The sequence below is a fragment of the Citrus clementina genome, unplaced genomic scaffold (genome assembly GCF_000493195.1).
Source record: "Citrus clementina cultivar Clemenules unplaced genomic scaffold, Citrus_clementina_v1.0 scaffold_9, whole genome shotgun sequence".
Lineage (NCBI taxonomy): Eukaryota > Viridiplantae > Streptophyta > Magnoliopsida > Sapindales > Rutaceae > Citrus > Citrus x clementina.
The window spans coordinates 30,206,940-30,351,118 of record NW_006261964.1 but is presented as its reverse complement, the minus strand read 5'-3'; the positions used below and the strand labels follow the sequence as shown (position 1 = coordinate 30,351,118).

Here is a 144,179-nt window from a genome sequence, read left to right as displayed (position 1 = left end):
TAAATTACGAAATTAAAGCACTTCATTTGTTGGATCTTTTTTCAAGAAATTAATTCAATTTTTTCTAGAGATAAAAAAGGAGTATAATTTATGGATCATGATATGAAGTATTGCAGTTTTTCCCCACTTCATATTTTAAATAAATAGCTATTCCTTGTTGCTGCCCCTTTGAACCAACAAGTTGTTCCTGAATTATGACATAAAAATACAGTCATTAATCAGAAATTAAAAAAAACGTGATATATAATTTTTGCACGAAATAAAAGACTTCAAAAAAAAAAATTAAAAAGTTTCGGCCATAGCAATCTAGAAAATTAAGGTTATCGATCGATTAAATGGCATTTATAGCCATCCTAATATGACCAAAAAATTGGATTGGAGGAAGGTTGGTGAATGTTGAATGAATCATAGTTGTTATTAATTTGTATCATAAACGAGAGTAAGGGCACTGCAATTATATATTGACAACTGTACATTTTGAGTCTGCCTCAAGTTTAAAACCACGATGAGTCACTCTCATATTCACTCGCACAGTCACAGTCACACTTACAATGACGCCGACGATGCCACCTCTCTGACGACGTCACCGCGGCGGAGGTACTGTACACGCCGATCAATGCTGCGGTGGTCCGTTAAATAACTCACTTCAATTACTCTTTTGTTCCCTCCATGCATAACCTTGTTATCTTTCTTTAATCATATAGCTGATGTTTTTTTCTTTAAAAAAATAAAAACTGTAAGTGTAATCTCAAATTCCCGTAATTTTAAACCAAACAGGTATGTTAATATAAAATCTCTAGTTAGTTCTTTATATTCCTTAGATTTAATGTTATTAGTTGCAGCTACACTTTTTTTATTCATGTTAATTTTGTTCGAGTAGCAATTGTAGCTTTGTATTAGCGTCATGTGAATTTCCTATTTAAATTACCCCCTTAACAATCAAAATGTAGATTCACTATAATTTATTTGACACTCAAATAAATTTTGCAGGCACGAAGTGATGAGTTTTCAATTGAAGTCGAACAAATGGATGTTAAAATTGCGTAGAACTGATGAAGGAAAAAGTTTCTGATTACATCATCCAGGTGACGTCAGTCTTATGGAGAGCCATAATTGACAGCCTTTCCTCGGAAGAAAATCAAAGAATTAGGTTTATCCCATTTATTAAATATGTTTATTTAAAATATCACATTTATCCTTTCAACAAAAGGTCTCTTACAACTTTTATTATACGCGGACCTACGTAGTTAATATACTTTTTGAAATATGACCAAAGTATCGAATAGCTTCTAAACAGGTGTAAAGCGTCATTCTGCTTTTTAATTTTTTTCTTTTAATTTATATATTGGAAATTGAGAATACTCACACAAAAATTATTTTCCTAATTAACTCGTGCAATTCAATATTTCTGTCATAATGAGATAATTTATGGGTCCTACTATGTTGCAACAGTTGCACCATATCACATTCTTTTGTCTGTATCAAACAAAACCGTTGGATACTTCTTTCTTTAATCTAACGGCTGGACTTAATTATTGGATAAATTGGACTGAGACAGGTAACCTTTTGAGTGGGTTAAAATTAGTTGACTTCATCTTTTCATTTTCGTCCTCGGTACGTGTATTATACTGCAATACAATCTTTTGAGCGCTGAAATTAACCATTGATTTCTCGTCTTTCGTCTTACATAACACTTGACTTCCATCATCATCATATCAATCAAAAATAGTAAAATTCAATTAATTTTTTTTTTTTTTTTGCAGAAGTTGTCATTAATTAATTTTCTATTTATTGCTCTCTTTTTTTACGTTTAATACCAGAAATATCTCTCTTGTTGAACTCTCTTGAGCAAGAATAGCATCTGAAACTGTATTTTTCTTCTATGAGGAATTTCGTCAAACAGGTAGCAGACATGAAATACATCCAAGTTGTTTTCAACTCAAATGTAAGTTAACACACAAAAATCAATCTTGAAGTCCTAGCAAAAGTTGCATAAGTGAAATGGATCATTACATTGAAGGATTAGACAGAAAAAAAAAAAAAAAAAGATGAAGAACTTGAAGATGTAAAGATGAAATTTTGGGGCAATACCATCAACAACCAACTGATTCCAGCAAAAAAAAAAAAAGAAAAAAAAAAGAAAGATGATGTACAAAAGACGATGAAGGAATTGATGAAAAGCAAAATGTAAAAAAGAAAAGAAATTATGTGTTCGTCAATTTGTTCGTGTTTGATGAATTACCAAGTACAAAAAAAAAAGGGTAGATGGTATTAGGCAAGAGATTATGAGAAATTAAAAAAAAATGTTAATCCTAATCGTAGATGGTAGATGGTGATATGTGTAAGTAGATCTTTAAATTTAAGTCATAACTGTCCTAATTTCACCGGTATACTTGAAAATATGCCTGGCAATTTAAAACACGTTAAAATTATTTGACTTTTAAACCAATGGTTAGTTGGGTTAAGGACAAAAATTGTGGTAGCACACTACAATTACAACATAGGCGGATCCTAATCATGACAGATAAGTACCATAAGGCTTAATTAATTATGCAGCTCGATTAATTATGCAGGCTTCCTTCGACATCCGCCAACTTTTTCTATCGCAAATAAGTATCATAAGCCTCCAAATACCTGAAGGACCAACAAACTAATTGGCAATTTCAAAAATTGTGGAAGTGATAATCACACACCTCCACACTTCCAATCATGTAAAATTTACAAGAAAATAAAGAAATAAATAAATTCATGTGACGTCTTTCTTATGGAGAGTCATAATTCGCAGCCTTTTCCTCGGGAGAAATTTGAAAAATTAGATTTATCCCATTTATTTATTTCTTTATTAATAATATCAATTATCACATTTGTCCTTTCAACGAAAGGTCTTTAAACTTCTGTGATGGACCTCCGTGGTTAAAACCCTTTTTGAAATATGACCAAATTATCCAATAGCTTGTAAACATTACAATGTGTCATTCTCCTCCTTAATTTTGTCTCGTAATTTTTATATTGAAAATTGAGAATACTCACACAAAATGATTTTCCCTATAAACTTTACGCAATTTTAATATTTCTTTCATAATGAAATAATTTAATACCATCACATCAAGTGTTACACCAATAATAGTCAAAATTTGTATCACAGCTCAATATAACTCCACTAATATTAGAATTTCAATATTTAAATTTTAAATTGAGTGTAAATGTTAAGTATCACACATCTATTATATGAAAAAAATAAAATTATTATTATATCATCTAATAAATGAATGTCACATCAATTAAAATTCAAACATTAATATCTATCATTATTCATCATCACTGGTGAATTAATTGACAAAGCCAGATAGAATCATATGTAAAATTTTAAGGCAAGTGTTAAATTACATGTAATGTAACTTAGAGGGATTCATATGTAAAATTTTAAGGCAAGTGTTAAGTTACATGTAACGTAACTTACACCACTCACATGAACAATGAGTGGGCCCCACATCACACACTGTTTACTGTTCATGTGAGTGGGTGTAAGTTATATTACATGTAACTTAGAGGGATCCAAATTTCAAACTAAAATTTTGGCCCTTTTCTGCGCACATCTAAATATAAAGAATAAACAATTTGTAATTGTCAACTACCAAATGACAAATCCACAGCTTCGGTGATTTAAACGTCTAATTATCTGCGAAAGAAAAGAAAAAACTAGTCGTTGGAAAATGCTCTCAACCGAAAACTCTCTTGACAAGAACAACCCCCCTCCCCTTGAGGATGATCGATCGACCAAGAAAACCAAATTCAGAGCACAAGGGGAGGATGGAGATAATCCATCTATGTTGTTCTTTCGAGATAAACCAATGGAACAACAAAAGGGGGTGATTGATGCTGAAGTCGGTAGAGAAGAATTCATGGGGAAGGAAAATGATAATGAAATTGAAAATGAGGATGTGGTCATTGAACGGGAAGGCTTTTTACCTTCGATTTCTTTTTCACAAAAAGTCCATGAGCAACTTATAAAACCATGGCACTCTACTGTGGTGGTGAAACTTCTTGGCCGCATGATTGGATACAAAGCGTTTTGCTCACGGCTGGGAATCTTGTAGCCTAATATTGGCGGATACTCTGTTATAGATTTAGATAATGCCTATTTTCTCGTTAAGTTCAGGAAGGAAGGTGATGCTGAGTTTGTTCTTACATAAGGGCCATGGATTGTTTCGGGGCATTACCTGACCGTTCAGCTATGGTCGCCTCATTTCGATAGCTCGAATGAAAAGATTGATGAAATCACTGCATGGATAAGGCTTCCAGGTATGCCTCTACATTATTACCATAAAAAGATCATTAGAATGTTGGGGCATGTCATTGGAAAAGTAATCAAAATTGATTATAATACAGAATTGGCGACGAAGGGTAAGTTTACCCGTAATGCAGTGGAAGCATCCCTTAAGAGTCCTTTAATCTCTCAATTTTTACTGGATGGACGAATCCAAAGGTTTGAATATGAAGTGCTTCCAACAATATGCTTTGGATGTGGAAAGTGTGGACACACCTCTTCCTCATGCCCGGATAAATTGATTTTGGAGGCAAGAGGGGAGAAGATGAATGATATGGCTTCAGGTGAAACTACCAACGAAATTTCATATGTCTCGCCGGCGGTGGTTACTCCGGACAATCCAAGATTTGGTCCTTGGATGATCGTGGCTAGGAAAGGAAATTATAGAGGAAATAAGGGAAGAGCAGATGCAAAGGAGACTAATCAAAATAATTTTGGGAAACAGAGTGTAAGTTCTAGATTCGATGTCTTACGACAGGAAAGTGAGTTAGACAATGATTCTGGGGAGATTTCAAACGCAGCTATCACCATGGATAATCACAAGAAGACTGTTGCTCCTCCTAAAAACAGGGAAAATATGATCTCACGTGACTCTAAAAGCTCCACCCTAACGATGATATCTGGAAGCAAGGGAAAACCCGTGACAAGAAACAGGAAGGTTGCCACGTCTGAACACACTACCCTCAAACCTTCACGTGAAATACACAGTACACCCCCCCCCCCACAAGTGGTCATAGCTCATCAAATCAACACCCTTTTGAGCCCATGGAAAAAAATATCTCACGTAACAAATCCAAGTCATCTATGACCCATTATCTTGAACCAACTTTCATCCCAACTTCTTTGGATCATAAATATCATTCAGCAATAATATTAAAAAACAATTCAAAAAATGGGACCATCCAGGCCCCCCCTTCGATGCCTCCCGAACCAAACCCGAATGAGGAGCCTCCTGATATAGGCGATAGGGAAATGGATAAGGTGGAGGAGGACTCATCAGATAGTGAATATATGGATGAATCAGAGGATGACGAATCTGAGACATCAGATGAGTCTCATTTTTTTTGTTGATGAGGATCATATGGATGTTAATCAGCAAGGCTCTGAGCATTTGGAGTAAGTATGTCCTTTTCTTTCAATTTTTTTTGCTAATGAATTTGTCGTGCTTGTTTTGGAATTACCAGGGGGCGGCCTCGCAGTCCTTTAGACGAACTTTCAAGATGTCTGTTCAAAACTATAAACCCAAACTTGTGGCTCTTTGTGAACCTCGGATTAGTGGAATTAAAGCGGATGATTTTATTCGTTTCAATGGTTATGAGTATTCCCATCGAGTTGAGGTGGCTGGTTTCTTAGGTGGAATTTGGTTATTATGGAGAGCGGGTTTAGATGTCACAATCCTTATTAATCATAAGCAATATATTCACTTTCAAGTGTCTGATACAAGGGGGTTAATTACCTGGGTCACCACGATTTATGCTAGTCCAGTTACTTCTCTCCGAAAATTTCTTTGGAAGGATTTAAATTATTTGGCTGAGACTATTCAGGGTCCATGGATGCTAGCAGGCGACTTCAATGCCACTCTTTCAACCTCAAAGAGTAAAGGAAGTACTAATAGTGGTAGCCGGCCTTGTAAAAACTTTCAAAATTGGTTCCACAAACACGGATTTTGCGATCTCCATTTTACTGGACCAAAATTTACTTGGAAAAGGGGATCGCTTTATAAACGCTTGGATAGAGCCATTTGCAATGATATTTGGTTCAACACTTTTAACAAGGCACGAGTTTTTCACTTACCAAGATTGGGGTCTGACCATCAGCCTATCTTTCTTAGTTTGAATAATGAGGGTACTGGGAACAAATGTTTGAAACCATTTAGATTCCTTGCATCTTGGCTTACTGATAATCGTTTCTCTGGTTTTGTGTCTCAAGTTTGGAAGAAGGATGTTGATTATAATGTTTCGATAAAGGAGTTTACTGACAAAATTGATAATTGGAACAAAAATGAGTTTGGAAATATTTTTAAGCAAAAAAGGGAAATCTTAGCTAGACTAGGTGGAATTCAAAAAGCTCTGGAGAGTCACCATTTGGATAATTTGTTAAAGTTGGAGACTCATCTCAGTAAGGAGCTCAACGATATTCTCAATCAAGAAGAACTCTTGTGGCTTCAGAAATCTCGCAGCAATTGGATTCAATTTGGGGACAGAAATACTTCCTTTTTCCTCCAGAAAACAATGACTAGGAGAAGACAAAACCAAATTGTCTGGATGAAAGATGACAAGGGCTAGTGGATTTCGAATGAGGATGAGCTTAAGGCTCATGCTATTAATTTTTTCACTAATTTATACACGGCTGACAATAATTCTTTTGAAAATTATTTTATTCCTAATGATTTTCCTTGCCTTGATACAGATAGGTACCATATCATGAAAAAATCAGTGGATGATGAGGAAATTCGAGACATTATTTTTAGCATGAAACCTTTAAAGGCGCTGGGAATTGATGGCCTACATGCTATTTTTTACCAATCTCAATGGGAGGTGGTGGGCAAGTCGGTTTGCAAGCAAATCAAAGATGTTTTCAATGGCGAGACCGTTCCTGCAGATTTCTTGAAGATATTAATCGTTCTCATCCCAAAAATTGACAATCCAACTAGTTTAAAGTTTTTCTGACCTATTAGTCTTTGCACGATTATGTACAAAACTATCACTAAAATCATCGCTAGTAGATTAAAGACTGTTCTCCCTGATCTTGTAGGTCCGCATCAAACTAGCTTTGTTCCAAGGCAGCACATCACCGAAAACATTATAATCGCCCAGGAGATTATTCATAGTATGAGACGGAAGACGAGCAAACGAGGATTCATGGCCATCAAAGTAGATTTGGAAAAAGCTTATGATAGATTAAGCTGGGATTTTATCAAGGAGACTTTGGTTTTTGTGGGTCTTCCTATGAATTTTATACGAATCATCATGGAGTGCATCACCTCTTATTCCATGCAGATTATTTGGAATGGCGAGCTTACTGATTCTTTCAAGACCTCTGGAGGGATTTGCCAGGGGGACCTAATCTCTCCTTACATATTTGTTCTTTGTATTGAAAGACTTAGCCACATCATTAATCGAGAAGTGCAACAGGAGCGATGGAAACCCATAAGGCTGTCTCGGAAAGGTATACATCTGACCCACCTTTTTTTCGTTGATGATCTTCTTCTTCTTGCAGAAGCTTCCTCTGAGCAGGCGAAGATGGTGATCAAATCTCTGAATAACTTTTGCAACATGTCGGGAGAAAAAGTTAGCACAGAAAAAACTCGATTATACTTCTCAAAAAATGTGGACCCTGCTTTGTCAAAGAAAATCAGTGATCTAAGTGGCTTTTCAACTTCAAAAAATTTGGGGAAGTATCTGGGTATGCCGCTTCTTCATGGTCGAGTTACCAATAAAACCTATCAAGAGATTATAGATCGAGTAAATAAACGTCTCTCAGGATGGAATGCGAAGCATCTTTCTTTTGCTGGAAGGCTTACACTTGCTCAAGCGGTAATCCAAGCCTTGCCAATTTATTCTATGCAAACCACAATGATTCCGCGAGGCACTCAAGAAAAAATCAATCGCATTTCTCGTCGTTTTATATGGAGTGGGAATAGCGAGAGGAATAACATGTCCATGGCTAGCTGGGATAAAATCTGTCAACTTAAAATGGCAAGTGGTCTTGGCTTAAAAAATCTTCTCCAAATCAATTAGGCACTATTGATGAAGATTGGGTGGAATATTATTGTTTCTCCTACAAGCCTGTGGATCAAAGTTTTATGCTCTAAATACGGTGTCGAGAATGATAATCTCCCCAAACAGAACTACCTACAAAGTATGGTTCTTATGTGTGGCGTGCAGTGGGTACGGTTTGGGAAAAAGTTTTGAATGGTATTCGTTGGCAAGTTGGAGATGGCTCAAAGATTCGTTTCTGGAAAGATTGTTGGGTAATGCAAAATGTCATTTTGAAGGATTATGTTGTGATGCCAGTTCCGAGTAATATGCTTGACAACTCTTTTAGGGAATATGTTGACAGTAATGGTCAATGGAATTGGGTTGCTTTCAGCAATTATCTCCCTCACAGTTTAGCGCTTGCTATTACTGCCATTATGCCTCCATGTGTCGAGGGGGGTATGGACCGAATCTTTTGGGGCTTCTCGACTAAGGGCAACTTTATAGTAAAATCAGCATACCAAAGTATTTCAAGCAAATCCTCCAGTCGTATCGGCTCAAGATGGGACCTTATTTGGAGCTGGAAATGACCACAAAGTGTTAAAACTTTTCTTTGGTTTGCTATTCAAAATAAGTTAAAGACCAAAGCTGAGCTTACTAGAAGACATATTTTGGCAGAGAATCAATATGTGAGGTGCAGAGTTTGCGTGGAAGACTCTCTTCACGCCCTTAGAGATTGTGTGGCAGCCAAGCATATTTGGTTAGATATTGTCCCTTTTAGCCTACGAGATAGTTTTTTCTCTTTAGACTTAAAGGATTGGATTCTTACTAATTTAAAGCCTAATCGTTATGATAGTAATGGAGTGGATTGGTCTGTAATTTTTGGCATAGCAATCTGGAGCTTGTGGTTTTGGAGGAACCAAGCTCTGTTTAGGAATGTGCAGAGGAGTAATCACAACATTATTTTAGATATTATTACTAGAGCTGAAAATTCCCATAAAACTATGATGACTTTGATCAAACCTGGAGCTTCAAAGATTGTGAAACACTTTGGATGGAAACTGCCTCATGAAAATGCCTTCAAATTGAATACTGATGGGGCCTGCAAGAAGATGAACATGGCAGCTGCAGGTGGGTTGATAAGAAATGCTAATGGGAGTTGGGTTGCTGGATTATGTACGAACATTGGCATTAGTTCGGTTGCTAATGCTGAACTCTATGGTTTATTCTATGGTCTTGATCTGGCTTGGAAGCTGGGGGTTCGGAATTTGTTGGTTGAAGTTGATAGTAAGTGCATCATTGATCTACTTGCAAACACGAGCAACAGTCCTAACAGTTTTTCTTCAGTGATTCAAAGCATCAGAAGGCCCCTTGATAGGGACTGGAATGTGTGCATTAACCATATTTATCGTGAAGCAAATTTTGCAGCGGATTTTCTTGCGAATTTCGCAATGAATCAACCTCTTGGCTTCCATTTCCTTTACAATCCTCCTCGTGGTGTTGTCAATTGCTTAATTCACGACATGTACGGGAATGCTTTCCTGCGTTTTGTTTCGGCTTAGCCTTGTTTGGCTCCCTTTTATATATAAAAAAAAAAAAAAACAATTTGTCATCAATGATTCTGTCACAAGTGTTAAAATTTTTTGCGTTGTATCACTGATACATGTCCCACGTTATTTATTTTCTTTGGTTGTCCAAGTCCAATATTTCAGGCATGATTTTTGCTTAGCCTTCCTTCTGTCCCGTAAAAGCTTCCTAAAACGCCAGTATGACTGTAACAAAAGAGCAGCCCGATCGAAATGCCTGACTGAGTGATAAAGTCATCAGCCATAAGAGTAAAGGCTTCAACGTCACTAAGCGCTTGAATAGTTCTGGCTGAGATGGACAGATTGGAGTAGCGTTCACTCTGAGCCCACGTGATAAGTTCTTCTCCGAAATAGTCACCATCGATCTTTCAGATGATTATTTCTTCTAGAAGCGGCTGTTGTTGTTACATTAAAATTCCTGGAGGTGTAGGAGTAGCTCCAAAGCTTGCCTTTAAACACAAATAGCATCTCATAAACACAAATAGCATCTCATCAATTGGGTCACCCTCCTTAAAAATGCGAGTATGCTCCACAAACAAGAATGGCCTCAGAAATTCGAACAGATACCCTAATGATTTTCGCTCAAATTTCTAAACTCTTTTACCTTCATATACATTTAATTTTGAGAATGAGAATTACAAAATTAAATCAGACTGATTAGTATTAAAAATTGTTTAATTATCAAGCGATAATATATTATTTTATGCTTATGCTATAATTTATATTTGTGTTTATGTAATATATTAGGAATTATTAATTATGTTTTAAATATATTTAATTTTGTGTATTTTTATGTGTTTATTAGGAAAAATATTAATTTTACGTAATTCGAGGCTCCAAACAAATAAACAGAGGTCAAATTTGGATTCCGGAGGTCCGAAAACCTTAAGATCAGTCAAGATCGGCTTAAAATTAGGCTTGTATAAAAAAAGTTGATTTTTCCTGTTGACCGAGCACTGATTGAATGATGAAATGAGCTTACAATAGATATGAGTGCATGGGATAGTTGGCAATGTTGACTAAATCTCAACCGTTCATGATTCAATGGCTATGATTGTGCCACGTGGCAATGGTTGGTGAAGCAAGTTGTAGGATCCGAATCCTTGTATTCGGGTCGACCCGATCCACCCATTAACCCGCCAAATCTCAACTGTTCTTTGGGCAAATCGGACGAGTCAAATGATGCCACGTGTGATGTTGACTTTTGAAGTTTGACCAGCCATTGGATCTTGATCTAAAGGTTATAAGGAGCACATGCATGAAGCTTATGATGGACCGCAAAGCACTAGATTATGAATTTATTTTTCTATAAATAGAGCCTCATTTTTATGTTTTTAATCATCCCTCTACAACTCTCTTCTTCTCAAATTCTCTCCATCTCCTTGTAATCTTGATTTCCAGGTGTGTTTTTAATATTTTGTATAATTATTTTTATAAATAAAATTAGTTTTATTTCCAATTTTAGTTGTTTTTATTACTTTTAATTATAAGTAATTCAATTTTACTACTTCTTTTTATTTTAATTATGCTTAACTAAATAATATTAGTTAGGGGAAGGTGAAACTCTTAGGAAATAAATATGATTTAAGCAAATTCTATTTTTAATTTTATAAATTAAATTATTTTCTATTTAATTTTATACATATTTTATATTTTGAAATTTTGATTTATTGTAGACAAACAAATAAATTTGGCACAATAAATTCTTAATATCTTAATATAAGGTATGGTAAAATGGTATTTTGACTTATTGTAGACAAATTAAATTTTGGCACAATAAATACTTAATCCATCATAAAATTAAAGGGAAAATAATAATAATTTATATAATTAATCTTTTGGGCAATAAATCTAAAAAAAAGGAAAAAAGAATTTATTAAATTTTATTTACTTTTAAGAGTGGATCCATAACCCTAACTAGTTTAATTTCATAGTTTCATTTAAATTAAGTTGTTTATATTTAAGTTTTAATTTCAATTTTTAGTTAAAATAAAATAAACAAATTAAATCTTTTCTCTGTTGATCGACCTCGGACTCACCGAGTTATAATACAACAAGACACTCTTATACTTAGAAGTTAAAAATTACTTTTAAGTTGTGTCACAGACATCAAACAACTAAAAGGGTAGAATATTTGACCAATAAAGGGTACATCCGGAACTTTTTTTAACAATTAATATATGATGAAGGGACTCACATTCTTGAGCAGTTTAATGCAGACATTGCGCTTTATTTTGTTGCCAAGTTCGTCAGGAAGATCATTAACCAACTTATTAACACCAACATGTTTGGAATGGGATTTGATAGTTCAACCAATTCTTTCAAGATTTTTCAGGTACGTGAATTGCAAAGGACTGGTTTATCGCGTCGCTTACGAGGTCAAGAGTGGAAACTGAAGTTTCCACTCTGGGCACACCTCCATGGTGAGTAATCTCTTTATCAGTTTGTTCTACACAGCATTGATGTTCTCTTTGTGGTAATCGACGAAGCTGAAATATTTCTTCTTCATTTTTTGTGCACATATACTTACTTGATCTTATGTTGTTGTCTTCCTGAAATCTCGAAAAAGCTGACCTTTTTTTTCTTAAAAGAGAAAATAAATAAATAATGTTTGGCTGATCTTTTGTTAAATCCTATAATTAGTGCTTTAATCCTTAGATTTGATGCCCATTAGGTCACTTTAGAAGTTAGTTTGTGAGTTATTAGTTGCAGCTACCCTGTTACGCTCTGTTTAGTTTGTGAGTTATTAGTTGCAGCTACCCTGTTACGCTCTGTTTCTCGATTCATGTTAATTTTGTTCATATAAGAACTGTTTCTTTGTATTAGCTTTCATGTTAATTTTTATGTCAAAATTATTCCCTCAAATCTATATTCAATGCAGGCTTTCTGACACTCAAATAACTTTCACATGCAGGAAGTAATAAATTTTCAATCGAAGATAATCGAAAGGATGCTAAAAAATGTATAAGACACATGAAGGAAGAAGTTTCTGATTATCTTTTCTATGGTATCTTTCTGAGATTCCCCGCATAATCAGTTGCGTTTGTGATCTGTTTCTAAATTCTAGAATGACATAATTGACAGCCATTCTTTTGCTAACAAGCGTTTATCAACACAGGCTGCGGCTGCTGCTGAAGAACCTCAAATTCTGCTTCTTGTTCTTGAGGACGCCATGCATTCATTTATATGCAATGGTAATGTCATCAAGGATCTTGAGATCTCTGAGGGATGTAATGCTGGCGAAAACAGTGTTAATGTTTATTGATCTTTTGAAATAAATGGCATCTAGTGGAACTCTTTATATGCAATCCTCAAAGGGGAAAAGTTTTAGAGATACCACGGCCATTGGCTGTATCAAGTGGCATGGCATTTTCAGGGAGTATCTGATATTTTATGGAATGGGATTTGATTGTACAACTAATTCTCACAAGAGCATTCCGGAATGTGAAGCGACCAAAATCAAAAGTTGAAACTCATGTTTCCACTTTGGGTACACTTTCATGCCCAGTAATCTCTTCATCAGTTTGTTTTACACCGCATTGATGTTTTTATTCGAGCTAATAGATGACGCTGAAATATTTCTTCTACTTTTTTTGTGCACATATATTTGATTTCGTGCTGCTGTCTTCCTGAAATCTATCTTCATTCATTTTATTACATGAAGAAATGATGTTCTGTTTGGAAGTAAAGATTTATTATCATGATACTACTTGCATTGTCTCAAACACTGGTTGAAGGTTGTACTAGGTTGATTGCTTAATAATGATAATCACAGTCATCTTACTTATGCTTAAGAATTTTCTGCTTGGTTTTCATTTTTATATTTTTTATAAACACTATCACTTGTTGGATGAAAATATCCAGTGATTATTCAGTTGATTGGAATTTGTGCATATGTTCCTTCCTTTCAGGTGAAAAGATAATTTCAGGTGCTCAATGTACTCATCTACCAGAGTTCTTGGCAGAGCGAACGTGCAGGCATGTGGCATTCATATGTCAAGACAATATCAACAACATTTATTGATCCTTTCAGGTATTGTTACCTTGTCACCTTGATTTTACCTCTTCGATCTTGTTGCTAACAACCGCGAGCCTATTACGCGAAGGGCACATCAGCTCAACCCGTGTTCCTCTAAAAGCTTTCACATGCATTTGGCTTAGATTTTTCTGAGTGATTTTAATCTTGATCATGCTGGATTATTCTGAAACAGTTATCAGTTTGTACTTAAGCGAGAAGAAATATAGTTTGTTGCTTGATGTGTCGCTTTATGTTTGCATAAGCATTCTGTTAATCTTTTAAAATCTGTTTAACCTTGTGTTATGATTGATACTGATTTTCGGATACGGTGCACCTCTTCATGGTGATGCTTTTCTGTGGCCTCAACACCGTTGGCAAAACATCACTTTACCCACGTGACCCACTTAGGATTGCCCTGAGATGATCTGCTTCAGCTCTTCACTGTGATCTATAGGTTGTTCTGGTGCTACTTATTATTTTCATCTAAAATCATGTACCAGATAATTATAGTCTAATATGTCACAACAAAAGTAGATTATTTTCTGGTACCTAAGCAAGTAAACAGAAACCCAACGTAAACAGTAGACATAGTAGTATAATAAGAACTACAAGTCCAATCCCAAATAGTTACTCATGACTTCGGCTTTGCCTTCTCTTCATCTGCATTTGCTTGGACTTCTTAGAACGCCAGGATGATTGTACGGATCTTACTAACTGATCGAAACGCCGGTGAAGTGCTACACCCTGTTTCAAGTCATCAGCCTTGAGAGTAAAACCTTCAATATTAGTATGTGCTATAATGGTTCTGGTTGAGATAGGGAGGTGGCCGTGAGACGAGCTCTGATTCTCAGCCCAATCTATAATTTCTTCTCCGCAATAGTTACCATCTTCCTGACGTTTCAGTCCAATCAACTTAAATTTTGAGTAGATCGAAATCTGGCCTTCCAACACAAAGAGCATCTCATGAATTGACTCTCCCTCCGAAATAATTGTAGTCCGTTCACTAAAGAAGACTGGCTTTAGACAACCACATAGATGATCCAACGAGTAGTCTTCCCAATTTTCAAATTTTTGCATCTTGATGTACATCCAAGAATGAATGAGAATCAGAGTCGTCAATATTCATGCAACGATTATATCATAAGGTTATAAATAACTAAGTTACTACTTAAAAATCACAACTCGTCATAATCACCAATTTGATAATGCATGGCTAGTCGCATAGTATGAAGTGGATTGTCGATTGTGAGATAATATATAATTAATTTACTTAGAACTCTCATCATTAGAGATGTTTATTGTTAATCTTTTCTTTAATGGTGAGGCTATTTGTACTCTAAATATTACTTTTGAGTACTCGATTATTACTTTGTACACTTATCTCTAAAATTTATATATTTGAGCTTAGCTCTATCCACTATTTTAAAACAACAAAAAAGTCCTTACTTAAATCTTTAATTTAATTATCTTTATTTACGCTATATACCTATGAGAATATTCGGTACATCTTTACATCTATATTGAGAGGACTCCAATTTCAATCACATTTTTCTTAACTAATTTCAATCCATTGCTATTTAGCATTTTCTTTCATTTCGTTCATATAATTGCTTTCTTTTTTTTTTCTTTTTTTCGTTTTCACTATTCCATTTTGTACTACGACAATTGTACCTTGTTTTTTTTTTCGTTTTTTTTCATACATGCACTGTGAAGAATTTTCAAATTGTTTTATTAGACATGAAGAAGCAAGTTTTAGGGTTTAAATAAAGAATAATTATAAATAAATGGGTGTATTTGATGGGTGTCTAAAATAATAATATTATATTTAATATACTAATAAATTGTCCTTAAATATAAAATACATTATAAGTATTTTTGTAATGGGTGAGGCTATTTGCACTCTATATATATATTACTCTAAACACTTACAATCATTCAATAAATTCTGAAAATTAAGTTTTACTTAATTTATACACTCTTTAAAATATGCCAAGCATACCTCCTGATAATTTTGACTTTCAAAATTCTTTCCCGTTTACATGATGAGATCTAACGACTTCTCCCAATAAATTTTTTCCAGCCGTTGGGTTTATTCATTCCCTTGAATCAGGAGATAATTGTTTACAATTTGTAAAAAAGTAAAAAAAAAAATATGTAATACAAATTTAGTTATTATTAGAACAAGAAGTTTTAGGATTTAAGGTATAAGAATTATAAACTATTTTATCAGTTATAATAAATTTTTGTAATAAAATATTTTAATAAGAGTATTTAAAGTAATGTTTAAAATGCAAATAGCCCCATTTTTTCTTTAATAATCATTTAATACATATGGTTAATAGGTACTAATTAATTAATTTATTATAAATTTTCTAATTTTTTTTTCCTAACAATCAAGCACATACAACGAAGACTCTGGATGTTGCTATAAGACGCCCATTCGAAATATTTGTAACAAAATTGACATCTTTTTTGATAAATAACTATAAGGATTATTAATTGTACAGAAAGCAATAGAAACTCACCTGGCCAAGCAGATTTCTGCCGAAATGGAGTTTTACTTGCTTTGCAGTGTCATCGGGGAGATCGCTTACCAAACTATCTATGTGAATATCATGTTTTAATAGCAAATTTTCACGCTTGGCTTCCCTTATCTTGGCACGGACAAAAGTGGAGATATCCTTAAAGTGTTTCCAATGCTTGATCTGCCGCAACTTCTGGTTTATCTTATGTGCTCTTGTAGTCTCAGACTGTACGTACATATAGTCATTAATACATTGACACAAGTAACTTCTATGTTTAAAATCTAATTAAAAACTATACATATGAAATTTTTTCAATTAGAACATAAAATCCAAGACAAGTTGACATCAATGTGAACAGAATGTTATAATGTTGTAAACTATTTGACAATATTGTGAAACGGTTAAAAAGTCTGTTAGCATCATTGTCAACTCATTCCAGATTTTATTAAAATCAGGGATTTTTAGAGGTGAGCAACTATATAAATTGATGGATCGATAAGAAACAGAAAAATGTATGCGAATTACCTGCATCCTTCCAATTAAAAAGACAAACAGCACTACGCCGTAGATGGTCATCCAAATTGCAAAGATGTTTTCCCCGACATCATCACTTGTTTCAAGGTCCTGACCAAACGCACTGCAAAAGGTTCATTCAGTTCAAAATTATTATATATATTTTCCTGCGTATTTAACAACAATTGAAATGATAGAAAACAAATAATAGAGTTTCTTTCCAATGCAGACATCATTTTTTTTTTCTTAACAGAATCAACAGGATTGAACACCTAGTTACGTTGAGGACCTACCTAATAACCAGTCCGGTGGAAAGAAAATTTTCAGTATAACCCGTGAAATTTTTATTTGAGACCTTAGCAAAAATATTACTTTTTTTTCCCCCTTTGAGTTGAATAAAAGAGTTTGGTTGAAATAAACCCCTATACATGAGTGGACCTAGAACTTTATATTATCCCAGGCTAAATTAAAAATTTTATATTTTGAAATGAACATAAACATTCATGAGTAAAAAAAAGTACGTCAAATAAGGGGAATACGAAAAACCCTATGAATATGTACTCTAAACAAAAATAATTATACAAAAAGAGTAGAAAACAAAAGATAATTCAAATATAGAAATACTATTTTTCAATTATGGAATCTAACATTACAACCTATAATAACATCGAATTATATAAGAATTAATAAATCAATTAATAATTTCAAGTTAGAATAAATCAATACATGTAATTATAAACAATTAAAAATTGCAAGTAGAACTTTTATTCTTAAAAGTACTTAAATACCAAGCTTAAATAAATTAAACAATTAAAATCTATTCATCTTTTTAAATTATAAAAATATTATTAGTCAAGAGTTTCAATAATAAACTAAACTTTAACCCAGCAAAAATGTATTTGCGTGCCGTTATTTTTCTTTGCCAAGTACTTTGACTCTCTTTGAAAACTCATATGCTAATGATTCTTCTATCAAAATCTTCTCAAAATACTCAAATTTTACTTTCTAACTTATCCTCTTAGTTAATGTAGCTAATAAATAAATCTCAACATTCAGATAAAAAATTTATGAAATTGTTAATAATTGTTATTATATGTTTTTTTAGTATTTTTAATACTAGTGACAATGTTATATTACATTGACATACTTTTTTTCAATTAAAAATTAAAAAAATTAAAGCAGTAATAACATTTTAGACCCCTAACGTTTTCAATCTATTCAATAGATATATAATTTAATCATTTTATAAAATAAGTCATTAATTTCAGTTGGAAAAAAATGTAATCGAATTAGGGACATATTTGAAAATAAAGTAAAAACTCTATTGTTTTATGATATTTGATTAAAACAAATGGGTAACTAAATTGGTGATGTATATAAAATTAAAATAAAAACTCTATCCTTATAAAATCTTAATCAAAACACTGGATTAAAATGATATTTTCTGGACCAAACAGTGCTGTAGATCCGCCACTGCGGCCCTATACAAAAATTATTTAAATAAGGTTGAGTAATCAATACTCTTTAATTTAGTTTCCATTTTACTTTTAAACAATATTTTTTACTCCCAATGTTAACTTTCACACATCATCTTAATTTAATAAAAATAACAAAATTACTTCAATTTTATATAAACTTAATTGATCTTATATGTTTTGATTTAATTGGTGTTATTAGATATAGCCCTCTCTCAGTGAAATGTTCCCATTAGAGTATGCATAGAGCTACAAAGAAAAGAATAAATTGATAAAGAGAAAGAGAAAAACACATGCATGCAAAAAGAACTACAAAATGAACATGCACGGTAATGATTATCCAAGCCAAATGAAAACGGGCAAACCTGAGTTTTTGCAGGCCCCAATGTAAACAACGCAACAATTTCTTAGGAAAATATGTCTCCCTCACAATACCAGACTGAAGAGCATCTTTATATATTCCAAAATTATATCTGGTAGTATTTCCTGTACTTATAGGGCAAGAATCATTTAGAAGCTTGTAGTCTCCGAAACATTTATTACAAAAAACGTAACTATGACTGCGTCCGGTATGATTTTCGCTGGCTTCCCTCCAGCAATCAGTCGCTTTTTCTATGGCGTAATAGTACCATAGGGCTCCAAACATCTGAAAGATAACTTATCAGAAAAATTAATTTGCAAAGCAGAAGGAAAATCGTATATCGACGATTCCAATATCTAAAATTTACATCCAAAAAAACTAATTGAGTGTGCGTATATATGTGTATTAACTGATGGTTGCTAAAATTCTAGTTTTACTAGAATATGCTTTTCTAAATTACAAAATAGTGAATATCATAATTCATGCTTTTCTGATTCCAAAAATTGAATATAAAAATGGTATTTTGAAAACTTTTAGCATAAAAATGGTAAATTTGAAATTTTTGCCATCTGTAGGGTGGAAAAATTGTAATCTCCCTAAAAATATATATGTCGGTAAAATGATGATACTTTGAACTTACATGACCGCTTTGCAAGTAAAGAAGAACATAGAAGGCAAAAATGCCCCATGTAGCATCGGCAATCACCCCTGAAACCTCTATAGCATCTGTGAACAGGAAATACGTTCGAATAACCCTTAGCAAATATTGTAAAACAAAGAAGGTCATTGCCGTCGAGAATCCTGTGTCTCTTATCGGGAAAATCACCAAAACCTGAACGATATTAATTGAAGTCCTATTAGATGATATGGAATAATTAATGTAAATAAACATTTTGAATGATATTGAATATGAACAAAATTGATTATTTATTTTTGCGCAAACCGATGGTATAGGTGGGATGGCAATTTTTGAAACAACCCGCGAAATTGATCCTAATGGCATGAAAATAATAGTTTGTTCACGTTGGCGAAAAGAGACACAAATTAGTATCTTGTGAGTTTAAAGTTCCTGTCACGTGAACCTATTTAATTATGACATAATTAACAATTTGATTAATAATGATGTTGCATTGACTAGATTTTGGATGCGATTGAACCGAGTTTATATTTGTATATATTTCAAGATTATCCAGTTATGATAAGACTAGAATTGATTTGAATTTGAGAGGTAGTACTCTAAATATTTTAAACAAATACATTAAACCCATGTAAACAAGTCAAATTTTAAAAATATATTTTTAAAGCATATTAAGCATGTGACATAATTATTAATAGACAGGTTGAGTTAGTGTTTGAAATTATTAAACAAGTTTAATAAAAGTATCGAATTCATATGGCTGAAATTTAACACTACACTCTAACCAAAATTACTATCAATGCAAAACATTTAGGGTTTTACGTGTAAATACAACTTTAATCAAAGAAAATGGAAAAATGACATTGAAATCATTATTCTTGACATGAATCATATAAAGATCTATCTTTATCACAATCAAAACCACTACTACGATATGCACATGGGGGATGGGAAGGATTGAACTACATAAGAAATCAATAAACAATATATACGTAATAGTAATTAGACAGTGCCTTTACCTGGGGGATGGGAAGGATGGCCAAACCATCAATGAAGAAGAGCATCCACATACGTACCATTGGATCTTCAAGTACTTCTCTTCCTCCCTTCTAAGGCAAAAAAAAAAAAAAAAGAATCAACACTTCGTACGGAGCAAAGAAGATAACGGAGACTATATTTATATAAATTATGGAAGTTGAAGAAACAACTAGTTAGCGAAAGTAAATTATACCTTGAAATTTTTTAATTGCTGCCATAAATGTTTAAATTTTTTTCTTTGGTTCTCTTTTTTATCTGCCTCACGAAGCTCAGAGCTAATATGTAGTAGCTTAAGGAAATCGAGGATGGAACGGATGACAGTAGCGGTAATCCCCAAGGTATCGTTGCAGCGAATGCATTTAATTTCATCTTTCAGGTCCGGAATGTAGAAGAAAAAAGGATCAAGGATCATTGCAATCACATTCAGTAGAAGATATCTTTTATTCTCGATTGCAGCCGCTATCGCTTTACGATACAACACAATTATTATAATTATTATAATCAACAGGCATGCCACTAGCATTACCCCACTATATGCTGGCAGGCATAATAGCGCCGCACACAGAAGTATGATACCGAGAAATTTTTTAGCCCAACGGAAGCATGTTGTTCGTTTTTTATCGGCCGAGTTCGTTCCATTACAATGCACTTCAGGTTGTTCATGTTTTGAACCTTTCTCTGGATCCTGAGACCTGATATGATCGAAACGCAAGTCAAGGTTTTGTCATAATGTTTTTTATTTTATTTTTATAATACATAAATATCCGTACAGTAGAAACAAGCCTATTACGGAAGTCCAACATATTACAGTTGCTTGCAGTCAAAGCCCAATTTAAAAAATCACATACTTCCTTAAAAAATAAGGGGAGGAGGCGTAGGGTGGCTGTCGTGGATTTGCATACATTGGAAAAGGAGAAAATTACCAAATCTTCCTTCTTATTGGAATTAGGCAATTAGCCATTTCCTTTCATGCTTTAAACCTCACCAAAACTCTCCTAACGTTACATGTTATTAGGTACTCTTTTCCGGTCTGATAGTTGAAAAACAAATTGACTTAATTTAACAATAGTTGACAGTTAACATAAGTTTGTTAACATCAAGAAAATTTTCACCAAATAAGATGAGAATTTTGGAGTAGGATTAAAAAACATGAGCAGGAAATTCCTTTAGGAAGTAGAAAGTAGTTATTTTAATTATGGACAAGAAGAAGATCGAATCAATCAATCATCTATTATTAAAATTGAGATAACATTAAAAAAAAAAATTAAAACCACTCTCTGCTATCCTTGCGTTTTATAAGAACTTTGTTTGCTCTTTTTGATTTATAAGGAATATATCAGCAATATTAATACAAGTTAAGCCCTCTAAAAGACAAGTTCGTGGCTTTGTCCAAATATATTCATTGAAAATTAGAACATTAAGAAAATAGAACTAGCTCCGCGAAAAGTGTAAGCACAAGAGTTACCGTGGTGAAAAAAAAAATAATAATAATAACTAACTAACTTACATGATCAGCAATGAAAAATCCAAGTGAAGAATTAAACTTTGAAATATTTCTGCAAATTTGGCCGAGTAACTTATTGCTTAAAGTGCAGAATTCAATTGCTATTTAAAAGGAGTTGGACTGTACACTTAAAAGACCTTGACTTGGTCGTCACTGTCATTCCAGCTATCCAAAACACAAAACGACAGTGAAAATTATATTCGTTAGAAAAATGAAAGGATAACATAATCACCCGTGTCCGATTTATGTGAAATTTTTCAAAAAGGCAATCTTGTTGGACAATATTATGAGACTGACAAGTTATGATATGCAATAAATAAATAAATAAAAAGAAGCAAAAATTATTAGATCCATGGACCGTAAGTACCTCGGGACAATTAGATTATTTGGGTTCATTCAAAAATAGATTTACTAATAGTATACACAAGCACAGATGACCATAAACAAATTGCTATAGCCGTACTCTCCAACAACTTGTTTATTAGGTTGTACGTATAATGCATTAGCGTTTCCTCCAACATTTTCCAGTTTCTTCACTAGATTTTTGATTGAAAACGCAGAAACCCTGGCAATGAAAATGCATTAATGAGAAGTTAAAAGAACGTGAATATAATTTTTTTACGAAAAGAATTATAAAAAAAAAAGAAAAATCGACACTCACACTCCTAAAATTTTGAAAAATGATTATATAGACTTTAGGATTCTTTTTTAATCATAATACACTTTGAATATAGTAACTAAAAAATTAACTTAAAAATTTTTAATTAATACAAAAATAATATAAAATAATAAAATATATCTAGTAGAGTAGTAATATTAAAATATTTTTTACATTTAAAATTATTAAATTTAATAATATATTTGGATTTATTACAAGGATTTTAAATAAATATTTGAGTTAAATAGACTTTAAAATTAACAAAATCTCTTCATTAATAATGTTAAAATTGTACAAAATATTCAATATTATGTTTCTATTTATTATTAAAAATTTGCTTTAATATAATAAAATAAATCTAATAGATTGTAAATATTAAAATAATTTTTGAATGTATATTATTTCATTTATTTTAATGTTATTGTAATATATGCGCTTTAAATTTTCTAATTAAGTGTATCATTTTATTTTTCTCCTTTGGTATTAATTTTAAATTTAGCAGACTCGTTACGAATTTTTACAGTGAAGTTACAATTTTTTTCCGATATTATGGGGGATGGTTGTTAAATGTTACATATTTATTAATATATATTGTGTTTGGATTATTTTAAATTTGTCAAGACAATAAATCAAGACAAATCGAGCGTGATTAAAAGGTCGGGTAGTCGGATTTTATTTTCAATATGAGTTCAGTATTAGCTTAATTTGTATTAAGCTTTGAAAAAAAAAAGAGAATTGGTTGTATAAATTGAGAAAGGGAGAGGGAGAGAGAGAAAGAGAGAAGCTGACCGAGTTTGACCTGACCTGACCCGAACTAGCGCAACCCGACCCAACTCCAGCCACCGATTCCGGCCACCTCATCGGAAAATGGGTAGAATGCCGGCGATCAAGCTTGAAAAACCCACAGCTCAACTCGTTTTCGTCGCCGTTGATTTCGCCGGAATTAGGCCACGCCACTGCTTGGATCTTGTTCCGCAACTCACCCTCATCATTTTCCAACCAAACTCGCTGCCTGAAACGGCTGGAATTCCACCGATCGACCACCGGAAAGCTCGCGACTAGGGAAGCTCGATCTACCACCGTCGGCACGCGTGGGTGGTCACCGCCGGCACTATTGGACTCACTGATATAAGAACTATCAAATCTGATCTTCTCGTCGCCGTCGACCGAAGTCCAGTCACCGTTAACTACCAGGAGTAGTTCGGTAATTTCACAAAACGGTGGGGGATAATTTTGTGATTTCTAAAATTGGTGGATAGTTTAGTAATTTTGGACTAGGGCAGTTAGGTAATTTGAGATTACGGGGGTAATTCAGTAATTTATGTTGTTAAGGACATTCTCTAAGGGTAATTTCGTAATTTCTAACATTGTGGTTATTTTTGTGATCTGAATTGACGTCAGCTTGGTAATTTAGGATTATGAGGATAATTTGGTAAATATTGATATCAGGGGCATTTTGGTAAATTTAGCATGCATGGGGTATTTTGGTAATTTTATGCATACGGGAATAGTTTATTACATATAGATATTTGTTTCGAGATTTATTGCGTAAAATTAGTTGTATTTCATATTTATGAGAATGATTATGTTATTTCATTATATTAGGAGGATCCATGAACAAGAATCAACCCACAGACATTGACGATATTGAGCTCGAACATCGTCACTGTGAGTGGAATATACAAAACATATTTTCATAATATATTATGATTTTACGATATAGTACAGCATGTTTGATAAATAAGTATTTAATACTCGAATTTAATAACTTTCTAGAAAAAGGATTTTTGTCTACATGCGGATATTTATTATTATAAAAAATGAGTTTGATTAATGATTTTATTATCATTTTTCAGTAAATGCTCGGTAATGGTTTTAAAGAGAATAACATAGATTTAAAGTATGTTACATGAAAAAGAAATGAGATTTAAGTGTCATTTTATGTTTATGTATATGTGTATAGACAGTACTCTTTCCATCTAAATACAATGATACAGATGAATGAGAAGCTTTTAGGGCCCGTTTGAACACACATAGAGGCTTTGGGTCGTGTGTTTGGGAATTTTTGCCTTTTAGGGGCATATGCATGCAGTATGATGATTACAGAGATATAGATATTGAGATACAGATGAGATATAATGATACAGATGAAATATAGGTCTTTGGGGCCCCTATGAGTACACACAAAAGCTTTGGACCGTATTCTTGGGCACCTTATCCTTTGGGGACTAGATTATGCATGCACATATATGATGAGATATGAGATAGTACTTCCCTGTCTATCCGTATAGCTTCGGGCCATGATGGTTCCCTGATTGTCGATTCGTCGAGGTCCGAATATGATGAGATTATTCCCCTAGGTACTTGTTTGGTGATAGATTCGATATTTGGTGTTTGCTATTATAAGTATCATGTTTTCCTTGATTTCTTGCCGTATTATGTATTATTGTTATATCAAAACATGATTTAAATTAAATAAGTTTATTTAAGTTCTTATGATATTTTGATGAAATTGATTTGAGAAAGATTAGATTATTTTAAGTAAATTTATTTTTTTTTCATAATATACTCAACTGAGCTCACTGAATTTTATACTCATCCTTTTTTATTATATTCCCTGCCTCCCCCCCCCCCCCCAAAGATATGCAGGTACATCAGTTGACCCAACAACGATAGTTAAATTTAAAATTATGGTCATGTGATGATGTTAGGAATCATAGATGTTTTGTTGGGATATTTTGAATTGTATAATTTATTACTTATTTGTGATTAAAGATAAATTATTGTATTCTTGACATTATATATTTGAAGGATATTGGTATTTGATTGAAGAAGTTGGTTGTGGAGGTTGATTGAATATTGTATCATTTTTTAGGAGTGTTAAATTTTATAAATTGTAAGTTTGGGAATGTCATAATTATATAAGAGATTCTGCCGAATTTTTGGTAGAATTCTAGATATTAGATTATTATTAATTCGGTTGGCGAGATTAGATAGACTCGTCCTGGAGATTTGAGGCGGGTCATTTTAGTTATTTTTGTATTATAAAATATTATAGTTAATTTTTTTAGTTATAGAATTAAAAGATATTATAATAAAAAGAAGTCTTGATTTATCTTATTAAAATTTTGAGAATTTGTGTGATCGTTTTTCTAAATCTCAGAGACATAAGTATCTTTTTTTCTCAAAAAAATTTGAAAACTCAAACATAACTAGCTATCTAGAAAATTTATGTTATCTTTTAAATGGCTATTTTTCTTCTTCTCTAAAAATAAAAAATAAAAAATTTAAAAGCTCGGCCATAGCTAGCAATCTACAAAATTTATGCTATCTTTTAAATGGCAATAATAGCCATCCGAGTACCTCCAAAAAAGAGGCTGCTGGTGATGGTTGCGTCATTAAGTTCTGATTCCTAAATTGTATCATAAATGAGAGTGTCCCACGAGCACCCATCTTTTTCAATTATTGAAGAATTCAGAGGCAAATGCAATTTATACATGGACAAGGGTACGCTTATTATGATGAATCTGATGTCCGCTAGAAACTAAAGACAACCCAATTTTTTCTTTTTTTCTTTTAATATTTAAAAACAAAATAACAATAATAATAATAAATTAAGAAATTAAAACACTTCATTTGTAGGATCCTGTTTCAAGAAATTAATTCAAATTTTTCTTGTGACCATTTCTATTTCAAATAAATTAATTCAATTTTCCACTTCATATTTTAAATAAATAGCCACTCCTTATTATGTGGTTATGAAGGAGTGACTGAGGTCAATGACTAGTCTAATAACAACGATTGATGGTAGCATGTCTGTACTCATTTACAGTTGGACAATACAAGTAAACAACTTGGATGGGCATCGTGCATCATTATAGTTAATTGTCTGTAGCAATTTTAGAAGTTTGTGTTATGACATATTCGGCGGGTGTCTATCAATTTTGTCACTTGTCAATCACTCATTGTCATGACATGTGTTTCTTCTTTTGGCAAATGCTCATTCTTAATGACAAATATAATTACATGGACCTCGTGTAAAATGTAATTTCACACCGGATTGTTGAACAAGAGAATAAACAGTTTCTTTCAAATTCTTTAAACTTATTTCATTTCGTTCCCTACGATTCCCTTTATTTATGATATCTTGCACATCATCAGCATGACAACGCTCTAATGAAAGACGTATCCTATTCGTTAGTGTTAAGTAGAATTTTTTTCCCGAATATCTATGCATATCAATATTCATATAAACAAAAATCCATATCCATATCAAACCTCTAAAATTAGACATGGGTGCGGACGGATATATCGGATTATGGATGTCAATTATTCGTATCATAACTGATTATTGCCATCCCTTAATAGTACCCATAGAGATGCAGTCAAATGCTCAACTTGAATGGTGTAGACGGCTGAACTTTTATATACCAGAATTGTGACATTTAGTATGATTGTTTTTGAAGCATAATGCAGTGAAGCAGATGCTAGTTAGCTTGTATAACCATGAGATGTAGGTTAGAAATTGTTGGTTTGGCTGAAACTTTCACAATTTAAGGCTAACTGAGGTGCACAAAAGCTATAATTGCAGTGTTGATAACCAGACAAGATTGACTTTTGCAAGATCATAAATACTATCAGTTTTGCTGCAAACTTTGTTGGTCTTGAATTAATAGTGCTATTCTTCCATCTCCTTTGATTGCTTATTGGCTTTCCTCAGCCTGCATCAAGGAAATTTAATTACTTGGCTCATTGCTTTGTGGCTGGAGGTGATATTTGGCTGGTTTTGGTTGTTGAATAAGCTGGAGAAACTTTTTTGTCTCCAATGATATTTCACTGAGGTGCAAGATATTTTTGGTTCTGCCAGTGAAAAAGGAGGAGATTGAGAGGATGACGAATGATGTTGAAATAGGCCGCGGTCAACTTCTGCACCGAAGAAAAAGACATGAACAAGGTGAATCTGAAATATGACTAGACAAAATATTAGAGCACCACCATCTTTGGTCCCTTTGCTTGATATGTAAATGACAAGCATTGCTTTGAAATTTCGAGATTCTTGAATGAAGATGTCTTTGATCCACATACTTAATTTTTGATGTATCGGTGCAGTGATTAATAGCTTAACTCTACTCTATAGGAGTTTAGGCGTCATTCATTGCATCTTTGATAAGGACTTGCATAATTGCATTCATGTCCTTTTCAACTTCCGGAGGTGAAAGTTGAACAAAATGGCTTATCCATTTTCGATGAAATTGAAGTGTGAGGATGGCATGCATTGCATTGTCAGATTTCTCTATCAGCTTGCTATCTTGGTGAACTTTTTCACAAAGTTGTTTTGTCAGCAATGACTGCATTAATGGGCGATTTGTCAAGAGACAGTTTCAAGAAACAATATAATATCTATCAATAATGCAAATTTTGTTCTCTTATTTGAATCAAATACATAATGTGATAGCTCATTTGGAGTTATCGTAACATTTGTTGTATTATTGTCATTAATTTAATGAGATTCAGTCAGCATCATGACATCAAATAATTACCTCACAAATTGAAATGACGTTGTAGTCACCTAATGGTGGCTAGTGAACCGTGCCGTGCCGTGCCCTTTTTTTTTTTTTTTTTTTTTTTTTATAAGAGCCTGGTAATGCCCACGGCACGAGCCTACTCATGCTGTGCCGGTGCCGTGTAAAAAAAAAAAAAATTCAATTAATTTTTTTTAAATAATGCTACATATTTTAAATTTTTATCTTAAAAAATTATTCTAAATAATGTGTCATTTATTAATTAGTTGGTGAGATAATACAATTAATTCACTTGGATCTTATAAAGAATTATCAACCACTCAATTAATGACATATCATTTGGGATAACTTTTAAGACAAAAAATTTAGGATGTGTATCACTACTTTTTTTTTTTTGTCTATATGTCCAGCGTGTCTAAAAAAATTCACGTGTCCGGCGTGCTTTTTTAAGCCCACCGGCATAACAACAACAACAACAACAATAATAATAATATCATAGACCATAGTAATAATTAATGAAAAATAAAATTACAATTCTAGAATAACAATTACATCTAATTTTATTTGAACTATTAATATTATAATTGCACATAAACTCTATTGAATGAAAATGTAATTTTTAATTTATAAAAATATTTTGTTCATAATTATTAACTAAGTTATGTTTTCATACATGAAATATTAATGTCGTAAAATTTTTTATTTATCATTTATAAAATCATGATATTTATTTATCCATTTAATAAATTATAAACATAAAAAAATTAGAATATTTATTTAAACTAGGACTTAAATTAATTTTAAAAAGCCTATGCTAAAAAAATATATTAAAAATTTTAATTTCAAGATATTTATAAAATCATGATATTTTATATTTATTTTTCATTAAAAAAATTTATTTTGATATACTTTTGCCCATGTGCTATTAGTGGCCCACGGGCCGCGTGCTTAGCCCACTAATGAAGCGTGTTTATTACGTGCCTTTTCGAGTGCCGTGCTTTGGCCCATCTCTAATCATGTCGTGCTTTTAAAGCCCGCGTGCCTAAAATTCTAGGCCCAGCACAGCCCATGTGCGTGTCATGCCATGCCCCTCGTGCCCTACCGAAACGTGCTCGTGTTGTGCCGTGCTGTACAGACACGTGTTGTGCCCGTGCCGTACCTTGTGCCGCTCGGCCCATTAGCCATCTCTATAGTCTCCTCAGAAATTTATCAAGTTCATAAGTTATTCTTGTAAAGTTTTTGTTTCTTGTACTTATCGAGGATGATTTTGCATTTTGGTTCAACGGGTTAGCTGAATGAATGAGGATATTCTTTACAGAGTTCATCAGCTAAGGTTTCTACGAGGTTTTTCTACCCGATGCATCTTGTAAATTTTACAACTCGGGGATTTGAACATCCTTGTCTGTTTCTTATTTGTGTCCCTTATGGAAGCGAGAAAATTCAAAGATAAATTTAACAGATGGTGGATGCACACAATTCAAAGGGGACTAAACGTGATTCATAAGTAGCGAGCGGCAAAAAAATATTTGATAAACTGTCAAATTAGTAGCATGCAGCAGAGTTTTCCAATGATACAATGCTTTCAGTAATTTCTATCAAGTAACATTTGAAACATATTGTACTTTGTGCACATGACAAGTCCCCTTTTACTTTTTAGTAAGGATTTTCTTATTTTAATATCGTAAAAGACAAGTTAAAAGATTAAAAGAAATATAGATTTTAATACTTTAAGATAAAGATAACAACATCAAAATGTGTGTTTTTATTATTTTTTAACTTGTTTCTTACTACTGTACACATGCCCTTAAAAAAATGTAGATTCACAAACACTCAGGATGTGACAAGTACTCGATTGAAGAGGAAGAAACGCATGATAAAAATCTGATTACATCATCTATGTGACGTTTGAAGGGGAACAAACGCATGATAAAATCTGATTACATCATCTATGTGACGTCTTTCTTATGGAGACATAATTGACAGCCTTTCTTATGGAGACATAATCCGATCCGACCACGGTTGGACCACATCAGTTCCTTTCGGGTCGGATAAGCAATAAAGTGGTAGCTCTAGTGCTGAAAATATCACATTTTCACAGTAACAATTGGAATATTTGTATTTAATTTCAAAAACGTCCTTTTTTCTCCTTTTAAATACATTATTTTATTTTTTTAATTGAATTTGTATATTATTAAAACTCAAAACAGTATTATGTTATAGATATGACACATTTTAAATTATAATTTGAAAGTAATAGGTATAAAAATTCTCAATTATTAAGAAATAAGAAAAGAAAAATAAATTATTATAAATTTTTGTAATTTATTTTAATTAGAGAGAAGTGGCAAGTAGAAAATAAAAAGAAAAAAAGAATTGATTATGAATGCAAAAAAAAAAAGAATTGATTATGAAAGTAATTTATTACGAAAATTCTTAAATGTGTTTAATTATTATTTGTCCTTCAATGTAATTTTATTTAAAGTGGAGATTTATAAGAATAATGAAAGGTGCCAATAGCTTCACTCTTTATGTATAAATTAATCAAAATTATTTAAACTCACTAAATTATTCACCTAATCTATTTACTAAATAAATTTATTTATTTATTAAAAAATATCATACTTATCCTTTCCACAAAAGGTATTTTAAACTTTTATCATGGACTTACGTGGTTAAAACAGGTTTTGAATATGACCAATATATCCGATGGCTTCTAAACAGGTATAAAGTATCATTTTTCTTTTTAATTTTGTCTTGTAACTTTTATCAAATATGACGAAAATATCCAATGGCTTCTAAACAGGTATAAAGTATCGTTCTTCGTTTTAATTTTGTCTTGTAACTTTAATCATGGACTTACGTGGTCCAAGCAGGCTTTGAATATGTATATGTAAATTGGCAAGACCCGCTGTTTATAAGGTTATTTTTCAAATCTGGAGTTTGACGTGTCAGTAAAGCAGCAGGGCTGGCGTGGAAATTTATAATGTTGTCGGTGTATCAAATTATGGCGGCACCCACCACAACAGTTTAAAGCCAAGGCAACAATGGACTCTGTTCCCTGGGCGCACGACAAGGCCGCGCCCCGTTGAAGTCTCGGAACAGAGGCCCAACTGCCACGTTGCGAGGCACCATTTCACGGACTTGAAGGGTGTCTATTAATTTCCGGAACTCAAAAGCCCCGTGAAGTTTTCGGCCTTTTTTTCAACTTTTTGATTGATGGATAATGATGTCTTGGTCGTTCGAGTTGAGCTGTCTACGTGCCTTGATGTTGGCGTTGAACGTGTGCGTTGTGTCTCTGACGGGTGGGTGGGCCCGCACGTGTCACACGTTTTGTGTCTAACGCGCGGGTCCCACGCGGTCGAGTGCTTGTGATGGCCTGTGCCCACTCTTGTCGGGTTGTCGTTTGGAGCGTAGAGGTAGTTGTATAAATGGGTTAAATGTGTATTTATATAAAAAATCATTTCATTATGGATTGTATATGCTTTACCCATGGACTATGAACAAAACTCCAACACTCAAACTTGTCAATTGAAATAAATGAAAATAAAAATAAATAAGTGAAAGGTCATTATTAAATTGTTCAGAGCGTGATCAATTGTTAACAGTTAAAAAATGAAAGCAACATGTAAAAACAAATATGCATTAAATAAATACTATTGTAAATAATTAAATGAGATGAAATTAGTGTTTGATGAAATGAAATATTTTTTTTAAAATTTATGAACTCATATTATACTTACGTAATTACCGCTTTTATGTTTCTAATAGTAATAAGATAAACACCAAATCTATATTGTTGTTTTCATATTTGAATCAAGGAAAATTATAGTAATAATGATGAGATGGTTTTTGAGGGCAAAGTTACCTAGCCCATTGGAAGGAAATAATTAATAATTATGAGAAATGATATTTCCACTGATAAAATATTATTGTGACAAAAATTATAAAGCCTTATTAGTTATTATAAATAAAATTAACATTTTGTGTGCTATATTGATAATGTAGCATAAATAATACTTCATTTTTTATTTTGATGAGATTTATTGACATTGATCCTCCAACCTGAAATTTATGAGCAATCAACCTATTGAAAAAAAAAAAAAAAGAAACACCATTTGATAGAAAATTATCATCTCAATAATTATAAGTCAAATGATACATTTTTTTTTAGTTAAAGGAATTTTATTATTTTAACTAAATGACACTCACATAAGTTGTTTTATTTATTTATTTCTTTGAATTTACCTGTTGATGTCATGTTTGTGGAAGTTTATTATTAGAGTTTACGTTCTTATTTATTGAGAATTAATTATTTTTGTGATTAAACTTTATTTTAATTTTCTAGTATTCTTTAATTTAAGGATTAAGTTATTGTAATATTTATTATTTATAATTTTTATCCACTATATTTTTTTCATATTTTAGTATCAATTTAATAATTAATAACAATTAATAATTATTATATAATTAAATTTATCAAAATAAAAAATATTTTAATAATAAAATTTAAACCAAATCCAAACCAAATTTAAATGGGTTGGGTTGAAAATATTTGGGTTGGTTTGGGTCAAACCCAAATTTTTATGGTTTAGTTTAAGCTAACTTAAAACCCAATCCAAACCAACCCATGCCCACTCCTAGTTTAAAGTCATCAGCCATAAGAGTAAAGGCTTCAACGTCACTGAGTGATTGAATAGTTCAACGTCACAGTCTTGAGCAGTTTAATGCAGACATTTTATTTTGTTGCCAAGTTCGTCAGGAAGATCATTCACCAAATTATCAACACGACGTTTGGTTTCTTGCCATTTGTATCAATTGCATTTCCTTAACTGCCCCCCGCACATCAGAAGAAATATCCCCAAAATTTGGCCACTGCTTCATCTCCTTCCACTTCTGTCTTATCTTCTGTGATCTTGCTGTGTCAAACTGCATCTTGCCAATTAAAAACACAAACAGCACCACCCCTACGTTGGTTATGTAAATTGCAAAAATGTACCAAATGCACTGTAAAAGAATTCTGCTCAATTGCTTATCCTAGATGATTCTTGTTATCAAAAAGTTTCATAAATTCCTCACTTACATCCTCTGTAGAAAAAACTTATCACTCAAGCCCTTGACTACCTTTGACATTCAAACAAATTGATTGTGCCGTTAACACAACTATCAGTTAAAATTTTTGCCCCTAAGTGTTATTAAATATCTAAAAGAGATATAATGTACTGTTAGCATTACTACTTTAACTCAATTTTCCAAAATGAAGAACCTGTAACGCAAGAATTAATCGTATTATGCAACACACACAAGGAAAATATATTATTGTATGAGCAAATTAACCTGAGATTTTGCAGGCCCCATTGTAAACAATGTAACAATTTCTTTGAAAAATCAGTCACCTCCACAATGCCAGACTCAAGAGCATCATTACATTATCCAAAATTATTTATGCCGCACAAGTCATTTAGAAATTTTCTGTCGTCTCCTAAACTCTGTCTTCACGGTAAAACGAACTGTGTTTGCATCCAGCTAGATTAATTATGCGGGCTTCCTTCCGACATCCTCTAACTTTTTCCATGGCAAAAAGGTATCATAAGGCTCCAAATACCTGGAGGACCGACAAACCTGTTTGGGGAATAGAATAAGGTGACCAAGATAAGATGTTTGTTCATACATTATTGTGCTCCCCTTTAAGTAAAAAATGAGCAACACCTCGACCAGGATGTTATTTGGTCATCTCGACCACATCATCTCAACCATGATGTTATTAGAAAACACGACTCAGTCAAAACAAATCTCACTTATTTTCTCCGAAATATTAGGGACCATATTCTTAGTGGGATCAAAATTAATAATTTTCTTGATAATTCTAGGGAAGATGATAAAAACCGCTATAGTTTCCTATAAAAACCCTGGGAAAATGGGGGAAATGGGGGATTCTTTTTCCTCTGTCCCTTTGGGTGACTGAATCCATTGAATCTTTTTCTCTCTCTACCACTAGGAAATTTCTCTTTCGCTTATGATTTCTTTAAGATTAATTATTTTCAATTATTTTCCTTTAAATTTACTTAAAAGCTTTTTGTTTAAAACAATCATAGTTAAACCATGTGAATTGTGGTATGAGTTTTTCCAAGTAGACCCAAATCACTGACTTGAGTGTCGGAGGGTTTACACAGGAAAAACTTCCGGTGCCCCCTGACTGTTCTTTGTGCTCGCAGGCTCGCGGATTATCTACTCATGGATCATCTGCTCATTGGTCGTCTGCTCATCAATTATCTGCTCTCGGTGCTCACTAATCAACAGCTCATGAATGTTCTGCTCATAGTCGGAGGATTTTCTTGGAGATCAACCAGCATCTTCCCACCAAATAAATTTAATGTTGATGCAGGAATATGAGATCGAGTCACTAACCAACTCATCCAGATTTCGGCATCAACAAAACCAGTTGCCAAGCACAAAAATTTTGCAAGGTTGACAAGTAAGTCTAGGACATAAATGGTGTATTATAGGCCATGAATTTCTAAACAAATTTGTATTACAATGATGCTGTTTGTATTATAGGCTTGTGCATATAAGTCAATATAAATAGACTTACATGAATGGTGCTTTATCAACTTACATGACCTCCTTTCTTGTACAGAAGAATATTGAAGCCAATAATGACCCATGTAGCTTCAGCGAGTATTTCTGAGCCCAATGTTGCTTCCGAAAACACTCTGTATGCTCGAATAACCCTTAGCAAATATTACAGAAGTGAGAATATCATTGCATACAAAAACTCTGTGCCTCTCATTCTTTGAGAGATCACCAATCAAATGTGAGAAAATCAAAGTAATTAAATAACCACATTCAGTTCGATAAACTATCAAGGTTTAAGATAAAATTAATAATACGTGATGTGACTTACCTGAGGGAGGGGAAGATCAGCGGCCAAAATGTCAATGTAGAAGAGCAGCCAGCGCCACAAACTTTTCCTTCCTTTAAAACGAAATTGATAATTACGCAACTCAAAGGTAAAATGAATTAAGTATCTTGAGCAAATCAAACACAGAACGAAAAAAAGCTGCATTGTTTCCCAAAATTTTGTCCATTTCAATGCACTTATTTTCATCATCCATTATCGGAATGTAGAAGAACAAAGGATCCAATATGATTGCAATCACACACGATACAAGAAAAATCTTTATAATTGTCCCGATAATCGTCCCTATCATTCTTATTGGTGCTAAAAATAGTAAAATGTAGCCAATATTAGAGAGAAAGTTCCATAAACACTGATAATTCGTTCTCCAGGAACTTGGCCTGCTGCACCTTCCTCTAATTGCGAATCCTGATTCCTGATCAAAATATAAATTCAGGGTTTTGTTACGGAAAAGTTTAAGACTAATGATTGATTTAAGTTGGCAAATTAAGTAAATTCCATGATCATTAATTACTCATCAAAACAACATATACAGCAGTAACTTACGTGATCAACAATGGGGAAAATACGAGTCCAAAAAGAAATTGTATACTTAGTTAACGATTTCTGATTGTTGATGTGTGTGACTCAAATCATCTGAACAGACGTTTTATAATTTTTATTTTATGAGTGGGGTTATATTTTGATTAATCTGATGATGATTCATTGTTTGTACCCTCCCTCAGCAGAAAGAGCCAGAAGAGGTCACTGTAAAATAAATAAGAAACATCGAAAGTGCCCTTCAGTTCTAAAAGATATCTTTTAAGAAGACAAAATAAAATCATATAAAATTCAAAAGTTAAAGCAGCATCTACACTGCATGTTGTGTGACAGGTGAAGCAAATCAGAAATAAGCAAAACGACATCGAGTGTCGCCTTTTGGGCTTAAGACACTTAAGCTAAACGACATGAGTTGCGGCCGTTTTGATGCGTACTGGATGGTATTGCATGGTCAAACGACTTCGGGAAACACCGTTTTGGGTTTAATGAAGCGCGGACGCTTCACGTGCTTAAAGAAAGCTGCTTATGTTCGTTATAGTTTGTTAACGCACATGCATGTCACGTGGTTTTCTGGGCTTCATCTGGGTTGGTTACAAAGCCGTTAAACCGCTCGCTCTGGTGCAACAAAAAGGGGGGATTGTGTGAGCTTTATAGAGAGAGATTGCTGAGAGAATTGAACAGAAATTTCCGCCCACTGTGGTAGTTATTTAAAAACACCAAAAATTAGCTGAACCACGCAAATCGATTTGTCCTCCGTTTTTCTTTTGATTCGTTGATTCTATTCATCTCTTAATTGCTTTCTGTTCTTCATCATCATCATCGTTTGCATTTCATATCAATTAAGCTTCAAATCAGTTTGATCTTGGAAGCATCTTGGCAGATTTGGTTTGTGATCTTGGGCAGCAACTGATCACTTCAGTTGCCACACTGCATCCACCAGAGTTTAAAGTGAGCGGAGCATCTGCATATACTAGAAAAAAAAATAATGAATAAATAAAATAACGTAAGGTCAAAGAACCGAAGCCAGAGATCTCCCAATATTCACTCTTCACTCGGGCCTAAGCCAGCGATGCCACCACTCCAACAAAGTCACTGGGCCTCCGTCGATAACCAACTTCTTCAAGGAACCGGTTAGTTACATTGTTTACTTTAATTTCTCTTTTATTCCATCCATGAGCTTCTGATCCTTCAACCATGCAGATGATTTTTCTCTTCCCCAAAAAAAAAAAAGAAAGAGGTCTTTTTAAGTATAATCTTGAAATCCCATTATTTTAAAACAAACAATTTAGTGTAAAGTCTCTGATTAGTGCTTTAATGCTTTGATTTGATGCTTGTTATGTTTGGTCAATTTTAGGAGTTAATTTGGGTGTTCTTCTTAGTAGCTACTCTGTTTTGCTCTGTTTCTTGATTCATGTTATTTTAAGAGTAGCTTTTTATTAGGGTATGAGCTTCATGTTAACTTTTCTATTTAAATTATTCCCTAAATACGTAGATTCACTACAGGCTTTATGGCACTCAAATTGCTCTTACATGCAGGAAGTGATGAGTTTTCAATTGAAGAGAATCAAATGGATGAGTTTTCTGGATTCCATCTGTTTGAGCAAATAAGAACGTTGTTTCGACGAAGGAGACTGAATCATTCAATCAATCATCTCTGTTTAAATTTGATAAAAAAGAGATTGGTACCAATTCAAAGTACAAAAATCTAACGACTATGAAAATATAAGGTAACAATAATAAAAGTTGTGAGAAGTTAGGAAAGCTTGTCAGCCAACTTATTCTTGTCCAATTCAAGAAGTTTTAAAACTAGTCTGGATGATACACGGAGTATTTCTTTCTTTCCTATTTTTCTCCCCCTTTATTGGATGTATTATGAATTTATGAATTCCATCGACATTAGCAAGTAAGATATAAGTTGTTCAAAAATCAGTTCATGGCTTTATACTCCTGGACGCATTCATTGCAAATTAGAAAAGTATAATGTAAAGTTATTCTGAGAGTTCTTCTCAAAGCAATAAATCAATAGGCAGCCCGAACAAAAAGGGTGACCATTGCACAACAACACAATGGTAAATCGTAGTAAATCTACTTTTATACGAGAAAATCAATGAAATAAAGAGAAAATAATCAAATATAATAAATGAGAAATTTGGGTGGCGGTGATATCATCGTACATATATAAATGTGATTATATGCAAGGTATGCGCCGTGACGCGTGTTAATGTTTATTTGGTTCTGTTAAGAGTATATATGTTGAGCCAAATTGCTATGTAAACTGCTGAGTCAGATTGCCATGTAAGCAGGGTGCTTAGTCAACTGCCAAGCTGTCACGCTGTTATGCAAAGTGTTATTAGGCTTGAAGTTTGTTAAATTCCCGCCAAGAATTTGTCTAAGAATAGACAAAAATTTTCTTATATATATAATATTCAACATTATCTAAGAATAGACAAAAATATAAAATGTTTAAGTAACCTTAACCCACTAACCAGCTTGGATTGGAATATGAGTAAGGCCTTGAGTTGGGTTTCTAAATTTTTATGTTGCGGCAGCACCCCAGAGACTCTCTCTTAATGGTTGACTTTACGCCACAAAGACTTTGACTTGGTGCAATCATAGTCATCCAAAGTCTTTAGACTTAGGTGGCGTTTGTTTTTTTGTCTGAAATTTAAATGGACCTGAATTAGTCTGAATTCTGAATAGATTTAAATGTCTGAATCTAAATAATATATTTATTTTTTCGTCTGAATATCGAAAAATAAGTATTAAGATATTTTTTTTCAACTGAAAAAGCTGAAAATATGTATTTTTACATTTGTATCCTTATTAAATTTGAATGTCAAATAAATAATATATTAAATACCACAATATTTTAACATTTATAAGTAAAACCATATTCAAGTGAATACATAATTATTTAGAATTTTAATATATAAAATACCATAAATTTTAAATTTTATCGTATATAATATAAGAAAGAAAAAACAATGATATTTTTATGTGGTGTAAATGTCTGTGAGTGAGTTTTGGGATAGACATGAAAAATAAATTATAAAACATGGATATTTTTGACATTAGTAAGTAATTGACTTAATTCAAATTTCTCCATTAAATAAAAAGCCAAAAAAATTGGCTTATTTTATTAAGTCAAAATTATCTAAAAAGTCTCATTAAGTTATAAAAACAAACACCTCTAATTAACTTAATTAATTAAGTTAAGTCACTTTAAGTTATTAAGTTAAAAAACAAACGCCACCTTAGTTGAGATTGAAAATTAAATGGAAACAAAATGAAAAATAATGGGAATTCAGGGATCCGTGAGCAGATGTTTCCTGCAAAGCAGCTTCTTTCAACAAATGCATAATCCTTTTCCATTTTTGTCCGGATTCGGAAGTAATCCTTAATTATATACTCAGAATTGAGAATAAAATACTATTACAGATATCATATTTTCAGTATTGAGAGTCAAGTTAGGAATGTAACTTTTTGCTTCCTTGGTTATGGATACTTATATTATCATTTATTCAGCTTCTCCTCCGAAGGTTTGTGGTACCCATTTATTAGAGAGAAATAAATAAGAACTAAAGCTATTGATATAGAAGTAACAATAAATTTGAAACTTGGCACCGCATACTTGTTATTGATTTGATGCCACAATATACGAAAATTGCATGCGTGCTTTACAAGCTTTTCTCGGTACAGTTACAGCTGTGGCTAATCATCTAACGGCTAATATCACTTGAATATACTGGTTGTATCGAATGTCCTTGCACTGTGTCAGCGGATATTTGTCTTATGCCATGCCTCATCCTTGGCACTTAACTATCTAGAGTGTTCTTCAGAGACCTGCTGAATCATCACAAGGACTCAGCAACATCTCTGACTTTGTTACATGTCATTGCCCTGCTGGATGCTTCGATTCTAGCTGATGGTGTAGACCTTGGCATTTTCTCGAACACCTAACACACTGCATTCAGCATCCTGGTTAATCTAATAATTAGATTTTTTATTTGTAGTGAGATGGCAAAGGTAACCTGGAGTTTCCTTGAATCTAATTGCATGCTGGAGAAGTTAAACTTAGTTTTCATTGCGTTTGGTTTGAAGGTGTGTAACTTTGTCTTGTATTTCTGAGCTGATGATTCTGGTCCTTAAATGATTGCATCAATGTACAGATATTCAGACAATTCTTGTTTTCTGAGGATTTTGTTGAGATCCACATGCCAAAACTGATAGCTGGTTCAAGTGAAGGTCACAAGCAAATGTCGATACGAGGTGATTTTGGGCGGGTTTTTGAGACCGGTTCTGTTTTTAGACCAGAGGACTCGTACACTCATAGGCATTTGTGTGAGTTAATTTACCGGTCTTGATGTTGAAATGGAGATTAAGAAGCATTATTCGGAGGTATAGCTGGAGGGGTTTATTGGTTGATTTTTCAATGACACCTGAATACAGGTGATGGATATTGTGGACCGCTTATTTGTCACAATTTTTGATGATTTGAATGAGAGGTGCAAAAAGGAAGTTGAAGCTGTGGCGAATCAGTGTCCGTTGAACCTCTGAAGGTCATTATTTATTTTGAATTGTTCTTAAAATTCTGTTATCATAATCATTTTTGAATTGCTTGTATAGTTTAGATATATTTGGAATATGGAAAATTATATATCACCTCAGCTTTTCTTTATTCTTGAACCTGATTGTGGCATTTTCTAAATGTTGCATTACAAGTCAAAGACTCTTTGTCTTACATTCGAAAAAGGGATTCAAATGCTCAAGGTAACTTAATTTCTTTCATCCCCTCAGTTCATGTTTCATGAAGAAAGGTTTCTGATTTATCACGCCATTATTTAGATTAGTGTATGAATAAATAATTAGATGATTTTTAAGGGTAACAGTAGTGTGGAGGAATCATTTAGTAGGTTGAATACTTTAAAAGTAGTATCTAATGTTCCCAAGAATCGTAGGAAAACAGTTGGATCAACCTCCTCTCTGCCTCAGTATTCAAGTCTTCAAGAGGATCATTCTCAACTCCAACATCCTGAACAATTAAGCAACCAAAATTCGAATGGGTAGATAGGATCGGAATAAAATTAAATAAGAAAATTGGATTTCACAATGGAATAAAAAAATGAAATTAGCAAGAACTCGAATTAAAAAACTTTTTAATCGATTCTGAACATTAATTAAAAAAAAAAAAAGACAACCAAACCTATGGAACGGAGATAAGTAGGTTCCATATTTACTGACTTGATTTTTCTTACAAGTATTGAAGTCTGAATTTGTTTGTATAACATACATCTATTATTAGTTTCAAATTTTGAAACAATTAAGAGCCTCATTGCTCTTAGCTCATGATAAGTGTTTTCTCATTTTTAAGCCTAAATTTCTATGTAAATCATCAATACGTGCCTGATTGTTGCTTCCTATTGTAGGTATGGCGCCGAATTTTATATACTCCATCGTTATCCTTGGGCTGTTAGGCGCCCCCTCCTGACAATGCTCTTTACAGAAACTAATTTGATGTCTTTATTCGAGGTAATGTCTGAAGCTGAAACATTTCTTCTTCATTTTGGATGCACATATACTTGTATTTGTGGTGTTGTTTTCCGGAAATCTCGATCTACATTTGTTTCATTAATTACGATTAAAAAATGGCTGTCCATCTGGGGTTAAGTTTATCATGATACTACTCGTATTGTCTCGCAGTTTTCATTTTTTAAATTATCTTAATCCTCTTTCAGTAATCGAGGTATGTTGTATTCCAATAAATTGCTCTTTTATGAGATGAAAATGAATGGTGAAGTAAAGCAGGAACAAAACTTCATTTATTAATGAAGAGGATGTGCTTTTTTTGCAGTGGTGTTGATAGGAGTGGTCATGTGACTGGCACAAATGAATTCACCTCTGGTTGAAGGTTGTATTAGGTTGACTGCTTAATAATAATGATAACTAGGGGTGGGCACGGTTTGGTTCGGTTCGGTTCGGTTCGAAATTAAATAGAACCGATTTAAATCGGTTATTTTATAAAAAGAACCGAATAAGAACCGAACTAAAAAAGAACCGAACTCAAACGGTTATTTTCGGTTCGGTTCGGTTTTTTCGGTTCTGGACCTATTTTGAATTTTCAAATTTTTAGCCCATTGGGCTTCATAAATGTAATAATTTTTTTCAACAAATTCATCCTAATTTCATTACAAATATTAACAATAAATACAAAGTATTCAAAACACATTTTATCAATAATATCTTACTAACTATTAATAAATAATTAAATAAACAATCTATATAATAAGATGCTAGTTTAAAAAAAAATAAAGAAAACTTACTGATAAGCAACATCAATCAACTATCATTTACTCCTCAGCTACTTGTTGTTGTTCTTGAGATTGCATTGGCCTCAAAAATTCTTCAAGAAATTGAAATTTACGAAATTTACGAAATTGTTTTATATTTGATTTTAGGGTTTATTTTGGGAAATAAAATTTTACGAAATTGTAACACTAACATATATATATACTCTGATTGTGTGTATGCAAGTTTATGTTAGCTATCTTACACAATCAGTTAAAAATTAACACATATTTAATTTAATAAAATTTAAAAATAATTCGATTTTTCGGTTCGGTTTTTCAGTTCAGTTAAATGAACCGAATACCGAACCGACATTTCGGTTTTTTTATAAATTGTACCGTTCGGTTTTTTTAAAAAAAAAAACCGTACCGAATTAGAAAAAACCGTCGGTTTGGTTCGGTTTTTTTAAGACTACGGTTTTTTTGCCCACCCCTAGTATTGATACGCTAGGGTTCTTGGTGGAGCGTGCACAGGCAGGTGGCATTGATGTAAAGAAAATATCTTTGAATCTTTCAGGTATCGTTACCCTTATTTTTCTCATTTGATCAAGTGCCGCAAGCCTATTATGCTGAGAGCATAACAACTCGATCTGTGTCAATAAAAGCTTAAAATTAATACAAAAAATAATTGGGTGTGGTTATGGTATATTTTGGAAGTTGCTTTTATCAAATACCACAAAATTTGTCTTTTGTTGGTTCACGTTCTGTATCAGAAAAATCTGATTCCCAGAAAAAGAAGTACAAGAATTAAAAATTATAGGATAGAAGATGGAATCTAATAATTTTTATTTGTACTGTGTTTATCGTTCAAATTGAATATAGTATTTAACATTAATCCATGCACATCCTCCATAGTGGTTTTGAATTTTTATCTGGCTTAGGTTTTTCCATGCTCTCTGGTTAAACTTGACAATGCTGAGGTTATTCTGAAACCGCTCTCCATTTGTACGCAAATAGAGAAATAGTTTGGTCCTCTAAAAACTGTTAGCATTATGTTATCATTGGATTCCTTTCGAGACATAGTGGATGTGAAGTGGAATTGAAGAGTGTGGTGATGCTTTTCTGCGGTCTCAACAACATTCGCAAAACATAACTCTACCCACGTGACCCACTTAGGATTGTCCCCTGATGATCTGCTTCAATCTCTCAACTGTGATCTATCGGTTCTTCTATCGCCACTTTAAACTATTTTCATCTGAAATGATCATATATATGCTTAGAAATGCAGTTAATCATATAGATTAGTTAATGAAGAAGTTTGTCGCTCATTTTTGCGTGCTCCCAATGTATAATTAATCGTTTTTTTGAGATAGTAATGACCTATATCTTTTAATTTTAGGAATGGTATATATCCTCATCAACGAAGCGTGAAGTCTTTGATCCAGGAAGAAAAAAAAAAGGTACTATTGGTTGTATAAAATTTCCAAATCGAACTTGGCGATTAATGTTTCTGATCTTGTTGACTGCATAATCGAACTAGGGAGATTGGCAATTTTCCCCTTAATTTTTCAGCTTTTACCACCTATTTTCATTTTTGTACTATTCATAAAAATAATAATTCAAATCCAGTCCAAATTGTTATTCTACAGTCAGTAGTTCTGCTGCCAAATTCCGCACTCTTCTCAAGATTGATTTTTGCTTAGCCCTCCTATAACGCAAGAAATTTCTGAAACGCCAGCGTGATTGTAACAAAAGAGCTGCCCGGTCACAATGTCTGAGTGATAATACATGTTTCAAGTCATCTGCCATAAGAACAAAGGCTTCAACCTCACTAAGCGCTTGAATAGTTCTGGCCGAGATAGGCAGATTGGAAGAGTGCTCATTCTGAGCCCAAGCAACAAGTTCTTCTCCAAAAAAGTCACCATCTTTCAAACGATTCTCTCTACAACGACTACTATTGCCGCTAGTTGTTGTTACATTCGTGGAAGTGTAAGTCCAGAGATTGCCTTTCAGCACAAATAGCATCTCATCAATTGGTTCTCCCTCCCGAATAATGCGTGTACGCTCAGTAAAGAAGACTGGCTTCAGAAATTCACACAGAAACCCCAATGATTTTTCGCTCCAATTTTCGAACTCTTTTACCTGTATACATAGATAGGTACAGACCAAAAAATGAGAATTACATTAGATGCATCCAAACGATTAATAACGGTACCGGAATGTAACAAATGTTAACTTGTTTCAATTTCTTGTAATAAACAAGGAGTGGCAATTTTGTGGCAATGAACTCGTAATTGTTGCTCCTACAGCTTTGGCTGAGTGGTAATTTCAGCAATTCTCTTTGTACTTTGCCTAACCTTTTTTCTTTTTCTTTTTTTTTTTAACAAAAAGAAGTTTGTAGTAATTGAAGTAATAGATAAAGAAACCACAAGTGACTTATTACTGGATAAAGAAGTAATATGAACTCACATTCTTAATTAGTTTAATGCAGAGTTCGCGCTTTATTTTGATGCCAAGTTCGTGGGGAAGATCATTCACCAAATTATCAACATCAACACGCTTGGTTTCTTCCCATTTCTCTCGCTTGTATGTCCTCATCTGCTCCTTTACATCAGAAGAAATTTCCCCAAAATTCGGCCACTGCTTTATCTCCTTCCACTTCTTTTTTATCTTATGTGATCTTGCTGTGTCCGACTGCAGTTACAATCCATTAATTTCAAATGTACTTCAATATTAATTATAACATTTGGAATTGAGGTTAATTCAGATATAAGAAATAGAAAATGTATACGAACCTGCATCTTCCCAATTAAAAAGACAAACAGTACCACACCAAAGTTGGTCATGCAAATTGCAAAAACGTTTTCCCAGATATCGGTGCTTGTTTGGAGGTTCTGACCAAAAGCACTGCAAAGGGTTCAATCTATACGCTTTATTTGAAATGATATACACAAAAGAATAAAGTCACTCTCCTATGCAAAAGAATCGGCAGTTTTCTCGAAAGGGGCATATGTAATACTTTGCTCCTTGAAAACAATACCAGAATAAACATGATTATTTTAGATCAATGCAAATTAAAGTTATTTAATCTATTTGTTAAAATGTGATGTTTAACTTTCAACAATGTGTTTTTTTCTATACTTTTATTCCAATACTAGTATGAAATAAGATATTAAAATTTTACCAGGGACCTAAGTGGTAAAATAGTGTCTAAGAGTGACCAAAGTATTTTATTTTTTTCAACCAATATTGTTTCATTCTTTTCTCTTTTCAACCATAACATCACAAAGAGAAAGTTTGGATTATGCTCAAACCTGAGATTTTGCAAGCCCCATTGTAAACAATGTAACAATTTCTTTGGAAAATTCGTCACCTCCACAATACCAGACTCAAGAGCATCATTATATAATCCAAAATTGTAATCTGATGTATTTCCTGACTTTATACTGCAAAAATCATTTAGAAACGTGTAATCTCTTGTACTGATCATGTCTTCACAATAAAACGAACTATGATGACATCCAGTATTATTTTGGCACGCTTTCTTCCAGCATCCTGTCAATTTTCCGATGGCATAGAAGTACCATAAGGCTCCAAAAACCTGAAAAGGGTGCATGATTCAGAAATAACTGTATGTCCCCAGTGCCAACAATATAAATTATGCATAAAGATATGTTCATTCGGCTCGTGCATATCTTAGGAATTAAATTGAATGAATGGTCTTTTATAACTTACGTGACCGCCTTGCATATAAAGAAGAATGTTGAACCCAACAATGGCCCATGTAGCTTCGGCAAGTATTCCTGTAACACCTGTTGCTTCTGTAAACAAGTAGTAGGTTCGAATAACCCTCAACAAATATTGTATAAGGGAGAAGCTCATTGCGTATAGAAATTCCGTGCCTCTTACTTTTTGTAAGTTCAAAAGCACCTGGACAATTGAGTGGTAGTCAGTACTATATGTAGATAATTAAATACCTCATACAATGCATAGTATGAGAATTCCCCTCTGTATATGACCGCACGTTTTCAAAATCCGGACTATGAACCCTTTGTACAATGTATAGCTTGAAACTGAGGTAAATTCTACTATAGCCTCTAAAGTTTATCCTGGTATTTTAGAAAATTATCCAAAATGTACTTACTGTATGTATGTATCAATTAAATTCTACTCAATTATTCTTTACTTTTCACCTGTGACATGTCATATTTGTTTAAATTTTAATTACATCAGAAAAAAATATTAATTTACTCTTAAAAGATTAGATCTAATAGCTATAAGAGTAACAATAGATAATTTTAATTAATTTCCCCAAAAAAGGGAACTAAATAGGTAATTGGCCAAACCATTCGGAACTAAAAAAGAATTTAAACCTTGAAAGTGGCTATAAATAATGGGGAAAAGTCTTGGGTGCTCTAGTAGAACTGTTTCTTTTTCATTCATTCTTTGCCACGTGTATGCTTCAACCAATTGTAATAATATTTATACACGTGTTAGGAAGTAGGTGAATATATAATTAGAAATGCTCTAGGATCATGAAAGACTCTCTCCTCCTGAATGGACATAGCACCGAATATCATTTGCACAGCATTATATATTTGCTGTCATAGTTCATAAAATAACAAATGTGCTAGCTTAAGTATCCGGATATTTAGTTTGTCATACCTGAGGGAGGGGAAGAATGGCCAAAATGTCAATGAGAAAGACCAACCACACACGCATCCTTCCTTTTACGGGTAATTTAGTGAGCAGCTCAAAGATAAAATGAATTATCTTAAATAAATCGATTACCGAACGAAGAGAAATGGCTGTGGTTCCCAAAATCTTGTCCATTACAATGCACTTCTTTTCATCATTTATGACCGGAATGTAGAAGAACAAAGGATCCAATATAATTGCAATAACAGACAGTAGAAGAAAAATCTTTTTTTTGATAGCCAACTTTATCATCGGCCTGAAAATATCCAATATCACTACCGCCACAATCAACCCTATGCTTTCAAACATCCCAGCAAAACACCCGAATAAACTTATGGCAGTCAAATAAAGCAACCAGTATAAAATTTTGTATGTCACATAGAGTAACCAGTATAAAATTTGGCCAACCAAGAAGAACAATGGCCATTTACGTGGTGGTTCACTATCTTCTCCGAGAGCTTGTGCTGCTGTGCCTTGCTCTAATTGCGGGTTCCGAGACCTGATCAAGACACGTTATGAGTAATTAGAATTTTTTAGCAATGCGCAAATTTTATGACAACATTGTAGTAGCTCAACAGACAAATACTCTTGGCATCTTTGTAAAATACATCAACATCATTGCCTCTCAATATTTTAGACTTCATTGCCTCTAATTTAGACTTAATTCAAATGAATGAATGATTTTTCACTATTATTTTTAAAAAATCATTGTTTAAATACTGGAAAATGTTTGTTGTGCTCACGAATTAGTTTTTATATATCACTCTAATTATTAATCATGTAAAACTCATTTTCCGTAAAGGAAAATATTTGATCCCTATAGAAAATAATTTTTTGCTAGGAATATAACTGTTATTAAGTAGAAAAATAATTTAAATTACTTTTTTATTTGTTAGAATTTATTTTTGATAAATATACAAATTTACGAAAATTTAATTTGAAAAAAATAAAAAGTTGGACATTTTACATTCGTATTAAAAATTTTAATTTTTTCAGGATGAGTATAATTAACAATATTTAAAAACTCAAAAAAATTACGACTCCCTTGCAAATTATCTTTAACAAAACAAGGTTTTAAAATAAATCACAATGAAATTTCGCTAAATTATAAAACTTCTTATCGAGTGGGGTAAAAGGATTTCCAATGTAAATCTAAGCGTATCTAAGAAAACGAAAAGGAGCGGTATCAATTGCAGAGATATAAAGAGCATTTAACCCTTCTTCAAGTGATCCAGGCAAAGAAAAACTGTTTAAAAAGTGTCAAGTTGGCAAAATTCCTTGATCAATGTTGGAAACAACAACATTTACTTACATGATCAACAATGGGTAATTAAGAAGAATCCAAAATGAAAAATATACATATGTTTCATCATTTGCATTTTCTTTAGAAAGATTGAATCATCCTATCATCTGCTTTGAAGACTAACAAAACATCAAAAGTAATAATAATTTCTTCTTGATCATCACACTTGCTTTCCACTCATTTGAACCTTTTTGGATGTTCAAAAATAAAGATGTATGTGTGCGTGTGTGTCCTTTAAGATCAATTCGTAGCTTTGCCCAAATACATCCACTGTAAAGTTAGAAACATCTTAAGTACCATTCTAAAAGCCATTTTGGAGACAGAAACAAGACATTAACCAACTGCTAAAACAAAGACTAACCAAAATGTTTATCATGCAGTCTGTGCTTTTGATTTGTCCAGGAAGAAAAAAATGTTCAAGGAATTACAAGGGCAAAATTAATCGACGAATATTATGTACCAATACCTAGATCAGTTACTTACATGATTGATAATGTTAGAAACCAAGTAGAAGAATCAAAATTAGGGTTTCTGCAAAATTGGCCGATTGACTTCCTTCAAGTGCAGGATCCTTCACATCATCAGAAGTACTTCAGCTAGATCGGGCACAAAATGGGTGTAGGAAAACATGTAGAAAGAAACGTTGTAGGCAAGCCACTCTAAAAGTTTATTTATTGGAGATTGTTGGTGCTCACAAAATATTCTGCTTATGTCGTGTTTACAAAAATAATCAGCTAAACAAAAAAAAATTATTAGGTTATTTAGTAAACCATGTTTGGAGAGTGTTGTGAGTTTTAAAAGTAAAATAATAAATTTAATCATTTAAAGTGTTTTTTTTTTTTTTGGTTTTTTGACCACGAGGTATTCTGATTAGGGCCCCAACTGTGGGAGGTACCTTTAAGCCCATACCACAACCCAGACTAGAAGTCCCCGCTTGAACCGAGAGGCATAGGTTCTCCCAACAAAGGCGACTTCCCTGCAACTCGAACTGGGGAGCAAACCCAGTCAAGCCACTTAAGGGGACTCCATTGCCAGTGGAGCCAACACTTTGTTGGTTTTAAAGTGTTGTTTTAATGGGTAATGGCCGGCCAAAATAAACAAAATAACGTCCAAGTTTTAAGTTATCATTCAAAATTCCATCTTAAAAGTTATCGTCTTAAAGACAAAGACAAGATATTTAACAACTCAACCAAAGACTAACAACGATGTTGTTTCGAAATGGCATCATAACATCTAAAGTACCATTTTAAAAGTTAATAAATTAAACGATAAAAACAAGGCATTTAGCAACAGCTGATCAAACAAAGGCTAACCAGAACGTTTATTGTGGTACCATTCTAAAAGTCATCGTTTAAAAGACGAAAACTGGAAATTTAATGACAGCACAATCAAAGGCTAGCTAACTACAAATGTTCAAAAAATTACAAGTGTATGACTCACATTGTGACTTCGTTCAAGTGTAAGACCGTTCACATCATCACCATTACTCAGCTATATCGGGCCCAAAATGGGTGTAAAAAACAACGCCGAAAGAGAGAACCTATTTGTCTCAGCATAAATGAACATTATACATAAGAAAAATTCCATTTGGATGAAGAAGGTTGAATCATTCAACCATCGGTTATTAAATTAATAAAAAACGATATTGACACATACCCCCTACAGTTTTCATCTTTTACCATTTAACCTCGACTATTTACATAATACTCAATTATTACCTTTGCGTATTATTAGGGGTGACAAGCCGGGTAAGGATTTGTTAATTTGATTTAATTCGAGTTGAATTAAATTGGTCTGAGTTGAAAGAATTGATTCATTTGAGTAATGGGTGAATTCAATTTGATTTGTTAAATAAACGAATCGAATATGAGTTTGAGGCCAACAATTCATTTATTCGTTTATAATTCATTTATTAAATAGGTTGTAACCAAATAGTATAATAGATTTTAATAAAAAACTTATCTATCATTAAAATTAAAAAAATTATGTTTAAACATTTCAAGGTATAAGGTTAGTTTTGAAATTATGAAATAAAAACAAACCAAAAAAGAAAATGAAAGCAAGGGCATCATCACTCATCAATTGAGCCTAGCTCCACTCTTCATTGTCCTTCCTCCATTGTTCTCTTTCACTTGAATTTGGTGACCCTTTTCTTCATTCCCCCAAACGAAAGCCAAACCAAACACTCCCAAAAATTAGATCAGTGCTCTCACTTAAAATTTTTCGGCAAGCTTCACTTCTCTTGGTTACGGTAGTGACAAGGTCTCGAATAGCTACACCCACCACTGATTGGACTGTTAGCTTCGTCCGTCCTCATGCCTTTGAGTTTCTTCAGCTTCTTGTTTTTGAATTGTATTTGTGTTTTGCTTGGATCTAGTTGTAATGAATCGATTTTGTGATTAGATTTTAAATAAATTAAATTAATCCATTGGATTCTTTATTAAAAATTTTCATTATTTATTATTTAATTTAACTTTGTATAGTAAATGAATTGTAAATGAATATTCGTTTTCTATACGAACTGAGTCCAAATCATGAGATTACGATTCGTTTAATAAACAAATCAAATCTGAATCCATCGAATTTTGATTTGATTCATTCAGGATTCTACACGAATTCGATTTGCCAATTCGTTTTGCCACCCCCAGTGTAGTATGAGCAACAGCACGTTGGTTTCCCATATTTAAATGGCTTTCTGTACTTGCTCTTACATAATCGGGACTAATTATAATGCTGCAACAAACGTATATATGTTTTCTCTATATAAATTTATACATTAGTGATTCCAGGCGTGATCGTTTCTCTGGATTCCTTCTAGCACGCAACAGCCTTTTGAAACGCCAGCGTGATTGTAACAAAAGAGCTGCCCGATCAAAATGTCGAAGTAATGATAGACGTTTCAAGTCGTCGGCCATAAGAGTAAAAGCTTCAACGTTAGTAAGCGCCTGAATGGTTCTGGTTGAGATAGGGAGGTGGGGTGATGAGCTTTCATTTTGAGACCAAGCTATAAGTTCTTGTCCGCAAAAATCACCATCTTCTAGAAGATTCTCCCGGCTACGACGATGGATCAACATAGAGGCAGTTGTTGTTACATTCATGAAGTCATATGAGTCAGTCCAAAGCTTGCCATTCAACACGAAGAGCATCTCATCAATTGGATCTCCTACTCGAATTATTCGAGTACGTTCAATAAAGAAAACTGGCTTCAAACAATCACATAGTTCCTCTAATGATGTTTCGCTCCAATTTTGAAACTCTTTTACCTTCATATATATTTACACATATCCAAGAATGAGAATTAGAGTATAAATATATCCAACCATTACCTGGGTAAATCGAGATAACAAAGATTAGTTATAAGAATGAAAGCCCACCTCGTCATGTGACTTTAAAAATACATTTATAAAAAGTTATACACACACACACCCGAGAGTTCTTCTTTGGTGTGAGCGCGCTCATATTTTTCATACAAAAACGCTTTTAAATCATGAGGTTTAAGAGAGTTAGTCTTTAACTCTTTTAAATTGCACGATTTAAGAGCATATTCTCATTAAAAAAATGAGGGCGTCCATATTATATATTAATCATTCTTAAGGGCAGGTGCCCTATTTTTTTTTTTCTTGCGGACACATATCTAAACTATACAGTTTAATAAAATCAATTTTTAATGCTATGGGTTTACAATTTAGTGGAAATTAACTCTGTTAACAGAGTATTCATATTAAAAAAAATGAGGGCGTGCATTTGAGAATGACTATCTCTATCTCTCTGTGTATGTAAAACATTGCATGTCAGCTAAGAGTAAATCATGAATAAAGTATTTAACCTTGAGGCAAATCTCAACCTAACTACGAACTAGCTAGCTTTTGACCATGTATTAGTTAAGCCCTTGAACTTCAATGAGGTATGACTTAGGTTCGATGCTTGGATTCAGAAGGAGTACCAATCAAAGAGGGAAAATAAGACGAATCTGTAATTTTAATGTAACGAAGGATTAATTTGGCTCGCCCGATCAGGTTAAGAATGAAAATGATTGAAACATTGAAACATTTGAACCTCAGAGCGGGCAGGATAGAAAAGTGATCAATTATTATAATTATAAAGAGGGATGATGAGAACTCACATTCTTGAGCAGCTTTCGGCCGAGATCGCGTTTTATTTTTTTTCCAGTGTCCTTAGGGAGATTATTCACCAAATTATCTATGTCAACTCCTTTGGTTTCTTCCCAGTTGTTGCGCTTGTCTTTCCTTATTTGATCTTGAACTTTATTAGATATATCCTTAAAGTGCTGCCATTGCTTTATCTCCTCCCACATCTGTTTGATCTTTTGTGATCTTTCTGTGTCAGACTGCATATATATTTATGTATCCGATATTTCAAATGAAACAGAGTCAATAATTGAATTGTGCATCAATCTTCAAATCTATAGACGTAAACAGAAAATTATGAGTAACGCTAATCTTATAAGGAATTGGGATACAAAGTTTGTATTAATTCTAATTGACATGGCATTCTCACAGCCCTAAAATATTTCTTTATGTAACAGCGAGATGGTAAGATGCCGGTCATTAATTAACACATGATAATTTATTATATCATCATATGTCATAACTATTACGATATAGAATTTATATATGTGAACCTGCATCTTTCCAATTAAGAAGACAAACAGAACGATGCCATAGTTGGTCATGCAAATTGCGAAGATAATTTCCCAGAAATCGTTACTTGGTTGGAGGCTCTGACCAAAAGCACTGCAAAAAGCAATTCAATGAACTCACAATTTTCGAAGTTATTAACGGCTGACCTCACTTCACACAGTAACGACAATGCAAGGCACAAACCTGAGATTTTGCAGTCCCCATAGTAAACAATGCAAGATTTTCATTGGAACATCGGTCAACCCCACAATTCCTAACTGAAAAGCATCACCATATAAGCCATAAAAATTGTTTGTTGAGTTTCCCGTCTTTACAGAGCAAACATCGTTTAGAAACTTATAGTCTCCTGAACGGCCCTCACAATAGGCATCAATGTTTAAGACGCCCCAGCAACCAGTATTCTTCATGCAGGTATCCATCCAGCATGCGGTCGCTTTGTTTATGGCAAAAAAGTACCACAAGGCACCAAATACCTAAAGGACCACTCGATTAGAAACATGCGCGGTTGAGAAAGTAGAAAAGCTTCGAGTGTCAATTTCCCTTCATTCACGAGGGCTTGGGTTAATTATTCAGTTAATCTCCATATTTTTAAGAATTACACAAAAATGTCTTTGTCATTACTTCTGTCTGACAATATATGCGACAGTAGTAACTGAATAATTAACTCGAATCTTAAGGACTAAAAGAATTCATTTATCAAAATTAGGAAGGAAGAAAGCAGGATGCATGAATGTGAACACAGATATGTACTGGTTCTATTATAATTTTTCTTTTTGCCTGAGAAGGGTTTTATTATAAATTAACTTACATAAATGATAGTACTTTTGACTTACGTAACTGCCGTGCATGTAAAGAAGAACATTGAACGCAACAATGGCCAATGTAGATTCACCAAATATCCCTGAAACCCCTGTTGCTTCTGTAAGCAGGTGGTAGGTTCGAATAACCTTCAGCAAATATTGAAACAGAAAGAAATTCCTCGAGTACAGAATGTCCGTTATTCCCACCACCATCTGGATGTTGTTTTATGAATTTGAAGTAGTAGTAATCAAATAAATGATATTGAAATATTAGACAACTAAATAAATTAAATTCAGATCTATTACGCACCTGGGTAAATATTCAACACAAATCACAAACGAACTGTGGATCAACTTGGCCAAATCAAAGTAGAAGCGGAGTTCAATCACCAAGGAAGCCAAAGAAAAGTCCATTTCAATGCACTGCTTTTCATCATTGATCACCAGAGTGTAGAAGTACAAAGGATCCCATAATATTGAAATCACATACCATGGTAAATCGATTCTGTAATTTGCTGCATAATTTCTCATCTTTTCCAGCTGAAGAAAACTTGTCTTTACTGCTTGCGTTCCGGATCTTCCGGTTACGGACACAACTGATGAGTTTTTTGTTCCATCACTGGGCCTACCTTCTCCGTGCAGAAGCCTTCTTTTAAGACCTTCCTCTGCTTCCAAGTCTTGAGACCTGATGATCAAATCAGTTGGTTCACAAGTTCAGGCTAAAGAAACAATAGTTTACAATTTTGGATCTACAATGAATTACAATTAAACGAGACCGAAATTAACCGAACAACATATTTATATACACAGAGTCCTCCTAAGGACATGTTATACGAAAACTGGCAATAGTGTAGAGGCATTTTGCAGTGCTGTATGTATAACTTACATGATCAACAAAGAAAAATCCAAGTAGATCGAAAAAGCAAACTTTGGTGCTCTGCAGCTGCAAATTTGAACCCAAGTAACTGCCTCAAAGTGGAGGAGCCTATGCAAATTATGCAATACAATTAATTAAATGAAATAGTAATACATAAATGCTTAAAATGATTTAATAATCGTTAGAGGCTCCATCATAAATGCGAATGATATATATTTTAATATTTCTTTCACTTGAAACTAGTGAATCAAAATTTTATAAATACAGTAATTTCTGCTCGCCCCGGTTAGATTAATTGTGCGCCTCAAAGACTTTGACTTGGTCAGTCATCCTCAGAAAACATTGTTGATTTTTTCAGTCTATAGCATTCCAGCTGGCTCAGATGCAAATTATCATAAACAAGAGTGGAATAAATATAATAATACATTATGAACTGAAAGATTCCATTTCTTTTTTAAGGTTTCCAATAAAATATAGCTGCAAACACGATAAACTAACACCGATTAATTAATTATTGTTTTGTAAGCATTTAAATTCTGTAAACTCTCTTTAGCATTTTTCAATATGATAACTCGAGTTCTCTGTTCTCACTCTCATGGGTAATGAAAAATGACCAAAGTTTACTTGAAATGCCTCTATATCAAAGGATAGCAATGAAATTTGGATTCTAATTTCATTCGCAATTTGTTTTGTATTTTCCGCTAGATGGAATATTTTAACACTTTATATTAAAAATATAATTACCAAATTTAATGCAAAGTCAATGGAACCGGAGCCGGAGGTCTCCCAAAATTCACTCGCACTCACGCCAATGGCGTCACCGCACTGGCGACACCATACAGGCCTATCAATGCTACATAAACTGACACGACCTGCCCCGACTTATATGTCGGATCTGAGGCAAATCATGCGGACTAATAACTAAAACTCGTGGTCTGATATAAACACATAACAAACTTTGTGTCTCATCCGAAAATACACATTCAAAACTTGCATAGTTCATGTCTCACTATACACACTCACACAAAAATTACACATATATATAAACATAAGCAACATAAACGTGCTCAAAATGCAAGTTATTCAGCAATGTGTCTCGTGGCCCAACCTCAACTGACTAGAAATTGGTCTGCACGAAATCCTGCGGAAACCTGGGAGGAAGTGGGTAAATAGAAAAATAGTGAGCTTGGGCTCAGTAAGTGGATGTAATTACATATTAAAAATAATAAATATAATAATAAAGTAGTGTACTGGTGCTCATGCATAATTATGTGATTTAACTCCACACTGAACATCATACATTAGCAGACATGTAATTCATACATACATCCATCACAAAACTGCACCAAATAGTACTTAGGAAAAATAACTCTCAATACTCACCGGGATCCTCATTGCACGAGTAGAGCGGGGGAAAAGTCTCTCAATACCCAGCGTAATTAAACTATCTCGCACGGGTAGAGTAACCTAACTCTCAATACGCATGCGCAGAGCCTATGGGGAAGGGTACATATATGGTGACTAGAAATCACATCTCATAACTCAATCAAACATATAATATGTGTACATGTAATCATAGCATGATATAAAATCATAATATCAAACATAAATGTTTTGCGGAACACATAATAGTAATAATAATATCCACTCACAGATCTTGTTTCACTATGGGGTTCGTTAGGGCTGTTGTGAGTCTCTGGATTCGTGGATTTCTCCTAGAATACGGGATTCAAAGATTAATAGTTAGAACAAATATAAAAACTTATACGTATAATGTAAATTAAATCGTAACTACTTAGATTTCATAAATCTATTACCCACTAACTCACTTAATATAAATCTAACTGTCCAGTTTTAATTTCCGTAATATTTCCTCTTAATTCCACTTCATCTCCCACACTCAGCTTCTTTCTATTTCTTTTCTTCTTTTCTTTTTCTTTTTTTTTCCTTCTCTTTTCTCTCCGTTTTTCTTCTTTTCTTCTCTCGGTTTTGCTCTCAATTCTTTAGATGTATAAAATGAAAGTACTCTCAACACTTGTGCTTTATATAGCCACCGAGTTGAGCAAGATGACAAGGTAATTGATTAAGCCGATTGGTGACTAAATTAATGAAGAAAATAGGTGAAGCAGGCAGCTGAAATGATGAAGCATGCAGCTGGCTGTTGCTTTTGAAGATTGCCACGTTTGGCTTCCCTTCTTTTTTTTTTTTTTTTCTCCAAGCGGTGCATGGCAAGCGGTGCATGACATAAACTCATTTTAATTTCTGTTGTTTTTACTCCATAAGCTTCTTATCTTTCATTGATCATATAGCTGATGTAATCTCAAATTTCCATGATTATAAAACAAAAGTTTTGTTCACAATATCTGATTGGTACTTTAATCCTTAGATTTTGATGCTTGTTAGGTCACTTTTACGAGTTAATTTGTGTGTTATTAGTTGCAACTACCCTGTTATGCTCTGTTTCTTGATTCATATTAATTTTGTTCGAATAAAAACTGCATATTTTTATTAGCTTCCTGTTAATTTTTATATTCAAGTTCCTCCCAGAAAATGTAGATTCGCTACAGGTTTTATGACACTCAAACAACTTTTACATGCCGGGACTGATTAAGTTCTTAATTGACCAGAATCTCAAAGGGATGTTAAAAATTGTGTAAAACTAATGGAGGAAGAAATTTCTGATTATATCATCTATGACATCTTTCTTGGATTGCCCACTAAATCACTTATGAGTCGGCGATCTGTCCCTGAATACTGGAGTGACATAATTGACTGCCTTTGTTTTGCTCACATGCGTTCGTTTTTCAGAGTGATGGAACCGTGCCGAGAACATTGGCAATAGTTTATTGTTCTTTAAAGGTAAGTGGCAACAAGGGGAACCCTTTAAATGAATCCTATCACCGCCATTGGCAATATCAGGGAGTTTTCCATGTTGTGGAATGGGATTTGAGAGTTCAACCAATTCTTACAAGATTGTTGGGTATGTGAAATGCCACGGATTAGTTTATCGCTTCACTAACCAAGGTCAATAGTCGAAACTGAAGTTTATAATTTGGGCACACCTTTAAGGCAAGCAATCTATTTCTGAGTTAATTGTTTAACACAGCATTGATGTTTTTATTCGAGACAATCGATGAAGCTGAAATATATCTTCATCATTTTTGTGCACCTCTACTCGATTTCATGTTATTGTCTTCCTGAAATCTTGATCAACATTAGTTTTAGAAAATGAAGAAATGCTGTTCCATTTGGAGAAAAAAAACTATTATCATGATACAAGTATTGTCTTGCAGTTCCCTTTTTCATATTTTCAAATTTCAAGTGTCTTTAAGGGAACTTGGAATAAACTTCAATTTTAGCCGAAGAGGATGTGATTAATTTTTTTTTCACTTTGCAGTGAACTGAAATTAATAAGATGGTCATGTTACTGGCATGAATAGTTTGTCACTGGTCGATGATTGTACGAGGTTGATTGCTTAATATTGATAATCACAGTCATAGTACTTGTGTTTAAGAATATTCTCTGCGTAGTTTTCATTTTTATATTTATTAAAAGCGGATGAAAATATCCTGTGATTATTCACTTGACTGGAATTGTGCATCTGTTCATTCCCTGGACTGTGATCTGTGGGTTGTTCTATTGCTATTTACACTATTTTCATCGAAAACCATGTACCAGATAATTATATTCTACTATGTCACTCAACAGAAGTAGTTTATTTCTGATACCTAAACAGAAACACCAAACATAAATAACAAATATAGTAGTGTAATAAATACTTCAAGTCCAATCCCAAATAGTTAATCTAATGCAGTTCACCTTCGTCCGGTGTCCTGAAACAGCAGTCCAGGCATGATCTTGGCTTTGCATTCTTGTCGTTAGCACGCTTGTGCTTCTTGAAACGCCAGACTAATTGTATGAGAGCTGCTGCCTCTTTGGAAACAGGACGGAAAAGTAATGCACATTTCACGTCATCAGCCTTAAGAGTAAAGGCTTCAACGTCGGTAAGTGCTCGAACGGTTCTGTCTGAGATAGGGAGCTGCTGGTACGAGTTTTCATTCTTAGCCCAGTCTATGAGTTCTTTTCGGCGAACATCGCAATGGTCCTGATGTCTCTGTATAGTGATTGACAATTTCTTGGAGTAGGCCCACGTCTTGCCTTGCAACACAAAGGTCATCACATTAATTGGATCTCCCTCCTGAATAATTACAGTCCTTTCACTAAAGACGACTGGCTTCAGACAACCAAACAGATAGTCCAAAGAGAACTCATCCCAATTTTGAAATTCTTCTACCTTGATATATGAGAATCAGAGTCAGTACAAATACATACAACGAGTATAAAGTTATAGAATATTGAAATGCATTAAGTAATTCTTCTACCTTGATATATGAGAATCAGAGTCAGTACAAATACATACAACGATTATAAAGTTATAGAATATTGAAATACATTAAGTAATTCTTCTACCTTGATATATGAGCATCAGAGTCAATACAAATTTATACAACGATTATAAAGTTATAGAATACTGAAATACATAAATTCTATAACTTTTGTCAAAATCACCCATTTGATGATGGCTCATCAAGAAGCATCATTACTTAATTACACTATTAATTACACATTATCTCACCATCTACTGCGTACTTGTGAAAACTTATGTTTAAGAGTGTAATGGTGTTTTATTAGATCTTATAACTTAATAATTTTCTCAAACTTTAATAAGATTCAAAATCTTGGACCAGATCAGTACTCTCTGTCATTACTCTTTTCCTTAATTATCATTTACTAAGAAGCAAATGATAATAAGATAAAAATGCTTTCGTATTCGGTGCCCTCTTCACAGCATTCAAAAATTGTGTCATTATATGTATTGTTGCTCCTATATGGTTCATATTTACTAATTCATTTGCCATTAATTTTCTAACAATCAAGGACATACAATGAAGAATCATTCTAGATGTTGCTATAAGACGTCAACACAAAAAAATTCTAACAAACTTCCCCCTTCGACATCTTCTGATGAATAACTAATTAATAAGAGGCAGGTACGTAGCTAAGGATTATTATTATCCAGAGAAATAGAAACTCACTTTTCTGAGCAGTTTTCGGCCCATATGGCGTTTTACTTCTTTTTCAGCGTCGAGGGAGAGATCGCTTATAAAACTATCTATGCGAACATCAACGTGTTTGTTTGTCAATTTTTCACGCTTGGCTTTCTTGAACTGCCCTCGGACATTTTGATCACGGGAGATATCCGCATAGTGTTTCGACTGCCTTATCACCTGCCACTTCTGGTTTATCTTCTGTGACCTTGCAATTTCAGTCTGTACATCTAGCCATTAATTAATTTGACCTAAATAATTAACTTGTGTGTTTTCAAATCTAATTAAAACCTATATATATCGTGTTTCATGAGTTAAAAGGATCAAAGTTAATTAAGAGCCCGTGAAGAAAGTTAATTGAGAAATCGAGAAGAAACAGAAAAATGTATGTGACCTGCATCCTTCCAATTAAAAAGACAAACAGAACTACGCCGTAGTTGGTCATGCAAATTGCAAAGATGTTTTCCCCGACATCGTTACTTGTTTCGAGGTTCTGACCAAATGCACTGCAAAAAGTTCAATTCAGTTCATAAGTATTACATACTTGCGTGAGCTTGTTACCTTACATTATTATATAAGTTGCATAATTTTTTCACAGCGGTTTGATGAAAATCCAATAGTTATGGAAATATAAGATAATAAAATCATGTTATTCCCACAACCATTAGATTTTCATTAAATAGTTATCAAAAAATTATGAAACTTACATAATAATGTAGGGTAACTAAAGCCCATAATTGCGTATTTAAATAATGTGCGTGGCCCCGACATTCGTACTCTTTTTATGAGAATAAACAAGATCGAACTTACCTAATGACCAGCCAATAGAAAAGAAATGTTTCATATAACCCCTCTGAAATTTCATTCGAGACCTTAGCAGAAAATATTAGTTAAACCCCCAATGATTTTTTAAATATTTGAGTTGAATAAAAGAGTTCGTTTGAAATAAACCCCTAAAAACGTACCCCTCAATTATTCTGAATTTATAAAAAAATTAAACAGTATTTTTTACTCTCCTTGTTAAACCTTTTAAAAATAATAACAATATCCCTCTTTTACTTTCACATGTCATCTTAATTTAATAAAAAATATGAAATTACTTAATTTTATCATATAAACTTAATTAATCCCTTATGTTATGTATATTATTGGTATTATTTGATGTAGCCCCTTTCAATAAAATGTCTTGGTCTGCATTGGCTAATTAGTGGGTTTTAATAAAATTTAGCACTTACAATATGAATGAAGATACAAAGAAAAGAATAAAAGAGAATTGGGGGAAAAAAAAAGAATACATGGATGCGAAAAGAACTACAAAATAAACCTGCACCAGACTTAGAGAACCTGTAACGGACCTGATCACATGCACAGTAATCATTATCCAAGCCATATAAAAAACAGCAAACCTGAGATTTTGCAAGCCCCATCGTAGACAACGTATCAATTTCTTAGGAAAATCTGTCTCCCCCACAATACCAGACTGAAGAGCATCATTATATATTCCAAAACTATAGCTGGTAGTACTTCCTGTACTTATACGGCAAAAATCATTTAGAAAATTGTAGTCTCTGGAACTTTTATTACAGGAAAAATAACTATGACCGCTGCATCCGGTATGATTTTTGCAGGCTTCCCTCCAGCATTCAGTCGCTTTTTCTATGGCATAATAGTACCATAAGGCTCCAAACATCTGAAAGATAGCTTATCAGAAAAATTAATTTGCAGAGTAGAGGGAAAATCATACATCGACAATTCCAATATCTAAAATTTACATTAAAAAAAGCTAACTGACTCTGCGTATATATGTGTAATAACTGGGCGTTGCTAAAATTCTAGTTTTATTAGAATATGCTTTTCTAAATTACAAAATAGTGAATATCGTAGTTCATGCTTTTCTGATTCCAAAAAATATAATATAAAAATGGTGTTTTTGGAAACTTCTTGTATAAAAATGTAAATTTGAAAATTTTGTAATGTTTTTGGCCTTTAATTTGGCGATCTATATGGTGAAAAAATTGTAATTTCCCAAAAACTATTTCGGTAAAATGATGATACTTTGAACTTACATGACCGCTTTGCAGATAAAGAAGAAGATAGAAGGCAAAAATGGCCCATGTAGCATCGGCAAGTATCCCTGAAACCCGTGTAGCATGTGTGAAGAGAAAGTACGTTCGAATAACCCTTAGCGAATATTGTAAAACAAAGAAGGTCATTGCCGTTGAAAATCCTGGGCCTCTTATTCCAAAAATCACCAAAAAAATCACCAAAACCTGGACGGTTTGTCCTATTAGTTGGTATGGAATAATGGAAATAAATATTTTGAAGGATATTGAATATGAACAAAATTGATTATTTATTTTTGTGCAAAACGATGGTATAGCTGGGGTGACAAATTTTGAAATGACCTGCGAAACTGATTCCAATGGCATGAAAATAATAGTTTGTTCGCGTTGGTGAAAAGGAACACAAATATTTTGTGTTCTGTTCACTTCTTCAGGTTTTAAGTTCCTGTCACGTGAGCCTATTTAATTATGACATAATTAACTATTTGATTAATAATGGTTGTACGACTAGATTTTGGATACAATTGAACTACTTTCTATTTGTATATATTTCAAAATTATCTAGTTATATTAAGACTAGAATTGATTTGAATTTGAGAGGCAGTACTATAAATATCTTAATTAAACAAATATATTAAAAACTTGTAAACAAGTCAAATTTAAAAATATACTTTCAAAGCATATTAAGCATGTGACATAATTATTAATAGACAGGTGGAGTTGGTGTTTGAAATTATTGACAAGATTAATAAAGTATCGAATTCCTATAGCTGAAATTTAACACTACTCACTAACGAAAATTGCCACCCCTAATATCCATGCAAAACATTTAGGGTTATATGTCTAAATACAACTTTAATCCTAGTAAAGGGAAAAATGACATTGAAATCATTATCCTTGACATGAATCGTATGAAGATCTATCTTTTTCACAATCAAAACCACTTTGTGATGTACATATGACAGGAATCACGGAGACTATTACGATATGCACATGGGGGATGGGAAGGATTGAACTACATAATATGTCAATAAACAGAATTTACGTAATTGTAAATTAGATAGTGCCTTTACCTGGGGGATGGGAAGGATGGCCAAACAGTCAATGAGGAAGAGCTTCCGCATTCGTCCCATTGGATCTTCAGGTACTTCTCCTTCTCCCTTTTAAGGCAAAAAAAAAAAAAAGCAAATACTTCGTAGGGAGCAAAGAAGATAACGGAGACTATATTTATATAAATTATGGAAGTTGAAGAAACATCTAGTTAGCGAAAGTAAATTACACCTTGAAAATGGCCTTAAATTTTTCTCTTTGGTTCCCCTTTTCCATATGCAGCTTAGAGTGAGAGATAAAATGGCCCAGCTTAAGGAAATCGAGGACGGAACGGATGACGGTAGCTGTAATCCCCAAGGTTTTGTCCCAGTGAATGCATTTCTTTTCATCATCCAGCACCAGAATGTAGAAGAATAAAGGATCAAGGATGATTGCAGTCACATCAAGGATCATTGCAGTCACATTCATTAGACGATCAATATATTCTTTATCCTTGATTTTTTTAATCCTGCGTATTGCTCTCGCTATCGCTTTACCAGTTTTATGATATAACACAATCATTGTAATCAACAGGTAATAAAGCACTAGCATTATTGTCCCACCAAATATTATAAAGCATAATAGCGCAACACAAAGAAGTATAATACCTAGAAGATTTTTAACGCAAAGAAGTATAATAACTAGAAGATTTTTAAAGCAACCTAAGCATGTAGTTTGTTTTTTATCGGCCGACATCGTTCCAGTACCATGCACTTTAGAATATTGTTCATCTTTTGAACCTGCTTCTGGATCCTGAGACCTGATATGATCGAAACGCAAGTTAAGGTTTTGTCATATTTTTTTCCTTTTTTTTAAATACATATATATCTGTACAGTACAAACAAGCCAATTACGGAAGTCCAACATATTACAGTTGCCAGCAATCAAAACCCAGTTTAAAAAATCACATACTTCCTTGAAAAATAAGGGAAGGAGGCGTAGGGTGGTTGTCGTGGATTTGCATACACTGGAAAAAGGGGAAAATTACCAAATCTGATAGTTGAAAAACAAATTGACTTAATTTAACATTAGTTGACAGTTAACATAAGTTTATCAACATCAAGAAAATTTTCACCAAATAAAATGAGAATTTTGGAGAAGGATTTCAAAATATGAGCAGGAAATTGTTTACTTTCCCAATCAAGGGGGATTTCGGTTGAAAAATATCAAACATGCTGAGCAGATTAAAAAAACATACAAATGGTATAACTTACATATAATTAACAAGCAACAATCCCAAGATATTGATTTCTGCAAATGTGTATAAACTTATTTCGACAGATTAGTGATTTTTTTAGGAAGTAGAAAGTACTTATCTTAATTATGGACAAGAAGAAGATTGAATCAATCAATCATCTATTATTAAAATTGAGATAACATCAAAAAATAGATAAATAAATCACTGTCTCCTATCCTTGCATTTTTTATAAGAACTTTGTTTGCTCTTTTGATTTATAAGGAATTTATCAGCAATATTAATACAAGTTAAGTCCTTTAAAAGACTAGTTCATGGCTTTGTCCAGATAAAATATTTTTCTGTCAGGCCACTGTCATTCCAGATAGCCAAACTACAAATTGACAGTGAAAATAAATTCGTCAGAAAATGAAAGGACACCATAATCACCCGCGTCCAATTTATGTGAAAATTTTCAAACTTAAAGGAAATCTTGTTAGACAGTAATCTGAGAGGTTATGATATGCAAAAGATAAATTAATTAATTAAAAGAAGCAAAATTAATATATCCACAGACCATATATATAGCACGGGAGAATTAAGAATTTGACTATTTGGGTTTATTGCAAAATAGATTTATTAAAATAATACACAAGCACATTCCAACAACTTCTAGATTAGGTTGCACGTATAAATCCCAAAAAGAAAATTTTCACCAAATAAGATGAGAATTTTGGAGTAGGATTAAAAAACATGAGCAGGAAATGGTTTATTTTCCCAATCAAGGGGAATTTTGGTTGAAAAATATCAAACATGCCAATTAAAAAAACTAATAGATGGTATAACTTATATATACCTGACAAGCAAATAATCAAGATATTGATTTCTACAAATGTGTATAAAGTCATTTCGACAGATTAGAGATTCGTTTAGGAAGTAGAAAGTAGTTATTTTAATTATGGACAAGAAGAAGATTGAATCAATCAATCATCTATTATTAAAATTGAGATAAGGAATATATCAGCAACATTAATACAATTTAAGTCCTCTGAAAGACAAGTTCGTGGCTTTGTCCAAATACATTCATTGAAAATTAGAACATTAAGAAAATAGAACTAGCTCCGCGAAAAGTGTAAGCACAAGAGTTACCGTGGTGAAAAAATAATAATAATAATAATAACTAACTTACATGATCAGCAATGAAAAATCCAAGTGAAGAATTAAACTTTGAAATATTTCTGCAAATTTGGCCGAGTAACTTATTGCTTAAAGTGCAGAATTCAATTGCTATTTAAAAGGAGTTGGACTGTATACTTAAAAGACTTTGACTTGGTTGTTCGTCGTCTAGATAACATATTTTTTAGTCGAGTAATGATACAGCCACAAACTCTTGTATAAACTTATTTTGTACAAACTGACGTGACATTAATTTATTGGTTGAATGAAAATATAAATTAATAAAAACAAATCATGTGGGCCAAGTGATATTTAATTCAACCAATCTTATCATGCCACATCAGTTTGTACAAAATAAGTTTGTACAAGAGTTTGTGGCAGTATCATTACTTTTTTTAGTCAGATCACTGTCATTCCAGCTGTCCAAAACACAAAATGACAGTGAAAATTATATTCGTTAAAAAAATGAAAGGATAACATAATCACCCGTGTCCAATTTATGTGAAATTTTTCAAAAAGGTAATCTTGTTGGACAATAATATGAGACTGACAGGTTATGATATGCAATAAATAAATAAATAAAAAGAAGCAAAAATTATTAGATCCATGGACCGTAAGTACCTCGGGACAATTTGATTATTTGGGTTCATTACAAAATAGATTTACTAATAGTATACACTATACACAAGCACAGATGACCATAAACAGATTGCTATAGCCGTACGCTCCAACAACTTGTTTATTAGGTTGTACGTATAATGCATTAGCGTTTCCTCCAACATTTTCCAGTTTCTTCACTAGATTTTTTTATTGAAAACGCAGAAACCCTGGCAATGAAAATGCATTAATGAGAAGTTAAAAAAACGTGAATATATTTTTTGCAAGAAAAGAATTATAAAAAAAAAAAGAAAAATCGACACTTACACTCTTAAAATTTTGAAAACCGATTATATAGACTTATCCTTTTTTAATCATAATACACTTTGAATATAATAACTAAAAAATTGACTTTTAGAATTTTTAATTAATACAAAAATAATATAAAATAATAAAATATATCTAGTAGAGTAGTAATATTAAATTATTTTTTACATTTAAAATTATTAAATTTAATAATATATTTGGATTTATTACAAAGATTTTAAATAAATATTTGAGTTAAATAGATTTTAAAATTAACAAAAATCTCTTAATTAATAATGTTAAAATTGTACATAATATTCAACTCTATGTTTCTATTTATTATTAAAAATTTGCTTTAATATAATAAAATATATCTAATAGATTGTAAATATAAAAATAATTTTTAAATGTATATATTATTTCATTTATTTTAATGTTATTGTAATATATGCGCTTTAAATTTTCTAATTAAGTGTATCATTTTATTTTTCTCCTTTGGCATTAATTTTAAATTTAGCAAACTCATTACGAATTTTTACAGTGAAGTTGATGCAACTCAATTTTTTTCCGATATTATGGGGGATGGTTGTTAAATGTTACATATTTATTAATATATATTGCGAAAAGTGTAAGCACAAGTTCGTGGATCGACCACCGGAAAGCTCGCGACTAGGGAAGCTTGATCTACCACCGTCGGCGCTCGTGGGTGGTCACCGCCAGCACCATTGGACTCACTGAGATAAGAACTATCAGATCTGATCCTCTCGTCGCCGTCGACCGAAGTCCGGTCACCGTTAACTGCCAGGAGTAGTTCGGTAATTTCACAAAACGGTGGGGGATAATTTTGTGATTTCCAAAATTGGTGGATAGTTTAGTAATTTTGGACTAGGGCAGTTAGGTAATTTGAGATTACAGGGGTAATTTAGTAATTTATGTTGTTAAGGACATTTTGATAATTTTACACTGTAAGGGTAATTTCGCAATTTCTAACATTGTGGTTATTTTTGTGATCTGAATTGACGTCAGCTTGGTAATTTAGGATTACGAGGATAATTTGGTAAATATTGATATTGGGGATATTTTGGTAATTTTGGCATGCAAGGGGTATTTTGGTAATTTTATGCATATGGGAATAGTTTATTACGGGTAGATATTCGTTTCGAGATTTATTGCGTAAAATTAATTGTATTTCATATTTACAAAAAATGATTATGTTATTTCCTTTTATTAGGAGGATCAATGAACGAGAATCAACCCACAGACGTTGACGATACCGAGCTCGAACATCGTCACTGTGAGTGGAATATACAATATATATTTTCAGAATATGTTATGATTTTACGATACAGTGCAACATGTTTGATAAACAAGTATTTAATACTCGAATTTAATAACTTTCTGGAAAATGGATTTTTGTCTACATGCTGATATTTATTATTATAAAAAATGAGTTTGATTAATGATCTTATTATCATTTTTGAGTAAATGCATAGAAATTGTTTTAAAGAGAATAAAGTAGATTTAAAGTATGTTACATGAAAAAGAAATGAGATTTAAGTATCATTTTATGTTTATGTATATGTGTATAAGATGTTGTTTTTAAAATCATTAGACAGTATATTTTCCCTCTAAATACAATGATACAGATGAGATGAGATGTCTTTGGGGCCCGTTTGAACACACATAGAGGTTTTGGGCTCTGTGTTTGGGCCTTTTTGCCTTTTAGGGGCATATGCATGCAGTATGATGATTACAGAGACACTGATATTAAGATACATATGATATCCCCAATGTCTTTGGGGCCCCTCTGAGTACACATAGAAGCTTCGGACCGTGTTATTGGGAGCCTTATCTTTTGGGGACAAGATTATGCATGTACAAATATGATGAGATATGAGATAGTACTTCCCCGTCTATCCATGTAGCTTCGGGCCATGATGGTTCCCTGATTGCCGATCCGTCGAGGTCCGGATATGATGAGATTATTCCCTTGAGTACTTGTTTGGTGATAGATTCAGTATTTGGTGTTTGCTATTATAAGTATCATGTTTTACTTGATTTCATGTCGTATTATGCATTATTATTATATCAAAACATGATTTAAATTAAATAAGTTTATTTAAGTTCTTATGATATTTTGATGAAATTGATTTGGGAAATATTAGATTATTTTAAGTAAATTTATTTTTTTCATAATATACTCAACTGAGCTCACTGAATTTTATACTCATCTTTTTTTTATTATATTCCCCCTCCCCCCACAATAGATATGCAGGTACATCAGTCGACCCAACAACGATAGTTAAATTTAAAATTATGGTCATGTGATGATGTTAGGAATCATAGATGTTTTGTTGGGATATTTTGAATTGTATAATTTATTACTTATTTGTGATTAAAGATAAATTATTGTATTCTTGATATTATATGTTTGAAGGATATTGGTATTTGATTGAAGAAGTTGGTTGTAGAGGTTGATTGAATATTGTATCATTTTTTAAGAGTGTTAAATTTTATAAATTGCAAGTTTGGGAATGTCATAATTATATAAGAGATTCTGCCAAATTTTTGGTAGAATTCTAGATATTAGATTATTATTAATTCGGTTGGTGAGATTAGATAGACTCGTCCTGGAGATTCGAGACGGGTCATTTCAATTATATTTTTTATTATAAAATATTACAGTCAATTTGTTTAGTTATAGAATTAAAAGATATTATAATAAAAAGAGGTCTTCATTTATCTTATTAAAAATTTGAGAATTTGTGTGATCATTTTTCTAAAACTCAAAGACATAAGTACCTTTTTTTCTCAAAAAAATTTGAAAACTCAAACATAACTAGCTATCTAGAAAATTTATGTTATCTTTTAAATGGCTATTTTTCTTCTTCTCTAAAAAAAAAAAATTTAAAAGCTCGGCCATAGCTGGCAATCTACAAAATTTATGTTATCTTTTAAGTGGCAATAATAGCCATCCGAGTACCTCCAACAAAGAGGCTGTTGGTGATGGTGTTGGTGATGGTTGCGTCATTAAGTTCTTATTCCTAAGTTGTATCATAAATGAGAGTGTCCCACGAGCACCCATCCTTTTCAATTATTGAAGAATTCAGAGGCAAATGCAATTTATACATGGACAAGGGTACGCTTATTATGATGAATCTGATGTCCGCTAGAAACTAAGGTAGTGTTTATTTTTTGGAGTAGGAATGTGAAGTGTGGATTCCTTCCGCTTCAGTGTTTACTTACCATTTTAAGGGGGAAGTGAGATTCCTACTCTGTGGGTCCCACCTAATTTTGGAGTGGGGAGTGGGATTCCCACTCCCATGGGGGGAGCCGGGGAGGTGGGAGTGGGAATCCACTCCCCCTTCTTACCTTTTTACCCTCATAATTAAAATAAATAAATAATATTTAATAAAATAAATAATATCATATTTATTAAAAATAATAATTATAACATATTTATTTTATTAAATTTAATAAAATAAAAATAAAAAATATTATATTTAAATTAATAATATCAAACATTAATTTTAATAAATATTAATTATTTAATTAATAATAATAAATATTTTATTCTAAGACAATATTAATTTTGTACTATATTATCAATAATAATGTTTCATTTGTGTTGCTATTATTAATAATTTTTATTCACATAATTTAAATTAAAATTAATAAAAATTATGTTTACATAATTAAGAATATTATTAATTTATAAATATAATAAAATATTTATTTTATTTTCCAAATATATTTTTTATTAATTTTTAATTACAAATTATAATTCTTTACATAAGGATAAATTTATAATTTAAAACAATTTACTCCCATTCCAAGACAAAGTAAACAAATAATTGAGATTCTGATTGACAAACCATACTTTCATTTAGTCTAAATAAACATCATACTCTCACTCCCACTCCACACTCCTAATCCCAGGATTCCCACTCCAATCCAAAAAGTAAACGCATCATAAAGACAAACCAATTTTTTCTTTTTTTCTTTTTAATATTTAATATTTAAAAAAAACAACAATAATAATAAATTACGAAATTAAAACACTTCATTTGTAGGATCCTGTTTCAAGAAATTAATTCAAAATTTTCTTGTGACCATTTCTATTTCAAATAAATTAATTCAATTTTCCACTTCATATTTTAAATAAATAGCCACTCCTTATTATATGGTAATGAAGGAGTAACTGAGGTCAATGATCTTAATTTATGCAGTTCTTCTTCTTGCTTGGCGCATAGTGTTGAAGATGAGAGCAGACTGAGGTCAATGATCGGAACCGGAGATAATGGAGCAGAAACCTCTTGAATTGAATCACCATCTCTACAAATATATGATGCTGGCGGTTCTTCACCATTGAGGACCAGTTCCTGGACACGCTTTGATAGAAAAATCCCTGCTCCAGCCATGTTGTTTCAGGCAGTAAGAATTACTGAGGACTTGCTAATGCTATTTGCGATTTGCGAGGTGGTGGGTGACTAGTCTAATAACAACGATTGATGGTAGCATGTCTGTACTCATTTACAGTTGGACAATACAAGTAAACAACTTGGATGGGCATCATGCATCATTATATTTCATTTCCTGTAGCAATTTTAGAAGTTTGTGTTATGACATATTCGGTGGGTGGCTATCAATTTTGTCACTTGTCAATCACTCATTGTCATGACATGTGTCTCTTCTTTTGGCAAATGCTCATTCTTAATGACAAATATAATTACATGGACCTCGTGTAAAATGTAACTGCACACCGGGTTGTTGAATAAGAGAATAATCAGTTTCTTTCAAATTCTTTAAACTTATTTCATTTCGTTTCCTACGATCCCCTTTATTTATGATATCTTGCATACCATCAGCATGACAACGCTATAATAAAAGAAGTATCTATGCATATCAATATCCATATAATTATGATATCTTGCAACATAGCTGGACCCGTTTCGTTATAGTGTTAAGTAGATTTTTTTCCTCGAATATCTATGCATATCAATATCCATATAAACAAAAATCCATATCCATATCAAACCTCTAAAATTAGACATGGGTGCGGACGGATATATCGGATTATGGATGTCAATTATTCGTATCATAACTGATTATTGCCATCCCTTAATAGTACCCATAGAGATGCAGTCAAATGCTCAACTTCAATGGTGTAGACGGCTGAACTTTTATATACCAGAATTGTGACATTTAGTATGATTGTTTTTGAAGCATAATGCAGTGAAGCAGATGCTAGTTAGCTTTTATAACCATGAGATGTAGGTTAGAAATTGTTGGTTTGGCTGAAACTTTCACAATTTAAGGCTAACTGAGGTGCACAAAAGCTATAATTGCAGTGTTGATAACCAGACAAGATTGACTTTTGCAAGATCATAAATACTATCAGTTTTGCTGCAAACTTTGTTGGTCTTGAATTAATAGTGCTATTCTTCCATCTCCTTTGATTGCTTATTGGCTTTCCTCAGCCTGCATCAAGGAAATTTAATTACTTGGCTCATTGCTTTGTGGCTGGAGATGATATTTGGCTGGTTTTGGTTGTTGAATAAGCTGGAGAAACTTTTTTGCCTCCAATGATATTTCACTGAGGTGCAAGATATTTTTGGTTCTGCCAGTGAAAAAGGAGGAGATTGAAAGGAAGACGAATGATGTTGAAATAGGCCGCGGTCAACATCTGCACCAAAGAAAAAGACATGAACAAGGTAAATCTGAAATCTGACTAGACAAAATATTAGAGCACCACCATCTTTGGTCCCTTTGCTTGATATGTAAATGACAAGCATTGCTTTGAAATTTCGAGATTCTTGAATGAAGATGTCTTTGATCCATATACTTAATTTTTGATGTATCGGTGCATTGATTAATAGCTTAACTCTACTCTATAGGAGTTTAGGCGTCATTCATTGCATCTTTGATAAGGACTTGCATAATTGCATTCATTTCCTTTTCAACTTCCGGAGGTGAAAGTTGAACAAAATGACTTATCCAGTTTCGATGAAATTGAAGTGTGAGGATGATATGCATTGCATTGTCAGATTTCTCTATCAGCTTGCTATCTTGGTGAACTTTTTCACAAAGTTGTTTTGTCAGCAATGACAACATTAATGGGCGATTTATCAAGAGACAGTTTCAAGAAACAATATAATATCTATCAATAATGCAAATTTTGTTCTCTTATTTGAATCAAATACACAATGTGATAGCTGATTTGGAGTTATCGTGCCATTTGTTGTATTATTTTCATTAATTCAATGAGATTCAGTCAGCATCATGGCATCAAATAATTACCTCACAAATTGAAATGACGTTGTAGTCTCCGCAGAAATTTATCAAGTTTCATAAGTTATTCTTGTAAATTTTTTGTTTCTTGTACTTATTGAGGATGATTTTGCATTTTGGTTCAACGGGTTAGCTGAATGAATGAGGATATTCTTCAGAGTTCATCAGCTGAGGTTTCTACAAGATTTTTCTACCCGATGCATCTTGTAAATTTTACAACTCGGGGATTTGAACGTCCTTGTCTGTTTCTTATTTGTGTCCCTTTTGGAAGCGAGAAAATTCAAAGATAAATTTAACAGATGGTGGATGCACACAATTCAAAGGGGACTAAACGTGATTCATAAGTAGCGAGCAGCAAAAAAATATTTGATAAACTGTCAAATTAGTAGCATGCAGCAATAGTTTTCCAATGATACAATGCTTTCAGTAATTTCTATCAAGTAACATTTGAAACATATTGTACACTGTGCACATGACAAGTCCCCTTTTACTTTTAGTAAGGATTTTTTTATTTTAATATCGTAAAAGACAAGTTAAAAGATTAAAAGAAATATAAATTTTAATATTTTAGGATAAAAATAACTATATCAGGGCGTGTGTTTTTATTATTTTTTAACTTGTTTCTTACTACTCTACACATGTCTAATATAAGGATAAAAAATTTGTATCGAATCTGCCGTGAAATTTAAAGCGTTACATATTAACGTGTTATAAAAGTCTTGTAAATAAAAACAAAGACTTCATTTGTTTTAGATCTGAGATTAATCTATATTTTTTAATTATGTAGTTATGAAAAAGTGTTCTATCTAAAGCGGTTTTAACCTAAGTAGACCTTAAAAAAAAAAATTGTAGATTCACGAACACTCAAGGATGTGACAAGTACTCGATTGAAGAGGAACAAACGCATGATAAAATCTGATTACATCATCTATGTGACGTTTGAAGGGGAACCAACGCATGATAAAATCTGATTACATCATCTATGTGACGTCTTTCTTATGGAGACATAATTGACAGCCTTTCTCCTGGACAAAACTGAAAAGTTACCTAAAACGTGATCAGATTATGACGGCAACCAATCCGATCCGAACACGGTTGGACCGCATCAGTTCCTTTCGGATCGGATAAGCAATAAAGTGGTCGCTCTAGTGCTGAAAATATCACATTGTCACAGTAACAATTGGAATATTTGTATTTAATTTCAAAAACGTCCTTTTTGCCCTTTTAAATACATTATTATATTTTTTAATTGAATTTGTATATTATTAAAACTCGAAACAGTATTATGTTAACGATATGACACATTTTAAATTATAGGGAAATTATCATTTGTATATCCTTAGTTTACTCCATTATTAAAAATACTACAACACTTTGAAGGTGTATCAATCGTCCACCCTAAGTTGACAAAATATATCAGCTGACCAACAAACCGTTAGTAGTCGTTTGAAAGTTAACGGAATTACAGTGAATTGACGATTTTATCCTTGAAAGTTATCACTTGTATACCCTTAAATTCTCTTGTTATTACTTGTATACCCTTAAATTATCACTTGTATCATATGAAAAGATCAAATTGCCCTTCTGACATCATCATACTTAAGCGGCAACTAACGGTTTGGTAGTCGACTGGTATATTTTGTCAACTAAGGGTGAACGATTGACACACCCGCAAAGTGTTGTAGTATTTTTGATAACAAAGCAAATATAGGGTATACGAATGATAATTTCCCTAATTATAATTTGAAAGTAATAGGTATAAAAATTCTCAATTATTAAGAATAAAAAAAATTATTATAAATTTTTGTAATTTATTTTAATTAGAGAGAAGTGGCAAGTAGAAAATAAAAAGAAAAAAAGAATTGATTGTGAAAGCCAAAAAAAAAAAAAAGAATTGAATATGACAGTAATTTATTGCGAAAATTCTTAAATGTGTTTAATTCTTATTTGTCCTTAAATGTAATTTTATTTAAAGTGGAGATTTATAAGAATAATGAAGGGTGCCAATAGCTTCACTCTTCGCGTATAAATTAGGGATGGCAAAACATCGGGTCAGGCTCGGGTTTGGCCAAACCCGACCCGACCTGATCAACAAAGAATTAAAGTCCGACCCTAAAAAAACCCTACCTATTTATAGTTAGGGTCGGGTCGGGCCCGACCCGAATCGGGCCAACATCGGGTCAGGCTAGGCCCGACCCTACCGAAACCATTTTCCACCCACAATTCAATTCTCATGTCCCACCCACTACCATTTCAACTAATTCGGCAATTCCTCAACCATTTCAAACACAATTCAATTCTACTTTCCACAACCATTTCAATCAATTCCACAATCATTTCAATCATTTCCAAAACCATTTCACACACAAATTAATTCCAAAATCCAACATGAAAAATACATAATACAATTAAATTAAAAACACACAATGTAATTTTTCAACAATTCTAACCATACACAATTCAATTCAACAACCCAACATAAAAAATAAAAAAACTCATGTCTTATATAAATAAAAATACACAATTTAGTTCCATAACCCAACATAAAAAAAAAAAGTCTTATACAATAATACAAATAAAAACTCATAATTCAATTCCACAACCAAACTTTTTTTTTTAAAAAAAAGAACTACTCCAACACTTGCGGGCCACTTTCATCTTCATCCACAAATTCCTCTCCATTAAAAATTTCACTTTCAAGAATTTTACCTATAAAAAAAAATGAGAAAATAATTCAAGTTTATAAAATTATAACTAAACCAATTATTTAAATATTTTGTACATTATTTATATTCATACCTTTGGAGTTTGCCCATAGCCAATGTTGAGTGCACATAAGCGCTTCCAATGTCGTATGATGAAGTCTACTCCGATGTGGAGTCGAGACTCTACCTCCAATGCTAAATGCCGATTCAGAGGCAACGGTTGTCACGGGAATGGCTAAGAAATCCTTGGCCATTTGAGCCAAAATGAAAGTAATTTATTGCGAGAGAAGTGGCAAGTAGAAAATAAAAAGAAAAAAAGAATTGATTATGAAAGCAAAAAAAAAAAAGAATTGAATATGAAAGTAATTTATTGCGAAAATTCTTTAATGTGTTTAATTCTTATTTGTCCTTAAATATAATTTTATTTAAAGTGGAGATTTATAAGAATAATGAAGAGTGCCAATATAAATTAATCGAAATTATTTGAACTCACTAAATTATTCACCTAATCTATTTACAAAATAAATTTATTTATTTATTTATTAAAAAATATCATACTTATCATTTACACAGAAGGTATTTTAAACTTTTGTCATGGACTTACGTGGTTAAAACAGGTTTTGAATATGACCAATATATCCAATGGCTTCTAAACAGGTATAAAGTATCATTCTTCTTTTTAATTTTGTCTTGTAACTTTTGTCAAATATGATCAAAATATCCAATGGCTTCTAAACAGGTAAAAAGTATCATTCTTCTTTTTAATTTTGTCTTGTAACTTTAATCATGGACTTACGTGGTCAAAGCAGGTTTTGAATATGACCAAAATATCCAATGGCTTCTAAACAGGTATAAAGTATCGTTCTGCTTTTTAATTGTCTTGTAATTTTTATATTGGAAATTGAGAATACTCGCGCAAAAATTGTTTTCCCAATTGACTCATTGCAATTTAATATTTCTGTCGTAATGAGATAACGTCATACCATTAGCAAATTTAATAAATAAATGTCACATTAAGTGCTGTCTCATTTAGAGTCAAAGTTTGTCTCCCAACTCAATGCAACTCCAATGTATTAAGATCTCAAAATTTCAATTTAAGTCATATTTCATATATTTACTGAATATAAAATTATTATTTTATCATTCAATAAATTAATGTCGCTATCAGCTCATCAATTGACGACAAAATCAAATGTAAAATTTCAAACTACAATTTTGGCCCTTTTATGCGGTTTCACATATAAATATAAAGAAGAGTTGGACTATTGACACCCCTCTAAAATCCTTTTAAAACCTCTTTTTTATTATAATTATATTTAAGGACAAATACTCTAATATACTTCACATCTATTTTTTCTCACTTCAAACTTTTGTATTTTCTCTCTTAAAAAAAAAAACTCTTATATTTTCTCTACTATCAAACTCAGACATATAAAAGCCATTTAAAAGATAACATAAATTTTCTAGATAGCTAGTTATGTTTGAGTTTTCAAATTTTTTTGAGAAAAAAAGATACTTATGTCTTTGAGATTTAGAAAAACAATCACACAAATTCTCAAATTTTTAAAAAGATAAATCAACACCTCTTTTTATTATAATATCTTTTAATTCTATAACTAAACAAATTGACTATAATATTTTATAATAAAAAAAATATAACTGAAATGACCCTCCCTGAATCCCCAGACGAGTCTATCTAATCTCGCCAACCGAATTAATAATAATCTAATATCTAGAATTCTACCAAAAATTCAGCAGAGTCTTCTATATAATTATGACATTCCCAAACCTGTAATTTATAAAATTTAACACTCATAAAAAATGATACAATATTCAATCAACCTCCACAACCAACTTCTTCAATCAAATACCAATATCCTTCAAACATATAAAGTAAAGAATACGATAATTTATCTTTAATCGCAAATAAGTAATAAATTATACAATTCAAAAGGGTAAAAGTTTGTTTAGTCCCTATATTATGAGGTTAGTGCCCATTTAGTCCATGTATTTTTAAAAACACCTCAAAACGTTCATGCTGCTAAATATTAACACTCATGCCATTATTTTTAACTTACTTTTACAATATTACACTCTTAAAATAATGTTTCTTTTTTGGATATTAATAAAAAATTAAATTATCAAATTAAACTCAAAAATAAAATAAAAACAAAAAAGGTATATATTAATTTTTGTGGAAGCTCACGTTTGTCTAAAAAATTGATATTGTAAAAAATTACATTATCAAATTTTTTAGAAAAATTAATATTTTAACTCAAGAGAGTGTTCCACAAAAATTAATAAATATTTTTATTTTATTTTTATTTTTTGGTGTTAAACTGGTAATTTATTTTTTTGCTTTTTAATAATGTCTAAAAAAATTATTATAATAGGGCAATATTGTAAAAATGAGTTACAAGGAACAAAAGATAATGGCAAAAGTGTCAATAATTTAATGGTAGGGATGGTTTGAGGTATTTTTAAAAATATAGAGACTAAACGGATACTAACTTCAAAATATAGGGACTAAACAAGCTTTTACCCAATTCAAAATATCCCAACGAAACATCTATGATTCCTAACATCATCACGTGGCCATAATTCTAAATCTAACTATCGTTGCTGGGTCGACTGATGTACCTGCATGTCTCTTGTGGGGGGGGGGGGATATAATAAAAAAATAGTGAGTATAAAACTCAATGAGCTCAGTGAGTATAGTATAAAAAAAATTACTTAAAATAATGTAATATTTCCCAAATCAATTTCATCAAAATATCATAAGAACTTAAATAAACTTATTTAATTTAAATTATGTTTTGATATAACAATAATACATAATACAACATGAAATCAAGGAAACCATGATACTTATAATAACAAACACCAAATATCGAATCTATTACCAAACGAGTACCCAGGGGAATAATCTCATCATATCTGGATCTCGACGGATGGGCAATTTTGGGAACCATCATGGCCCGAAGCTACACGGATAGACGGGAAAGTACTATCTCATATCTCGTCATATCTATGCATGTATAATCTGGTCCCCAAAGCCTTTGTGTGTACTTAGAGGGACCCAAAGACCTATATTTCATCTGTATCATCATATCTCAATATATGTATCTCTATAATCATCATATTGCATGCATATGCCCCTAAAAGGCAAAAGTGCCCAAACACACGACCCAAATCCTCTATGTGTGTTCAGAAGGGCCTCAAAGTGCCCAAGCAGATGGCCAAAAGCCTTTGTGTGTACTTAGAGGGACCCAAAGACCTATATTTCATCTGTATCATCATATCTCAATATATGTATCTCTATAATCATCATATTGCATGCATATGCCCCTAAAAGGTAAAAGTGCCCAAACACACGACCCAAATCCTCTATGTGTGTTCAGAAGGGCCTCAAAGGCCTCTCATCTCATCTGTATCATTGTATCTAGAGGGAAATGATATTGTCTAATGATTTTAAAAACAACATTTTATACAAATTTACATAAACATATAATGACACTTAAATCTCATTTCTTTTTCCTGTAACATACTTTAAATCTAGGTTATTCTCTTTAAAATCATTATCATGCATTTACTCAAAAACGATAATAAAATCATTAATCAAACTCATTTTTTATAATAATAAATATCAGCATGTAGACAAAAATTCATTTTCTAAAAAGATATTAAATTCGAGTATTAAATACTTATTTATCAAACATGTTGTATTGTATTGTAAAATCATAATATATTATGAAAATAGGTTTTGTATATTCCATTCACAGTGACGATGTTCGAGCTCGATATCGTCAATGTCTATGGGTTGATTCTCGTTCATGGATCCTCCTAATATAATGAAATAACATAATCATTCTCGTAAATATGAAATACAACTAATTTTACGCAATAAATCTCGAAACGAATATCTATCCGTAATAAACTATTCCCGTATGCATAAAATTACCAAAATACCCCTGCATGCCAAAATTACCAAAATGCCCCCGATATCAATATTTACCAAATTATCCTCATAATCCTAAATTACCAAGTTGTCGTCAATTCAGATCACAAAAATAACCACAATGTTAAAAATTATGAAATTATCCTAAGAGTGTAAAATTACCAAAATGCCCTTAACAACATAAATTATCGAATTAGCCCGAAATCTCAAATTGTCTAATTGCCTTAGTCCAAAATTACTAAACTATCCACCAATTCTAGAAAATCACAAAATTACCCCCACAATTTTGTGAAATTACCGAACTACTCCTGCTGGTCAACAGTGACCGGACTTCGGTCAACGGTGACGGGAAGCTCAGATCTGATAGTTCTGATCTTGATGAGTCCAATGGTGCCAGCGATAACCACCCACGCAAGGCGACGGCAGCGAATAGAGCTTCCCAAGCCGCGATCTTTCCGGTCGATTGGTGGAATTCTATCCGTTTCAGGTAGCGAGTTTGATTGAAAAATGATGAGGGTGAGTTGAGGAACAAGATCCAAGCAGTGGCGCGGCCTAATTCCGGTGTAATCAACGGCGACAAAAATGGGTTGAGCTACGGGTTTTTCAAGCTTGATCACCAGTGTTCTACCCATTTTCCGGTGAGGTGGCCGGAATCGGTGGCTGGAGTCGGGTCGAGTTGCGCGAGTTCGGGTCGGGTCGGTTCGGGTCAAACCTGGTCAGCTTCTCTCTTTCTCCCTCTCCCTCTCCCTTTCTTAATTTATACAACCAGCTCCCTTTTTTTATTCAAAGCTTAATACAAATTAAGCTAATACCGAACCCATATTGAAAATAAAATCCGACTACCCGACCTTTTAATCGCACTCGATTTGTCTTGATTTATTGTTGTGACAAATTTAAAATAATCCAAACACAATATATATTAATAAACATGTAACATTTAACAATCATTGAGGTTAATTATGTACGGTGAAGCACTTTAAATTTTACTATTTTAATTCGTTTAAATATATATAAAATATTGTCCATTCCATCTGGTTTATGGTTGCAAATGACAAAATTGTTTGAAAACAGGTTAGTGTGGCCTAAAATAAAAATTGTGTGACAATTTCTAAAATGAATAGATCTTTGTATACGTTTAAGTAAATCTTAGGCTCTTAGCAATTTTTTTCATAAACTTATCTACACATATTTTTGTTAAGATTAAAAGTAAAGGATCTGATCCCCATATAATCAAATATTTTCTAAACTTTGTAAAAAAAATTGATATGTATCATTTGAAGTTCTTTTGATTTAGTATTTTACGACTGTATGGTACCATTTTTCACAGGTGATTTTACGTTTTACAAAATCAAAAGCTCGTGCGACACGCAGAAAAAAAAATCATATCATATCCATTTATAAATTATGAAAGTGACGAAAGACGTCAATATCACATTTTCGGCTTTTCAAAATCATGGGCTCATAAGTCAAGGATGGGCCCCTTATGTCAGCCACTTATTCAAATTTTATTTGTCTGTATTCAATTATTTAACACTGTAATTTGTTCGTATTCAATAACAATCACTCTCATTCACTCAGCTTTGTCTAACTACGCAACTACCGCGAACTACCCTCAACCGTCATCAATGACATTCGCTCTCAACCAATAATGACATGCATAGTGAGACCTACTGACTCTTACATGGACTGTGACTTAGAATATAAGTTAGTAAGAGCCTTATTTATTTTTTAGCTCCCATGATTTGGTTAGATTGGCTAACATCCCTCCCCTTTAATTTTAAGGTAAAAAATTTGAACCTCTTCAATAATTAAGAGAATAATTTGTTATAGCAGGCTTTAATTATATACGTTTAAGTGGAAACTTCATAATGTTGAATTTTAATGGTATATGGTGATTTTTTTTGCTTCTCTTTAATGCATTTCATTGCCTAGGGCCCAATTTCATTTTCGGCGTCTTAAATGCTCTAGTGTAGAAGCTGGAAAGTTTGTAAGGAGTCTTTTAATTATCCAATGAAGAATTGTCAAAGCTGACAATTTTCAAGAGAAAATATAAGATTAATTTATGTCAGAAAATCTCTATGGATTAATAGTTGATAAATTAATATCTTTTTAATTTAAAAAAAATTAAGATAAAAAATTATTTTAAAAAAATAATGATAATGATAAAGGTTTAAAAAATTAATGATAATTTATTTTGGTCAGATTGATAAATTAATATCTTCCATTACATAATAACTTTTTATAGCCAAAACTTGGGTTAGCAAGCTAAATTATTAAGTTTGATAAATTAATAAGATCATACTTTAAAAAAAAATCTTAAAACATGTCATGAATTAATAATTTACTAAAATTAAAAATATAATTGACTATGATATTTTATTAAATAAAATAAGACAATATTATTACTTATTTTTTTCTTAAAATTTAAATCTAAATGAATCTTATATCTAATTTTTTTGAATTGCATAATTTGCTTCTAGAAATTCGGGGCTAAATTATCGAATTGCAACAAAAAATTTAAACTACTTCAAACTTCAAGAAAATCCAGACCAGTTTATATTGTAAATTAAAAAAAAAATGCTGCCTAGATTCCCTTGGGCTAAACTTTACCCCTTAGATTATCTTGTACGTAGTTGGGCAACGGTCGGATTTGACGTTTTAAAATCCAAAGGCCTGAAGGCAGACGCGAGCTAAAATAATTGATGAAGCGGTTATATTAGTCTGGTGAAGGTGGGGCAAGTAAGTAACAGGTTGAAAGTGTCGAAACAAGACACTTTGTTAATGGCTGTAATATTAATAAGCATGGCAGGAGCATCATTTCGGTGTCAAAACAACTTGTTGGTTAGAAGAAGCAAGCAACAACTAGGAATGGCTATTTATTTAACATGAAATTTAAAAAAAAAAAATGCAATACTTGATACTCCATGATCTATAGATTATTCTTGTTTTTGTCACATGGCAAAATTCAGTTGGTTACAGTTCTATTGGTTGAATTAATTTCTTGAAAAAAAAAATGTTTTAATGTTGAAAAAGATACCAGGGACAAAGTGATGGGCCATGCCAGTCAATAATTAGCCGGTTTAGTATATTTCAGCCAACGTGGAATATTTCTCTCAAGACAGTTTACGGTCATGTGAATATGTAAATGCGCACTCGGTAATAGTTTGCATTGGCTATGATATCATACGAAAATCCATTGAACCTAACTCAACGTCAAAGTTACTTCAAGAGTCAAAGGGATGCCTAAGTTTTATCTACCTAACTTAATATTCAATCTCAACTAATATGAGATCATTTTTTCGACAATGCAATATGCTGAAAGCACTCATGAAGACTCTCAATAAAGAAAGGTCGCTAGCTTCATCGATTCTTTTCCACATTCACGATAAAATCTCCATTACAGATTCATTATATATAATACTCATTGCTCCTTTGACTTCAAAATTTTAACCCAAAAAAAAATAATGTAAAGGGAGAGGTTTTTTATTTTTTAACCAAATAATTCGCAAACAATTCTTAAAGCCATGATTTTGAATGTATCCTTAAAGGAACTTGTTTATCGTTCTCTTTTGCCCATCATCTGTGCTTGTGAAATGTTACTATTATTTAATCTATTTTGCAATAAACCCAAACAATTAATCAAATTCTCCTCTCCAGTCTATGGATCAATATTTGCTCTTTATTTATATATATTTTTTGCATATCATAACCTCTCAGTCTCATATTACTGTATATCAAGATTGCCATTTTGTGGAGCGAAGATTGCCTTTTTTTTTTTTTTAAGTTTGTTATATATATATTGTTACTAATATTACATCAGACATTATAATTAATATTTACAATCATATTATATAACTGGGACCTTTGCCATGTATTGACCCACTGAAGTACTTACTTAAATTCTTTAAACTCTCGCTAATATTTGAGTAGTACTTACTCCACTCACATTTCATAAAGAAGAGAATGTATTCACTCAATTTATTGATAATTGAGGGAGTAATTTCATAAAGAAGAGAATGTATTCACTCAATTTACTGATAATTGAGAAAGTAATAAAACTAAAAAGACTTTTTTCATTAGACTAAAAGCCTATTGGTAACTGTCTTTTAAGTTCGAAGAATTTCACATCAATCGGACGCGGGTGATTATAGTATACTTTTGTTTCCTAACAAATTAATTTACACTGTCATTACGTGTTTTAGGGTGGTTTCCGATTTCAAACGCTTGTGAGTGGTGGAGGTGTGAGGCGTGAGGCGTGAACGGTTTGATAAGTGATGCCGTTGTTGTCTGCGCTTTTCGACTTAGGGTTACTGGATTTATTCTTTTTTTTTTCAATTTTAGCTTATATATTTTTCAATACAAATTAGATTAAATTAATATTATAATTAAAATTAATCCAGATCCGGATATCCGATTTTCCGAATCCGTCAATCCAGATCCGCACGGATTATGATTCTTGAACTCCAGATCCGGATTTTTGCGGATCCGGGCCGGACCTGGATGTTTTTACCATCCCTTTGCAGTCCTCATTTTTATTTTTGTTTTTAAATTTAGAGCATCTGTAAAAAAATTTATTAATTTTATTTTTTAAATATTTATTTTCTTATTTATATGGTTAAAAGAAGAGTGAAAAAATATCTTAATTCTCCAAAAAACTCTTTAAATAAAAATAAGTTAATATTATTTTAATTAAATAAATAATTTTTAAAAAAAATAAATAATAATTAAAATATTTCTCTTCAATAAAAAATAATAAAATATAAATTAAAAAATAATTTTATAAAATTAAAGAAAAAAAAATATTTTATATTCAAAATTTTTTAATTAAAATGTCTTTTAAAATTTTAAATACTAAAATAACTCTTTAAATAAATAATAAAATCTTACTTAAGATCCTGCTAACTTACCGTTTATGTAAGTTACATTCATAACAAATTAATACTTGTCTTTATTATAAATTTTTTTTTATTCAAATATCCGTTTATTTCTTCAATCAAGTCCTCGTACCCTTTCAATTTATGATAAGATTATCATATGGGAGCATATATGCATATGTGATAATTACCAACTCTGTAAGTTAGCGGAACCCCCATTTTTTAATTTAAATAGTCAGATCCATGATTACACTTACACACTCTCAGTAAGTATACTGTCAACAACGAGCTCTATATCTCCATGGACACAAATACCCCCAACTAGTGCTTCCTAATTACTTAATTATACACATATAGCTAATAACTTAATCACATGTATAAGAATTTCGGCCCCTCATTGCATCAGCAAATTCTCTATAAATGATATTTGTGCCCAATTACTTCCCCGGCTATGAACCTACACTATAGAAATCGATAGCAACCCAGTGTCATTTCATCCAAGCAACCCAGTGTTATTTTAATATGTCTATATATAAATTTTAGCAAAGTCCGAATTATTTCAATTTTATATTGTTTAATTAATAATGAGTCTTAAAAAATAAATTTTATTTTAATATTATATATTTTATATAAAAGAATTAATTTTTAATATTATATATTTTATTAAAAATAAATATTATTTAATATTATTTATTCTCATTTTATTTAATATTATTTAATTATAGGCTTTTTTATTTAATCTTTAAAAAACTAAAAAAATTTAAATAAAATAAAATAATCAGTAGTAAGCATTAAAAATAAATATAAGAATTTTTTATTTAATATTATTTAGTTATCAACTTATTATTATATTTCGTATTTAAAAATCAATAAAATAAAATAAAATAAAATAATCAGTAGTGAGTATTAAAAAATAAATATCTTTTTTAATTAATATTATTTATTTGATTTTATTTAACATTATATAGTCATAGGCTTATTATTATATTTATTTTTTCAAAATTAAATAATATTAAAAATAGAACAAACAATAGTGAGTCCTAAAAAATAAATATTATTTTTTATATTATTTATTTATTTAAAGAATAAATTTTTAATATTGTTATTTTATTTAAAAAATATTATTTAATATTATCTAATCATATGCTTAGTAGTATACTTATTCTTTTGGAAAGTTCAATAATATTAAATGAAATAAAGTACATTTTAGAAGATCACTGGCCAAGGCACATAAACTTATAAAAAAATATAAATAAAACAAATAAATAATATCCAATAAAATAAAGTTATATTTAAAATTCACCAACTAAAACATATAACGTTATAAATAAACTGTAAATAAAAAAAAGTAAGGGGTTAGACGAAATCTAACATCACAAAAAGCAAAAATTGGTAGTCCTTTAAATTGTTGCAAGTTAGCTGGATCCTATAAATACCCTAACTTAAGGGAACTTACTTTTCTTTCACAGCAAATTCTAAATAATTTGAATCCTTTATATATGTAGAAATATCCGATTGATCGTTCATACAAGAGCCAAACTGTGAAGGATCACTGCACTTTAAGGAAAGAAGTATGTTTTGCGGGTACGGCGTCGTTTTCGGAAGTGGATGAGGAGGAAAAGCCGAGACCTTGCTTGAATCTAGCGGCTCCTCCGCCCTTCCGGGTCAGCTCGTCATAGTACGCTGCCGCCTTTTCTTCCTCCAAAGTTTAAATCTTCACTTGGATTTGTCATTGCTAGCTGATAATGTAAGTTTTTTTTTCCCCCTTTCTTTCAGCACTGTAACACTAGTGCTTACCCTTTTTGTGGAGCTAGTGTTATTTTCTTAATGTTTCTAATTCGCAATGAATGTATTTGGACCAAGCCATGAACTTATCTTTGAAAGAACTGAACTTTTATTAATATTGTTAGTATTCAAAATAAATCAAAAAGAGTAACCAAAGTTCTTATAACTGACGCAAGAATAACAGAAAATGATTTTTCTCCCCCATTTTGTTGATTATCGCTCATTAAATGTAAGTTACCATTTGTTGGTTTGGTATATAAATAATTTTTTTAAAAAAAATCCTTTAGCAAAAACTCAATGTGAGTTATTTTAAAAGCTTAATTTTTGCATAATCTTTCGAAGTTTTTTAAGGGAATAATAAATATTAATAATTACAATCATCTTGTAAAATTAATTTTTTATAAGGAATATAAGTGTTAACATTTTATTTCTTTTCAAGATAGCTTTATGTACATTTTCATATTTATAAAAAATAGTTCTAATAAATTAAGAAAAAAATTTTTTTATTAATTTTTATTTGAATGTAGAAGACATGGGAATGAGTTGGGTCAAATTTTCTGACCCGAGTCATATTTAAAACTGGGGGTAAAAGCTCGTTTCATTCTTATATTTTAAGATTAGTGCCCATTTAGTCCTTATATTTTTAAAAATACCTCAAAACATCCATACCCTTAAATTATTGACATCCCTACTGTTACTTTTTGTTTCTTTTGACTTGTTTTTACAATATTACCCTCTTACAGTAATGTTTCTATTTATAAAATTAATAAAAAGAAAAAAAAATTAAATTATCAATTTAACCATAAAAATAAAAAGAATATATATTAATTTTCGTGAATGTTTACATGTGTCCAAAAAAAATTTATTGTAAAAATAATTAAATTACCTATTTTTTTGGATATTAGTAATAAAAAAAATTAATATATTAATTTCTCAGCAGTGTGTTACAAAAAAGTAACATATATTAATTTTGTTTCTATTTTATTTTTTGAGATTAAATTGATAATTATTTTTTTTACTAATGTCCAAAAAATATTGTAAGAGGGTAATATTGTAAAAATTAAGCCAAAAGCAACAAAAAGTAAAAGGAAATTTGCTAATAATTTAATGCGAAGATGTTTTGAGATATTTTAAAAAATGTAAGGACTAAACAGGTACTAACCTCAAAATATAGGGACTAAACGAGATTTTATCCTTTAAAACTGCAGTAAAATTGTGCAAAAATGATGCGCTATGATATTTTACAAACTATAAGGATGTAATGCGATATTGGACCAGGATGCCAAAAGCATTTATCTGTTGAGGAATTGCAATGTTGTGGCTGCTCATAAAATATATGCAATGTTTAAAAATTTTTAACTACGTATAACATGTCTTGATCAGGTCTCAGGACTCGCAATTAGAGGAAGGCATAGCAGAACAAGTTCCCGGAGAAGTTAGTGAACGTAAACTTTTGACTGTCATGTTGGACTGGTTGCTCAATTTGCTTAGCAAAATTTTATACTGGTTGTTGTTTGCGGTACTGTTCATAATAACTTTAAATTATGAACTGATAGAGCCTTTTATCAAGATAATAAACAGGCATGTCATTAAGACAGTTATAAAGTTGGTAATCAAGAAAAAGATTTTTCTTCTACTGTCTGTGACTGCAATTATATTGGACCCTTTGTTCTTCTACACTCCGGTTATGAATGATGAAAATAAGTGCATTGAAATCGATAAGATTTTGGGAACCACAGCGACTGTTCTTCGTTCGGTCCTCGATTTGTTAAAGATAATTCATTTTATCTTTGACCTGCGTACTAGATCAGCTGATAAAAAAAGGACTCAATATATGCGTATGCGTGTGTGGTTGGTCTTTCTCATTGACATCTTGGCCACTCTTCCCCTCCCTCAGGTATGGAAAATTAAATATCCACAGCTTTCAAATTATTAAGCTAGCATATTTGTCAAACATTACAGCAAATTTACAAAATATCGAGTGCTATATCGATTCTGAAGTCCTTGGGTACTGTTGATTATATACTCATTCACTTTTCACCACGTGTATGAGTATTATAATGTTTGACGGATAGGCCTAACAAGGAGTGAATAAAAAGGTAGCAATATTATTGGAGCACCCAAGACTTTTTTTTTGTTATTCTTAGACATTTTCAAGATTTAATTTCTCCTTTAGTCCTTAAGTTTTAGACTAGTTACCCATGTAGTCGATTTATTTTTTGAGGATTACTAAGTTAGCTATTGTTACTTGCTGTTAGATCTACCTTTAAGGTAATTAAATTAATATTTTATCACATGTTACTTAAAATTTAAACAAATGCGCCATGCAATATGTTAAAAATAAAGAACATAGTAGATTTTAGTGGAAACAAACGTACATAAAGCATGAGTGATGATGCCAGTAAAATACAAAAAAACATATATTTTAATACACTAATTAAAAAAAATTTAATTTATTAAAATTTATATATTTTATATTTTACTAACATACTCACTTTAATATAAGAAAGTGATGATGTCCACACTGAAGGAGAGTGTGTGTTTGCACATATTAAAAAAAAGACTAATTAAGGTAATTAATTAGCTCATACTGTAGAGACTAAAATAGGATTTATCCTATTGTACAAAGAGTTCACAGTTCGGATTAAAAAACTTGCAGTCATCTACACGGGAATTCTCATACTATGCATTGTCCGACGTATTTAATTATTTTCATAAAGTACTTAATAGCACACAAAATTGTGCAGGTGCTAGTGAAATTACAAAAATTGAGAGGCCCGGAATTTATGTACGCAATGAGCTTATCTCTTATACAGTATTTGCTAAGGGTTATTCGAACCTACTACTTGTTTACACAAGCAACAGGGGTTTCAGGGATACTTGCTGAAGCTCCATGGGCTATCGTTGGGTTCAACATTCTTCTTTACATGCAAGGCGGCCATGTAAGTTATTATATCTGGCCATTCACGCAATTTAATTCATAAGATATGAAGTCCAATAAATAAACCTTTATGCCAACCTTTTCTCCCCTTTTCTGTAAGCTTGTATAACTAGCATTCTGGAATCTGGATATACAGTTATTTCTCTGTCATGCACATTTTCCAGGTATTTGGAGCCTTATGGTACTTTTACGCCATAGCAAAAGTGACAGCATGCTGGAAGAAAGCCTGCAAAAATAATACTGGATGCGATCATAGTTCGTTTAATTGTGAAGACAGGAGTACAAGAGACTACACTTTTCTAAATGATTTTTGCAATATAAAATCAGGAAATACATCAAACTACAATTTTGGATTATACAAGGATGCTATTGAGTCTGGTATTGTGGAGGTGACGAATTTTCCAAAGAAATTGTTACATTGTTTGCAATGGGGCCTGCAAAATCTCAGGTTTGAGCAAAATCATACTTTCTTTTTGACGTTATGGTTGAGAAAAGAAAAAAAGAAACAATATTGATGAAGCTGTTTTAATTCTTTTTTTTTTCCTTCTTTTTGAAATCCCCTACAGAATGAGGGAAGAATTACCCTTGTAAGTGTCAATTCATATAAGGAAATGGATGGCGTAAAAGGGTTGTGATCAGTTATCGTAAGTAGGGGATTTGTTCCATATTTGCATTACCCGAATGGCACTTATATTCTATGTCAAAATGACAACGGGTTTTTTACCACATGTATATGCTTCATATGGAGATCCATTTTGGTTCATAATGACCATAATTGAGTAAGAACATAGTGCGATTTTAGTCAATGGTTACTACATGTGGTCTAATTTTTTAGTTGACACAAGCGTACATATGTTTGTCAACTTCATATTCTTATATAATAATTCTCAACGAGTGTACATGTTTTTCAGATCTCAGAATTTTGTGTTAGATATCAAGACCTCAGTAGTGTGATTTTTATCAATGGTTACTATCTATGGGTGATTCTTTGCATAGAAGAATGATTTTATTCTTGGTTTCTATCATTTCAATTGTGGTCCTGTGACATAATAATGCATATTTATTATTGAACCTTTTGCAGTGCTTTTGGTCAGAACCTGAAAACAAGCACCGATATCTGGGAAAACATTTTTGCAATTTGCATGACCAACTTTGGTGTGCTGTTGTTTGTCTTTTTAATTGGGAAGATGCAGGTTCATATACATTTTCTGCTCCTTATATCACAATTAACTCAATTCCAAATGCTATAATTAACATTGAAGTACATATGATATTAATGGATTTAACTGCAGTCGGACACTGCAAGATCACATATGATAAGAAAGAAGTGGAAGGAGATAAAGCAGTGGCCGAACTTCGGAGAAATTTCTTCTGATGTAAGAGAGCAACTGAGGAAATACAAGCAAGAGAAATGGCAAGAAACTAAACGTGTTGATGTTGATAATTTGGTGAATGATCTTCCCCGCGAACTTGGCAACAAAATAAAGCGAAAACTCTGCATTAAACTAATCAAGAATGTGAGTTCCTATTACTTCTTTATCCAATAACAATAATGGAAAATTATGTTTCTTTACATATTAATTCAGCGATTGCTATAAATCCTTTTTCTAAAAAGTTAGGAGTGGGCAGAGTCCAAAAGAGATTTTCTAAAATTACCATTCGGTCAAACTCCTAGGAACAACAATTACTATGAGTTGTCCATTGCCAATTACCACTCCTCGCTTATTACAAGAAAATAAACAATATTTGTTATATTCCATTACCCTTATTAATCGTTTGAATGCATTGATCTAATTCTGTTTTTTTGATGTCCATCCATCTACATATATAGGTTAAAGAGTTCGAAAATTGGAGTGAACATTGGTTGGGGTATCTCTGTGAATTTCTAAAGCCAGTTTTCTTTATTGAGCGTACACGCATTATTCGGGAGGGAGACCCAATTGATGAGATGATATTTGTGCTCAAAGGCAAGCTATGGACTTACACTTCCAGGAATGAAACAACTACCACTAGTAATAGTCGTTGTCGTAGAGAGGATCTTTTGAAACATGGTGACTTTTTCGGAGGAGAACTTATCGCTTGGGCCCGGGATGAACATTCATCCAACATCCCAATCTCAAAAAAAACCATTCAACCACTTACTGACGTTGAAGCCTTTACTGTTATGGCTCAAGACTTGGAACACGTATTAATATTATCATCAGTCGAACGTAGCGACGGGGCTGCTCGTTTGTTACAATCATACTGGCGTTTCAGAAAGTTTTTCCGTGAGATCAGGAAGGCTAGGCAAAAATCACACGTCAGAAAAGCGCTGAATTGGGCTGCAAAAGAACTGCAGTAGAATAACCATCTGAGACTGGCTTAATTGTAATAATTATCTGCATGACTAGTTCATGTTTATGTACAAATTATTATACAAAATGGAGGTAGAGTGTCGATCTCCGAATTTATTATCGGCTACAAGATCAGAAGCATTAATCGTCATGTTCGATTAGGAAATTTTGTACACAGGTATAATCTTTTGTCTGAAAGACTCATTTCACACCTGGTTGCTGAGAGTTCCATTTCTAAAATTAGAAGTTAAGAAAGCATTGCTATCTTAAACAACAATTATATACAATGGCATGGTTTAATAATGCATGCAAAAATAAGCGATAAACTTCTGTTAAGAAAGCTCATCTTGCTTGCTGTACAATAAGCAAAATAGAAGATAAAGCAGAGGATTGCAGCAGCTGCAGCACACGGTTAAAGGTTGATGACTTGGCTGTCCAGGTGGCACCTGGTGGTTATGTAATTACCAGCACACGTGAAGATTCGTTTTGATTAGTTATAGTTAGCAATACATTTGAGCTGTTATCTTCAGCTGTGTATATAAACAACAATGTAATCACATTGTATTCATTCAGAATAAATCAAATGATATTCTAGAATCCTCTGAACTTCAGTTTTATTCCCTCAACTTTCTTTCATTTTCTTGTTAACCAAACAGTCATTAAAATAATTTTAACTTGGTATCAGAGCCAGTATGACTTCAGTACATCTTGCTTCATCTTCTAATACAGTCTATAATGTTGCGATTAATTCAAGCACAATTACCTTTTCATTTAACACTCCTGTCAAGTTGGATCAATCAAATTACTTGATTTGGCGATCCCAAGTTCTTACTTCCATTCATGGAAATAGACTTGAAAAATCCATTGATGATTCAGTAACTCCTCCACCTTCTCACACTGCTCAAAGAATTGGTGATGACCTCAAATCTGTTGAAAATCCAGAGTATGTCACCCGGAGATCACAAGATCAAATGCTTCTTGGATGGCTGCTTTCTTCAATGAGTGAATGCATCATTATTTTGGTCTTCAGTCTAGAAACTTCACTTGAGGTATGGAAAGCTATTGAAGTATTTTGTTGCATTTTAAAAGACCCAATTAGGTGCATGTCACCGCACATCTTATTGGGCGCACTAGGCCAATAACAATGATGCAACACGTGACTTGTCGCGCACAATAACACGCGCAATGTCTCACTTGATTAGTCTGACACACACATAGACATATTGAAGTAAGAGACAAGATAAAAGATAGAAAAACAAACACTCCAATCCACTATATTTTTTCCATAATACACTAAAATTTATGTTTTTGGTCTTTTAGTTTGTTCCTTTTTCTTAATATAGTAAGGGATTCCTTTTTTATAAATTATATGTGCGTAGCTACGTGTCATAGTTCTATAAGCTCGTGCACCACAATTCTTTAATAAAATCTTGACACATGGTACATCACGTGCACAAAGACGCACACCTAATCTGCAGTTTCTGATATTAATGCTGATATGCTAAGCCAGTGCTATACACACAAGAATACTGCATTGTTAAGGAATGTGATTCAATTTGTGAGATGCTCTTCATCACGCAACGTACGCTACTGACCACGACCACAAATGGCAATAGGAATACAAGTGTTTTTAAAAATATCTTAATATTGGTGACTTTTGGGGTGAATCGCTTGCTACTTCAGCTTTAGATCATTTCCCCTCTCAAACATTCTCCTTTTAAATTGTGCTCTCAGCAGCATTACAAAAGTCGAAGCCTTTGTCATAAATGTTGATGACTTAAGGGCTGTTGTTTATCAGTTCTAGCAGTATCGCAATCGCAACATGCAACCTCTAAACATTTTCAGGTTGTACTCGCACGAGTGGAGGACTTTGAAAGCTCGTGTAATACAAGCAATTTGGTGCTGCTATAAGAAAATGAAGCCTGAAAAATCTCTGTACTTAAAGTAGAATCATAGCATTTCTACAAATTAATAATTAGTGATTGCATAGTTGTTTTCAAATGTTATGTATAATAGTTTGTAACATTGAATGGATGATGTTAAATGGCAAGACTTTTTGTTACATGGTCTAACTTAGCATTACCTAAAATGCTATCATTTGCTTTTGGTAGTACTTTTCAGATGTTAAAACACACTCTTTTTGTCTTAATTAGATAAGTATTATATTTAGAGAGAGAGAGAAAGAGAGAGAATTGTTCTCTCTTGCCAACTTTTATAAGGAATAAAATACAAATTTGTTGTTTTAGGTATAAAAGTATTTTGTTACATTTTAAACGACCCAATTAGGTGCACGTCATTGCACATCTTATTGAGCGCACTAGGCCAATAACAATGATGCAACATGTAACTTGTCGCGCACAATAACACGCACAATGTTTCACTTGATTAGTCTGACACACACATACACATATTGAAGTAAGAGACAAGATAAAAAATAGAAAAACAAACACTCCAATCCACTATATTTTTTTCGTAATACACTAAAATTTATAATTTTGATTTTTTAGTTTGTTCCTTTTTCTTAATATAGTAAGGGATTCCTTTTTTATAAATTATATGTGCGTAGCAACGTGTCATAATTCTATAAGCTCGTGCACTATAATTTTTTAATAAAATCTTGACACATGGTACATCACGTGCACAAAGACGCACACCTAATGACAACGACGCACACCTAATCTGCAGTTTCTGATATTAATGCTGATATGCTAAGCCAGTGCTATACACACAAGAATGCTGCATTGTTAAGGAATGTGATTCAATTTATGAGATGTTCTTCATCACACAAGGCACGCTACTAATCACGACCACAAATGGCAATAGGAATACAAGTGTTTTGAAAAATATCTTAATATTGGTGAATTTTGGGGTGAATCACTTGCTACTTCAGCTTTAGATCTTATCCCCTCTTAAACATTCCTCTTTTAAATTGTGCTCTTAGCAGCGTTACAAATGTCGAAGCCTTTGCTATAAGTGTTGATGACTTGAGGGTTGCTGTTTATCAGTTCTGGCAGCATCACAATGCAACCTCTAAACATTTTCAGGTTGTACTCGCACGAGTGTAGGACTTTGAAAGCACGTGTAATACAAGCAGCTTGGTGCTGCTATAAGAAAATGAAGCTTGAAAAATCTCTGTACGCAAAGTAGAATAATAGCATTTCTACAAAGTAATAATTAGTGATTGCATAGTTGTTTTCAAATGTTATGTATAATAGTTTGTAACATTAAATGAATGTTGTTAAATGGCAAGACTTTTTGTTACATAGTCTAACTTGGCATTACCTAAAATGCTATCATTTTCTTTTGGTAGTACTTTTCAGATGTTAAAACACATTTTTTTTGTCGTGATTAGATAAGTAGTATACATATAGAGAAAGAGCGAAAGAGAGAATTGTTCTCCCTTGTGAACTTTTATAAGGAATAAAATACAAATTTTGTGTTTTAGGTACAAAAGTATTTTGTTGCATTTTAAAACACTAAATTCGCACAAAATTTAGTGTAAACATCCACGAGAGAAAATTTATATATATATATATATATATATATAGAGAGAGAGAGAGAGAGAGAGAGAGAGAGAGAGAGAGACCCAATTAGGTGCACGTGATCGCACATCTTATTGGGCACACTAGGCCACGTGTCACTAACAATAAGGCAACACGTGGCCTGTCGTGCAAAATAACACGCGTAATGTCCACTTGATCAGTCTGACAGACACATACACATATTAAAGTAAGAGGCAAGATAAAAGATAGAAAAACAAACACTCCAATCCATCGTATTTTTTCTTACAATATTAAAATTTGTGTTTTTGGTCTTTTAGTTTCTTCCTTTTCTTAATATAGTAAGGGATTCCTTTATTATAAAATTATATGTGTGCAACTACATGTCATAATTTTATAAGCTAGTGCACCACAATTCTCTAATAAAATCTTGACACATAGTACATCACGTGCACAAAGACGCACACTTGATCACAACGACGCACACCTAATCTGCAATTTCTGATATTAATGCTGATATGTTATGTCAGTGTTATACACACAAGAATGCAACATTATTAAGGAAGGTGATTCGATTTGTGAGATGTACTTCATCACACAAGGCACGCTACTGACCACGACCACAAAGCTTGTGTAATACAAACAACTTGGTGCCGCTATAAGAAAATGAAACTTGAAAAATCTCTATACGTAAAGTAGAATATTTTGCAAGATCAAGAGGCCGAGACTGGTAGAAAATCATCCAAATTTCGTGCTGCCATTTATGCTACGTGAATTTTTACTTATATGCGTCGATCTGTACGGCGTAGTGGTGATCTTCCAGGAGGACGTGTCAATGTCCCACTTGTTGCTTCAGAAATTGCCAGATCTTGAGAGTAAATACTTGTATACTAGATTGTTAGTAGGAATTGCAAGGTTTGGTGAAAATAGAAAACGACAATTTCAATTGTAGATTAGCATGACTAATGCACCAAAACCCAAATCCAAAGCAACTATGAGAGTCTAGAATACATCAACCTTTGCATTTTAATTTATTTTAACCCACCAGTTCCTCAAATTTAAGAAACACAGCCTTGACTTCAGAAAACATATGTGTTTGTCACGTCTGTTGAACATTAACTCTAGCCACTGGGAAAAGAATGTTTAGTTTTTTATTGTTCATCTACAATATCATTTATTTGTTTAGGAAGGTCTTACGTTAACAGTGTGGCTAAAATTCTTTTAGTTAAGCTTGGTGTCGTAGTTAAAATATTGTTCGGTTGTTTAAAAGCTCTATTTCTTGATAGATCAAGCTCTATAAATATTCTTAGAAGATTCTCATACAAGTTTTTAGAGACAGCTCGTAGACGCCACAAACTACCGCCATTCATATTTCTCGAAGTTTGTTGTTCATTTAAGTGTGGTTGGTTCATGCTTTCCTCATGTATGGGTCCTTTGTCTAGCAATTGCTTCAATATTATTTGTCAACAAATTTTCATCAATTTGTTTTTGCACTTAAATGAAAGGAGCAGCAGTATCAGTTCTCTTTGAAACTGTGATGTATGAAGGTTGATATCTCAAGTTCTATTAACGTTGTGTGCTTATGTTAAAATATACAAACTTACAAAATCAAACTAATGCATGCAAATTAATTAAGAAATTTTTTCCTATGACAAAACCTCGCATATGAACCACATGAATCGACTTGTATATATCTACTGACACTTTTGCTAGGTGTATTAATTGGTTTTTACCAATGACCTTGGATCATATAAACCCAATATATTGTCCTTCTCTTTGACAACCCAAACATGCACATATCATTCGAAGCTAGTTAATTGAATAAATAAATACGTCTAGTAACCTCAGCTTGTCTAGGTTAGACTAACGTTGCGTTTAATTACCGAATTAAAGAATCGAAAGCCGGATTCGAAATCATTGACGGCGTTTACTTTGTAAAATAGCATCGAAAATCGGAATCAGAATCGTGGAGCCCACCACAATTTGAGAATGAGGAATGGAAGACTCATTCTCTAGGAGGGCTTAGGAATGAGTCTCCCATTATAAGGATTCACCATTTTGCCCTTATTTATAACTATAGCATACCCCTAAGTTCATCTGAAGAGCGCTCCTAGTGTAAGTTGGATACCCTACGAGGTTAATTCCTAGCCATTAAAGTCTCTTTATTAACTCATAGGACTTTATTTTAATTCCTTTATTTATTCCCCAATTAATTATTAATATAATTATTATAATTAATTCATATATTATTAATAACTAATTAATATAATTATTACTATTAATTAATATATTATTAACAATAACTATTAATTATTATAATTTTTGAATTAATATATTATTATTATTAAATTAATTAATATAATATTATAATAATTATTAATATAATTATTATAATTAATCCATATATTATTATTAAATAACTAATACAATTATTACTATTAATTAATATATAATTAACAATAATTATTAATAATTATAATTTTTGAATAAATAATCATAATAATTAATATATTATTATTAATCAACTAATTAATATACTATGATAATAATTATTAATATAATCATTATAATTTATTTACTTATTATTATTATTATAATTAATCATTTTATAATTATAATTATAATAATAATAATAATAATAATAATAGTTATTATTATAATAATAATAGTTATTATTATAATAATAATAGTTATTATTATAATTAACTAAGTGCATTTTAGTAACTTGAAGCAATGCAACTTGTTTCGATTCCAATTACAAAATAAAATAAACACATCAATAGGATTCTAATCCATTTTCATTCCAATTCTTATAATTTAAGTACACAATTTATTCTAATTCTAATTTTTTATTTATATTCTAATTCATTCTTATTGTAGTCTCTTTTAATTGTGCGCCTCAGACAATAGCTTAATGGTTTAGAGAACATAGTTTTATTTTTCAGTTTCTGGCCCTCCAGCGAGCTCATATGCAAAATAGTAAAAAGGAGCGTGGGTGCCCAAAACTTGTTATTTGGAGCCCGGCCCAAATTGATTGTAATTGGATCATTTAAAGCTCAACCCAAAAATTCTCATATAAAATACTTTAACTTGTAATATATTAAAATTTATAATTTTTTTTTCTTTTAATTTATATCTTATTTTATAAAATAATATATTTTTTATTGAATGGGAATTCCAAGTATCATACAACGTTTACGCCTCTGTTAAGGTTTATTAACCAATAACCATCTAAAAGAGATATAATGTTAAGCATTATTTCTTTAACTCAATTTTCCAAAATGAAGAACGCACAGTAATTAATCATATCATCCAACCCACATAAGGAAGGTGCATAGTTGTATGAGCAAACTTATATAGAAATTAAGATTTGTTGTATTTATGCCGCACAAGCCATTTAGAAATTTTCTGTCGTCTTCTAAACTTGTGTCTTCACAGTGAAATAAACTGTATTTCACATCCACCACAATTAGCTTGTTCTGTTTTTTCCCCGCATCGACTCACTTTTGTGCTAAGGCAAAATAGCGCCATAAGCCCATAAGTCTCCAAATACCTAATGGACCGACAAAGCCAATTGATTATCACAAAAATTAATTGTAATATTTGAAAGGGATGGAAGCCGTAAAAATAGAGCTTTGATATTTGGACAAAAAAAAAACTAAAAAAATGCTGACAAACAAAATAATCACTCAATACTAGAACACCATAAGGCTTTATAGCATTCAAAAATGATGAAACTATTGTTAATTATACATCCACAGTTCTAATTATAAAAAGATATACAAGGAAAAAAATTAAATTAAAGGTTCGATATTAAGGAAATAATCTCATAGCGACTCAAAATAATTAGAGCAACCCTCAAATATTGAACTATCTTTTAAACAAATAAGACTGGTGTTTTTTATTAACTTACATGACCTCATTCCATGTACAGAAGAATATTGAAGCCAATAGTGGCCCGTGTAGCTTCAGCAATAATTCCTGAAACCCCTGTTTCTTCCGAAAAACATGCAGTACTCTCGAATAACCCTTAGCAAATATTGAAGAAGGGAGAAGTTCATTGCATACAAAAACTCCGTGCCTCCCATTCTTTGAGAGATCACCAGCACCTGGAAATTAAAATCAAATGTAATTAAAATTATCAAATTCAGGTCTATATAGGTTAATTAATTAAGATAATAACATGAGTGTGACTTAATTACCTGAGGTACGGGAAGAGTGGCCAAATTGTCAATGTAGAAGAAGAGCCAGCGCCACAAACTTTTCCTTATTTTAAACGAAGTTTTATTATTACAGTTTACAAAACTCAAAGGCAAAATCAAATTGTAATATATATATATATATATATATATATATATATATATATATTTCTGATGCACTGGTTAGTTACATCATTCACTTTAATTTCTCATTTTTTTTCCCTACATGAGCTTCTGATCCTTTAATCATAATGATGATTTTTTTCTTCCACAGAACGAAAAGAAAAAGTCTTCTAAGTATAATCTTGAAATCCCATGTTCTTAAAACCAAAAAAAAAAAAAAATGGTGCAGAATCTCTAATCAGTTCTTTAATGCTTCCATTTGATGCTTGTTAGGTCACTTTAGGAGTTAACTTGGGTGTTCTTATTAATGGTGATGTATGATGGTTATGTATTGCGAGTGTGGTATCTTCAGGAGAATATAACTTTAGTTATAATTGTATGTTTTTGGCGTATAAATATTTCGAACCTTGCGATGAGACGAACCAAATTTAGAAGGATTTATGCCGTTCTATATAAAATGCCAGATGCTCCGTGAAAGTGCCAATGGCGGTTGATACAGCCAATGGTTGTGGCATCTCCAAAACTTCTTCCCTGTGAGGATTGCATATGAAGAATTCCCCTAGATTCCATTTGTTTCAAAAGAACAATAAACCATTAGCAATGTTCTCAACAGCGTTACATTCCTCTGAGAATTCTAAGATTGACACTTCCTTGATGATATTACCATCACAACTTATAAACGAAGGCACCGTGTCCTCATGATCAACAAGTAGGATATGAGGTTCTTCATCAGCAGCGGCAGCTGGTGTAGTTTTCAGAAACAGATCTCAAACGCCCAAGTAATTCCGCGGGCAATTCCAGAAAAATGTCATAGAAGATTTAATCAGAAACTTGTTCCTTCGTCGGTTTGATGCAATTTTTAACATCCATTTGGTTCTCTTCAATCGAAAACTATCACTTCTGCATGTAAAGCTACTTGAGTTCCCTACAGCCTGTAGTGAATCTACACTTTGAGGGGATAATTAAATAGAATAATTAACTTGAAGCTAATAGCCTATGAATAGCTCAGTTAAAATAACATGAATTAAGAAAGAGAGCAAAACAGAGGAGTAGCTACTTGATGATGCGGAAACGTTAAAGGTTGAAAGATAGACGAAACTAAAATTTATAAATGATAATTTTTTATTGAATAAGTCTGAATTAACAAAATTAGGGTTTTGTTGAAGTGGAATTTCTAGAACCAATTCTTACTGGATTTATCGGGTATGTGAACTGCCAAGGTTTGGTTTATCGCGTCGCTTACCAATGGTCAATTGCTTCGCAATGTTCACACTTTGGGTACAGCTTCATGGCGAGTAATCTCTTCATCGGTTTGCTTTGCACCACATGGTCTACAGAATGTATCTGCACGTCGAGACATGTACTAGTTGATTTGGGATCGTAGAACTGATGGAGCACCCCTAGTATCTTTTGACTTCAAGATTGAGGAATTTATAGAGACTCCTCTTCCAGATTTTGGGTGCCTACGTGCACATTATACGAAATTTATGTTGATTGATCTGAAGGGATTCTTGGCTATTGTTAGTTTTTCATCTGCCACGCACATCGAGACATGGGTTCTGAGAGATTATGAGAACACAGAGTGGGTTAAAGAATATAGATCTAATACTCAAATTTGGGCAAGATAAAAGATTTCTGTTGGGTTTTTCAATCGCTGGCTTTCGTGTGAAGCTTATTGACACGGGATAAGTGTTTTGCGTAGTAAATCCGTGCAGCACTTAGACGACTTCTTAACACACAAGTCGCTAAATAAGTATAGAACACTTCTCAACCTAGTTAAGCAAGAATGCTTTGCGGAAAATGCTAGATAGAAGTAGAGCAATGTGGCTAAAAATAGATTTTATAATACACAATGAATAAATTACAAGAGAGTTAGAGAGCTTTTTGTGTGTGCTTGAGTGTTTGTGTGTGTGGTGTGGTTGGTGGGCAAATGAGAGGGCTCACCCCTATTTATAGACTTGGGTGCAAGGTTCTTGAAGTTTCCATGCAACTTGCACAAATATCTCCTGAGAGGCTAAGTGAAAAGTCCTAAAAAGTTCTAACTATCTACAATATTGTAGAGAAGTCTAGATCTTGGGCCTAGGGTGATTTGCTAACCGCACCACGGATGGCTTTATATGTTGGTGGCCCACTTCTAAGCGCAACCCGCTTCTAAGTACATCCTGCCTTTCGTGCTAAGTACATCCCACTTCTAAGCGCACTCCACATCGAGGAGGATTTTTTCTAAGCGGACCCGTGTGCGCGGAATTAACCTCCAATTGCAGGAAATTTGAGCGGCCCGTGACATTATGCTCATAAGCAGCTATTTTTTCTTGATATTGAAACAAACCGCCTCTGGTACATGCAATGTCCAATTGCAGAGCCTATTTGGTTGTACAGGCAACATTCTTTCTCTCAGATACTTTGGCTATCCAATTGCAGAGGTTTCAGATTACGTATTACTTTTTGAAGATGGCTCCTAGGATCTATGTTACGCCACATAATACTACTAATTGTAATTTATCTCACTGTGCTTAGTACTTTGTGTGTGATTCCTTTGTCTGGCAATTGCTTCAATATTATGAAGCAGTCTTTTGACAGATGCCAAGTTTTCGTCAACTAGAGAATGAGGAAGAAGGACGAGAAGCATGTTGTCCTAATTGATACTTTTGAAATAGTCATTACGTGTAAAGAAACGTAAATAAAACACCTAAAGCCTTCGTCAATATTCAGGCTCTCTTTTTTTTTTTCCCCTTCTTCCTTTCTCTCTCTGTAGACCATTCAAAAAACTTGGTCCCCAAATATAAGCTAGTGGCTTATTCGAAGAAGAGGATTTTCTCCATCACAAGCCTTCACTGATGAATTGCGGTCGAAAATTTCTTAGCTGATTAGAACAAAACTTTAGTTTCCCTATAGATTAACCATGCAAAATTGCAAATTTTACACCTCTTGGGCTATATGAGTAGTAAATTTCGCAGTCCAGCGGCAAGAAGAAGAAGAAATTTGTAGAGCAAGAAGCTGACCTTTTTACCATATGGCCTACGGGTTAAAACCTTCTATCACAAGCCTTTACTTGCCATGCTTGTGCCATCCACTCCGGGGATCCCAGCATAATATACTGTAATTTAGAAACGGTGAAGGCTCTCGATTAGCTCAAAGGTTTGGGGTTTGGAGTCTGGAGTTTCCTTTAAATGAGCCCATTGGACTGAGTGGAGCAGACTTAGCTTTGGGCTTTTCAGATCATCTATCGCGAGTGGTGCAATAAGAACCCCTCTGAAATCCTCAAAAGGAAACCCCTTTAAGGGTATCTTCCAAAATACGCATTAATTTCTAACCAAAATAATTTGTTTCTTCAACTTTCTCAGTTCTTACTTTTATCTCTTTTTCTTTCTCTGTCTCTAAAATCTCAAATTCTATTAACAAATTCCCATCTCTTAGTGCATTTGATTTTATTTTCCATCATCTTGTTATTGCTTATTGTCTTTAAAAACAAAACTCAATATGGTTTTTTTAAATGAGAATTTTGAAAATAAAAATGACTATAAGAAGTGTTTGCAGAATTAAAGGTTAGCCAGCTTTTTGTTAATTTTTTTCAGATGCAAGTTTCATGAATCACGATTACATTTAAAATAGGGTGCGAACAGATTTTAAGTGAGAGAGAGAGATTATGCCTTAATTAAGGGTAAGAACATGAAAAATAAAATAAAATAAAATAAAATAAAAATAAAAATAAAACAGCAGAATTTCAGTGGTTGCCTGTAGCGCCACTCATCTATCAAATATACCCCTTTGTAGTTTTGAAATATTTCAAATTTCCCCTTGCAAATTTAAAGATTTGCTGAAGCAACTAAAGATTGTATTATAATTTTGAAAGTTACTAACATATAAAATAGTGCAATCTAAAGATTCTGGTTTCACCACGGGGCACAACAATCCGCATGTCTTAACGCTCATTAGGTCCCTTGACGACGCAATAATTACATCAATCTAATTGTAATAGATGATAGAATTACGAAAACAGCTTCACATCCTCAAGATTTTTTGATTCTTCGAAGAGAAAAAGGCCGTGCTTTCACTTTTCATTGTTAAGGGAAGTGATTATGTTACCCTTGCACAGTTTTTTTGTGCATAGAAGCCCATATCTTTATGTTACGAGACGAATTACATAATAGGCAATAAAAACTAAGCCCCAGTTGTTGCTGAAACTGTATTGGTGGCGTTTATTCCTCCGAGATATATTTGTGCATTCCTTTTGGAACGCCAAATCCTTCTGAAACGCCAGTATGATTGTAAGAAATGAACTGAGTGCTGTTTAATAAACAGATTTTGCAAGTCATCGGCCATGAGAACAAAAGCTTCAACATCAGTAAGCGCTTGAATTGTTCTGGTTGATACAGGAAAGTTAGAAGAGTACGGGTCAGCCTGAAACCAAGCAACAAGTTCTTCTCCACAGAAGTCCCCGCCTTTCAGATGATGATTTTTGTGATCGCGGTGACCAGTCCTCTGAGATCCAGTTCTTACAGTACTGACAGAAGTGTAGACCCTCAGCTTGCCCTGCACCACGAAGAGCATCTCATCAACTGGATTACCCTCCCGGCCAATGTAAGAGCGCTCATTGTAGTAAGCCAGCTTCAAACATTCACAGAGGGAATCCAGTGTTGCTTCATTGAACTTCTTCAGCTCTTGCACCTTGATGTATAAACATTCAAGAATAAGCATACGAGTAGAATGCTGACACGAGGCCAAGAGCAATCAGTATATTAATTAATAGCTACTAGGAAAAGGAACTCACTTGTTTTATCTGTTCTAAACAGAGTTCACGTTTTATGTTCCTTTTAAGGTCCTTGGGAAGATTGAGCAAATTACTTGCTACATCAATGCGTGGGATTTCTTGCCATTTATATGGCTGGTATTTCTTGAATTCCATTTGGAATTTCTCAGATAGCTGCCGCGAGGACATCCACTGCTCTATCTCTCGTTCCTTCAGTCTCACATTCTCCGACTTTATAGTTACAGACTGTAGATACATCTGTTTTACAGAACCATAGTTCAAAGCAAATAAAATTTACCATGCTACATCTTAAGCAATAGAGAAAAAAATACATAGATAAGAATTTTAATTAACCTCCATATTTCCTATAAAAAGGACAAAGAGCACCATGGAGTAGGTGATTATGGAAATTACGAAGATATTTTCCCCTGGAGAGGCACTTGGTTGCAGGCTTTGACCAAAACTACTGCAAAAGTGATAGGCAATGCACATGTTAAGTTTTCACTTCAATTAAAATCTTAGGCCAATACACAGGCACAAGGGCTAAATTCCTGAGGGGGGGAAACAAAAAAATACTGCAAGAGGTTCAGATATGACGAAAAAGAGAACCTAATCACATTGTAACATCATCAAACCTTAACCCCAGCACCCAAAGATAAGCAGTATCTTTAATTTAATTCACAAACCTGAGACTTTGCAGGCCCCATAAAAAGCAATAAGGGAACTTTTTTTTTTTAAAAAAAAAAAATCCACAATTTGAAGTTGAATTGATTCTTTAAATATTTTAAAAAAAAAAATCAATATGGTTTTTTTTTTTGAGAATTTTGAAAATAAAAATGACCCAAAAAAAGTGTTTGCAGAATTAAAGGTTAGCCAGCTTTTTGTTAATTTTTTTCAGATGCAAGTTTCATGAATCACGATTACATTTAAAATAGGGTGCGAACAGATTTTAAGTGAGAGAGAGAGATTATGCCTTAATTAAGGGTAAGAACATGAAAAATAAAATAAAATAAAATAAAATAAAAATAAAAATAAAACAGCAGAATTTCAGTGGTTGCCTGTAGCGCCACTCATCTATCAAATATACCCCTTTGTAGTTTTGAAATATTTCAAATTTCCCCTTGCAAATTTAAAGATTTGCTGAAGCAACTAAAGATTGTATTATAATTTTGAAAGTTACTAACATATAAAATAGTGCAATCTAAAGATTCTGGTTTCACCACGGGGCACAACAATCCGCATGTCTTAACGCTCATTAGGTCCCTTGACGACGCAATAATTACATCAATCTAATTGTAATAGATGATAGAATTACGAAAACAGCTTCACATCCTCAAGATTTTTTGATTCTTCGAAGAGAAAAAGGCCGTGCTTTCACTTTTCATTGTTAAGGGAAGTGATTATGTTACCCTTGCACAGTTTTTTTGTGCATAGAAGCCCATATCTTTATGTTACGAGACGAATTACATAATAGGCAATAAAAACTAAGCCCCAGTTGTTGCTGAAACTGTATTGGTGGCGTTTATTCCTCCGAGATATATTTGTGCATTCCTTTTGGAACGCCAAATCCTTCTGAAACGCCAGTATGATTGTAAGAAATGAACTGAGTGCTGTTTAATAAACAGATTTTGCAAGTCATCGGCCATGAGAACAAAAGCTTCAACATCAGTAAGCGCTTGAATTGTTCTGGTTGATACAGGAAAGTTAGAAGAGTACGGGTCAGCCTGAAACCAAGCAACAAGTTCTTCTCCACAGAAGTCCCCGCCTTTCAGATGATGATTTTTGTGATCGCGGTGACCAGTCCTCTGAGATCCAGTTCTTACAGTACTGACAGAAGTGTAGACCCTCAGCTTGCCCTGCACCACGAAGAGCATCTCATCAACTGGATTACCCTCCCGGCCAATGTAAGAGCGCTCATTGTAGTAAGCCAGCTTCAAACATTCACAGAGGGAATCCAGTGTTGCTTCATTGAACTTCTTCAGCTCTTGCACCTTGATGTATAAACATTCAAGAATAAGCATACGAGTAGAATGCTGACACGAGGCCAAGAGCAATCAGTATATTAATTAATAGCTACTAGGAAAAGGAACTCACTTGTTTTATCTGTTCTAAACAGAGTTCACGTTTTATGTTCCTTTTAAGGTCCTTGGGAAGATTGAGCAAATTACTTGCTACATCAATGCGTGGGATTTCTTGCCATTTATATGGCTGGTATTTCTTGAATTCCATTTGGAATTTCTCAGATAGCTGCCGCGAGGACATCCACTGCTCTATCTCTCGTTCCTTCAGTCTCACATTCTCCGACTTTATAGTTACAGACTGTAGATACATCTGTTTTACAGAACCATAGTTCAAAGCAAATAAAATTTACCATGCTACATCTTAAGCAATAGAGAAAAAAATACATAGATAAGAATTTTAATTAACCTCCATATTTCCTATAAAAAGGACAAAGAGCACCATGGAGTAGGTGATTATGGAAATTACGAAGATATTTTCCCCTGGAGAGGCACTTGGTTGCAGGCTTTGACCAAAACTACTGCAAAAGTGATAGGCAATGCACATGTTAAGTTTTCACTTCAATTAAAATCTTAGGCCAATACACAGGCACAAGGGCTAAATTCCTGAGGGGGGGAAACAAAAAAATACTGCAAGAGGTTCAGATATGACGAAAAAGAGAACCTAATCACATTGTAACATCATCAAACCTTAACCCCAGCACCCAAAGATAAGCAGTATCTTTAATTTAAACCACAAACCTGAGACTTTGCAGGCCCCATCGTAAGCAATATGGGAACTTCCCTACGAAACTGGTGACATCCACAATCTGATGCTGAATTGCTTCTTTAAATATTCCAAAATCGAAGGCCAGATCATCTCGACAAAGATCATTTACAGAAAAGAACCATTGGTTGTCTATTGAATTCTCATGGCTACAATAAAAAGACCTACGACTGCATCCAGTGGTAGAAACAGAGCAGGCATGCTCCCAACATATCATCTCTCTTGCTACAGCAGAAAAGTACCATAGAGCTCCGAATACCTAAATTAAGGACCAGGACTTCACTTGTTGATAAAGAAAATATGTGCACAATTGAGACATAATGATATATCTTTGCTGAATAGTAATAAAAATTACATTATAATGTATCAGAATCATGCATATTTTTAATGATATGGTTTAACTTACATGACCACCATTCAGGTAAAGAAGAAAATTGAAAGCAGCTTTGGCCCATTTAGCTTCTGCAAGTATGCCTGATACCCTTGTGGCTTTTGTAAATAATGTGTAGCATCGAGTAACTCTTAACAAATATTGAAGAAGAAAGAAGTTCATTGGAAACATAAAGTTCTGGACTCCGAGTTCTGGTATGTCAATAATTAAAATCAGCAGCACCTGGACAAATTAGTTAGTACAGCAAGTTTAGTCTTCAGAGTCCGCAACTAATGCTAATAATTACAGGGGACTATAAATTATGACTGCGGACACGAAGCACATTCACAATCAACTGCGCTGCGCCCAAGGGGCTTACTAGTACCATATCCAAAGACCAAATACATGTAGCTTAATTACCAGAGGAAGGGGAAGAACGACAAGAAGATCAATCAGAGAGAAGTGCCAGAAATGTTTCACTTCGATTTTAGGTGAAGCGGTAGGCAGAAGGTAGTTAACATATGTCAAATAAACGATAGCGGATATTGAATGGAGAGCAATAGCCGTGATACGCAACTCTCCGTCGAAACCAAGGCACTTTCGCTCAGCAGCGATTGTCGGAACATAAAAGAACACTGGATCCACCGAAATAATCATCACACATGATATTAGAAAAACCCAGTACCCGTAAGGCCTCTGCGGGTCATGTATTTTCTTCAGAAGAAGAAAGCATTTTGCCAAAAAATGGTTACAAGATTGGGCTAGTTTTTTAATTTCAACTCCAGACTGTAAGCCTCCTTGAAAATGTCCGGAAACCGGATTTGCACCTTCCTCCAACCTTAAGTCTTGAGACCTGACGGAAACATGCATTAGTTAGAAATCAGTTCATAGAAAAGCCGTTCTAGGATTAATTATAAATTAAATTTATAGCGAAAGTGACATATATAGTAAAACCCACTTACATGATCAAAATAATCGAAGAAGCGAACTTCGTGTGGCTGCAAATCTGATTGGGCACTTTTCCATCAAAGTGTCAATTTATGCAGGTTGGACAGCTGAGGCTTGGAGTGGAATGGTAAGGTTAAAAAAAATAAGTAAATAAATAAATGTGGGTTGACTCAGTCAATTAGTCGTGAATTAGCCAAAGACTTTGAATTCTTTAGTCAATATTGGTCAGCTTGAGCACAAGTACAATAAAAAATTGAAAAAAAAAATGTAAATCTTTTTGTTCTTTCAAACTTTTCAGCTTTGTATTAGCTTCATGTTAATTTTCTATTTAAATTTATCCCTGAAATGTAGATTGATAATGGTTTGCTGTTCTTTCGAAATTAACGGCATCTAGTGGAACTCTTCATAAACAATACTCCCAGAGGAGAAGTTTGTTGACAGATTACTCTGTCTAGCAACTGTTTCAAAATTTTGTAGCGGTCATTGAACAGATGCCAAGCTCAGTGGTCACCAAATTTTCTTCAACTAAAAGAATGAAGAAGAAGAAGAAAGAGAAGCTCGTTGCTCTAACTGATACTTATACACAGTCATTACATACAAAGAGAACATACACAAAACACCTAAAGCCTTCATCTATTTGCTGGCTTTTTTTTCCCCCCCTCTTTTAACTTCTTCTATAGACCATTCAAAAACTTGGTCTCAATATCCTATACCCCAAATTTGAGCCAGCTGCTTACTCGAAGAAGAGGATTTTCTCCATCTTGACAGACGTAGTAGGAAAGTTAACACTTCCGATGGATCGTTCAGAGAATACGAAGCTTTAGTTTCCTTCGGAGTTGAAGATACAATTATCGGATACCCTTGGCCTCTACCCTTTATAACCTGAAAATTTGGAAAAAGTATACCGAATATAAACAATTACGCCCCCATCAAAACTTTTATACTTTCTGTGTAGTGTGTGTGTGTGTACAACTAGCCGATAAAAATACCTTGAAAGCGTCTTCATCAGTGCGATCATCGCCAATGTACAGGGGGAGAACATCGTTGGGATTGCTCAGCCCTAGAGTGTCCAGTAAATATTCAAGGGCATGACCTTTATCCCATTCAATAGAGGGTCGAATTTCCATGACCTTTTACGTGCAAAAATTCGAAAAATAATGGTGAGTTATTGAGAGCAAATTCAGAATCAACAGCTGAGATTCATCGTAACTAGTAAGTTGAAAAATTAATTAATCCTACCTTTTTACCCTCACTTAGATCAAAATCAGGATAGTTCCTCAACACAGCTTTCGCCTTCTCTTGTAATATACTGTAATCCTGCATGCCATGTAAAAATTAAAATACTATAAATTCCTTGTGGAGGAAGCTCTAGCTGTCAAGTGAAATTTTTTTGGGAGAGGGGGAAAAAAAAGAAAGAAAGATGAGGCCTATATAATTTCCGATTTTTATTACCTCTTCTCGGACTTGTCTGAAATGCACAGAGATGCAGAATCGATTGTCCTCAATCCTTGCACCTTGTATTTTCTTGGTTTCTTCTTCCAATTCTTTGATTATCTGTTACCATTAATCAAATTCGTTATAATACAGGAGGAGGTGCAAGTGCAAGGAAAATGAAAAATAAGAAGGTTAGCTATTTAATTACCTCCTGAATTGCAGGCAAAAATTTCTTAGCAGGCTGAAAGAGAACTTCATTTCCCTATAGATTAATAAATATAACCATGTGAATTTTACACCTTAAGGGTTAGAAGAGTTAGCAAGTTAATAAAGCAAGAAGAAGAAACTGACCTTTTTACCAGGGACTAGGGTGTGGTACTTTCCCTCACAAGCCTTAACTGGCCTTGGTGGTGCCAGTATGTCCATTCCATGGCTCCCAGCATAATACACATTACACAACTCTACAAATCCCATAACCTGAATTCAAGATAATAAGGAGCTGTAAGTTTTAAGGTTTGAATCATTGGCGGGACCACACTAGGTCAAGGGGAGCACGTGTCCCTCTTCCTTTTGAGAATTGTTTTTTGGTATAATATCAAAGCTGCCCATGCTAATTTAAAAATTCACTAATCTGCCCCTAATAATTTGGAGGTTTTCCGTAATTTCACTTATAATGTTAAAACTTTTCGTACCTTTTCTCGGCTCCTACCACTAATAATAGCAGTTGGAAAATACTTTGCAACTTCACGCACGGCCGCACGCATCTGAAAAATATAATAATAATATTTTTAATTAATTAATCAAACTCGTAATATATAAATTTGGAATATTATTATGAATATCAAATCCCTTAATCAAAGAGTGTTGATATTAATTACCTCATCAGACATAAAGACGCGATCGGGATCGTCAACAATTGGTGAAAGAGTGCCATCGTAATTTAAAAACACAGCAATCTTCTTCTCTTTCGCTGCCTTCATCATCTTATCAAATGAGCCTAGAGCTGAAGGATGTTCCATCTATATAACAATAATATACGAAGGATTTAGTCTTAATTAATGTTGGAAAAAGATAAAAATAAAATTAGTATCGTTACTATAAAATAAAAATTATCAGCTGCAAACAACAAAATAAAAAATAATATTGTATTATTTAAAATTTACATTATAAAGTGAGAACAAGTGCACTAAAGAATAACTCATAGATTACAATACATAGCCTCCAACTTTTACATTAAAAAACCTCCCTAACTTCTTGTTACTAATTCTTAAGTTTTTAATTCTGACCTCCAACTTATGACATATTATCTTGTATACCCTAAAACTTATGATACCAACAACTGAAAACTTGTGAGTATGTCAAAAATTTGGGGTAGTCAACGGAGAGCAGGAAGTGTTATACCAACAGCGCTGTGTTGTGGATATAGCTCTTATTACAAGATTGATTTTTGCTCCTCATGTACGGTTACAAATCAACATAGAAAAACAATGATGATGAAAATTAATGAAACCCTACCATCCATGAATTATAACTTGCATCCGAAGTAACAGAATCGGGGGGATTAGATGTTGTTCTTTCATTTATGGAGTGATCTCCACCATTTTCATCATTGTTTTCTTTTGAGATAGGCTTCACTTTCTGTTTACTAGAAGGTGATCTTTGGAACCCCATTGCTTGACTAAGCTTTGCAAAGTTTATCTGAGCAACAAAAGGAAACGAACAGATTAAGAAAACAAACGAAGCAAATCAATGAATCTGAAGCCCATAAAAGCAGCTATTTAAATAAATATTTAACATGGTAATAACGTTATACAGTACCTGAATTTCACTAATCATACTGAATTTCTACTTGCTTCAAAATATGTACCTGCCAGAGAACCAATTATATCATCTAAATTGTATTTAAAAATGTTGTTGATATTATATTACCAATGTTGCTAATTGCTTTCAGATAACATAAAACAAAATAATATTTTGTTTTCCAAAATACTTTCGAACGCACTCTTCTGATAGTTGGAAAATAGGTGAAGTGAAGCTTTCGGGTCAAGATTTCAAAGGTCTGTGGTGTAATACAACAGCTGTCTATACGTATAAAAAAATTATTGAAGTACATTTTTTTTAAGGTCATTTTCAAGAAACAATTATGCCACAAGTGTTTGTGAACCGAGCCATTATCCATTATCCAAGAACAGCAAGTTTAAGGAAATAAATAAATGTCACTTTCCAGTTCCAAGGGTAACCACTTACGTCGAGGACAAAGTACAAATTGTGACAATATTAAAAGACAAAAGTGAGCAAATTAACACAATTGATCAAATAAGTTAGATTCGATGACTCAACATTACATGGCTAGTTAATTTCAAACTCGAGTATAGTTACAATCATCTGATTCGGATGACTGTGACATGAACTAGCTAGAAATTAAAGATTTTAAACAACATTAGATTTAAATATATGTAATATAGTAATAAATAATTAATAAATAGAATGTATGGCTCCACTTCAACTACCATGATAGCTACTTCATTTTCCAACAGAATTGAACTAGACTGATTTAATTTAAGGGCACAAAGACATTATTGACATGGGTCCTCTTCATGAGTAGCTCAGGGCATACGTTAACCGAAATCAACGTCTCTAATATTACATCACATAATTGTGTACTTGTCAATATATATATATATATATATATATATATTAAAGAAAGGAAAAAGGTAGTGTTCCTTTTTAGTCCCCAGGTTAGGCATCATTTACCAATTGGTCCTCAGACTTTTTCCTCAAGATCGCTTTGTTTATTGTGCTTGTAATAAAACTCTTACTACCACCAATTAAGATTTAACTATTCACCAGCCCAAATTGTACAAAGCCGAACAAGTAATTCATTTTTAATTGGAAAAGCAATTAGAAAGAGTGGTTGTGTACTCGTGTGTTCCGCTAATCACGACACCAAACAAAAACCCTAGCATGCATGCACATACGACAGGTCCCAGGAACACACGTGTATCCTACGAAGCCATGAATTGACTTGCCCTCTTTTGAAAAACTTCGCCATCCATGAGGAGTGAGGACCATGACTTTCTTTTAAACCGAAAGTATGAACAGAGAAAATTTTCACTTGGCAAAAAGAAAAGTTAAAAAATAAATAATAAAGAAAGAGCACAAAAAGACACATATCCCGTGTCCGACGCAAAAGTAACAATCGGAAAATCTTTTGGTGTTGTACGAATGACACGTTTTAGACAAAGATTAGACTTATCGAAAAGTCTCTCTTGGAAGCAGACAAAGGTGTCTGGGTCTAATGAAACTACTAGGAACTGCAGTTAAAACATTCATATATGTACAAAGTGACAAAGTCAAGTCTTGGATCATTTTAAATTGATTATAATGAAGAATGTTTTCGAAAGCTTCATAGTGACTTCTGTTCTAAGTAAAGCATCTATTGTTTTGACCTAATAATGCATTGACCGACCGGCCAATTAGGGCATTGGTTGCCATGTATCAAACAATGAACTTAATGATTTTGTATGAAACGTTTCTAAGGTAGTGTAAGAGCAGGTTTGAGATTTTTAATGTTTAATATTTTATAGACAGATGGTCGGTTTTTGTATATGATAAATCCAAACAAATAAATGACGAACTACACATAGCTAATGGCAAAGATAAAAACTTTTCTGAAAACACTGATAATTATAGTGAAAAAAAATTATTTTACTCTATTGTTAAGTCAAACTCTTTAATTTCTTGCGCTCTATTAGAAAACTCCTCGATGATGGGTGTCGAAGCCAACAAAAATAAATTTCTACTCTAAATAAATTGTGTATAGTGATTGAGCAGGGTCGTGTCCACAGAGATCGGTAATTATTTAAATCCTTTTGAAACGTAAAACATAAAATGGGGAAATTGTTGATACTAATAAAAATTAAATTAAAATAATAAGAATGCAAATTAAAGTTGTAATTCAAATTGGTGAAAGCTCTGGTTGAAGGAATTAACTCAGCTTGATTCGACTACTAATCATTAATTCAAATATAGATTATTATTACTTATGAATAGACTGGTTATAGCTACTGAGACCCTCTAATAGCCAATCTCTCCTTAACTAGTCGATAACCAAGGTACGACCGTTGGTTATTTCCCTAATCAATAGACAACCCTAGATACGATCATAGGATTTAATCAATTGACAGCCTGAAAAATCAGAGAGACCCAAATCATAATCAACACATATGATGATTCATTTAAATTAGATTGTTTATTCTCACAACACAACTCTCTACTATGTTATTTGTCACAAACATTAAAATCTTCATATGATGAATCTTTTAATTGACAATAGATTAAGTTGGTAATTAAATAGTGGCCAATTACCTAATTAACAAACATAATCATGAAACTAATTCAGAGAATAAACAAATACCCAAAAAGCAATAAAACAATTAAAGCATAAGAAAGATCTCACGGTAATGATGAATCAAAGCTTCATTATCCTTCAACCAAAAAAATAGGTTTAGTTTTTCATAGAGAGAAGAGAAAAATTAGATCTAGGGTTTCTTTTTTTCTCCAATCTAAATCCCCTATTTTTCACAATAGATTCCTCTCTTAAATACTCTCTCTCTCTTCTTCTCTAGAATTCTATTTAAAATAAAATACTAATATCTGAAATATTAAATTCGTAATTACAAAAATAACTAAAAATACAAAACACGTTAAACTAAAAACTGCAGGTCCGCAGTTGACAGCACGCGCCCATGCCTTATCAACAAAGTTCTTCTGACGCTCATAATTTCTCTAAGAGAACAATCATCCTTAAACATCATCTTATAGCTCAATTTTATCACCAATCAATAGAATTGCACCTATAAAAGTAAAACACAAGTAAATCACTATTATTAAGTGCAAAACATCGATATTAAGGAAAGTAAACAATGCAAAACTAGTGCATAAATTGCACTCTAACAAATATATTTAATTTATAAGGATAATGAAATTTTCAACAAGAAATCTTTGTATTTAAAATCAATAATCATTGTTTACTGTATATTAATAGTTGACTTTTTAAATATGAGTAACAAACTATTGAAAATATTAGTAAAATGAATGACATAGCAAATGTTTCACCATTTGAAATATGATTTTATATCACAACTTTATAAGTAAATTATTACTTTTAATTTAATGACTATGGCAGATTATATTGTTATCACAACCACACACAAAAACCATCTCCCTTCAACAAACTCAACCACCTCTGTGTATACCAAAATTTCCTAATTTTTGAAATCTAATGATAAAAAATCATTTACTAAACTTGACAAAAACCTTTGTTAAAGCTGCATGCGAAAGTGTATATGTCGTTAACGATTTCTGGTGTGGCTCAAATCATCTGAGGAGCCGTTTTATAATTTTAATTTTATGATTGGGGTTACTATTTTGATTAATCTGATGATTCATTGTTTGTACCATGCCTTAGACAAAAAAAGAGCCGGAAGAGATCACTGTAAAATAAATAAGAAACATCGAAAGTGCCATTCAATTCTAACAGATATCGTTTAAGAAGACAAAATAAAATCATATAAAATTAAAAGAGTCTTTTAATTTTAAAACAAAAAATTGAGTGTAAAGTCTCTGATTAGTGCTTTAATGCTTCGATTTGATTCTTTTTATGTTAGGTCACTTTTAGGAGTTAATTTGGGTATTCTTATTAGTAGCTACTCTGTTTTGCTCTGTTTCTTGATTCATGTTTTTTTAACAATGCTATTAGCTTCATGTTAATTTTTCTATTTAAATTGTTCCCTAAATATTTAGATTCACTACAGGCTTTATGGCACTCAAATAGCTTTTACATGCAGGAAGTGATGAGTATTCAATTGAAGAGAATCAAATGGATGTTAAAAATTGCAAACCGATGAAGGAACAAGTTTCTGATTATATAATCTATGACATTTTTCCGAGATTGGCAGCGGAATCACTTGTGCGTTTGCGATCTGTCTCTGCAAACTGGCGTGACATTATTGACAGCGTTTCTTTTGCTAGCAAGCGTTAATCAACACGAGCTGCTGCTGATGATGAAGGACCTCACATCCTGCTTGTTGATCACGAGGACGCCGTGCATTCGTTTATAAGTGGTGGTAATATCATCAAGGAAATTCCAATCTTAGAGTTCTCAGAGGAATCTAACGCTGTCGAGAATATTGCTAATGGTTTATTGTTCTTTCGAAAAAAATGGAATCTAGGGGAATTCTTTATATGCAATCCTCTCAGAGGAGAAGTTTTATAGATACCACAACCACTGGCTGTATCAATCGGCATTGGCACTTTCAGGGAACATCTGGCATTTTATGGAATGGGATTTGATTCTACAACCAATTCTTACAAGATTGTTCGGGTATGTGAACTGCCGAGGTGTGGTTTATTGTGTCGCTTACCAAGGTCAATAGTTGAAACCAAAGTTTACACTTTGGGTACAGCTTCATGGCAAGTAATCTCTTTGCTTTGCACCATATTGTCTACAGAATGTATCTGCATGTGGAGACATGCACTGGTTGATTTGGAACCGTAGAACTGATGGAGCACGCATAGTAGCTTATGCTCGCAAGCAGCTATTTTTTCTTGATATTGAAACAAACCGCCTCTGGTACATGCAATGCCCTTTGCCAGAAAGCTATAAATTTCACAAGAGCCTATTCGGTTATACAGGAAACACTCTTTCTCTGAGATACTTTGGCAATCCAATTGCAGAGTTTTCAGATAACCTTATGAAGATGGCTTGTAGCGTCTATGTTACGCCACATACTACAGCTGTTTGTATTTCTCAGTAGTTTGTAATTCATCTCACTGTGCTTAGTTCATACTTTCATGTGAAGATACAATTAGCATACACTTGTCCTGTACTCTTTATTTCCTGAAAAATTTTGTTATCAAGTACCTATTGTAAATTACAATGTGCAACAAAGCGTAAATCTTTTTGTACAACATAGGGTGGATGTACAACTAGTCTATGATTTCAATGACATGTAGTACAGTCAGTAAATCCTACTTTTTCACACTAAGATCAAATTCTGGATAGTTTTTCAGAGCAGCTTTCACTTTCTCTTGCAATATACTGACCATAGAACATATTACAGTAAAAATAATGAAAACATATAAAACATGTTTGGTTATCTATTACAAACAACCAAAGTTCTTATGTTATTAAACCAGGTATAAAAATTTGTTTAATGACAAACAAAAGTTATTTAAACCTGTTGAAATACTGCTCAGTTCAGCAGTTGACCAAAACACTTGCTGACTTTCTTGACAGATGGAGGAGTTGGTTAAAAATAGTTTGCTTCGGTTATCTGCTTGTAGCGCAGTGATTCTTGTATTGTGTTATTAAAGCCTGAAGAAAATAACCCTTTTGTACTTCTGTTCTAATTACGTTTCCCTGTTTTGATGTCGAATTTAGCTTAACAAAACCCATATTATTTAAAATTTCCTCCCCGTCTTGCTTACATCTCAAGCTATCGTGGCTATTTTGGCGAAAAATAGTTTGTTCTTGGGTACTCAAAAGAGTATAAAACCGTATAGGATTTTAACAAGAACCTCCAAAACAGTTACAATCATGCGTATACAGCAGCGCAACAGCTTTACCTTTGAACGTGGGACAGGGGATGAGGGTTGATACCTCAAGTTCAGGTGACATTATGTACTGATATAGAAAATATACAGACTACTGTTTCTTTCAACATACATGCTCCACAGCAAAATAAGCTTGCAAATTACAAGGAAATTTTGTTAGAAATAACTTGAATAGAGGTTGAATTAGTGGCAACCGGTAGATAGCAGATTGTTTTATACATATTATTCCTGATAACTTAGATTGGTCCACACTGTAGTACATAATGCATTTTGCCGTGCAATGTCATTTGCACATAGAGCAGTAATCATACTTTTCAGATAGATGTTAGCCCCACAACAAAACCACGCATATAATTTATAAACCACATAAATGATAAACCTATTGCCAGATGTATGAGCAACAAGATCAAACCAATCTATTGTTCATCATCGATGAGCTTAATCATGTCCACTTACACTGATTATATGTTGGCCTTACAATGATTATATGCTGGCCTTGGGAAACTTGGATATCCTACAGAAAAGTAGTGAAACTTCACGTTCTGATACTTAAAAGTTACTATTTCATTAAAAGATTTAGTTGCTGAAGAGTGGATAAACCTCAGCTGCAAGTCCCACTCAATTTCCTGGGTAGAGTTCCACGAGTTCTTGTTAGTCATAGAGACCTTAGTCGTAGAGACCTAACTGATTCATCATGTCATTGAATACAATTTTCAAGTCATCAGCCATAAGCATAAAGGCATCAACATTTGTAAGTGCTTGAATGGTTCTGTTTGACTTAGGGATGTCAAATGAGAAGCGGTCTCTCAAAGCCCAGTCAATAAGTTCTTCTCCATAGAAGTCGCCATCTTGCAGAAGATCTTCTTTCCTTGTGTTTTTGCCATCATATCTTTTATGATCAGAGCTTGTTGAGCCACTTTGTATATCCTTAAAGGTGTAGGTGCGCAGTTTGCCTTGCACTACAAAGATCATCTCGTCAATTGGGTCTCCTTCACGAATCAAGTGAGTGTGCTCGGTGAAGAAAGTTGGTTTTACGCAATCGCATAGAGCATCCAATGTTACTTCATTTAGCTTCCTGAACCCTTGTACCTTGATAAAAATTCAAGAAAAAGGATGAGAATAAATCTGAGACCCAGCTATACGAGTGTGAACTAGCATTCAAGGATTAACAACTAATCTGATGGGTGAAATGCCAAAAATTACATTTAATTTCTATATCCATTTCAATTTCCCAAAGCTTGGTTACTAATGGAAAGGAGCCCTAGATAGACAAAAAGAAACTCACTTTCTTTAGCAGATTCCAGCAAAGTTCGCGCTTTAGTTCTCTTCTGAGTTCATTGGGAAGATTATTGAGTAGATTTTGTACATCAATGTAATCAGTTTTTCGCCGTATGTATGACTTATATTTCTTCACCTTTTGCTGGAGATTCTTGGAGAGCTTCTGAAAGGGCTGCCATTCCTCAATCTCCCGTGGCTTCAATGTCATCTCCTTTCCTAACTTTAGATATCTCTGTTTGACAAGAAGTACGGTTCATAAAATTCAAATTTATTCCATGGTTCAACTCAATCATAAAAAAAACTAAACTGAGAGATTTAAAAAAAAAGGAAAAAAGTAAATAGCAACCTGCATATTTCCTATTAGAAGGGCAAACAACAGGAAACCAGAGCTGACAACCAAAATCACAAAGATGTTTTCCTCGACATTGCCACTTGTTTGCAGATTGTGACCTAAATTACTGCAAAAAAACAAATCCGATTATAATATATCAGAGAGTGATCTTGAAAGTTGTCAATTATAAATGTTTGAAAGTAATGAAATTTGTATGGTAGATGACACACTTCAACAAGTGAACTGAAAATATGACCCAACTCATGGAGGGACTGCTAATAGATGAAACAGAATGAAAATTTCAGCATCCCAAAATAAGACAGGAAACTGTATCCATAACAGAAAAAATTAACTCCACAGGCCACTCACAGTGCTGACCTAATGAGTACCACATAAGACAAAACTAAGTTGTCACATCAACAATGGTTATATGGTCCGGAAAAGTCTATACAAAGAGTTACAATCACTCAACTAGGGTATCAATTGTACTCCCATTCGCTTTCCTTCTACATTCTCTTTCTCTAATAGTACCCGTGACCTGACATACCTTCACTCTCTCTCAAATTAACTATCTAGAAGAATGTTAATAAAATGAAGGTATATGAAAGTTCAGGGTGAATGCTTCGGTCTGCCTAGCAGCATTAAGGAAAAACCACAAGCCACTTGAGTAGAGCACTCAGAACAGAATAAATGAATAGGCAGCAGATAATTGCACAATAAAACTGGAAATGGATCATCAAGAATAAAATTTCTTGGTATATTGGCTTGGCTCAGTAAGTGTAAAAGAAACAGCAATTGCTTTGGCACAAACCAATAATCTTAAGATAAGAAAGATACATCACCAATGACAAATAGAGAAAACCACATCATCCCACCTGCCACCAACAAGAATAGTATCACCCATGCACAAACCTGAGATTTTGCAGGCCCCATATAAAACAATGTAAAATCTTTTGCAGAAAGTTTTTCCCCTCCAGTATACCAGACTCAAGAGCACCATGGAATATTCCAAAATCATGGATTGTCGCATTTCGCGTCTTCATTGGGCAGAATTCATTTAAAAATGTATAGTCTTCTAAATTGTCATGACAATTAAAAGAACAATGGCTCCGTCCAGTATAATTTATGCAGGCTTTCGTCCAGCATTCAGTTTGTCTTTCTATAGCCATAAAATACCATAAGCCTCCAAATACCTAAAAGTACCAGCAAGTCAGTTGTTGAACAATAAGATGTGTTCAGGTGAGAGAAAGCTTGAGAAATAATTGTACGTGTAATGATATCGAAATTTCAAGGTAAATACTTACATTAGCAGCTTGCAGGTAAACGAAAAGATTGAATGCAAATCTGGCCCATGTAGCTGTAGCATGTTTGCGTAAACTCCTCATAGCTGTTGAAAACAATGCATAGATTCTTATAATCCTTGCCACATATTGGATGAAAACAACATGCTTAAAAGACCTCACTGAATCCACAAATTTTGGGGCGCCCATAGTTTCAATGAGAAGAGTTCCCGCCATCTGCATTGAACAAAGCAAACCTAAAATGTTAATAGAAACCAAGATAACCATCTATATATTTATTAGTAATAGTTAAAAATAACTGTAGAAGAATCTATCTCACCTGTGTAATGGGAAGGAAGATTAGAAAGTCAAATATGATGAAGCACCATTGATTTTTGTGTGAGTTCTCTCCAATATGCATCAAATAACTAGCAAACGGAACGCAAACAATGATAAGCACATGAATGACAAGAAGAACAGAGCTGAGCACATTAACAATGTCCAACAATTGGTAGTGCAAATCAAGGCACTTTTTCAAATTATTGATCACAGGAAGGTAGAAAAACAAAGGATCGACTGATATTACAGTCACAACCAATATCATTTGCATCCAATCAAAGTACGGCCACCGTAGGAAAATATTTTTCATTTTGTAGAGTAATCTTTTGACATTGGATGTTGTCAACTCTGTAAAGCCACTAGGTTCATAAATTTCGAGAGCAGAAGATGGATCTCTTTTAGACTTCCCGGAAATTGAAGCGCCACTAGGTTCATAAATTTTGAGAGCAGAAGATGGATCTCTTTGAGACTTCTTGGAAATTGAAGAGCCACTAGGTTCATTAATTTCGAGAGCAGAAGATGGATCTCTTTGAGACTTCCCGGAAATTGAAGAGCCACTAGGTTCATCCATTTTGAGACCAAAAGATGGATCTCTTTGAGACTTCTCGGAAAATGAAGAGCCACTAGGTTCATAAATTTCGAGAGCAGAAGACGGATCTCTTTGAGACTTCGCGGAAATTGAAGAGCCACTAGGTTCATCAATTTCGAGAGCAGAAGATGGATCTCTCTGAGACTTCCCAGAAATTGAAGAGCCACTAGGTTCATCAATTTCAAGAGCAGAAGATGAATCTCTTTGAAACTTCCTGGAAATTGAAGAGCCACTAGGTTCATAAATTTCGAGAGCAGAAGATGAATCTCTTTGAGACTTCCCGGAAATTGAAGAGCCACTAGGTTCATAAATTTCGAAAGCAGAATATGGATCTCTTGTAACCACTTTCGCCACACTGAACAAAACGCAAGTAGTTCAAAGATCAGTTCTTAAAATAAATAAAGCCTATTTTTGTTATATATTAATGGAATGCAAGGACAATAATTTATATTTCGGCGATCCATCCTAAGGGGACTTCAATGTCTTTAAAACCTTCGGAGGAGAGTTCCAATGATCTTTATTTTCACACTGAACCGTTTAGGTGGAAGCGTCCTTTTGTTCACTTTGCCTCGTTGAGGTAAAGGTGTCTTTTCATTCACTTTGCTTTGTTGAGGTACAGGCGTCTTTTCCTTCACTTTGCTTCGTTGAGGTACAGGCGTCTTTTCCTTCACTTTGCTTCGTTGAGGTACAGGTGTCATTACCTTCACTTTGTCTTGTTGAGGTAAAGGTGTCTTTTCCTTCACTTTGCTTCGTTGAGGTATAGGCGTCTTTTCCTTCACTTTGTCTCGGAGAGGTACATACAGTGGCGATGGTCTTCTCTTGGGAAACCTGAATTTCCTGTAGAACATTATATAGCAATCCAGTTAGTCAATGATAAAACTAACCCTAAAATCGAACACTAATCCAAATGACAGCATAATGATTGCCTTCTAGTATAATGCCGCCAGGCCAATTGTATGACCAATGCTGCCTGATTCATCTTCTCATTGAACACAATTTTCAGGTCATCAGCCATAAGAGTAAAGGCTTCAATATTTGTAAGAGCTTCAATGGTTTTGGTTGACTTGGAGAATTCAAATAAAGAGCAGTCTCTCAGAGCCCAATCAACAAGTTCTGCTCCATAGAAGTCAGAATCTTCCAGATGATCCCTTTTCCTTGTGGAGCCATTTGTTAAATCATTAAAGGAGTAGGTCCATAGGTTGCCTTGCATCACGAAAATCAACTCATCAATTGGGTCTCCTTCCCGGATAATGTGAGCGTGCTCAGTGAAGAAAGTTGGTTTGACACAATCACACAGAGCATCCAATGTTTCTTCCTTTAGCATCCTGAACTCATGTACCTTGATAGATATTCAAGAATAAGAATGAGAATATATCCCCTCCCCAGCAATACAAGTGTGGACTAGTATTCAGAGGCTAATAGTTACAACTTGTTATGGCTACTAACCTGATATGCTAAAAATGATGTTCAATTTCCATTGGCTTGGTTACTTATGAATAGCTATTTGCGAACTCCTACTGTATTGAACATTTTGTTTTATTTCCTAGTCTTCTCTCCAAAATGTTGGTAAGATATTAGTTTCTTCTTTGCTAATTTCATAAATTGATAATCAAAGGAAAGAAGTGACAAGAAAATTTTATGTCTACCACGAGCATAGATGAGCAATTCTAGAGAGATAAAAGAAGCTCACTTTCTTTAGCAGATGCCAGCATAGTTCTCGCTTTATTTTCTTTCCGAGTTCCTTGGGAATATTATTGAGTAAATTTTCTATGTCAATGTGATTGGTTTTTCGCCGTATGTAAGGCTTATACTTCTTCATCTCTTGTTGGAGATTCGCGGAGAGGTTTTGGAAGGGCTTCCACTCCTCTATCTCTCGAGGCTTCACTGTCATCTCCTTTAATCTGACAGTTCTGGACTGTAGATATATCTGTTTGACAAGAACCAAAGTTCATGAAAATAAAACTTCATATAGTGGTTCAACTCAAGCATATGAAAGTAAATAAAGACGTAACAACAAAGAAAGACATAGAAACCTGCATATTTCCAATCAGAAGGGCAAAGAACAGGAAACCGGAGCTGACAACCAAAATCACAAAGATGTTTTCCCAGACATCGCTACCTGATTGCAAGTCGTGACCTAAATTACTGCAATTAGTTAAATTCATGAGGCATTAATCTTACAAGTTGCAACTTCCATATGTTTGAAAGTAGTGAAGCTTTATGGCAGATGACAGTTTGATAAACGAGAATAAGAAAATAAAAATTTTAAATTTAAAAATATGGCTCAACACGTTGAGGAAGGGCTTATAGATGCAACCAAATGAAAATTTCAGCAGAAGAAAAGGAATGTGTTTCCAGAAAACATAAAGTTTCACAAGCCATTTACCATAATCTTGCAACAAGTACCAGATAATAAGCCAACACTCAGTTGCGTACATGGTCAGGAAAAGGCTATGTGAAAGCATACCCAAACACTCAACCAGAGTATCAAATTAATTCCATTCTCTATTCAACTTCATTCCCTTTATCTCTAATACCAATGACCTGTTTTAAACCTCCATTCACTCCCAAATCAATCATCCGAATGTGATTGAAAATGGAGATAGGTGACTGAAGCAGGACAATGATAAAATAAACAGAGAGGCAGTAGACATTGCACAATAAAATTGATAATGCCTGAGCTACAATTGGTATTCTTAATATATTGGTATTGTTAAAGAACGGCAATTGAATTGATCATAAAAAAATGATGTTAACATTAGAAAGATTTATCACCAATGACAAATGGCGATAACCTCATCACCTGAACATACTTCCACCAGGGAGATAAGCATCATACGTGCACAAACCTGAGATTTTGCAGGCCCCATACAAAACAATGTAAAAGCTTTTGCAGAATACTTGTCCCCTCCACTATACCAGACTCAAGAGCACCATGGAATATTCCAAAGTCATGGATTGTCGTATTTCGTATCTTTGTGGGACAAAATCCATTTATATATGTTCTATCTTCTTCTAAATTCACACGACAGGAAAAGTGACAATGCTGTCCGGTATGATTTATGCATGCTTTCGTCCAGCATTCGGTCACTCTTTCTATGGCCATAAAATACCATAAGCCTCCAAATACCTAAAAACACCAGCAAGCCACTAATTCAACAAAAAGAAGTGCAGAGTTGAGAAAACTTGAAAAATAATTGTACATCAAATGGTATAGAATTTTGCAAGGAAAATACTAACATTGGCAGCTTGCAGGTAAAGGTAAAGGTTGACTGCAATTTTAACCCATTTAGCTTCAGAAAGTTCCGTTGAACTCCTTACAGCCTTTGAAAACAACGAGTAGATACTGATAATCCTTGCCAGGTACCGGATACAAAGAAGAATTTTAAAATACTTCATTGGATCAAAAAAAATTGGGTATCCCTGTTTTTCAAGGAGAATAATACCCGCCATCTGTTTATAACAGAGCAAATATATGATTTTACTAATAACGAAGATAATTTTATCATATTGTGAGTAATAATTAGACATAACTCTTGAAGAATTGATCTCACCGCTAGAATGGAATAGTAGATTAAAAAGTTGATGACGAAGCCCAGTGGATTTTTGTACGAGAGAAATATAACCATATGAATGCAAATAAGAAAAAAGCCGAGCACGAAAGCATTCTCAAGAAATTGCTGGTGCATATCGAAGCATTTTCTCTCATCGTTGATGACGGGAGCATAGAAATACAAAGCTTCGACTTGTATTTCAATCACAGAGAATATAATTTTCATCCAATCAAAGTACGGCCACTGTCGTAAAAAGGTTAACATATCGGGCATGGATGTTGTAGACTCTGTAAGGCCACTAGATTCATCAATTTCGAGACCAAAATATGGATCTCTTTGGAACTTCCCTGAAACCGAACCTTTTCGATGTTTAAGCTTCCCGGAAGTACCTTTCCCGGTTCTTGTCCGAAGGCCTAAACAAATCACAAAGTAGTTTAGAGATCAGTCCTAAAACACCAAGTACAGCAACTGAAGACTAATGTTTCAAATTTCTTCTAGCAATACAGCAAACAACCACTTACATGATTCAAAGTGGTAGAAGGATCCTTCTGATTTTTTGCAGCAAATTAGAGCCAGTAAACCTTCTGCAGATTCAATACCATCCTCTATCAGCACTTCGTTCAATATGAATTACGAAAGTCTTGGTTGATATTGTAGAAAGTAAAGAAGAAATGCGTTGACCTAACATAGATGGGTCGATTTAGATATGTGCCAGTCAAGACGGCCAGGGCTATACATGTAATTAACACCAAGTCGAAGACCCAAGTAAACTTATCATAGACCAATTTTTTGTAAGAAAATTTTGAAGAAGGAAAACGTTATTCTCATTCCTATGGTTTTATACAATAATTTATTTTATTTTATTTTTATTTTTAAATAATAAATTAAAATATTTTTTTCATTAACTCATCATTAGTTGAATGTTATTTATTAATAATGTATTAATACTAAAAATAAATTTTTTATTAAAAAAAATTAAAAAAAAATAAAAATTAACATATAACTAAAAATAATTTTATTTAATCTCACTAAATAAGAAATACTGAAAAAAATAAAAATTTTTATTTCAAGTAATTCTTTTTTCATTTATTTTTATTTTAGCGCCATGAAAGCCATATAAATCCTAGATCTAAGTACTAAAAATATCACAATTTTTTTATTCATATAAGTATACTCTCTAATTACTTGTAAAATGATTTAAATTGAGTTAAAGATAAATAAGATATTCAGTACATGCAAATACATAAAAATTAGTGGTATTTTTTAGTTTTTTTTAATAATTTAAAGAATAAAAATATTTTGTTAATTACAATTTATTTCTTATCATAATTATTCAATGATTATATCAAACTATATCATCGTTGATTTTATTTAAGAAAAAATTAATGAATTTTGTATATTTTATAGTATTATTTAATTATATAAAAAATATTTTAATATATTTTATAATATTTTAATAAAAAATTATATTTTATCTTTAATAAATTATTAATTAATAATTTTACACTGTTAATGAATTAATAAAAAAATATTTTAAATTATTATTTAAAAAATAAAGATGAAATGTGTTATTAAGTTAAAACACAATGATGAAAAGTATATCCGTCTCTTTTCCCTTTTGGAAACGTGCCTAAGCTGCAATGCCATTATTGATTTTTCAGAAAACTGCTTGACTGTTTCTGTTTGACTGTGTGTTGACTTTAAGTAGACAGATATATCCTTCTCCCCAATAAAAAAGGGAAGAAAGGTACATTCCCAAAATGGCCCTCACATCCACGGCCTTGAGTTTGAATAACAATACATGAGTTTGACAGGTAGGCTTCTCAGGTGGCCAAGGCCATATATGTAATTGACACCGCGTCAAAGACTAAAGAAGGCTACTGTATTTGACAGCTTTTTGATTTTTTTCCACTGGAGTAGTGATTTGCCGGATCTGAAAATTTGTAGAAACCACAGTATGGTTCCTCTGCTTTGATCTTTACAAAGTAATCATGTAAGTGATTAGTTGCTGTATTGAGCTTGAGCTGTTTCAAATATCTTTTGTTAAATTCATTCTAATAGTGGATGCATATGGATAGAGCCATGAATCATCCTTGCAACTAACGGTCTTGTTCAAGTTTTAGTTCTGCAGTTTACATTAAGTAATGAGAACGCAAACTTTCAGGCCATTTAGACGGGGCACAAATCTGGACTCAGGATTTCTACAAAGAGGTCAACGTCTAGCTAGTAATGGTTACAACATCATGTCCACAAGCTTGGATAATCATATTAACAGAATCGTTGACCCACGGGGTCCTTTTTGGAATTGGATTTGGCTTGCAGTGCGTATAATCTCGACCTCTTTGGATCCTTTGTTCTTCTACATTTTTGTGGTCAATGATCATAAAAAATGTGTTGACTTGGACATAAAATTGGCGATTATAGCCATTTCTCTACGCACGATTTTTGATTTCTTTAATATAATTTATTCTAGCTCGACTCCGCATAAGCATAGTCGAGCAAATGCAAAGAAATGTTTTTACTTGAATTCCTTCCTCAAGGACCTTCTCTCTTGTCTTCCAATCCCACAGGTAATTAAGGGCGACTCTAATGTAGCTTAGTGTTCTTATATGTTTATATGTTAATGTGCAATTTGTTTACATTAAAATGACTGAATTTGATGTCACTTCTGGACACTAAACTTCTTGTATTTTGTCCAGCTGGTAACTTCAATTATCATTATAACATCAAAAGGCTCGGGTTTTTTTCCTGCAATGGTATGGTTGAAAGTTGTTGTTATAGTACAATATGTGCCGAGGTTTTATCGAATCTATAGGCTATATGCGGTAGCTGAAAGTACTTCAGGCATTCTTGCTCAAATGAAATGGGTTAAATCTGCATGTTGCATTCTTATTTACTTACTCGCTGCTCATGTAAGTTAATTCAAGATTTATCTGTTGATTTATATTTTAAAACAAAGAAAAAAAAAACCTTTTGCCATACATTTGTTTTTCCCTAAATGTTTGATCAAAGAGTGACCATTTGCTGGTAATTTTAGGTTTTTGGAGCTTTATGGTATTTTATGGCCATAGAAAGGGAAACTGAATGCTGGAAGAAAGCGTGCAGAGAGCATACTGAATGCTACCAAAATTCTTTTCATTGTTATGAAACTGTTGGAAACTACACATTTCTAACTGGACTTTGCCCTACCATGATACAAGATACAACAATGTTTAATTTTGGAATGTTCCAAGAAGCTATTCAGTCCGGTATGGTAGAGGAGAAAGCTTTTAAGAAGAAGTTCATCTATTGTTTTCGATGGGGCCTCCAAACTGTCAGGTATGTGCATGCAAGATACTTCATTTTTCTGCTCTATTCTCTCACATTGAGTTAATTTGATCATTCCGGCTTTTTTTTCAATACTAATAGATAAACAAGACCAACAATGTCATCTCCATATTTAATCAAAGTCTTCCAGATGATTTGTCAAGAAATTGTGGAAGTGTAAGAACAAATTACATGACATATGCCATATATTCTTGGAGAGAGCACCATGATCTGTGCATGGTTTTCTGAAAATACTGAAAAATGTTAACCAAAAAAATTGGCTATTTCACTGAAGATTAAGGTGAAATATTGTTTTTGATTATTCTTGCTATTGTCACATTATATTGTTCTGGGTCACTTTTGGTCATCTAAATGTCTGTGGATGCCACCCAGGCCTTTGATTTAGTGGTGAATCTATGTTCTCGCCAAATTGAGAGCATGAACTCAAGCTGTACTTGAGGATTCTATTTAACTAAAAAAATTTCCTCTCTCAATTAAAAATTGGATATGAGTAGACATTTCCTCAGTAATAAAGGTGGAGTAGATAAGTTTAAAGTAGTCCTTCATAGATTTTTTATTATATTATACATATAAGTGTTAGAAAAAAAAAAGTCTGTGCATGGTTCTTGGGTTCGTTTGCCCACACATTGTTTGATAGAAGCACTAACAGAGCACAAGTAACCGCTTTTAAGAAGTGTCTACAGTAAAACCTTTGTCATTGTCAGCTTTTCAAACACCAACACCATCCCTATTTAATCATGTCTAACAATATCCTAAGCCAGTTGTTGTTTGAGTAGCATCAATTAATTTATAATTACCTTATCTAGTCGGCTGGTGTAACTTTGTTTTAACAAGTATTAACTTTTAAAACTGTCTTGTGGGATGTTAAGCTTTCTCTTTTCTGCTTATTTCATTCTTATTATAGACTAATAACTTTAATTTGGTTCCCTTTCTTTGGTAGACAACTTGTATCTCTTAGCATCTCATATTACTTACCAAGTTTAAGATCCTAGATTTTCTTGAAGTCCAAGAAAGCTGTTTATGCCTTATGATGTAATAGTGCAACATAATAAAGTACTAAAACCCTCACCAAATAAGCACTACATATGTGTGTGCATGTGTTTGTGCGTGTAGAGAGAGAGAGTCATTCTTTCCTGCGGACATTCACAAGAAATAAAATGCGAATTTAGTGTTTTACGCAGAAAATCATTTTACAATGAAGTAAATCATTTTTTAAGCCATAAAACTATGAACCTGCACAAAATTTAGTGTAAACATCCACAAGAGGGAATCTCCATATATACATAGAGACCGAACCAAGTATTTAGTGTAAACATCCGCAAGAGGGAATCTCCATATATACATAGAGACCGAACCAAGTACGTGCTGTTGCACGTTCTATTGTGTGTGTCGGGCCACATGCCTTGTCATTTTCTGACGTTTAACAACTTGGCCAATAATTCAGTGACATATGGCCAGTCGTACACAATAACGTGCCTGGCAGTGTGCACTTGATCAATCTTTTATATATATAAGGGAATTCCTTAACATATTAATTAAGGGACAAATTAAAAGATAAAAAAAAAAAAACTCAAATCACTTTATTGAAATTTGTATTTTTTTTTTTAATTTTTTAGAGTGTCCCTACCTCATTATGGTATTATATGAAATCTAATTATGTGCACAACTACATGTCATGATTTTGGTTGCTGGCGCCCACAACCTCTTTAATGAAATCTTGTCACATGGCCCATCGCATGTGTGACGACACGCACCTGATCACAACTCATATATTACCTATTCTTGCATCTATAGTTTGTAAGATTAATGCTTGATATGTTACATTGTAGTTGTGCGGGTCAAAACCTTCAAACAAGTACGCACGAGGGGGAAAACTTATTGGCAAGTTTCATTATCATTGCTAGCTTGTTGCTACTTCTTCTCGTACTTGGAAATCTTACGGTCAGTATGTTTTTTTTTTTATTCTTCTCCTAATTAATTATTGTATGCTTAAGATGCAACAAAGTAAAAGTACTATCATTTTATAAAACATGTTTCTTGTTAAATAGATATACTTGCAATCGGGAACCATAAAATTAGAGGAAATAAAGTCTAAGGCACGAGAGATAGAACAGTGGAGAACATTTGAAATGCTATCTCAGAGTCTCCAACAGAGGGTTAGAAATCACCAGCAATATGTATGGCAAGAAATGAGAGGTATTGATGTAGAAAATTTGCTCAATAATCTTCCAGTCAACCTCAACTGGGAGATGAAAAGTGAACTTTGCTTAGAAGTGCTCAAGAAGGTAAATATTTAGTTTTGATAAAAGTTTAACAGCTTTAAAAAAAAATTGCTATTCTGATTTTTCTGCATAAATTTCAATTTACCCCCACTTAGAATGACAGCAATCTTCTTCGAGGGGGCATAAATTGGTTTTGGGCTTGGGTTTAGTAATAATAACTTGAACCTTTTAATTGATAAATATACAAACAAAGATGTCACAAGTAATTAAAATATAAAACTCTTCTTAAGTTATTCAATAAATAACATCATTAAAAAATGTTTTTTTCTTAGTTCTAACAATTTTATTTTATAGTGATTTTATTGTATTATTTAAGATATAAAATTGTTAACTTCATTTTATATTAAAAATATTTATTTATAGTGCCACATGTACAAAAAAATAATTTTTTTGTTTAAATTTAAAATAAATATTCCAATCTAATTCATCAATCTACTTATTGTATTTTTTTTCTATTGGATTAGCTTTGAACACCTCTAATCTTGTTTATAATTATGAACCAAAAAATAAAAATACAAATTTAGAGTCTTCATGAGAGATAAGCCAAATAGTTGAAATCTTGTAATGAAAACAAGAAATCTAAGAATGGATTTCCCTTGTACTAATCTTACGGATGAACTTGCGTAATTTTTGTCTGTATTTAGGGCAGAGAGGGTTTGTATACTAACAATAGTCTAAGACTCAAAATAGTTCCTAAATCTTACACCGTTTATTTAGTATTACAATGCATAAAATATAGAAGAATATTGCCTGAATTTTTCTCCTTGCTAGTCAGATCTAAAATCTTTCTCATTTATTGTTTTGGTTGTGTTTAAAAGGTGCCAATGTTCCAAATGATGGGGAAATCAATTTTGAGTGAAATGTGCAAATGTCTTAAGCCAGTGCTTTATGTACAAGAATGCTGCATTGTCAAGGAAGGTGATCCAATTTGTGAGATGTTCTTCATCACACAAGGCACGCTATTGACCACGACCACTAATGGCGGTAGAAATACAAGTGTCTTTAAGAAATATCTTAGTACTGGTGACTTTTGGGGTGAAGAGCTTGCTACTTCAGCTTTAGATCCCGATCCACTCTCAAACATTCCTCACTCAAATTGTGCTCTTATTAGCGTTACAAATGTTGAAGCCTTTGCCATAAATACTGATGACTTGAGGGCTATTGTTTATCAGTACTGGCAGCATCGCAATCACAACATGCAACCTCTAGACATTTTCAAGTTTTACTCCCAAGAGTGGAGGACTTCAAAAGCTTGCGTAATACAAGCAGCTTGGTGCCGCTATAAGAAAAGGAAGCTTGAAGGATCTCTTTATGCAAAGGAGAATATTTTGCAAGATCAAAAAGCCGAGGCTGGTGGAAAACCATCCAAGTTTGGCACTGCCATTTATGCCACACAATTTTTTACTTATGTGCGTCGATCTGTAAAGCGCAATGGTGGTCTTCCCGGAGGACGTGTCAATATCACACTTGCTGCTTCAGAAACAACCAGATCTTAGGGTAAATACTTGTAAATTTAGATTATTTGAGTTGAAATTGCAAGGTTTGCTGAAAATAGGAAACATCAATTTCAATTGTAGATTAGCATGACTAATGCACCAAAAACCAAATCCAAAGCAATTATGAAATTCTAGAATACATTATAACCTTTGTATTTTAATTTATTTAAACTACCAACTCTACGAATTTAAGAAACTTGACCTTGATTTTAGAATACATCTATGTCTGTCACCTATGTGGAACATTAACTCTGGCCACTGGAAGAAGAAAGTTCAGTTTGTTTTTGTTCTTTTGCAATATCATTCATTTGTTTAGAAAGGTCTTACGTTAACAATGTGGCTAAAATTCTTTTGACTAAGCTTAGGGACGTCTAACGTGATTAAAATTCTGTTCAGTTGGTTATAGAAATAAATTTTAGCATGTAAGGGCTGATTAATAGCCTATCTTGGTAAGCTCATAACTAAGTGTACAATGAATCAATTTGAGATATCTTTGATTCTGTGTGGTCGTTGTAATTCTAGATGAGATCTGTCATCTTTATATTGACGAATGAAGCCGTCGCTGATCATTTATCACCATACATATAGGCTTAGTGCCAATCTACGTTAATGTTCTGTGTCATTGTCATTTGTCTCTGTTTGAATTATTCTTTCAGTTTTCTTGCTTTTATCTGAGTACTTGTTCGTCTTTGATCGTCTTGTGTGTATCTAATTGCCGAATCCAGTGAAATCTTGATCAAATTTGTTACATCTTATATTGGAAGTGGCTTAAATGACTTATCTATTTCTTATGTATCAGCCAACCCAGTAGATATTTGCTCTACTGTAAATGAAGTTATGAATGTCTCATCCTTTTGTCTTATCTTAAATCTCAGGCTTTCCAGCTAGTTTGGCTAAATAGTTCTACTTGATTTTCCTAAAATAGCTAGTTTCGCTTGAGAACCACCAAAATCGTTGGACTTCACGGGCTTTTTGTTCCAGAAACATTGTCGATTGGCCGCCATCCTGTTTTTGGTAGTATGTGTTAAAGCTATAGAAACTGTTTCAACTTTAGATACCGTCTTCTGCATAAATGAAAGCAAAGAGAAGCTCTATTTATTGGCCAAGTGGTCAGTGGAAAATTATTTACCTATATATGAGTTTACTCAACGAGAATGAGAATCAGGCACAAGAGTCAATAATTTGTTTACTTTCAAGATAAGGAGGGGGGAACGAGAATCAAGTTGGTGTGAGACCCACTAATTTGGGAATGATTACTAGAATGGAGAAGATCTATTGTTCTCTCTTCTTCTTTTTTTTTTCTTTTTTCTTTGGTTACTTGTATATTAATTTTTCATTTTTGTCTTTCTAATTCATGACAGATAATAGTCTTGCTGAGCAAAAGATCTCAAATTGCATATTGTAATTCATGAAAAATATATGTCATGTTATGTAAACGAAGTCGAATGTGTAAAAAAACGACATCGTTTTACAATGATATTTTTGTAATTTATCATAGACTACTTAAAAATTAATAACTCAACAACTTAAAATAACATTGCTTTAAGCTATGACAGTATCTGTCATGCGGTGCAAACAACATGCTATTTTGAGTTCTTAAGAACTTAAATGACATTTATCTGTCATTCGTTTATGTCAATTATCCATAAGTCATGAATATGACATTAATAAGTCATATACGTTATGTATCACGAAAATGTCATTATGACATGATAGACTCGTGACACATAAGATCAGCGTTTTTTTGGTGGTGAATGTGTAGATTCGAATAACAGTTAACAAATATTGATGAAGAAAGAAATTCATTGGAACCATAAACTTCGAGACTCCGAGTGCTGGTACATCAATAACTAAAATCAGCAGCACCTGGACAAATTAGTTAGCACAGCAAGTGTAGTCTTCAGAGTCCGCAAAACTAATAATATTAATTACAGGCGATCATAAGTTATGACAACGGACGCGAAGCACATTCACAGTCAACTGCGGCTACCCAAGGGGCTTACTAGTACCATATCCAAAGACCAAATACATGTGGGTTAATTACCAGAGGGAGCGGAAGAACTACGAGAAGATCAATCAGAGAGAAGCGCCAGAAATGTTTGTAGTTAACATATCTCAAATAAACGATAGCAAAGATTGAATGGAGGACAATAGCAGTAATACGTGACTCTCTGTCGAAACTAAGGCACTGTTGCTCAGCAGCAACTGTAGGGACATAAAAGAACAATGGATCCACCCCGATAAACATCACACATCATATTAGAAAAACCCATTACCCGTGCCGCCTCCGCTGGTCAAGTACTTTCTTCACATAAAGAAAGCTTTTTGCCAAAAAAATGTTAAAAGCTCGGGCTAGTTCTTTAATTTCAACCCCTTGAAAATTTCCGGAAACTGGCTTTGCACCTTCCTCCAACCCCAAGTCCTGCGACCTGAAGGAAACATGCATTAGTTAGAAATCAGTTCATAGAAAAGCTGTTCTAGGACTAATTACTGATTAAATTTAATTAGCAAGAGTGACATATATAATAAAAAAGCCACTTACATGATCAAAAAAATTGAAGAAGCAGACTTCGAATTACTGCAAATTGGATTAGGCAATTTTCCATCAAATTATGCAAGTTGGAAAAAGTGAAGACTTGAAGTACAATTGTAGAATGCTTGGGAGTGCAACTTAACCAAGGTTCTCGGTTCGAGATTTGAGAACGTATATTGAGAGATCTTTGCCACTCTAATATCCGACTTGAATTTAGATTGGTCGCGGCTCAATATGATCTTCGGGTATAAGATGGATTAATACACAAAAAAAAATTGTAAAACGCACGTGGGCTCTGCTAAAGTCAGGGGGAAAAAACATGCGGGCTGACTTGGTCAATCCAATATTATTTGGATTCAATATTGAGAGGGACTATCGGCACCCTCTGATATCCTTTTCAAACCCCTTTTCTGTTTGTTTCCTCCTCAATTCCCAAAATAGCCTTTCTCTGTCATTTTTCCGCAAACAATTGCAGCCTCCTTTCAGTTATCACTCTTCAACTACTCCCACTTCAAGTTTCTTCTTTCCTACACGGTTATCACTCTTCAACCACTCCCACTTCAAGTTTCTTCTTTTTGTAGGAAAGTTTGTTGATAACAACCCAATATTTTGTATCCCATGCGCTTGATTTATTATGAGATTTCTATTTGTTTTAGTTTTATACTTTTTCAGTTTATGACATTCTATTTCAAAATAAATATGTATAAAATACACACAAGGTTCAGTTATCTCCTAGCATTCTAATAACGTTAGTAATTTATGAAAATTTTATAAATTATTTTTCTTACAAAAATAAATTGTTAAGTGAAAAAAAAATACTTTATATCAAATTCTTACTCTTTTACAATTGACTTTTTTTTTCCAAAAAAAAATTGCAACTTTTAAGAGCTTTAGTGGAGAAAGAGTCAGTGAGAAAAATCATATATGAATTTAATAAGATAAGATTTTACAACTAATACAATTCAAGATATAAGGGATAAAATTGTAAATGTATAACAAGAGGGGTTTTATAAGAAAAATACAGGGAGGGGTTTTATAAGAAAAATACAGGGGTGCCAATAGCGCCACTCTTCAATATTAAACTGATTTGTGTATGGTAATATATGATTAAAATTTAATTAATTTTATAAACTTATTTAATAACTACTAATTGAATCTTTTTAAAATATTAGTATCTGGTTAGTAAGCAGTATTGAATAAAAATCTAATATTTTAATCATCTAAGTCAACAAAAGACTTTGAATTCTTTGATCAACTAGGGAAATATAATATTGGCCAGCTTAAGCACAACTATAATAAAAAATGAAAAAAAGACTAAAAAACGATTAGGAAAAAAAAAAAGATCTATTCTTTTTAGGGTCCCATTTAGTGAGGGATGAGGATTAAGTGCACAGTGATTATTTTGCCAATACAAATGAAAAAGATAAAAATAAAAAATAATCTTAACCATTGATTAAGTGTTAAATAAAAATTCAGCTTAACATTAAATCCTAATATTTCATAAGACATTGCTATTTTCTTACCTTATCTTTTTTGAAAATAAAAAAAGTTAATAAATAAACTTAAGGAAGACATAATGAACTATAACACTATATGATGTTGAAGTGTTAATTGATTGTTTTTTTTTCTTTTACACCTTATAGTGTTATAATTAATTCTGTCTTTTTCTATTTAAATATCATTACTCAAACAAAGATTAAAAAAAAAAAAAAGTTATTGAGACCACAAATGTGAAACAAACACAAAGAGAGAAACTTCTTCAATGCTCCGATGAGTTACATAATTCAATTTTTAATTTTTCTTATATTTCCTCCATGAGCTTTGACCGTTCTTTTTTTTTGGTTTAAACCATCCGATTTCCGGCGACCGCATTGGGCCCCGACTAATTCGGATTCGGGGTGTAGTCACAGTTAAGGCTCTTTACCCCTCCCAAATAGTGTGTTTAGTGAGGATCGAACCCGAGAGTTCTTTCCACTTACCCAGCTTGCGCCGCCAACTGAGCCACAACCGTTTGGTAGCTTTGACCGTTCTTTAATCATATAGCTGATCTTTTTTTTTTTTCTCTTTAGAAAAAAAAAATCAACTCATTGATTAGTGCTTTAATCGCATGATTCTAATTTCTAGAACAAACAATTTCAGCCTTAGGAAGTTATTTTGTTTGTTCTTAGTAGTAGCTACCCTGTTGTGCTCTGTTTCTTGACCCGTGTTAATTCTGTTCAAATAAAAAGTATAGCTTCATGTTAATTTTCTATTTAAATTTATCCCTGAAATGTAGATTGATAATGGTTTGCTGTTCTTTCGAAATTAACGGCATCTAGTGGAACTCTTCATATACAATACTCCCAGAGGAGAAGTTTGTTGACAGATTACTCTGTCTAGCAACTGGTTCAATATTTTGTAGCCGTCATTGAACAGATGCCAAGCTCAGTGGTCACCAAATTTTCTTCAATTAAAAGAATGAAGAAGAAGAAGAAGGAGAAGCTCGTTGCTCTAATTGATACTTAAACACAGTCATTACATACAAAGAGAACATACACAAAACACCTAAAGCCTTCATCTATTTACTGGCTTTTTTTTTTTTAATCTCCTATTTTAACTTCTTCTATAGACCATTCAAAAACTTGGTCTCAATATCCTATACCCCAAATTTGAGCCAGCTGCTTACTCGAAGAAGAGGATTTTCTCCATCTTGACAGACGTTGTAGGAAAGTTAAAACTTCCGACGGATCCTTCAGAGAATACGAAGCTTTAGTTTCCTTCGGAGTTGAAGATACAATTATCGGATACCCTTGGCCTCTACTCTCTATCACCTGAAAAATTGGAAAAAGAATACCGAATATAAACAATTACGCCCCCATCAAAACTTTTATACTTTCTGTGTAGTGTGTGTGTGTGTGTACAACTAGCCGATAAAAATACCTTGAAAGCGTCTTCATCAGTGCGATCATCGCCAATGTACAGGGGGAGAACATCGTTGGGATTGCTCAGCCCTAGAGTGTCCAGTAAATATTCCAGGGCATGACCTTTATCCCATTCAATAGAGGGTCGAATTTCCATGACCTTTTACGTGCAAAAATTCGAAAAATAATGGTGAGTTATTGAGAGCAAATTCAGAATGAAGAGCTGAGATTCATCGAAACTAGGAAGTTGACAAATTAATTAATCCTACCTTTTTACCCTCACTTAGATCAAAATCAGGATAGTTCCTCAACACAGCTTTCACCTTCTCTTGTAATATACTGTAATCCTGCATGCCATGTAAAAATTAAAATACTATAAATTCCTTGTGGAGGAAGCTCTAGCCGTCTAGTGAAATATTTTTGGGAGAGGAGGGGCCAAAAAAAAAAAAAAAGATGAGGCCTATATAATCTCCGATTTCTATTACCTCTTCTCGGACTTGTCTGAAATGCACAGAGATGCAGAATCGATTGTCCTCAATCCTTGCACCTTGTATTTTCTTGGTTTCTTCTTCCAATTCTTTGATTATCTGTTACCATTAATCAAATTCGTTATGATAGAGGAGGTGGTGCAAGTGCAAGGAAAATGAGAAATAAGAAGGTTAGCTATTTAATTACCTCCTGAATTGCAGGCAAAAATTTCTTAGCAGGCTGAAAGAGAACTTCATTTCCCTATAGATTAATAAAAATAACCATGTAAATTTTGCACCTTTGGGTTAGAAAGAGTTGCAAGTTGATAGAGCAAGAAGAAGAAACTGACCTTTTTACCAGGGACTAGGGTATGGTACTTTCCCTCACAAGCCTTAACTGGCCTTGGTGGTGCCTGTATGTCCATTCCATGGCTCCCAGCATAATACACATTACTCAACTCTACAAATTCCTTAACCTGAATTCACAATAACAAAGAGTTATAAGTTTCAAGGTTTGAATCATTGGCGGGACCACATTAGGCCAAGGGGAGCATGTGTCCCTCTTCCTTTTGAGAATTGTTTTTTGGTGTAATATCAAAACTGCCCATGGTAATTTAAAAATTCTCTAATCTGCCCCTAATAATTAGGAGGTTTTCCATAATGTCACTTATAATATTAGAACTTTGCGTACCTTTTCTCGGCTCCGACCACTAACAATAGCAGTTGGAAAATACTTTGCAACTTCACGCACGGCCGCACGCATCTGAAAAAAAAATTATTTTTTTAATTAATTAATCAAACTCGTAATATATAAATTTGGAATTTATTATGAATATCAAATCCCTTAATCAAAGAGTGTTGATATTAATTACCTCATCAGACATAAAGGCGCGATTGGGATCGTCAACAATTGGTGAAAGAGTGCCATCATAATCTAAAAACACAGCGATCTTCTTCCCTTTCGCTGCCTTTATCATCCTATCAAATGAGTCTAGAGCTGAAGGATGTTCCACCTATATAAACAATAATACACGAAGGATTTAGTCTTAATTAATGATGGAAAAAAGATAAAAATAAAACTAATATCGTTACTATAAAATAAAAATTATCACCTGCGAACAACAAAATACAAAATAATATTGTATTGCTTAAAATTTACATTATAAAGTGAGAACAAGTGCACTAAAGAGTAACTCATAGAGAATGATTACGATACATACCCTCCAACTTTTACATTGAAAAGTCTCCCTAACTTCTTGTTACGAATTCCTAAGTTTTTAATTCTAACCTCCAACTTATGACATATTATCTACTATACCCTAAAACTTATGATACCAACAACTGAAACCTTGTGAGTATGTCAAAATTTTGGGTAGTCAACGGAGAGCAGGAAGTGTTATACCAACAGCGCTGTGTTGTGGATATAGCTCTTATTACAAGATTGATTTATGTTCCTCATGTACGGTTACAAATCAACAGAGAAAAACAATGATGATGAAAATTAATGAAACCCTACCATCCATGAATTATAACTTGCATCCGAAGTATCAGAATCGGGGGGATTAGATGTTGTTCTTGCATTTATGGAGTGATCTCCACCATTTTCATCATTGTTTTCTTTTGAGATAGGCTTCACTTTCTGTTTACTAGAAGGTGATCTTTGGAACCCCATTGCTTGACTAAGCTTTGCAAAGTTTCTCTGAGCAACAAAAAGGAAACGGACAGATTAAGAAAACAAACGAAGCAAAGCAATGAATCTGAAGCCCATAAAAGCAGCTATTTAAATAATTATTTAACATGGTAATAACATTATACAGTACCTGAATTTCACTAATCATACTGGCTGTGTTATCAACTTAGTCTACCTTTCTACTCGCTTCAAAATATGTACCTGCCAGAGAACCAATTATATCAATTAAATTGTATTTAAAAGTGTTGTTGATATTATATATATTACCAATGTTGCTAATTGCTTTCAGATAACATAAAACAAAATATTCTTTTGCTTTCCAAAATACTTTCGAAAGCACTCTTGATGTGAGGTTTCAACGCCGTGACAATTACACATAATACTTCTCTAAATACATGAACTAATAATTATAATTAATAATAATAATCACATAGAAAATGCTCTGGTTAAGTAGGTTCTTAAAATCTTCTGATAGTTGGAAAATAGGTGAAGTGAAGCTTTCGGGTCAAGATTTCAAAGGTCGGTGGTGTAATACAACACCTGTATATACGTATAAAAAAAAAATGATTGAAGTACATTTTTTTAAGGTCATTTTCAAGAAACAATTATGCCACAAGTGTTTGTGAACCGAGCCATTATCCATTATCCAAGAACAGAAAGTTTAAGGAAATAAATAGATGTCACTTTCCAGTTCCAAGGGGAACCACTTATGTCGAAGACAAAGTACAAATTGTGACAATATTAAAAGGCAAAAGTGAGCAAATTAACACAATTGATCAAATAAGTTAGATTCGATGACTCAACATTACATGGCTAGTTAATTTCAAACTCGAGTATAGTTACAATCATCTGATTCGGATGACTGTGACATGGACTAGCTAGAAATTAAAGATTTTAAACAACATTAGATTTAAATATATGTAATATAGTAATAAATAATTAATAAATAGAATGTATGGCTCCACTTCAACTACCATGATGGCTACTTCATTTTCCAACAGAATTGAACTAGACTAATTTAATTTAAGGGCATAAAGACATTATTGACATGGGTCCTCTTCATGTGTAGCTCAGGGCATACGTTAACCGAAATCAACGTCTCTAAAATTACATCACATAATTGTGTACCTGTCAACATATATATATATATATATATATATTAAAGAAAGGAAAAAGGTAGTGTTCCTTTTTAGTCCCCAGGTTAGGCATCATTTACCAATTGGTCCTCAGACTTTTTCCGACAAGATCGCTTTGTTTATTGTGCCTGTAATAAAACTCTTACTACCACCAATTAATTCATTTTTAATTGGAAAAGCAATTAGAAAGAGTAGTTGTGTACTCGTGTGTTCCGCTAATCACGACACCAAACAAAAACCCTAGCATGCATGCACATACGACAGGTCCCAGGAACACACGTGTATCCTACGAAGCCATGAATTGACTTGCCCTCCTTTTGAAAAACTTCGCCATCCATGAGGAGTGAGGACCATGACTTTCTTTTAAACCGAAAGTATGAACAGAGAGAAAATTTTCACTTGGCAAAAAGAAAAGTTAAAAAAATAAATAATAAACAAAGAGCACAAAAAGACAGATATCCCGTGTCCGACGCAAAAGTAACAATTGGAAAATCTTTTGGTGTCGTACGAATGACACGTTTTAGACAAAGATTAGACTTATCGAAAAGTCTTTCTTCGAAGCAGACAAAGGTGTCTGGGTCTAATGAAACTACTAGGAACTGCAGTTAAAACTTAAAACATTCATATATGTTCGAAGTCAAGTCTTGGATCATTTTAAATTGATTATGATGAAGAATGTTTTCGAAAGCTTCATAGTGACTTCTGTTCTAAGTAAAGCATCTATTGTTTTGACCTAATAATGCATTGACCGACCGACCAATACGGCATTGTTTGCCAAGTATCAAACAATGAACTTAATGATTTTGTATGAAATGTTTTTAAAGTAGTATAGGAACAGCTTTGAGATCTTTAATAGTAAATATTTTATAGATAGATGGTCGGTTTTTCTATATGATAAATCCAAACAAATAAATGACGAACTACACATAGCTAATGGCAAAGATGAAAACTTTTTTTCTGAAAACACTGATAATTATAGTGAAAAAGAAAATTTATTGCACTCTACTTTTTAAGTAAAACTCCTTCAATTCTTGCACTCTATTAGAAAACTCTTCAGATATATTTAATTTGTAACGATAATGAAATTTTCAACAAGAAACCTTCGTATTTAAAATCACTAATCATTATTTACTGTATAGTAATAGTTGACTTTACAAATATCTGTAACAAAATAACTGAAAATATTAGTGAAATGAATGACATATCAAATATTACACCTTTTGGAATATAATTTTGTATCACAACTTTAGAAGTAAATTATTATTTTTAATTTAATGACTGTAGCACATTATATTGTTGTCACAACCACTCACAAAGAGCCACCTCTATGCATACCAAAATTTCCTAATTTTTGAAATCTAAAAATAAAAAATCATTTACTAAAGTTGACAAAAACCTTAGTTAAAGCTTGCATGCGAAAGAGTTGTGTCCATCACCAGAACAACTCACCGTCATAACATGCTGCTGACCGGTTTTTTAGGTACGAGTCGTTTCTTTCAAAAGGCCTACGCTGTGGATCCCATGTAACTGAAGGGACTTGTCGGCGAGACACTGCCATCCTACTCTACACGTGGCATTTGTTTTCAGACGTTTTACCACGTGGCACTTGTTTTCAGACGTTCTACCACGTGTCATTTGCACATGTAAAAAACCAGGTGCTTGGGCCCCAGAAAGCTTTAAAAAACTATGGTTAAGCTCAAATGGGCCGCGAGGCCCAGTCAAGAGATGGGACCTAGTCACGACACGTGTACGGTGGAAAGCCATTCGTTTCCTTTTACTACTAAAAAGAAATGGAAAAAGTTCACTCGTAACCGAACTGAAACGTCTCCACAACTCTAACAACCACATCCAATCGCGCGTGTCACACAATCCTCCTGACCTTTGACTAGCGTGAAACACACGCGCTCGTTAATTTCGTAGAGCGTATGTTTTTGAAACAACGAACAAACAACAACCGCTTTTTAGTTTTGTTTCCTAGTTCTAGATTTTATGTCAACCGGTCTTTCCGGTAACAGAAATCGTCAAAGGGAATCACAATTGATGGTCTAGACTCTAGAAAAAAAAAAAAAAAAAAAAGAGACCGGTTTAAGCAGTTTCAGCTACCATCGGAGAATTAGATATATGCATTAAAATGCTGCCGGAAAAGCAAGAACATGCATGAACGTGAAGAAGATTAAACATTAACAATGATGGCATCTTTTAGAACAAACTAAGTCATGGGTTATGATTATAAACAAATATGTAGTATAAAAAATATATAAATAAATGCACACACACCCAAAAAAAAAAAAAAGCTTACCGGAAAAAAAGTTATTCCTCGCAAATTCTTGATAAATGATAATTTGGAGGGGAAAAGAAAATGAGAGAACCTAATTTAAAAGGAAAATGAAACAAAGAGAATTTGTTTTAGGTTTTAAGAGAGAAAGAGAGAGGAAGAGCCAATGAACCTTTGAAATGGAGAGGCTGAGAAGTGTAAGGAAGGTGGGGTTTATTTATAGAATTGACAAGGGGTTTAGGGGGATTTTGGAAGTTTGTGAAATGGTCATTGTTAGGATTCCCATCTGCAAATTACCTTGAGTTTGCGCTACTAATGCAATTACCAAAATAGGTCTATGTATTTGTTTAATTTGTTAACAAATTTTTATTAATTAAACGGGATGCGCTGAGTCTGAAATTTAGGTCACATTTTCGTTAGGTAAACTACAAGATATAGGGCAAAATTAAAATCTTATAATATTTTATTGAGATTATATCATAACAAAAGAAATGAAAATTTTGTTCCAAAATGCCCCCCTTTTTTTTAAATATATGCATATAGAAAAATTGCTAATTCATAAGCGTTAGATAGTTTTGAGCTGATGTATTATATCTGTGGATAAGATATTATTCAGGTTAAAGAAAGAGATTAAGATGACAAATAATTGAATAACACAAAAAAAAGAGTTATGATCAATTTTCTATATCTTGTCCACATATTTAAAATGTCTTGTCCACGAATTTAATTGATAAAATTTCTTAGAATGGCATCAGAGGTGCGAGGTTTGAAATTATCTAACTCAAATAAAGCCATAGAAGAGTTAAAAACTTTTCCCTAAAAAGTGATTTTTGCCATAGACATATAAAAAACATGCTAATTCAAAAGTTAGCGGGTGGTTTTGAGCTGATGTGTTAAATATTGCATTTGGATTAAAAAGAAAGAGGTAAAGATGTACGATATATATTTTGAATAACACATAAAAAAGTGGATACTAATTTATTCAGCTGGCAATTTCTTGTGGTGGTATAAGAAGAGTGGGATTTGAATTATCTCACTCAAATAATCATTGACAAAGGAAAAAAAAATGCAAAGATTTTTTAGATGTTATTTTTTTGTATGTGTTTATAGAAAAAATGCTAATTCAAAAGCGGTGAATAAATATGGGTGATGTATTTCATTTGTGGCTACTAATTCAAAACCAATTGGTAGTTTTGAGCTGATTTATTAAATCTGTGGACAAGATATTATTCAGATTAAAGGAAACGATTAAGATGATAAATAATTGAATAATACAAAAGAAGGTGAATGGTAGTTGGTTTGACTAGTAAAATTTCTTATAGTGGTACCAGAGGTGTGGCATTTGAAATTATCTCACTTAATTAAATATTAATAAAGAAGAGTGAAAAACTTTTCTAAAATGTGTTTCTTCGTATAGGAGGTGGTTTTGAGCTGATGTATTAAATTTGTGGGTCTGGATTAAAAAGGAAGATGAAAAACATATATAATAGATAATTGAATAACACATAAGAAGGTGGATGCTAGTTAGTTTAATTGGCAACTTCATGTGGTGGTGTAAGAATTGTGGGATTTAAATTTTCCCACTCAAATATCATTAACAAAGAAGAAAACATACTTATAGAAAACATGCTAATTCAAAAGCAGTCGGTGAGTATGAGCTGATGTATTACATCTGTGGGTGCTAATTCGAAGGCGGTGGGCAAATAGAGCTGATGTAATTAATTTGTGGCCCATACATATCCGGATTTATAAAAAAAAGGAAAAAGAATTTGTTTCTCTTAGTGATTTGGAAGCTAAGGCTGTAAAATATTTGGTAAATAATTCTAATTGCGGTTTAATTAAAAGTTGAGGTGAGTTTTCACACGTTGCTTGATGAAATACTAAATCGTCCTAATAATTTTAGGAAAATTGATTTTTTTTATTAATTATTGAAATAAAATATTACTTCATTATAATAAACAAAAAAGACAAAAAAATTTAAAAGCAAAAACCATAGTTGTCGGCCACCACCGATGGTATCATTGCATAAGTGAGGAGATACTAAAGATTCCAATGGAACCAACCATATTCTCAACCGATTTTCCTTTTTTACTTTTACGATAAGTAATACAATACAATTTCTTAATTTTTTATTATTCACTTTACTAATTTCACTATATTACCATCTAATGATGAATGCCAATTAGCTTTTCACAAATATACATGTATTATTAACTTTCTTCCATAATAATTATTGAATTAATTTTAATAGAATTAACAGTTCCTTTTGATTACTTTTGAGAGGCTCAAAAGTAATTTTATAAAGTTAAAAGTTAATCATGGTGTTTGGTTTTTTTTTTTTTAAATCACTTTTAGAAAAATCACACTATTTTGTAGTAGATTTTGAAAAGTAGAAAAGAAGTAATTTTTTAAGATCTGATTTTGAGAATCAATTTTATATTTAATATAATTCCATATGCATCCTCACATGTATTATAGATATCCAAAATTATAGAAAATAAAATCATCAAACTTAAAAGAATGTTATTATTACTAATTATATTGAGATAACAAACTAAACACTAAAATTAAGAAATTATATTAGTTGTCAATTATCATATATACACAATAAAACAATTATACATACATGTTTATA

General features: G+C 32.9%; 12 protein-coding genes and 2 pseudogenes across 19 annotated transcripts in view; 3 read left to right on the top strand and 11 right to left on the bottom strand.

Moving 5' to 3' along the window:
• LOC112100207 (cyclic nucleotide-gated ion channel 1-like) overlaps positions 1–1,311 on the bottom strand; it is a 10,811-nt gene extending 9,500 nt beyond the window's left edge. Inside the window, exon 1 of the mRNA XM_024188903.1 lies at positions 1,257–1,311. Within this exon, the coding sequence (XP_024044671.1) occupies positions 1,257–1,311 (55 nt within the window). The remainder of the gene's footprint in view (positions 1–1,256) is intronic.
• A 12,945-nt stretch (positions 1,312–14,256) lies between these two features.
• Positions 14,257–21,082, bottom strand: LOC18031710 (cyclic nucleotide-gated ion channel 1). The gene is made up of 8 exons (XM_024192044.1): positions 21,027–21,082; positions 20,372–20,870; positions 20,160–20,249; positions 19,144–19,335; positions 18,508–18,788; positions 16,680–16,791; positions 16,155–16,379; positions 14,257–14,706 (listed from the first exon to the last, which is right to left on the bottom strand). The coding sequence occupies exons 1-8, from the start codon at positions 21,080–21,082 to the stop codon at positions 14,257–14,259; spliced, it is 1,905 nt and encodes a 634-aa protein (XP_024047812.1).
• Positions 21,083–32,583: 11,501 nt separating this feature from the next.
• LOC112100205 lies at positions 32,584–39,262 on the bottom strand (annotated as a pseudogene).
• A 3,978-nt stretch (positions 39,263–43,240) lies between these two features.
• Positions 43,241–46,552, bottom strand: LOC18031372 (cyclic nucleotide-gated ion channel 1). Its single transcript, XM_006422096.2, has 6 exons — positions 46,268–46,552; positions 45,338–45,532; positions 44,917–45,203; positions 44,398–44,509; positions 44,072–44,296; positions 43,241–43,744 (listed from the first exon to the last, which is right to left on the bottom strand). Exons 1-6 carry the CDS (start codon positions 46,550–46,552, stop codon positions 43,241–43,243), a joined length of 1,608 nt encoding a protein of 535 aa, XP_006422159.2.
• A 3,810-nt stretch (positions 46,553–50,362) lies between these two features.
• On the bottom strand, positions 50,363–53,277 carry LOC112100203 (cyclic nucleotide-gated ion channel 1-like). Its single transcript, XM_024188890.1, has 5 exons — positions 53,098–53,277; positions 52,448–52,737; positions 52,246–52,357; positions 51,727–51,951; positions 50,363–50,866 (listed from the first exon to the last, which is right to left on the bottom strand). The coding sequence occupies exons 1-5, from the start codon at positions 53,275–53,277 to the stop codon at positions 50,363–50,365; spliced, it is 1,311 nt and encodes a 436-aa protein (XP_024044658.1).
• A 4,470-nt stretch (positions 53,278–57,747) lies between these two features.
• Positions 57,748–79,041, bottom strand: LOC18032128 (cyclic nucleotide-gated ion channel 1). Its single transcript, XM_024188885.1, has 8 exons — positions 78,716–79,041; positions 62,395–62,962; positions 62,187–62,273; positions 61,117–61,320; positions 60,457–60,740; positions 59,445–59,556; positions 59,039–59,272; positions 57,748–58,236 (listed from the first exon to the last, which is right to left on the bottom strand). Exons 1-8 carry the CDS (start codon positions 79,039–79,041, stop codon positions 57,748–57,750), a joined length of 2,304 nt encoding a protein of 767 aa, XP_024044653.1.
• A 5,731-nt stretch (positions 79,042–84,772) lies between these two features.
• LOC18031628 (cyclic nucleotide-gated ion channel 1) lies at positions 84,773–90,360 on the top strand. Its single transcript, XM_024189447.1, has 7 exons — positions 84,773–85,030; positions 86,452–86,965; positions 87,816–88,010; positions 88,174–88,457; positions 89,091–89,202; positions 89,302–89,526; positions 89,841–90,360. Coding segments are annotated over exons 1-7 (1,842 nt in total). The 5' UTR covers positions 84,773–85,028; the 3' UTR covers positions 90,351–90,360.
• Positions 90,361–91,034: 674 nt separating this feature from the next.
• On the top strand, positions 91,035–94,715 carry LOC112100201 (annotated as a pseudogene).
• Positions 94,716–102,165: 7,450 nt separating this feature from the next.
• On the bottom strand, positions 102,166–103,615 carry LOC112097380 (cyclic nucleotide-gated ion channel 1-like). The gene is made up of 4 exons (XM_024182582.1): positions 103,601–103,615; positions 103,269–103,380; positions 102,936–103,172; positions 102,166–102,832 (listed from the first exon to the last, which is right to left on the bottom strand). Exons 2-4 carry the CDS (start codon positions 103,302–103,304, stop codon positions 102,326–102,328), a joined length of 780 nt encoding a protein of 259 aa, XP_024038350.1. The 5' UTR covers positions 103,305–103,380; positions 103,601–103,615; the 3' UTR covers positions 102,166–102,325.
• Positions 103,616–104,238: 623 nt separating this feature from the next.
• Positions 104,239–107,120, bottom strand: LOC18032094 (cyclic nucleotide-gated ion channel 1). Of its 3 annotated transcripts, none has more exons than XM_024190007.1 (7): positions 107,031–107,120; positions 106,489–106,921; positions 106,105–106,311; positions 105,674–105,957; positions 105,342–105,453; positions 105,009–105,245; positions 104,239–104,905 (listed from the first exon to the last, which is right to left on the bottom strand). In XM_024190007.1, coding segments are annotated over exons 1-7 (1,782 nt in total). In that variant the 5' UTR covers positions 107,033–107,120; the 3' UTR covers positions 104,239–104,398. The 3 variants fall into 3 exon arrangements, with proteins under 3 accessions (XP_024045775.1, XP_024045776.1, XP_006422155.2); XM_024190008.1 differs by having other exon boundaries at positions 105,402–105,453; XM_006422092.2 differs by lacking the exon at positions 107,031–107,120 and having other exon boundaries at positions 106,489–106,938.
• A 381-nt stretch (positions 107,121–107,501) lies between these two features.
• Positions 107,502–110,286, bottom strand: LOC18031363 (probable trehalose-phosphate phosphatase C). The gene is made up of 10 exons (XM_006422091.2): positions 110,269–110,286; positions 109,966–110,148; positions 109,329–109,469; positions 109,143–109,214; positions 108,802–108,927; positions 108,659–108,712; positions 108,469–108,570; positions 108,256–108,333; positions 108,006–108,146; positions 107,502–107,898 (listed from the first exon to the last, which is right to left on the bottom strand). The coding sequence occupies exons 1-10, from the start codon at positions 110,284–110,286 to the stop codon at positions 107,716–107,718; spliced, it is 1,098 nt and encodes a 365-aa protein (XP_006422154.2). The 3' UTR covers positions 107,502–107,715.
• Positions 110,287–116,459: 6,173 nt separating this feature from the next.
• On the bottom strand, positions 116,460–124,224 carry LOC18033223 (cyclic nucleotide-gated ion channel 1). Of its 4 annotated transcripts, XM_024183984.1 has the most exons (14): positions 123,960–124,224; positions 123,439–123,851; positions 123,125–123,337; positions 122,734–123,014; positions 121,918–122,029; positions 121,575–121,811; positions 120,811–121,223; positions 120,377–120,721; positions 119,297–120,239; positions 118,981–119,193; positions 118,589–118,869; positions 117,692–117,803; positions 117,353–117,577; positions 116,460–117,156 (listed from the first exon to the last, which is right to left on the bottom strand). In XM_024183984.1, exons 2-14 carry the CDS (start codon positions 123,709–123,711, stop codon positions 116,734–116,736), a joined length of 4,071 nt encoding a protein of 1,356 aa, XP_024039752.1. In that variant the 5' UTR covers positions 123,712–123,851; positions 123,960–124,224; the 3' UTR covers positions 116,460–116,733. The 4 variants fall into 4 exon arrangements, with proteins under 4 accessions (XP_024039752.1, XP_024039763.1, XP_024039758.1 ...); XM_024183995.1 differs by lacking the exon at positions 123,960–124,224 and having other exon boundaries at positions 122,734–123,034; positions 123,125–123,230; positions 123,439–123,517; XM_024183990.1 differs by lacking the exon at positions 123,960–124,224 and having other exon boundaries at positions 123,125–123,230; positions 123,439–123,517.
• Positions 124,225–125,224: 1,000 nt separating this feature from the next.
• On the top strand, positions 125,225–130,794 carry LOC18032736 (cyclic nucleotide-gated ion channel 1). Of its 3 annotated transcripts, XM_006422085.2 has the most exons (7): positions 125,225–125,431; positions 125,603–126,008; positions 126,138–126,350; positions 126,476–126,756; positions 128,595–128,706; positions 128,814–129,050; positions 129,866–130,794. In XM_006422085.2, coding segments are annotated over exons 1-7 (1,929 nt in total). In that variant the 5' UTR covers positions 125,225–125,429; the 3' UTR covers positions 130,544–130,794. The 3 variants fall into 3 exon arrangements, with proteins under 3 accessions (XP_006422148.1, XP_006422149.1, XP_024039782.1); XM_006422086.2 differs by having other exon boundaries at positions 125,225–126,008; XM_024184014.1 differs by lacking the exon at positions 126,138–126,350 and having other exon boundaries at positions 125,226–126,008.
• A 4,771-nt stretch (positions 130,795–135,565) lies between these two features.
• On the bottom strand, positions 135,566–141,586 carry LOC18033220 (probable trehalose-phosphate phosphatase C). Its single transcript, XM_006422083.2, has 11 exons — positions 141,569–141,586; positions 138,264–138,334; positions 137,960–138,142; positions 137,316–137,456; positions 137,135–137,206; positions 136,794–136,919; positions 136,652–136,705; positions 136,462–136,563; positions 136,246–136,323; positions 135,996–136,136; positions 135,566–135,886 (listed from the first exon to the last, which is right to left on the bottom strand). Exons 2-11 carry the CDS (start codon positions 138,279–138,281, stop codon positions 135,704–135,706), a joined length of 1,098 nt encoding a protein of 365 aa, XP_006422146.2. The 5' UTR covers positions 138,282–138,334; positions 141,569–141,586; the 3' UTR covers positions 135,566–135,703.
• Positions 141,587–144,179: the final 2,593 nt, after the last annotated feature.

Bases quoted from the DNA above. Each gene is read 5' to 3' on its own strand.
- LOC18031710 (XM_024192044.1), bottom strand. From the start codon at position 21,082: ATGTATGCAAATCCACGACAGCCACCCTACGCCTCCTCCCCTTATTTT. The intron at 20,250-20,371 runs GTATAATTTACT...TTTTTGCCTTAG, and splicing joins AGCAATTAAAAAATTTCAAG to AAGGGAGGAAGAGAAGTACT. The intron at 18,789-19,143 runs GTAAGTTCAAAG...GTTATCTTTCAG, and splicing joins TTTACTTGCAAAGCGGTCAT to ATGTTTGGAGCCCTATGGTA.
- LOC18032128 (XM_024188885.1), bottom strand. From the start codon at position 79,041: ATGGGTAGAACACTGGTGATCAAGCTTGAAAAACCCGTAGCTCAACCC. The intron at 62,274-62,394 runs GTGTAATTTACT...TTGCCTTAAAAG, and splicing joins AATTTAAGGCCATTTTCAAG to GGAGAAGGAGAAGTACCTGA. The intron at 59,557-60,456 runs GTTTGCTGTTTT...AACTTTTTGCAG, and splicing joins TGGGGCTTGCAAAATCTCAG to TGCATTTGGTCAGAACCTCG.
- LOC112100203 (XM_024188890.1), bottom strand. From the start codon at position 53,277: ATGGTGGTGGGAATAACGGACATTCTGTACTCGAGGAATTTCTTTCTG. The intron at 52,358-52,447 runs GTTTGTGCCTTG...TGCTTTTTGCAG, and splicing joins TGGGGACTGCAAAATCTCAG to TGCTTTTGGTCAGAGCCTCC. The intron at 51,952-52,245 runs GTTCACATATAT...ATATATATGCAG, and splicing joins TCTTAATTGGAAAGATGCAG to TCTGACACAGAAAGATCACA.
- LOC18031372 (XM_006422096.2), bottom strand. From the start codon at position 46,552: ATGATAAAGTTGGCTATCAAAAAAAAGATTTTTCTTCTACTGTCTGTT. The intron at 44,510-44,916 runs GTTTGAGCATAA...AACCCTTTGCAG, and splicing joins TGGGGCTTGCAAAATCTCAG to TGCTTTTGGTCAGAACCTCC. The intron at 43,745-44,071 runs GTGAGTTCATAT...CTATGTATACAG, and splicing joins GCATTAAACTAATTAAGAAT to GTAAAAGAGTTCGAAAATTG.
- LOC18032094 (XM_006422092.2), bottom strand. From the start codon at position 106,938: ATGCATGTTTCCGTCAGGTCTCAAGACTTAAGGTTGGAGGAAGGTGCA. The intron at 106,312-106,488 runs GTAATTAAGCTA...TAATTTGTCCAG, and splicing joins TCGTTCTTCCCCTTCCTCTG to GTGCTGCTGATTTTAATTAT. The intron at 105,958-106,104 runs GTAAGTTAAACC...TCCTTAATTTAG, and splicing joins TTTACCTGAATGGTGGTCAT to GTATTCGGAGCTCTATGGTA.
- LOC18033223 (XM_024183984.1), bottom strand. From the start codon at position 123,711: ATGCCCGATATGTTAACCTTTTTACGACAGTGGCCGTACTTTGATTGG. The intron at 119,194-119,296 runs GTGAGATAGATT...TGTTCAATGCAG, and splicing joins TCTTCCTTCCCATTACACAG to ATGGCGGGAACTCTTCTCAT. The intron at 117,157-117,352 runs GTGAGTTTCTTT...ATTTTTATCAAG, and splicing joins GCTGGAATCTGCTAAAGAAA to GTACAAGGGTTCAGGAAGCT.
- LOC18031628 (XM_024189447.1), top strand. The intron at 88,011-88,173 runs GTAAGTTATTAT...CACATTTTCCAG, and splicing joins TTTACATGCAAGGCGGCCAT to GTATTTGGAGCCTTATGGTA. The intron at 88,458-89,090 runs GTTTGAGCAAAA...AACCTTTTGCAG, and splicing joins TGGGGCCTGCAAAATCTCAG to TGCTTTTGGTCAGAACCTGA.
- LOC112097380 (XM_024182582.1), bottom strand. From the start codon at position 103,304: ATGGTGCTCTTTGTCCTTTTTATAGGAAATATGGAG. The intron at 103,173-103,268 runs GTTAATTAAAAT...TCTGTAAAACAG, and splicing joins TTTTTATAGGAAATATGGAG to ATGTATCTACAGTCTGTAAC. The intron at 102,833-102,935 runs GTGAGTTCCTTT...TTATACATCAAG, and splicing joins GTTTAGAACAGATAAAACAA to GTGCAAGAGCTGAAGAAGTT.
- LOC18032736 (XM_006422086.2), top strand. From the start codon at position 125,583: ATGAGAACGCAAACTTTCAGGCCATTTAGACGGGGCACAAATCTGGAC. The intron at 128,707-128,813 runs GTCAGTATGTTT...CTTGTTAAATAG, and splicing joins TCGTACTTGGAAATCTTACG to ATATACTTGCAATCGGGAAC. The intron at 129,051-129,865 runs GTAAATATTTAG...TGTGTTTAAAAG, and splicing joins GCTTAGAAGTGCTCAAGAAG to GTGCCAATGTTCCAAATGAT.
- LOC18033220 (XM_006422083.2), bottom strand. The intron at 137,207-137,315 runs GTAATTAATATC...TTTTTTTTTCAG, and splicing joins GCGCCTTTATGTCTGATGAG to ATGCGTGCGGCCGTGCGTGA. The intron at 136,137-136,245 runs GTAGGATTAATT...TGCACGTAAAAG, and splicing joins ATCTAAGTGAGGGTAAAAAG to GTCATGGAAATTCGACCCTC.
- LOC18031363 (XM_006422091.2), bottom strand. The intron at 109,470-109,965 runs GTAGGGTTTCAT...ATTGTTATATAG, and splicing joins CAAGTTATAATTCATGGATG to ATGGAACATCCTTCAGCTCT. The intron at 109,215-109,328 runs GTAATTAATATC...TATATTTTTCAG, and splicing joins GCGTCTTTATGTCTGATGAG to ATGCGTGCGGCCGTGCGTGA.